The sequence below is a fragment of the Euleptes europaea genome, chromosome 21 (genome assembly GCF_029931775.1).
Source record: "Euleptes europaea isolate rEulEur1 chromosome 21, rEulEur1.hap1, whole genome shotgun sequence".
NCBI classification, from domain to species: Eukaryota; Metazoa; Chordata; class Lepidosauria; order Squamata; family Sphaerodactylidae; genus Euleptes; species Euleptes europaea.
This window is the reverse complement of record NC_079332.1, coordinates 512,260-654,658: the sequence shown is the minus strand read 5'-3', so window position 1 is coordinate 654,658 and position 142,399 is coordinate 512,260. Positions and strand designations below refer to the sequence as shown.

General features: G+C 49.6%; 1 protein-coding gene across 1 annotated transcript; it reads left to right on the top strand.

Moving 5' to 3' along the window:
- The first annotated feature begins 53,259 nt into the window (after nucleotides 1-53,259).
- On the top strand, nucleotides 53,260-109,529 carry HS3ST6 (heparan sulfate-glucosamine 3-sulfotransferase 6). Its single transcript, XM_056866529.1, has 3 exons — nucleotides 53,260-53,562; nucleotides 53,828-54,033; nucleotides 108,899-109,529. The coding sequence occupies exons 1-3, from the start codon at nucleotides 53,260-53,262 to the stop codon at nucleotides 109,515-109,517; spliced, it is 1,128 nt and encodes a 375-aa protein (XP_056722507.1). The 3' UTR covers nucleotides 109,518-109,529.
- The last annotated feature ends 32,870 nt before the right edge of the window (nucleotides 109,530-142,399 follow it).

The window sequence follows — 142,399 nt, the reverse complement described above, 5'->3', positions numbered from 1 at the left end:
TCTTCAGTCCAAAATCCCAAAGGGCTGCTGACTTGGCTTGGGGAGGGAGAGGGGTCATTCAGTGCCCACCAGGAGCTGTCTGTGGTCCTAATTCTCTGGAACTCTATGTGCACGTACATGGAATATGAACACACACAAACACACCCTGTTTGGTTGGAATAAAATGTTACAAATATTTTTTGTGTGTGACCCTTGGCCAATCACTCGATCCACCTAACCTCCCTCGTAGGGTCGTCGTGAGGGTGAAACGAGGAATTGGAAGGCCGCGTACATGGTCCTGAATGGGAGGGTGGGATAAAAATGTCCCAGCTGGGTAGATTTCTAGCTCTCTTCCTGACCAGTGAGTCTGGAAGGAGAGCCGGCCGATTTTTGATCTTGGTTTCGGGCACAGCAACATCGAAAGAGACGCAAGCAGGGAGAAAGGCCAAACGTTTATTTTGCACAATACATCCAGGCAACAGAGGCAACGAAAAGCGAGTCTTGCTTTTAAAACCAGCTTCTGCCATTGATTTCCCTTTTATTCCATGTTTTTCCATTCTGTTCTCACAGTTGCTTGTGTCGCGGGTGTGTGTGTGTTAATCCTGCCATGTCTCCCTGATAAATAAGTTACAATACAAGCCCACTTATCCTGAAGCGTAACTTCTCCCTGGGATTTCTAGACTAAGCAACATAAATCTAGCTGTTCACCATTCCTTCCTATCCTGCACTTCACTTTTCAGAGAGCAGAAGACCTCGCATTCCCAACCAGAACAGGCTTACTTTTCAATTTATGTTGCCACGTGTGGAAAACGCAGTAGAGTTGTTCAAAAATTATTCACAGCACCCTCTCTTTACATGGCAGGTAGGAGGTTGGTCTCTCCAGCATAGGCTCCCTGATTTCTTTTGTTTTAAACTGGGGAAATTTCATGAAAGGAAGGAGGTCAGAAGCAGAGTCAGGAGAACCAATCTGCAAAATAAAGGCAAAAATGAAAACAAACTGCCTCTTGCTTCCGTGCTCAGACACACAGCGGCTTTTGTGTCCTGCAGAAAAGCTGTTCTGACTGGGGAGGAGGAGACCGACAGGCTGCCTCCTTCTGGTAAGAAGCGTTGTCGGATAAAACGGGAAAATAAACCACTGCCCTGAACTAACTGGATTATAAATACAGAGGATAAATAAGTGGGTTCCGTTTCTAATGTTGGAGAGAAATTTTGTTTACCCCCACCCCCCAAAGCAAACACTGGTTTTCTTAGTTATTTCTGGGTGTGATGTTCATGTATCCTTCCGGCCTCCCACCCTTGAGCCCAATCTTCAGCTTGTCCAGCTCTGATTGAAGCTGTCTGACGATCCAATCTTTGACTGGCGGATTGTTCTCCTCCTTCTTCAGATCCGGCAGGTGTTTGCCCATCAAGCCTTTGACCTCAGAGGGCGTTAGTTTCTGTGGGTTGAGCAAAAGAGAAGAGGTTACAGGTGCGGAGTGTCCAAGTTTCGCACTGTCAAAACGTTCACACGCTTCCGATACCCAAGTGCCAAACGGGAGGGGGCAGGTGGGTTGAAGTTATCTTGGAATTTGAAAACTCCCACTTCAGACGGTTTTGAAGCCCGAAACAAACTCTGGATTTTGTACTCAAAGCCTGATCGGGCTGAAGAGAGGGTCCCACACGTACCAATATGGCATCCTTCCTCAGCTTCATGAACGTCTCGATGTCCATGTTGACGTTATCTTTGCTGAGCGCCTTCAGATCCTCCCCGGGAGCCCCCTCTGGAGGAAAGGAGAGAGACGAAAACGTGGTACCCTTCATCAGCCTTCCATTTTGAAAATGGTCTGCCTGCCCCCCTTAATTTCAAAATCCCTCCAGCAATTTCAAGTCTTTACACATAGAGAGACTTGTTCTTGTCATGAGTTTCTTCTTTGGGACTTTATCCGTATGGTGAGTAAAAAAATGTGATTTTCCACCATTTTAGCTGGGTGGGCTAATCTTTCCGAAAGAGACTGGAATAGGAACAAAATTCTTCCAGCAATTGTGGTGCCTTAAGGGAAGATGACTGGCTGCCACGTAACACGTGAAGAACAACGGTCCATTTGTTGACCTACAAACAGATTGCCCACCGAGAACCCTGCAATTCTTTAAGATGCAAAGGAATTTCAAGATCTGATTCCAACTCAGTTTCCAAACAGCTATGATGCTCTGTTTGGAGAACAACTTTACTTTTCCAAGCGCGACGCTTCCGCTTACCTAGATAGGGCTTGATGCGTTTGTAATATTCAGGGGAGTTGTGTCGATAAGAGAAAGCCCGCTTGGCTTGAGGATACAGGATTTCTTTGGTAGCTTGGTTGCAGTTGGAAATATTTAGGGGATCAGCCCCTCTGCCGAAAAAGACAAAGGCGATGAATACAGGGCAAAATTAATGCCAAGAGTTTGAATTATCACCACCTCCTTTTTGAGGGAAGGTGGGGGGAGTGTGAGATTTCATTCAAGACCCCCGTCCACGTTCGCTAGGCAGAAAGCGGTCTTCGCAACAAGACAAAAGTGGTTCAAGCGGCTCACTCACCTGATGGCATTTTCATCAATCTTCTTAAGCTGATCTGAATCCAGGAGGCAGATGTATTTGGGGCCAATCACATTCAGGGCTGTGGCATTCATTGGGCCCCCAGATTTGGTATATTGACGAATGATTGCAGCGGCCTAAAAGAAATAATTTCTTAGCCCAAAGACAGCCTGCAAGCCCTGCAGAAGACAATCCAATCTGCACCACACCGAAGACCACACAACTTTTGTGTGGACCGGCAGTGCCATAACCCAGGAAGACAGCGGCTTTCCTATAAACCTATACAACTTTTATAAGAAGTATTACACAGCCTTTGCCCTGGATTTTGTTCTGAACAGGCGTGGCTACCTGCAACCTCTGACTGAGTATTGATGTTTATAACTTGAAAGGGGGGAAAGCCATAGTTTCTAGGTTCAGGCAGCCATGATTTTGCACCTAGCACCACCCAAATCCCGTTCTGTCTGCAACGCATCTTGTGTTCCGTTTTAAGCCTCTCCAGGTGGCAGATCTGGGGCCTTCCCGTCCTGCCCCGAACCCCATTTTCTCTCCCCACTCCCGCTTTTTTTCTAGGTCTTCAACATCCAGACTATTGAAGAGTTCTGAGGCACTCAGAAGTTGGCACAGTTTTGTTAAATCTTTGGGGGTGGGTCCTAATCAAAAGGCATTGCAACCAGGTTGTTTTCTGGCGGGTTTTCTGGGGGCCAACAGGAATCCCTGTCTATAGTTGAGAGGAAGTATAAAAGCTGGGGATTCTGGAGGGCCTCTTTCAAGAAAAAGAAAGAAACCTGCGGAAGAAGAAAAGCAGGTCGGATGATGCCCCCACAGGCCTCAAAGTTTCAGAAGCAAAATGTCTACTCTGCCCTTCCTTACCTGTTCAGGCAAAGGATCCTGGTCCAGCAGCGAAGAAAGAGTTTCTAACGAGTTGAACCTCCAATTTTTAATGTCCTCTGGGCCCATTGCAACCATAAAACCTCCAAGTTGGCGGAGTACTGAATCCGGATATCCAGTCTTGGGGAATTCACAAGTAAAACTGAATGTGTGTGAATGCACAACAACCCCCACCACCCCCACAAACCCCTTTCTCAGGACAACGGAGCCAAAGGCGAGCGCCACCCTTAGCAGAAGCGATCTGCAGAATCCAACCCAGTGAAAACAGACTCAGCTCAATACCGCCTCATATAGGCTGTGGTTAGGGTTGCCAACTCAATGTTGGGAAATTCCTGGAGGTTTTGGGGGTGGAGTCTGGGGAGGGGAAGGGGTTCAGCAGGGATATGATGTCACAGCGCCCGCCATTCAAAGCTGCCACTTTCTCCAGGGGAACTGATCTTTATAGCCTGGAGATCTCCAGCTACCACCTGGAGACTGGCAACCCTAGGCCGTGGTCTATACTACTGTGTATAGCTTGCTGAAAGTAGGATCCTACCATGTAATTTTTGCATCATTTAATGTCTCATGTTAATGCTTATGCCCATCTTCAAGCACCTGAAGGACTGTCATATGGAGGATGGTACCGAGTTGTTTTCTGTTGCCCCAGAAGGTCGGACCAGAACCAACGGGTTGAAATTAAATCAAAAGAGTTTCTGTCTAGACATTAGGAAGAATTTTTCTAACAGTCAGAGCGGTTCCTCAGTGGAGCAGGCTTCCTCGGGAGGTGGTGGGCTCTACTTTCCCTGGAGGTTTTTAAGAAGAGGTTAGACGTCAGCAATGCTGATTCTATGACCTTAGACAGATGATGAGAGGGAGGGTACCTTGGCCATCTTCTGGGCATGGAGTAGGGGTCACTGGGGGTGTGTGTGGGGGGGAGGGAGTTGTGACCTTCCTGCATTGTGCTAGGGGTTGGACTTGATGACCCTGGACTAGATGAACCTTCCAACTCTATGATTCTGCTTCAATTCTATTTTTCAGATTTCTGGCTGGTTCTAGACTTCTCTAATTCTATTCCTCTCCTTATTGAAAGTCCCTTCACATTGTTCGTATCGACTCACTCTGTTTCATCCGCCTTGAGCCCCACCGGGAAAGGCAGACTATAAATAAATGCATGACTCTCAGTCCTCTTTGTCCCTCTGATTTCTGGGCACTCTGGGTTGGAGTTCGGCCCGATTGTCACGTCTCTCCTGGCCCCTGACGCAAATCAAACTTTTCCTTACCTCGTTCAACTTTTCCTTCACCACATCCAGATGCTCGTCAGTGAAGGGGTAGGAGGACATTATTTCCAGATACTTCTCGAGGATGGTCACATCCAAACAGTCACACATCTCCTGAGCGGTATAGTCAATCGGGAACATATCGTCTTGTGCTATTTCGTCTGTCACGATTTTTCCAGCTGGGCACCGTGAAACTGTAGAGATTAGATACAAAGATTACCCACAGTCAAAGAATTTCCACACCTCAACGGCGAATGTAGGGTTGCCAAATGCAGGTTGGGAAAGCAAATAGGACTATGTGTACAACTGTACTACTAGGTGCCATCAGGTAGCGACTGACCCAGGCTGACCCCTCATGGGGTTTTCAAGAGAAGACACGAGCAGAGGTGGACAGCGGAGCAACCCCAGTTCTCCCTGGGTGGCCTCTCATCCAAGTACTGACCACCAGAGCTGACCCTGCTTGGCTTTGAACTCAGCCTAGTCCATCCCAGCTTCTAGGGCCCGTGGGGACTCAGTATCCCAAAGCAAAATGAATGGGGAAGAAAATGATTTGGGAGACTTCATTGAAGGGTTGCCAACTTCTGGGTGAGGCCTGGAGTTCTCCTGGAATTACAACTGCTGTCCAGACTAGAGAGGAACTGCTCTCTAGTCTGGACAGCAGTTGTAATGATAACCATCTCCAAGTACTTGAAGGGCTGTCATATAGAGGAGGGTTCCCAGTTGTTTTCTGTTGCCCCAGAAGGTTGGACCAGAACCAATGGGTTGAAATTAAAGCAAAAGAGTTTCCGTCTAGACATTAGGAAGAACTTCATAACAGAGCGGTTCCTCAGTGGAACAGGCTTCCTCGGGAGGTGGTGAGCTCTACTTCCCTGGAGGTTTTTAAGAAAAGGTTAGACGGCCATCTGTCAGCAATTCTGATTCTATGGACTTAGGCAATTCATGAGAAGAAGGGCATCTTGGCCATCTTCTGGGAAAGGGGTAGGGGTCACTGGGTGTGTGTGGAGGGGAGGTGGTTGTGAATTTCCTGCATTGTGCAGGGGGGTTGGACTAGATGACCCTGGTGGTACCTTCCAACTCTATGATTCTATGATTCCTCTGGAGAAAACGGCAGCTTCCGAGGGCGAACTCCATGGTATACCATAGAGTCTAGGTGAAATCTCTCCCCATATTCTCTCCTCTTTAGGCCCTGCCCCAAATCACTAGAAATTTCCCAGGCTGCAGTTGGCTGTCCTACTTTATTGACAGAGATGGAGAAGGAACATACCATTGGGAGAGTCGCTGGCGCACTGGAAGGGGGAGAGAGAAAGAGAGAGATGAGGGGTCAGCAACAGTGTGAAGATGAACACCCAAGTACAATTGGTGCCCTTTGTATACATTGAGCAAACTGATAGAACCACAATGGAGACAGATCCAAACAGGAGAGCTGGGAGGAGAAAACCACAGCACAGAACTGATGTGACGAAACCTGCTAAAACCCGGGGATAAAAGCCACAATGTAACTCGAACCTGTCAGGAATGTCCACGTTGTTTTTGTTTTTTTAAACCAAGAACTTGGTTTTGGGTTGTATAAGATAACCCATTACCCTAGTTACAGAAAAGCTTGGGTTTGCGTATTTGGTAATGGGAAAAGAGAGAAGGCGGACCAACTTTCTTGCGGTACCCTGAAATATGCTTCTGTTTTGAACATATGAAGCCGCCTTATACAGAATCAAACAACGTCAGTGTTGCCTACTCAGACCGGCAGCAGCTCTTCAGGGTTTCAGGCACAGGTCTTTCACGTCACCTACAGCCTGGTCCTGTTAACTGGAGATGCCGGGGATTGAACCTGGGGACTTCTGCATGCCAAGCAGATAATCTGCTTTGAGCCACAGCTCTCCCATCTCTTTTTCGGAAGGGGGACCTTCAAAGACCTCCAGACTGAAGGAGGTGGAAGTGGGAAGGGGGAAACTCAACAAACATTCACAGACAAAAAGTACTTCTCACCACAAATGGCTCCTCAGACTCTGCGATGGTGGATGGCACCCAGCCTGGAAGACAAATTATTTTCTATAAGATTTCAGAGGAAAAAAAGAACAACAGATGCTTAGCCCCAAAGTGGACATAACTTGGCTAAAGCAGAATGCCCTCTGGCCTCCGCACCTCCCCAAAGATAGCAGCAGGAACACGCCCCGTTCTTCGGCTTGCAATTTCTGGTTTTCAGAAAGCGACTGGAATGGTGTCATAGGCTAAGCTCTTAAAGAGCACGTGCAGAGTGCTTTCTGCCACCAACAGCGGGTGCTCAGAGATGAAAAGCAATTGAATTCCTGCTCTGCTCGTTCTCTGTGCAGTGCCGACAGCTTTGGGAACCTTGCGTTTCAGAAATTAAGGAGGGGGGGTTGGCTAGAGGGACAACCCAGGCTCAAGGGGTTTCAAGCCCCTCATCCCCCGTGGGTGACCAGGGGGGATCTGGCAACCCTAATTTCACACCATCGCCACAGTGTCTGCGTTGGCAGTTCCGCTATCCTCTTTGGGGTGTTGATCTGCCCTGTTTACACAGAATCCAGGAGTATTGTGCAGGGGGTTGGACTAGATGACCCTGGTGGTCCCTTCCAGATCTCTGTGATTCTATGAATTCGCCTGCTGTTAGATGCCCCAGGCAGAGCACGAAAGAATTGCTGGACGACCAACATAGAAACATTTTCACCATCATTGATTCTGTGTACCGTTTCTAACCTGCTCTCTAATGCTTCACCATCTTTTGCGTACATTTATTTCCCTTTTCCAAAATGTGAAATACAACGAGAAGATGAAAAAGGAAGAAGAGAACCTCTCGTTTTGTTCTGAGGCTTCTGTAAAGACTAGAGCAGCAAGAGCTGTTTGCCTGGATGGATCAACTCTCAGGGGCAGGTAAGCGGACATCTACGCTTCAATGTATTGTGCTAATACAACAATTTATTTTATTAGTTTGCTTCATTATTCATTTACTGCACTTATACCCTGCCTGTCTTCCCAACGGGGCTGCAGTGTAGTCTAAATCATTCCCCTCTCCTCCATTGTATTCTCACAACAGCCCTGACAGGTAGATTAGGCTGAGTGTGTGTGGCTGGCCCAGGGTCACCCAGGGAGCTTGCATGGTAGTGTGGGGATTCGAACCTGGGTCTCCCAGGTTCTTTGTTTGACCCTCTAGCCACCACCCCTCACTGGACCAGAGCTTCCATGATAGTGCCTGAACCTCTTACCCCAGCATCATGAACCAGGAGAGAACTCTGGGTTTTTGTTAAAGGCTAAGTAATGTTTTCTCCAAGTGTCTCGGATAGACCACAGAAGGCTGATAGCAACTCACAGTTCTTGGGAGCTCCATTTGCACCCAATCAGCTGCAGTGCAGGGGTGGTGGTGGTGGGTGGGGCTTGTACCCACCGTTGCTTCTGGGGTCCTCGTCCCTGCTGGACCGGTCTGAGCTGAACTGACTCTTGGTAGCACGTGGGGAGATGCACATTGCCTCCTGAGCCCGTGCCCCACGGTCACTTGGGGCAGGGCCTTGAACCCACACTACTGACCCCTGATCAAAGCTCTTTCCTCAACATTCTTTGGATGTCTTGTCCAAGCCCACCCCCACATTTCTCTTTTGATGAAACTCAGGGGCATAATAAGGGAAGCTGGGGGATCTACCCCACTCCCTGGTAAATTTAGCTACTCTCCAAACTATCTTTTGCTTCTCTCAACCTGGTTCCAGATCCTCTGCAAATTTTTGCAGTAGACAAATGTTGTTTGCACCCAATTGTAACTGTACTCACCAGCCAGAAGCAGGCAACTGAGGATGCTGGAGAGCTGGAACATTATTCCAAACGGACCCTGTCCCATGACTGGCTCCAGGCACACCAGGAAAAAGTAAACAAAGGACAGAATCAAATTGATATGCCAGCAGTGATCATTCTTTTAAAGCGTCCCTGATCCGTGATAGGGCAGGAAATGCATTCAGAAGATACAAAAGTCACAGCTGTCAAAGTTAGGCAAAAAAAAAAGGAAGGAAAAACATATCGCAAAAATAAATTATCAGGAGACCGTGATTGCCATAGAGAACTCTCTAAGCATTTGCCTCTTGAGACCTTCATGCTAGTAATTCCATGTGATCTATTATTACTAATAAAAATAGTCATGCTCGTAATTAATATATTGCCATGAGGTCTTAGCCTCCTCCCCCCCCCCCGCCCCCCAGCAAAATGAGTCTTTAAAGTCATCTTTAACTGATTGGATTCAGCAGGCGCCCTCACAAGCTAGGGCTCCTCCGTCAGATTTATATCTCACTTCAGGGAATGAAGCGATAAGAAAGAGGCTTTGGATCGACGTCTACAATGTAAGAAGCAGCTCAGAGAATGAGAAGCCAGAAGCATTCACCCCAAAAGACCCCGGGGGGTGGGGGGAGAAGAATGCACAGAAAAAGGGGCATATTTTTTAAGCCCGGTACCTACCGCTCTCTCCTCCTGGTGTGTAGTGCTGAAAGCTCCGGCAGCGCGCGACGGCTTTTCACTGCGGAGGGCAGGGTGTGGCCCTTTTGGATCTAAGCCCTTCACCTGGAATGACAGGACAGGTTGTCAGGGGCCCTGCCACACCTGGGGCTTGTGGAAGTCAACCAAAAACACAGTTTGGCTGCCCAGCTGGGTGGCATTTGTGTACATATGTTATTTCTCACCATACCACAGAAACAGAAAGCTGATGGGAAAGGCCCAGTAGTCTTCCACACCTGGGCCACCCCGGGTTAAACGGGGAGGGGGGGGAGATTTGGAGTGTTATCCATGTGCCTGGCTAGTACATGCCTGTGCTGACCTTCCTCCAAAGAGGTCAGCAGAGGCCTACACCCTTCTTCCCCCTTTACCATCACAACAACCCTGTGAGGTTGGTTATGCGTTTATATTTTCAGTGGGGGGATCCATTTTCCTCCCAGCATGCCAAGCTATAAATCAATAATAAATAGCTTAATTTGAGCATGATTTCGTGCGGTCCCTGAGCCAAGCTGTCAAGAAGGAGAGACTAAGAGTAAGATCGAAATCAGACAGGGATCACTTCTGGGACGTGGAATCTATTGCAAAGAGGTCTGGAGGATGCAGTGTGCATGCACTTTCCTCCGTTTTCCCCTTTCCATAAAATACACTATAAAGTTTCATCCTGGGGAAAAGAAGGGGAGCTCTGGAGGACCTCTTTTATATCCAGTGAGTTATCCCACATTTTAGGGGATCTAACAGGGCCTCCTTCACTTTTGCATCTAGCTCCATCCCAGTTTAGGGGACCAAATAGGGGTCATTTACTTCTGGGACAAAAGGGGGCTTAATCATAATAATGAAACCTACAGGTGTGCAAAGTCGATCACACTCGCTTGCTTGCTTTCCTCTTTTCTCCAGCCCAGCCAAACCTTTGGTGTCTCCTCCCGCAGCCAATGGTTCTGCCACCTGCTTCCTCCCGCCATCCATCAACACCGCTAATTGCACAGCATGTAGTTACTAATTAGAGGTGATAACTGCATATGTCTTCCAGGGTTGGATTTGTCAAGGAATGGGGCTGGCAGGGCGCTCCCTCCCCCCTCCCTGGGGACCTGGGGCAACATGAACCGTGGCCACCAGATTCCTGCCGTGTTAATAACAGGGAAGTGGAAATGATTTGGCCGTAGCACGGTTCCTGCTGCGGACCGCTCAGATCCAGGCTGCCAGGAACTGGGGCCTGCTGATGAGAAAGTCTCCCTCACAGGTGTGGAACTAACGGAGATGCTGTTTCCATTCACAGGAGCCTTTGGGTGTGCAAAGCCCATGAAGCTCCCGAGTGAGAACTGAGAACCTTTCAGCCCCACAGTCGGAGTTCTGTGTAGTCCCGCGACGGAAGCCTTAAAAACTTCCCATCCAATTTCCATACAACCAAGAATTGTTCCTGTCTCAGAGTCCAGAACTACCAGGAACTAACTCTTTGCAACAGTCACAGTTTATAGATGTCTCTGCAGGCTGAAAAGATGCCATCAGTGCACAGGAAGGCTGTTCAGGAGCAGGAAGGCAGCTGTGGAAAAGGCCAGAATGACTTGCCCCGGAGGGTGGGATGGTCAGAAGGGATCGCTGGTTGTGCCAGAAGACGCCGTCCCTCAGATACACGAGACCCGATTCGCGAAGGGGATCTCATTTGCCCTTCAGCACACACTGGAGCAGCTCCGGAAAGCACGAGATCCCACTGGTTGGTTGAACAAGAGCAAGGCATGTTTCCACGGGTCATTCGGAGGCAAGCGGGTGACTCACGCCCCCACCCTGCCCTTCCGTAGCGCAGCTGTCACTCTCCCAGCCCATCGGCTTCCCCGCTCGCTCAACACCTCTTTTCGGCAGGGCACTGTGCCGTCCTTGTGAAACGGACCAGTGACTCAGCTCTAGGGCACACTGATCTCCCAGCAACACCCAGCGTGTCACCTCTGGTGCAGAGACTTCCCCAAACCCAAGCGATACTTGCCTTCTGTATCAGGAACAATGACAAGGAAATAAAAGCTCCTCTGTGTGGACTCAGAAGGCTTGCCACTAACTCCAAAAATACTACAAGGAGAGAAGGAAGGGGCGACAGCTACCAGAGGGACACCGTTCATGCGGAGGCAAAGTTTGATAGATTGCAAATAGCGAAGGCCTGTTGCCTGGAAATATTATCTATGCACTTTATTTATTTTCTTCATTTATATCCTTCCTTTCTTCCCTCGTGGGGACCCAAAGCGGCCTACATCATTCTGGGGAGGGGCCATGGCTCAGTGGTAGAGCCTCTGCTTGGCATGCAGAAGGCCCCAGGTTCAATCCCCGGCATCTCCAGTTAAAGGGACCAGGCAAGGAGGTGATGGGAAAGACCTCTGCCTGAGACCCTGGAGAGCCATGGAGAGGGGCTGTGGCTCAGTGGTAGAGCATCTGCTTGGCATGCAGAAGGTCCCAGGTTCAATCCCCGGCATCTCCAGTTAAAGGGACCAGGCAAGGAGGTGATGGGAAAGACCTCTGCCTGAGACCCTGGAGAGCCATGGAGAGGGGCTGTGGCTCAGTGGTAGAGCATCTGCTTGGCATGCAGAAGGTCCCAGGTTCAATCCCCGGCATCTCCAGTTAAAGGGACCAGGCAAGGAGGTGATGGGAAAGACCTCTGCCTGAGACCCTGGAGAGCCGCTGCCGGTCTGAGTAGACAACACTGACTTTGACGGACCGAGGGTCTGATTCAGTATAAGGCAGCTTCATGTGTTCTCTCCTCCATTTTATTCTCAGAACACCCCTGCGAGGTAGGCTAGGCTGAGAATGTGTGACTCCAAGCTCGGTCTCTAGGATTCTAAAACGACAGAGCGGGATTACCAGAAGTGTTTTCTACCCCACGCCGGCCAGATGCCGTGGGGAAATTTTGGCCCTCTAATCACCGTAGATGGGAACTTTCTCAGAGGTGGTGTGGAAAGGTTCAGAGCTGTCTTTCCGAACACACCTGTGTCAATCTCTGTTTGTGCCCCTTCAGCGTGACGGGCTTGTTGGGACACAGCTGTGCCCCGGGAGACTCCCTTGTTGAGCCGAAAGCAGGCATCTGTGGGCGCTCCTTCCATTGATCTCCGAGAGCTTCTTTCTGAAGCCAGCCCACAAAGACAGGAAAGGCTGACAGGTTGGGACAGAGCAAAGCTCCAGAGACAATGAAGCCTCCCCTTCGAAAGCTCCTCTTAATCTGGGCTGCTAATCCAGAGGAATCGCCTTGAATTGCCCGGCATCAGGCTGTGGCCCAGAGGGCCAGGCGTGGGGCCCCCGGGACCTCCAGCGTGGCCCCCGCTCACTCTCTCGCCTCTTCTAAGACTCCTGCAGTTTTTCTGCTTGTGGTCTCTTTTGCACACATCAATTGGAGTAGGGTTGCCAACTTCCAGGTACACCCCCGATATTACACCTGGTCTCCAGCCGATAGAGATCAGTTCCCCTGGAGAAAATGGCCGCGTTAGCAATTGGACTCTATGGGATTGAAGTCCCTCCCCTTCCCAAACCCTGTCCTCAGGCTCCGCCCCCAAAACCTCCCGCCGGTGGTGAAGAGGGACCTAGCAACCCTAGGCTGGAGACAGGAGACCCAAATCTGGCAGTAATGCCTCTGCTCAATTGGGCTTTTTGCACAGTCTCCAGATTATGTTCTGAGGCAGTGAGTCGATTTGCAGTACAAATCTATGCTTGTTTGACATTGTACACTCATCCTCACAACAACCCTGCGAGGTGGGTTAGGCTGAGAGAGAGTGACTGGCCCAGGGTCACCCAGCAAACTTCAGCGGCAGAGCAGGGATTAGGGTATTTGCTCAGAGGTTAGTCCTATTTTATTCCATGGGGCTTGCTCCTGAGTAAGTCGCAGGCTTGGGAGCAAAGTCTGAGTGTAAATAGTTCTGAGATTTCTATTTGACCTGTATTTCCAAATAATTGCCTGGAGACCACTGGGAGATGTAAGAAGGATTCCTTGCATCCCTTGGGTATTGTTTGAGAATTGTTTCTCAAATTGTATCACAGGCCAACTGGGAATTTTCCATTGTGGCAATAGAACTGGGTCATTTTGAGAGATTATCAGAATTTTGATTTTAAAAGCAGATGATGAGAGGGAGGGCACCTTGGCCATCTTCTGGGCATGGAGTAGGGGTCGCTGGGTGTGTGTGTGTGTGGGGAAGGTAGTTGTGAATTTCCTGCATTGTGCAGGGGGTTGGACTAGATGACCCTGGCAGTCCCTTCCAACTCTATGATTCTATTATTTTAAAAAGTCAACGTTTCTTGAGGATGTAGTTCGTTCTTGCGTGAATGTGTGTTATGTGCCACACTTGCCTGAGTGCACTGGCAGAGAACGATCCAGAAGAGCTGCAAGCAGCCCAAGCTTGCATTAGAGCTGTGCCAGAAGGACACCCCCCCCTTGAGATTGTGTTTTTATGCTGCTTATTAGGACTGTCGTTCTTCCCAGGAGTTGGCCTCGGGGTACAGGCCCAAGGGAAAAAGAGCCCGATTGATCCACAGAGACGGGCCCTGGATGACATTTCTAGCCTGGCCAATTTCTTGCCTGGCCAGCCCGCTGCAATGGTAGGAATGCCCTCCGGAGGCCAGGCCCTGCGTCAGTCATGATTCATGGCATGGGAGAGGAGAAAGCCGTCCTTTGCCAAGGTCTCGGGGCCTCGCCTGCTCAGCGGCAGCAACATTCCACCAATTGCTCAATTTGCCAGCCTCTGCACTGGGCCCGGCGGCTGTCCTCACCAGCATTTCATAACCCTTTGTGCCCAAAACCCTTCCCTGTTTAACTCCTAATAGCAGACCGCTGCTACAGGCATAGGAGTAGATCAGGTGGGTCTTTCCCAGGTCAGTTGGCAATTAACCTGTTCAGCAATGCTAGACCTTAGAAAGAGATGTCCCAAGGGGGACTTGAAGTTCCCAACCCCCTGGGTTCATTCAAAACATTAAGGGGCATGGGTCATGAAGGAGTGCGGGGTGTGGTGAAGAGTCTGCAAAAGAGAACTGGGTAGCCTGAAATTGGGCTTTTTCTTGCAAATGCCCCTCCCTTCCAGGTATTTGGACTGATGTTTTCATCCGCCAGGATCTAAAACAAGGGAAAGGGAGGCGTTTGCAGAGCACAGCTGGTGGGCCTGGAGTGGGGTTAAGCCGCCACCCATATCTGTTCCTCCTAAGTTTCCCCCCACCCTTGGGTTCCACTTTTCTTGGCAAACAGCAGAATTCTAATAGATTTTCTCAGCCGCCGGAGATCGGTTTCACCTGGCTGCTTTGGCCGTTGGACTCTATGGCATTGAAGTCCCTCCCCAAACCCTGCCCTCCTCAGGCCTAGCCCACCCAAAAAATCTCCAGGTATTTCCCAACCTGGAGCTGGCAACCCTACAAAGGCAAGCTAGCATAAACTGCACATTTTAGTGTTGTTTGATTGCGTCAGTCTTAAGTTTTGCCCGGGATCTTTCCAATCGTCCTGGTTAAGCGCTGAGCTGAGCCTTAGGAGGGGGCCCCGGTTTATCCCCCCAGGTGAGAAAGAAAGGGAGGGGTTGCAAAGGCATGTCGGTGTGCAGTGATGAAAGATGGCAGGATTTGCATCTCTGCAGGTAGAAGAAAAGCGCAGCGTCCCAAAAGCGAGGCAAGGGCGCCACCGTGTGGCTGAACTCGGCATCTGGGGTCATCGAGTGGTCAAGGCCTTTGGTCTTGGCCTCAGGTCCGTGGCGTTGTTGTTAAAATATGATCGGTGCAAAAGCATATTGGGGACCCCCGGGGGCAAATCTGCCTCCAGCATAATCTTAATTCCCACTCACCCCCCAGCACTGACCTTTGGGTAGGGTTGCCAGCTCTGAGTTGGGAATAGCGTTGCCAACCCCCAGGTCCTAGCTGGAGATCTCCTGCTATTGCAAACTGATCTCCGAGTGACAGAGGCCAGTTCCCCTGGAGAAAAGGGCCGCTTTGGCCATTGGACTCTATGGTGTTGAAGTCCCTCCCCTCCCCAAACCCCTCTTTCCTCAAGCGCCGCCCTCAAAACCTCCAGCAGGTGGCAAAGAGGGGCCTGGCAACCCTCCCCCCGAGCCACGGCCCCTCCCCAATATCATCCCCCCCCTGCTTTATATCTGGCCTGAAGACGTGACCTGAGGTCAGTGGTGTTTTGTCTAAAATATTATTGATGCAAAAGCCTATTGAGGACCCAAAGGGAAACCTGCCTCCAGCATCATCTTGACCAACCCCCCCCCCCGCCTGTGGCACTGACCTTTGGCCTTTGGGAGGAATGTTGTCCCTGAGTCGGGTGGCCAGTTCCAGGTTAGGAAATACCTGGAGGTTTTGGGGGCGGAGCCTGAGGAGGGCTTGGGGGTCTGGGGAGGGGCTTCAGCGCCACAGAGCCCAATGGCCAAAGCGGCCCTTTTCTCCAGGTGAAACTAATCTCTCTCACCTGGCGGGAGATTGCCAGCTACTACCCGGAGGTTGGCAACCCCACCTGTCCCTGAGTGGGAGCTCCTGAGGGGGAAAAGAGGGGGGGTTGTGGGGGGGGGAGGCGAGAGAAGCCCTCTGGGTCTGAGGGCAGAAAACAGCTGCGGCACCCCATGGCCGTCCGAGTGGCCGCGGGGGGGGGGCAGAGGGCGAGAGGCTTTCCGCAGGCCTCGGAGGGACTGGCAAACCCCAGGCAAAGCCTCCCAGGCATAAATGGCTGAAGTCGGGTTGCTTCCCCCTGAGTTTTTGTGTATGCACGTCCTGCTTTGGGGCCCCTTTCCTCTTGGCTGAATTAAACCCTGTGGCTATTTTATTGTTTGGTTATAGATGATTGGAGGGTCTGGGAATTTTTAATGTTTTTTTTTGGGGGGGGGCTCCTTGCCATCCCTCCTGTTAAGAAGCGGAGGCCAGTGGGCTGGAAGCATGGCTGCTTTCTCCCACCCGTCCATTAACAAACCCCTGTCCCATAATTTCCTCCCTCAACTGGGTTGGGTTTAGGAGATTTGTGGGTGTCCCCTGGGAACAGCGGGGCTTAGGTAGGCCAGGTACCTCAGTGGGGTATAATGCCATAGAGGTCCCCTTCCAGAGCAGCCATTTTCTGCAGGGAAGCTGATGTTTGTCGTCTGGAGATCAGATGTAATTCTGGGAGATCTCCAGGCCCCACCTGGAGGTTGGCAACCCTATGTGGCTTATATCCTCCACCATGCATTGAAGCTGATTAGATATGTTTTGCCATCTTTATTTTCTGCGCAGTCCTAGGGTACAGGCTACATGCCAGCATTCAAAGAAAGCTTAACATTAAATTTGCAATGGTGCTAGTTGAATGTCGTTTTTTGGGTCCATGTTCTGTCTGCTTCCTGGGGCCAAGTTATAATTTTGTGGACAAGGTCGAATTTTAATCCAGGCAGCAGCAAGATGGATTCAAATTACAGCTCAGTTGGATGAGTATATTCAGGATGTAAAGCCACTCTCTGTACTGAACCAGCCTTATTTTTCAGGAGATGCGGCAGGACAGAAATGTTTCCCAAATCTCCAGGAATTGCCCAACTTGGAATTCTAGCACCTAACTTCACAAGCCAGCCAGCCACCCACTTTAGGCCTGGAGTAAGTCCAAGGATTGGGGCCAGCTCAGCAGAGGCATGTAAGGGGGGGGTAGTGTTGCCAGGTCCCTCTTCGCCACCGGCGGGAGGTTTTTTGGGGCGGAGCCTGAGGAGGGTGGGGTTTGGGGAGGGGAGGGACTTCAATGCCATAGAGTCCAATTGCCAAAGTGGCCCTTTTCTCCAGGTGAACTGATCTCTGTCGGCTGGAGATCAGTTGTAATAGTGGGAGATCTGCAGCTAGTACCTGGAGATTGGCAGCCCTAGGGGAGGTTAGCCAGTCAGATAGGATTGCCAGCTCAGGGTTGGGAAATACCTGGAGAATTTGGAGATGGAGCCTGAGGAGGGCAGGGTTTGGGGAGGGGGGGGGGACTTCAGTTGGGTGTAATGCCATACACTCCACCTTCCAAAGAGGCCATTTTCTCCTGGCGACCTGATCCCTGTCTCCTGGAGATTGGTTGTGATAGCGGGAGATCTCCAGCCACCACCTGGAGGTTGGCAACCCTTACCTCATTCTATTATACCTGTTACAACTTTGCCTTTTCTGTTGTGCAGGATCTGACCTTGCTGTGAGCACACCTGAGGCTGCGCTGTTCCGTTTTCCTGCTCCGTGACGCCGGTTTACCCTGACAGAAAGAAGTGCCCAGGTTTACAAGCCCCCGCAGGGACCACAGGACAGGTAAAGGTGCCAGAATTCATACTGAATACATAAAAGCCCTACTTATACTGCAGATGTTAAAAGCTATGCGTAAAAGTATTCAAACAAATTAGAATTGCGATGCTTCATTTAAAATGTCGTGCTTGCGAGGGAGTGTTTAGCATTTGAATTAATTTTGGGCTGAGTTTGGAACTGCCTTGTCTTCTGGGGCTCTCTGTCCAGGAGATGGAGCTCTGCTAATGCTCTGCTAATTTCATTTCTCCTCGTGTGAAATTTGAACTGTGCTTCTGCGTATAGATGGTTTCTTTGCGGCCACCTTCCGCAAGCGCTTTGCTGTCTCCCATTGGCATCAAGCAAATGGGCTGATTGTTCCTTCAAAGTCACTTCTTGGAACCTCACTTAGGGGAGGGGCCGGGGCTCAGTGGCAGAGCATCTCCTTGGCGTGCAGAAGGTCCCCGGTTCAATCCCCAGCAGCATCTCCAGTTAAAAGGACCAGGCAGCAGGTGATGTGAAAGACCTCTGCCTGAGACCCTGGAGAGCCGCTGTCGGTCCGAACAGACAAGACTGACCGTGATGGGCTGAGGGCCTGACTCAGTATAAGGCAGTTTCATGTGTGTTTTTAAGGGGCATGGCCGTGGCTCAGTGCTTGGCATGCAGAAGGTCCCAAGTTCAATCCCTGTCATCTCTAGTTGAAAGGATAAGACAGGTAATACGAAAGACCTCCACCTGTGACCCTGGGGGACAACTGCCAATCTGAGTAGACAATACTGACCTTGGATTACCAACCTCCAGGTGGGGCCTGGAGATCTCTCAGAATTACAAACTGTTCTTAAGACAACAAAGATCAGTTCCCCTGGAGAACATGGCTGCTTTGGAGGGCGGTGGGGCTTTAGGGCATTCTAGCCCTTTGCGGTTCCTCCCCTCCCCAAATCCCACCCTTCTCAGGCTCCACCCCCCAAATCTCCAGGTGCTTCCCAACCTGGGGTTGGCATCCAATGTTCTGATTCAGCTTCTTCCACCTGTGCAGCGGGGTCGCTGGTCCCCCCCCCCCAGAATCAGCCATGTTTAGGGCCTATTTACACGTCTGTCTTGATTCCTTTCTGTCTCCGCCATGGCCTCCCTCAGCTCTCCCCTGATGGTATTAACGGCCAACGCTTGCAATGACAGCCCGACTGTGCCCCCGCCTTCTTTTTCATTTTTCTGCCATTAAACCCTCATTTTCTTATTACGGTCGTGATCGTTCCGGCCTAATAAGAGTGTTTTTTTTGCTCAGCCGAGTCAAAGAGATTTGGCGTCATCACAGTTAATTAAAGGGAGATGTGGGACAGCAATTGAATTACGCTGAGGGCCGGGGTACGTTTTCTCGAGCGATTTGGAAAAGCATCCGTTTCCTCCCTGGGAGTAGCCCCGAGGTGACCTCTGATTTGATTTCTGCAGGGGGTGGGGGGAGTGGGGGGAGAAGCTGGGTCTTCGATGGACGTTGCGTCTTCACTTCAGCTGGCATGGGAGCCACCGGCAAGGAAGGGGTCCTTTTTGGAAATTAAGCATTCCAAGGTGAGGGTTAATACAAAGCTGTGGGTTGGGGGAAATCTCAGAACTGCTAGTGTGGCATGAGAAATTTTGTGAGTGAAGCAAGTAGCCTGAAGAGGAGAAGACTGAGAAGGAATATGACAACCATGTTCAAGTGCTTGAAGGGCTGTCATATAGAGGAGGGTGCCAAGTTGTTTTCTGTTCCCCCAGAAGGTTGGACCAGAACCAACGGGTTGAAATTAAATCAAAAGAGTTTCCCTCTAGACATTAGGAAGAATTTTCTAACAGTCAGAGCGGTTCCTCAGTGGAACAGGCTTCCTCGGGAGGTGGTGGGCTCTCCTTCCCTGGAGGTTTTTAAGCAGAGGCTAGATGGCCATCTGTCAGCAATGCTGATTCTATGACCTTAGGCAGATGATGAGAGGGAGGGCACCTTGGCCATCTTCTGGGCATGGAGTAGGGGTCACTGTGTGTGTGTGTGTGTGGGAGGTAGTTGTGAAATTCCTGTATTGTGCAGGGGGTTGGACTAGATGACCCTGGTGGTCCCTTCCAACTCTACGATTCTATGTTTCTAAGTACCTGGGATCACCAAATCTTACCCAGAGAAAATGCTGCCAGGTGCATCTCTGCATGATTCAAAGTTCTGGTCTTTCCAATGACCTTCCCTTTCCCCAAAGTGGAGGCTAATTCCCCTGCACCTCAGTATCAGACGTGATTGGTTCATTCATCCTCTCTGTATGCAGAGCCTTGGTGGAGTTACTGTTGGAGGCTGCCCATAACACCTCTGCATGACTCACTGCTTTGGCCTAGTCAGGAGTCATGTGCTGATCAGGGACTCATAGAGAAACACAAGCGGTGTCCTCCTGTGAGGGCAGTTTACTCACGCTCTGAAAGTCAACCTTTCTAGGCGCCAGAGTGAAGTTTTGTTTTGCATCAGCCATCAGAGGCTTAAGAAGTGCTGTTCTTAGGAGGGGGTGGAATCCTCTCCTGATCCCACCTTCTCCTCTTGCTTTCACTGCACCTGTGGAGGAGATCAAAGCGCTGCTCTTCACTCTTCGCCTGCTCCGCCAGCCAGGTCTCCAGGTGCGCAGTCAGATTTCTAAAAGAAGAGCCATCACTCAACAGAAGTACCTCGGTCCCGGAATTGCCACAACTTGTTATGAATCAGACCTGGCACCGGGGCAAGTTTGATAATGTTACGAGGGAATCAAATAATGATTTATTTCCAAGCAGAGGCTCCGTCGGTGCCAGCAAGCCAGTCCTGAAAAGACTGTTGCCTTTGGCAGCAAGGGCCTCGGGTTGGCAAATCGCGCTGTCCTGAAGTTATCTCTTACAAGCCTGTAGCTATCCTGCCTCTCAAAGACTTTGAACTCTGCAGCCAGGAAGCCCAGATTCCGTGCCAAGAGAAACCGAGTTTTGTACGCCCCACAAAGCCTGCCCATATCTGTTCGCTTGGCATTGTTCGCGCTGCTTTGGCTGGCTGAGCAACGAGGGCACCTAGTGTCTTTTCGCTTTATTTAATACGTTTTATGCAAGCACTCCTCAATTAAAAATTCCCAAGAATTTATGCAATTAAGATTATACAGTAATGCACTGGGGCGGGGGGGGGGGGGCAGGGGGGCAAATGCCATCACTGAACTGCAGAAGATGCAATCACACCCAAATCCAGAAACGATAAATAGATCCAACATCGAATAATGATAACCAGCAGAAATAATCAAATAGCAGCAGCAGAAATAAAGCCTCAGGTATCATATCCAGGAACAAGTGCTAGAAAGTTCAGCATTCAGATGGGGTGATCTACCGGGGTCATACCGGGGTTAGTCCTCCAGTTTGGAACTAGGAATAAAGGAGAGCTCACACTTAGCTCTTGGTATCTGTCCGGCCCCGGGGCTCGCTACCCAGCTACTTTTGCCCTCTGACCTCCCCTCTCTTGAAACGTCTCTTTATGCAAGCCCGTCTAAAAATTTTCCCCACGGCCTGGACCACGGGCACATATTCCAGAGTCCCCTATGAGAAAAGGCTGTGTTCTTGTGCTTCTGGACAGGTTGAAACCGTGGCCCATGTACTACTATGTTGCAAGCATGGCTCACTTTTACGGGAACAGGTCATTGAACCCCTACTGACAGATTGGCCTGGTGGCACTGATAAGGAGCTAGTTCGAGTTTCTTTTAAGTGATATTTATCCCCAGGTTACTGCAGGGGTTGCTAGCTTTCTGGGATTTATATTAAAGTTTTAACTTTTAATGTTGTAAGGAATATTTTCATCAGAAGTTTATAAATCTCCTTTTAACCTCATTATGTACTTTTCTAAATGCCATATAAAGGTGTGATTTGATTTGATTTGAATAAGGGAGAGGGTGGGGTATTCTATAACAGGTAGGGCTGCCAACTCCGAGTTTGGAAAATTCCTGGAGATTTTGGGAGTGGAGCCAAGGGAGGGTGGCCTTGGGGAAGGGAGGGACCTCAGCGGGATATGATACCAGGGAGGCCACCCTCCGAAGCAGCCATTTTCTCCAGGGGAACTGATTTCCATCATCTGGGGATGTGTTGTAATTACACAAGGTCTCCGGGCACTACCTGGAGGTTGGCAGCCCCAATAATCTGGTTGCCAGACTAGAAAAGGCCCTGCCCTTCAGGGCAACCCACCTGACTTCGGAAGGAATCAAGGTCCCAGATGATGAAGTGGTGGTGATTGGACAGGTTCCATGAAGCCCCGCAATGGAAGCCATATTGAACACCTGCCCGACCTTCTGGGATTTTAGCTGGCACCTGCCCACATGTAATAGGAACTAGAAGCTTGATATTTGTTAAGAAAGAGAGTTAGTACCATTAGGAGATCAAGATTTGAGACCACTAGTGTAGGTCTCAAAAGAAGGTCTTAGGCCATGGCTCAGTGGTGGAGCCTCTTCTTGGCATGCAGAAGGTCCCAGGTTCAATCCCCGGCATCTCCAGTTAAAGGGACCAGGCAAGTAGGTGACATGAAAGACCCCTGCCGGAGACCCTGGAGAGCCGCTGCCGGTCTGAGTAGACAATACGGACTTTGATGGACCCAGGAGGGACTGATTCAGTTGAAGGCAGCTCCATGTGTTCATGTGTTCTAGTACCTTAAAGACCAACAAGATTTCCAGAGTATAAGCTTTTGAGCCGAAGCGCCCTTCGCTAGATTCGTCAGAAGGGAATTTTGACTCTTAATAGCTTATACTCTGGAAATCTTGTTGGTCTGTAGGGTGCTAATGGTGTCAAATCTTGCTCGCCTACTGCAGGCTAACATGGTTATCTACCTTTAAAAAACATTAAAGATTCTTGATCCAGAAAGCTTTGCCCGGACTCATCCCTGCTCATGAAATCCCTCCCTGTTGAGTCCACGTTCAGATTCTGTTTGACCTCGTCTTGTCCCGGCAACAGAGCTGGCTTCTCCCCCTCCGGTTTGCATCCGGCGTTCTTTTATGGGGTTTTTCTTAGTATTGCTTTCCGTTGGAGAAACATTCAGAAAGCCAGCATGGACACGTCTCATGGTATTTCCTTCTTCTCAACAGTGGCCTGAACTGGAGACACTCCCCACCGGGTTGAGGAACCGCAAAGGCTTTATGAGCGGGGGAGGATGTCTTGAAAGCATCTGGGCCACATGAAACATCTGCCCAGAGGCTGACCGTCGGAGGGGCACCCAACCACCTTGGCGCTCGTCTTTACTGGCAGGAGAAAAGGAAAAAGGAAGGCCGTGGAAGGTATTTTCACAAAGGGTCTTTGTGTGGGTGAAGCAGCTATGGCGGTGGATTGGCCCTGCTGCGGTCAAGGTTCAGATCCCAGACATCTATGAAGCTCAGGGGGTTTGGACTTGGGCCAGTCATGACCGCTGTGCCTAACCTTAGAATAGAATAGAATAGAATAGAATAGAATAGAATCATAGAGTTGGAAGGGACCACCAGGGTCATCTAGTCCAACCCCCTGCACAATGCAGGAAATTCACAGCTACCTCCCCCGCCCCCAGTGACCCCTACTCCATGCCCAGAAGATGGCCAAGGTGCCCTCCCTCTCATCATCTGCCTGTCAGAGAATCAGCACTGCTGACAGGTGGCCATCTAGCCTCTGCTTAAAAACCTCCAGGCAAGGAGAGCTCACCACCTCCCGTCGAATGCATGTTCCACTGAGGAACTGCTCTGTTAGAAAATTCTTGCTAATGTCTAGATGGAAACTTTCCTTACAGGGCTCCCGAGTAGAGAACCAAGGGCTAGAATACCAGGACTGTAGCTATCACATGAACACGTGAAGCTGCCTTATACTGAATCAGACCCTCGGTCCATCAAGGTTAGTATTGTCTACTCAGACTGGCAGCAGCTCTCCAGGGTCTCAGGCAGAGGTCTTTCACATCACCTCCTACTTCATCCTTTTAACTGGAGATGCCGGGGATTGAACCTGGGACCTTCTGCATGCCAAGCAGGGGTTCTTCCATTGAGCCATAGCCCCTCTCCTTCTATTAATACAGCTGACCTAAGATTGGTTGCCCAGCTCTGCAGCCCCAACCCACCCTCCAAAAGCAATCATTTCCTCCAGGGGGAACTGATCTCTGTCACCTGGAGGTCAGTTGTAATTCCGGGAGATCTCCAGGTCCTGCCTGGAGGCTGGCAAAAGAATCCGGAGGGTCTTTTAGTGGTGGAGAAACCTGACATTTGTTTGACTTTGCAGACTCTGTGGACTGGGTTGCTTTCTCTTTTGGGCTGAGTTTGATATATTCCTGCCACTTGCCAATTTTATCGCAAATTTTATTTGTTTGCCTCGGAGTTTATGAGTACTGCTACCCCATACAATCTTTCTTGGCTGCTGCTCCAAGAATCATTGATTGCTTTTAATTTTTTTTATTGTATTGTATATTTTGTAAGCCACCATGAGTAATATTTTGATAGCAGGGTGGTGGAGATGGTAAAACAAAATCTTTTGAAAGCCTTGCACCTTTAAAACCACATGAAAATTAAATTCCTGCCAGAGTGAATCAAAATACGATTTTGGCATTTTGGATACATTCCCATAAGAATCCCCCCCCCCAGAGGTGATACATATGAGGTGGTGTGGAGTAGAGGTCAGAGTGTCAACCTTAATCTAAGAGATCCGAGTTCAGATCCCAACTCTGTCATAGAATTCACTGGGGGGCCCTGAGCCAGTCAAGTCTCTCTTAGCACAGCCTACCTCTCAGGGTGGTTGTGAGGATAAAATGGGGCCAAGGGAACTTTGAGATCCTTGGAGAAAGAAAAACTAGCCAGATAGCTATATGAGGTGCCCCAGAATTTCCAGTTATGATTATTTTCCATTTGACTGGGGATTTGATTTACTCCGGCAGGAATTTAATTTTCATGTGGTTTTAAAGGTGCAAAAATGTCTCGATTCCCCTTGACTCGGTATTAAAAAAAGAAAGTAAAATCAATCTTTCAATCTGAACTTGCCTTCCTGAGCTCACACCTGTCAAAAGCGGGGAAGGGGGGAAGCCCAGGAACATCTGGATGAAATTAAAGTCTACGCCTGCCTTCTAATAACTTCATCTATCTTGATTCCAAGAGGGGGGGAAAAAAACACCCTCCCCAAAAGGATTCACTTGCCAAAAGGGAGCCAGCAGCCGATCCGCTGTGCAAAGGTTTGCTTAATCGGAGAAAAATCCACCTTGAGCACATGCGAAATTTGTTTTTATCCCGTGATGTATGTTAATTAGGGAAGTAAAGATGAGCTGTGCTTAACCGCCAGTCTGAGCCTGTAGGGGGAAAAAAATGTTTAGCCCGAGGAAAAATGTAAACCCTATCTTGTGTCGGCTTTCACAAGCAGTTACTGACGACGTATTTGTTAATCAGTCATACTTAAAAACTCTTGATCAGTGGCCTGTTGGGGATCCCGAGCTCATAGCCTGAGAATCGTAATATCTTTTCTTTTTCTCTGGCCAGTCTCCTTAGTAGAAAAGGAGCTGCCTGCTACTGAGTCAGGCCTAGGGTTGCCAACCTCTAGGTAGGAGCTGGAGATCTCCTGGGATTGCAGCTGTTCTCCAGGTGACAGAGATCAGTTCACCTGGAGAAAATGGCTACTTGGGAAGGTGGACTTGGATGGACCAGGCTAGCCTGACCTCGTGAGATCTCGGAAACTAAGCAGGGCCGACCCTGGTTAGTGCTTGGATGGGAGGCCCCCCAGGAAGTCCAAGGTTGCCATGCAGAGGCACACAATGGCAAGCTGCCTCTGAACATCTCTTGCCTTGAAAACACCGTAAGTCACATGAACACATGAAGCTGCCTTATACTGAATCAGACCCGTGCTCCATCAAAGTCAGTCTTGTCTACTCATACTGGCAGCGGCTCTCCAGGGTCTCAGGCAGAGGCCTTTCCCATCACCTCCTTGCCTAGTCCCTTTAACTGGAGATGCCAGAGATTGAACCTGGGACCTTCTGCGTGCCAAGCAGAGGCTCTACCACTGAGCCATGGCCCCTCCCGTGACGTTACAGCGCTTTCCACCACCCTGAAGGTATCATGAGATCTTCTGCATTTTTACAAGCCCATTCTAACTTGATGTGCCCCCCACATCCTTTGGGATTCTGTGGAGCTGGGGAGGGCAGGAGAAGATCCCCATTCCCCTCCTGAAACGCTCTTTTAAGTAGTACACTTCACTGTCGAAATTCATGATTTGTTGCTTGTAAAACCACCCCGGTTAAGTGCGGTTTAGCCTCCCGGCTTCAAGTCTTATCATGTTTCATCTTGCAACAGAGACACATCTATCCTGCCTTTTCTCTCTCTCTCAAACTTCAAAGCCAACAGCTCTTCTGTCGAATGGCGCTAAAACAAGACTAATATTTAGGCAACGCCTGCTCGGCATTAGGAGCTCTTGATGCCCCTTGCCGGTTGAGGATTGATGGTCCTTCCCAGAAATGCCCCCCTCAATGGCTGTTTTATGCAGGGGTGATTAATCTTCTATGTTCTTGGTATCTGGGCTCTGTCCTATCTTGATTGTTTTCAGCGTCTTGCTTTCATGTGTTTCACTATAGGAAGTGTGATTTTAGGCAAGCGGCTCATGTCTGATTGAAGACGGATGCCGGGCGACTGAGCTCATCTGGACGGCGTTTGGATCTTGGGTTTGGATTAATTGCCAGTCTCAGGAAGCTGCAGAGTAAGAGCTTGGCCCGTTCAGAGCCTCCTTCTGCGGCACAATTGTATGAAAGGGTGCTTATATTGGACCTTGCTGGCTGCTGAGATTTCATATTGTGCTTGAACAAGAACGGGAAAATAAGAGCCAACCAGAGATGCCAAGAAGTCTGACAGGCTCAAATGCTAGAATTTTGGCTTCAGACTTCATTTTTTCATACTTCTAGAAGCATAGAGTTGGAAGGGGCCATACAGGCCATCTAGTCCAACCCCCTGCTCAATGCAGGATCAGCCTAGAGCATCCCTGACAAGTGCTTGTCCAGCCTCTGCTTAAAGACTGCCAGTGAGGGGGAGCTCACCACAGCCAATTCCACTGTCGAATAACTCTTACTGTAAACATTTTTTTCCTAATACCCATCCGAGACCTTTCCTCCCGCAATTTAAACCCATTATTGAAAGTCCTATCCTCTGCATTGTTTTTCATTTTTGAATTCCTGGTTAGAAGATTTTTAGCAAGAATCTGGACAGTGAAATTGGACTGGTAAATGTTTAAAGCACTTGTTTGTAAGGATTGTTCTACTGTGAAAATGGTGGCCGAAAGTGCCATAGAGTTGCTGCCAACTTCTGGTGACCTTTGGAGGTTTTTCAGGACAAGAGACAAACAGAGGTGGTTTGCCATTGCCTGTGTAGCAACCCTGGACTTCCTTGGTGGTCTCCCATCCAAGTACCAACTATGGCCAACCCTGCTTCCACATTCTGACAAGATTGAGCTAGCCTGGGCCATCCTGGCCAGGGATTTATCTAATTGAAGTAACTGAAAATAATTCTACAAAGTTTTAGATCATATTGCCAAGTAATTAGATGCTATTTGATGGTGAGAGAAAACCCAATGGCAGGTGAAGTTAACAGTCTAAATAAATGTACCGTTGCTCTTATGGAGACTACGTACTGTGTTCTGTGAACCATACAGACACTTCTATGCTTCATTAGTAAACATTCTTCTACAAAAAGTAATCTGGAAGATGTGGGGTAAAACCTACACTCCCAAGTAGAGGGCCCAGGCTTCATCTTCAGATCTCTAGACATCATTAATTCCCAGTAAACTGATGAACCTGATGGGTTTTATCCCCCAACAACAGATCACGGGTCTGAGAAGTACCACGTTCTTCGTACTCGGACATTAGACAGAGTGGAATGTTTTTGATCTCCCCTCCTGGCATTACGGCATCGTTCGGAATTGCACTTAATTAAAAAATATCCGTCTTTAGCTGACAGCAATTAAAATGTAATATCGGAGAGCACACCCCCCCACACACACACAAACACACGTATTGGAATCGTGCTAACAATCAAAGTACATCCTTCTACTGACTGGCACAACCGGATGCTTTCGAGACGAGCGAACCAAGGTTTTTTTTATGGTTTTTTTGCTATTATGCAAAGTAATTTCATGTTAAAATATCTGGGAGTGACAGAATATGCGGGCAGCCATAAAACAAGACAGGGAAAATGAAATCCACCTACTTGGGATCGAAGCCGCACAGACTAATTGCATGTTAACGTTGAAGCTCCCACCCTCCTGGCCATGTTCTTTTTTTTCTTTTTCTTTTTTGGTAATTCTTCTCCCCATTCAGAAATAGTCTAATAATAAACAGTCTGGGATGTAATTGTGCCTCCTCACGACAGATTCCTGGCTTTCTGTGTTATTGAGCGGGATTCGCCCTGCTGAGATCCGGTGGGTGGAATCCTTCCATCCTGGGGATTTCCAGCCCGCCCAGCCCCAAATTTTGCAATGGCACACTTCCCTTTCCAAATTAGGAACGGAAATTGGGAATCTGTAAGCCTAACCCAGCCAGTATTTGGCCACTTTTCTCATGAGATGAGTGCACTCCTGAGCAGACTTAACACCCTTCTAAGTCAACTGAAGTCAATGGGTTCAGAAGGATGTAACTCTTCTCAGGACCTGCATTGTCAGTGTAGTGTCTCCTGCTGCTACAGCTTTAGCAGAATTTCCTTTTCCTTCCCAGGGCATCAGGCCCTGAGATGTTTTATCCCCTCGGTTGTTACGACTTGTACGAGGGATTAATCGTTTTCTTTTGTTCCATCCCTTTATTGTTCTGGGATTGAACTTCGTGCCGTGTCTTCAATTTCGCTTCAAGTGGGGAGGATTTCCAAAATGAATTCCAGAATCGGGCTGTGTGTCGTTTGCTGGGGGTTTCTGTTTGTTCTCCTAATGTACATTTTTCTTCCTCCCTGTGACACTTACGAGTGCGCACGCAAGATGACATCCAGATTCTTTTTTGTGTGTGGTGTATTCACGATGTGCAACAGGAAAACACCACACAAAAAGAATCCGGTTGTAATCTTTCGTCCAATAACGTCCAGGTTTCTCTCTCGTAATGTTTTTTATCAGTGTAGATGAGGGATCCCCAACCTTTTTCAGCATGCAAGCACCTTTGAGATACTGACACAGTGTGTGGGCACAACAACGAAATGGCTGCTGCAGGAGGCAGAGGCGACACCAACCCAAAAATGGCCTGCCATGGCTTACCTTCAGTCCCACAGTGTAGATCCTTGGGTCTTCTTTCTCACAGTTCTGGATCTGGCAGTAGATCTCACGTGTGTGTTGGCTATAGGGTTACCAACTCTGGGTTCATAGAATCATAGAATCGGGTCACCTAGTCCAACCCTCTGCACAATGCAGGAAATTCACAACTACCTCCCCCCCCCACACACACACCCCAGTGAGATGGCACCAGAAGACGGCCAAGATGCCATCTTGGGAAATTCCTGGAGATTTGGAGGTGGAGGCAGGGTTTAGGAAGGAGTTATAATGCCACAAAGTCCACCCTCCAAAGCGTCCACCATTTTCTCCAGGGGAACTGATTTCAGTTGTAATTCCAGGAGATCTCCAGGCCCCTCTTGGAGGTTGGTATCCCTCGTAGGCTGTGTGCTTGGCCCAGAATCCACACTACGCATCTATAAAGACCACACAAAGGCTATTAACTGCTTGGCATGTGCTCCATGCCCTGCCTTGGTTCTGGTCACAAGAGAGATGGAACGTCATCTCTGGATGAAGTCACTGCCGTGGATTAAGAGGTAGAAGAAGAGGAAGAGCTGGTTTTTATATGCCGGCTTTCTCTACCACTTACGGGAGAATCAAACCGGCTTACAATCACCTTCCCCTCCCCACAACAGATACCTTGTGAGGCAGGTGGGGCTGAGAGAGCTCTAAGAGAGCTGTGACTAGCCCAAGGTCACCCAGTTGGCTTCATGTGGAGGAGTGGGGAAACCAACTCGGTTCACCAGATTAGCCTCCGCCGCTATGTGGGAGGAGTGGGGGGAATCAAACCCAGTTCTCCAGATCAGAGTCCACTGCTCCAAACCACCGCTCTTAACCACTACGCCATGCTGGCCCATGTTACATTGAGAAGACAGAGGGGGCTTATCATCCCAACTTGAAAATGTTCTAAAACATTAATTCAAAACTGGCAATTCAAGCAACGTTGCATGATGTTTAAAATCTGATATGGTTTTTGGTAGCTACTTTGTGCTGTTCTTTGTTTGAGCAAGGACTCACCGTGGATGGGACCTCTGAGCATGAACAGAGTGCCTGTCCTTACCCACTCAGTAACCGCAGTCAGAACTGGCCTGCCGCTTCAGGATTGGGGACATGGCAGAGGGCTTTGAAGCATGTGTGAATCTTGCTCCTCTTTTTCAGAAAAAATCAGCTGTGGGGAAAAAACCACGTCACAGGGAGGATTGTAGCATTTTTTTTTTATACTGATCCAAGTAGGTTTTTTTAAATGGACTTTTAAAATGCATTTTTTTTTTTACTCATCCAGACAAACCGCAGACTAAAATCATCAGGAAGTTAAAAAAAAAAAAGTTTAAACCTGTAAGAGAATTTCTCCAAATCTCTGCAGAGTTTCAAAGCAAATCTGGAGAGGAACCCCGAATGGCAGCATTTTCTGGTAATCTAAAGTTTATCGCTCTGTTGTCTCAGCAGCCACCAAGGAGAATGTGAAAGCGGGGAGAGAGGCTAAGTCAGATGAGGCTGCCTCGGAAACTGTCTGAAAAATTCCATTCTGTCTCCCCAAAGAGGATGAGATAATTGGGGCCCAGAGAGAGTCCTTATCAGGTTTCTGTTTTCTTTCTGGTCTCTTGGCTGGTTATTTTTCTGGAGTGAAATAGTTTGTTTTTAAGGGACGTAGTAAGCTTTTGAGGGCACTGGATTGCATTAGGTGATGAAAACCTCACTTATGCTGAATCAGACCTTTGGTCCGATATTGTCTACTCAGAATGGCAGCAGCTCTCCAGGGTCTCAGGCGGAAGTCTTTCACATCACCTCTTATGTGATACTTTTAACTGGAGATGCCAGGGATTGAACCTGGAAGTAAAGTAGAGGCTCTACCACTGAGCCATGACCCGTCCCCACAGGTGATTGGCAAAAGCTGGTATATTCTGATGTAGGTCAGTTTATGGCCAAATAAACTTCAAGGTGCTTTGGGGGCTTAGTTCTCTCCCCACAGCTAACCTGTTTCTTTGTTTGTATCCTAGCCTTTCTTCTTGGACGTGTAGTTCTTTAATAGTGTTTGGGGCCTGAAAAGCCAAGGGAAGCCCAGCTGCCAAATGAGATCCAGTTGCCTCTCTTCCATGCCAACATGACTCTTCTCTACAAGCTGCCTAATGGGTAAATTTACTATTTCATTATTATATATGGTTTGTATTAACTGCTTTGAGAGGACCATGAACATTGGGGGATAACTCCTCTAACTAAAGAAACCTTGGGTTGAATCCAAAGGTTCTGTTTCTCAAACGGTGGAGCTTTTTTCCCAGTATAAGCATGTTCAATTGGAGGAGGGCTGCAGAGGAAATTTCCAGATTGAGTTCAGGTGTGGCCTTTGGATCCAGCCCAGTATCTTTTGCTGATTACTTAATGTTTATTTTTCTGGATTTCGTGCTATGACTTTAAAAAAAAAATCCTGTTTGTTTTAAATAATATTGTTCTTTTTTCCCACTTGTTGGAAGTTTTCCCTAAGTGCTTTTAAGCAGGACAGTTGTGCGGTTGTAAATAAATAAATAAGTAAATAAATTATCACACTGATTTGGGTCAGAGGCAGAGCAACAGAATGGCAAGCCCAGGCGTGGCAGGAGGCTGCTCACGCCAATGCCTGGTCTCTCCTCCCACACCGAATAGCCCGTGTCCTACCCTTTGCTCAGCAAAGTCTGAAGCCCTCCTTCTACCTAGGGAGCTTTCCTCTAACTGAAGCGTCTCCCTCTGACCCCTCCCAAGTTGTTTACTGGAGGCCAAACCTCAGTGAAATGAGTAGCAGGGTAACTTGTAGTTTTGTTGTGAAAATGAATGGGGGAGGGAAGAGACTGTAATTTTGTTAAAGTTGTTAGAGATAAACTGTGAATGCAAGAGAAATCAACACATGTAACTTTTGAAGCCCTGGGTTCACAAGTCAAACCCAGAGCTGTGTGTCCTTTTTCTACACATTTTTTTTTAAAGGAACAACGACAGTCTCATAAATGTTAATAAATGTCAGAAGTGAATTATACTCTAATAGAGGTACTTGGTTATACTGTATTGCACCATCTCCTCCCCTTCCTCCCCACGTCTGGGATATAAACCAGGGATAATATTGGCCAATATAACTCCCTGACAAGCAAATGGTGGAGATGCATTGTTAATACTTTAATAAAGGTTTAGTTTGAGTTGGCCAAAAGTCCTCCAAAGAGCAATAACTTCAAAGCAAGCCTTCACAGGCAGCTTCAGCTATGCGGAAAGATAGTTCTCTAGCCTTAATTGGACAGAAGGGATTTTTTTTTGTGGGGGGAGATGCAGCACCATCTGGGTAGGGAGATATTTGCCCCCTCTATATTTTAGTCTGCCAGGGAATGATCTGTAAGAGTACATTTCTCTCTGGCCACCACCTGGTTCTGCATAGGGAACCACACGTGAATGTTCTACAGTGATAACATTGCTACACTTGTGAGTGGACCTGTGATGGTTATAGGGCCCACAGGTGCTGTGTGAAGAATTCTGAGGATGCAGGTGGATAACTGGAGTCGGTGATTAGGTTATTTTGTAACCTGAACTTGATGAGGGAAGAAATTGGTCTGTTGTCCTGTAGGGAGGAAACTGTCAGCCAAAATAGTCTTAGTGCAAAGCAGGGTCTTCAGGACCATGGAGAGCTTTAAGCAAGACAAGTTGTTCCGCGGAGTTTGGCTGGGAACTTGCATCCTGGTGACTGTATCCCAGTTGTCCCAGGGATGGTCACGAGTCTGGGGCTGTAGGGATACTCCAAGATGTCTTAACACTACTATTTTGCTTAGATACATCCATTTTCCCGGTTTTGCTTCTCCCTTGTGCAAGCTGAACCGGTCTTTGTTTTCATGCTGTTTCTTCCTAGAGCTAGGCCACAAGGATGAGCTGGAAATAGATTTTGAAATTTGTTTGCATAATCTAAGTTTTGCTCTGGACTTTGCAAAGAGTATTATTTCATAAATAATTCCTAATTAAGGACAGAAGGATGTTATTCCTGCTGTGCTTCTATTGCAACACAGTAACACCTCCCTGGGGTCTGGGTGATGCCTTTACACTCTTTGTCAAGCTCTCTTTGTTCTCAGGCATCATAAATTATATTCTCAGTTTCATATATATGTATAAACTTTACTACCACAACACAAGATCTCAGTGTAGAGCAGCCACCCACATGAAAGCTCTCATTGGAGTAATTTTTGTTAAAAGCGGGTCAAATTAGCAGCTAATTAACATTAGACAGCGAGTGGAGCGCGGGTCATTTCAAGCTCGTGCTAACTACGGGGCCAAGATGCTGTTAGCGTAGAAAAGCGTTAAGGTCTGGCATTTGCTTCCTGCCAGGGGAAAAATCCTGCTTTGATTTATTGTGTTGCAATAGCACAAGGAGCTTTGAGCCGGACAGAAAGTTGTTGGATGATGTGTAGCGAAACAGGATCAGCCTGCCCTCCTCCTTCCGAGGACCCCAGCGGCAGACAGCCGAGAACCTCTCTCGTCTCCCTCTTCTCCCTCTTCCCAAGCCTCAGAAGCTGTTTTGGAGCACTGATGATGGACATTCTCTGGACACCATTTCCGGTCAGAAAGTGGGAGGGGTATTGCAAAGGAGGAACTCAGGATGCACACGGTCATTGCTGAACTTGCGTTTATTCCCTGCAGATGCTAATTTTCTGGGGGGCCCCAACCATCCCCCTCTGCTGTGATAAAGTTAATTGCTATGCACATTGTGCCTCTGCACCCTGAATTTCTTTGCAACACCCTTCCCACCTTCTGACTAGGATACAAGGACTCAAAAGATGCCCATTCCAATTCGTATCTGAGGAAGGGAGCTTTGACTCTTCAAAAGCTCATGCTCAGAAAATCTTGTTGGGTCACCTGATTGGCCACTGTGTGAACAGACTGCTGGACTTGATGGACCTTGGTCTGATCCTGCAGGGCCTTTCTTATGTCTGTAAGGTGCCAGCATTCACCACAGCTGTTCAGATACTCTGGTGGTTTTCAGGGACAGCTTCCCTGAAGGAACCTGCCTGCTACGCCTGCCCTCTGTCATGAGCAATGGTGAGGTGTGTTTGGGTGCTCCTCTCCATGTGGCTGAATGAGAGCGAGGCCACACCTTGCTTCCTGGCCTTGATGGGAAGGGAGCGTTTACAGTGGCAAATGAGTAGGCTGGTGCATGTGCTTCCCTTTACCCCCTGCCCACTGATTTTTTTGCTATGGCTTGAGCATTGCCCGAGGCAGCCGTGTGGCCATATGGAGCAAGGTTCTAGAGGAACCAAACGTGGAGAGCCAGTTAAAGTGGCTCGAAGGGAAATCCACTTCTCCAAGCTACTCGAGTTTGAAAAGGGGTAACTCCACTAACGAACACACAACGCTGATTCTCTGCTGTCTTTGAGAGGTGAAGGAGAGATAAAGGACCGCAATCACTGCAGGAGATGGAGATGGAAAGATGGAACCTTCCTTATATGTGGTGAGAAATTTGAATGGTGCCCCCAAACATTGGGACTTTCCGCTTCAGGAGGTAAGATTCATTCATTCATTCATTCATTCATTCATTCATACATACATACATACATTTATTTATTAGAATTTTAACCCATCCTTTCCCAGCCAGGCTCAGAACGGCTTACACCCAAGTAGAATTTCCAACTGTGTTCTAATGAAAATATAAACCGCACAATATAAATGTCATTAAAACCTATAGTACGATTTAACAATTCAGTATTTAAAACCCAAAGATCCAGTGACCCTTTTAATATCGGTACCGGTGGCATCAGAGCCCGGAGAAAAGGCAGAATTAACCGATGTAAAAGTAGAAGAGAGAGGCGGGGTGGCACAGGGAGCTCAGGGAAGCCGGCCAAGATGGAACCCTCGCTGCCCGCATCCGCAGGGCCGGCGGAGCATCTCTGTCTTACAGGCCCTGCGGTCTCATTCTGCAGTTCTTCAAAAGCACACTGGAAGGCCTTTGAATTGGATTGGCTAAAGGGGCAGAATTTGCTGTGCTTGAACCGCTTGACAGTTTTTTTAAAAATTGTTTTTCTGGCTGTTCGTTGTGTCTTGTTGGTTGTATTTATGCCGGCTTATTTAAAAAAAAAAATGGTTTTGTAATGTGTATGATCAGTTCCAAATCAGAAGCCATCTCGAGGGGTGGAAACAGCAAAGCAGTGGGATAGAGAAGTTCTCAAACAACTGAAATTTCACTGAAACAGATAACGTTTACGTGGAATTCTTTTACAAAGTAGAATGAAAATTCTCTTCTCTCCATGGCTCGCACTTTTCCCTACAAAACTACAGAAATTGTTATTCATATAGAAGAGAAAAACAAGGGAATCAATGTGATTTTGTTCAGCATTTTGTTAAACGGCAACTTTTTAATTTCTTGTTTTGTGGTTTGATTGGATGGTTTAGTTTGTTTTATTTCTGTGTAAATATTATTGTGGGTTTACCTTTTTTTTTTACTTATTGGAGGCTTTTAAGAAGTAGTCAAATGGGGTATAAATCTTTTAAATAAATAAAACAAACTTCCTGTCCTAGGAGAGGAAAAATAAGCTATCCTTTAAGTGAAGGGCCTACAATGGTTTTCTTTTCTTGCAAAGATGCCGGGGATAATCTCTTGTTGTGTAGCTGGAAAATGTTGTTTGGTTGTTTTTCCATATGCAAAATAACATTCATATGGAAACAGAGAAGTTGAGAGGTTAGAAAGAGGGGGGTAGGAAGTTGGGGAGTGGGGAGAGACTCTATAAAAAACTCCAGTACCCAATGAAATGGATACAACCGAGGCATCTTGATTTCATCTGTCAAGTGCACCAGTGCGAAGTCTACAGATGCCTTGGCTTATACTGTGCTTCGTTCCATGTCAGACGTTGTGGGCATGAAATCTTATGGTGGCTGTCATGATGAATCGCCCCCAGATGTTATCCCACAGGATATGCAAGAGCCCCCCACCGCCCCCACCCCGCCATGTGTGTTCTTTAATAACAGAGTGGAGCTTAAAAAACAAGGGAGGGGTGTTCAGATGAGCTGGAATCCAGATGATGGGGGGTGGGAGGAATAGCAGGGCAGCAGCTCAGCTGCAGTCCTTGTAGAATAGAATCATAGAATCATAGAGTTGGAAAGGGACCACCAGGGTCATCTAGACCAACCCCCTGCACAATGCAGGAAATTCACAACTACCTCCCTCTCACAACCCCAATGACCCCCTACTCCAAGCCCAGAAGCTGGCCAAGGTGCCCTCCCTCTCTCATGATCTGCCTAAGGTCATAGAATCAGCCTTGCTGACAGATGGCCATCTAGCCTCTGCTTCAAAACCTCCAGGGAAGGAGAGCTCACCACCTCCCGAGGAAGCCTGTTCCACTGAGGAACTGCGCTGTCTGACGCACTGATTGCTCAGGTAAAGACAGGCAATTTTGCTTGCTGATTTTGAAGCACCTGGAGGCGTCAGCTTTGGAACGGGGCTGCCCAGATAGGTTGCACAAAGGGAGACTTTGAATAAAGGTGAAGAGGCAGCATCCTTGCAGTTGACCAGAGTCTCATATTTTTGGTCTTGAATTGTAGCCTGCTTTCCCTGAGCAACGTAAGACTTACCTTGCCGGATCAGACCAAGAATTCCTCTAGACTAGCATACTGTCAGATGATGCTGGGAAGTCCATCCTTCCTGGCTTTTTGCACTCTAGCAGTGACTATTCCATGGTAGACTACCTCTGCACCTGGAGGTTCCATTGAGGTAGTGTGACAAATGGCACAGAGGAGAGATTTGTGTGGGTGTAAAGTGCCGTCAAGTCGCAGCCGAGTTATGGCGACCCCTTTTGGGGTTTTCATGGCAAGAGACTAACAGAGGTGGTTTTGCCAGTGCCTTTCTCTGCACAGCAACCCTGGACTTCCTTGGTGGTCTCCCATCCAAATACTAACCGGGGCTGACCCTGCTTAGCTTCTGAGATCTGACGAGGCTAGCCTGGGCCATCCAGGTCAGGGCAGGAGAGATTTACCAATGTCTTTTACTGAAGCCCTTTTCAAATCCAACTGAGCTAGCAGTCATTTTACTATATCTCGTGGCCGTGAGTTCCTTCGGTTATGAGCTAAGGACTACTTTTTTGTCTGTCCTTGCTATCCATCAATTTCACTGGATGCTGCTGAATTTTAGTTCCATGGGGAAGGAATGGGGGGGGGGGAACCCCTCTGATTTTGCCATTCTGTGCGCATAAACTTCTAAACCTCTTTCAAAGTGAACGCCTCCTGTATAATTGTAGATAGTCAGGGTCATCTGCCTGTCTGTGTGTGGACACGTTCAGGACTGTCATTGGGACCTTTTCTTGGGTCAGCCATGCAGCTGGGAGCCAACGCACCTGGGACCCAAAAAGTGGCAAGATGCCGTTAAGTCCCGTCCTGTGTGTTGCTGGGGAGAAGTGTGTGTCTGAAGGCCAACTCAGGTTTTCTCTGGAGGAGGGAGTCCTTCAGCAGCAGCCTCTGGGGAAACAAGGTGCCCACTAGTTCAGTGACGGAGGAGGCACTGAAAGCTGTAGATGGAGCTCAGACATACTCAAAACTGCCTGCCTGTCCCTCGCATCTCCCAGTGGGTGGGCTTGCAAAGTTTGCGAACGTGCCAAATGCTCTGGGGGAAGCTGCCCGCCACAGAATTTTGTCAAACACTACTGTGTCACGATGAGAGTGAAGAGACCTCATGCAGGTCTTCGGGACAGGAAGGAGGGCTGTGTGAGGTGTGGAAAGACAGGGGGGGGCCTTCGGGAGGCCGGACGTACGTGTGCCAGAGGAACCACTGGGAACAGGAAAGCCGGAAGGGATCAGGTGTGTAGATGCAGCACACCTATGTCAAATTGTGTTGAATGGTTGTAATGTGCATGTGAGAGTTAACCAGCCAAAACCTTGGGCGAAAGGTCTGCAGTTTCCAGGTAATATAGCCCAGCAAAAAACATCTTGGCCACTAAATACCTGAGCACAGTTTGAGAGGGGGTCCTTTTGGCAGGCAGCGCCTTCGAGAAGGATGCAGAGATTGCCTGATGATGGAGGGAAAGACGCCCGCTGGCAGAGCTGACTGGACGGCATCCAGCCAGCAACTCCCCCTCCCCTTCTCTCTCTCTCTCTCTCTCTCACACACACACACATGCACACACACACAATGCCCCAAATATTTTTTCCAGCTTAGATGTCACTACTTTGGAATGTTTCTCAATGGGCTGGAAAGGTTCGGAGTCAGATAATAATCCCTGATTGCCTCCCTAAACCCGAGGCCCGGTTACTGAAGTTGCGCTGCCAAGTAAGTTCTCCCTTTCCAGGCCAGGATGCTCAGGCGGTGGTCGCCTGTACCCCCCTCCCGCCTCCCCACCTGGCTCGGCAGACCAAGGGAGTTTGCGCGAGTGAGAACGAGAGCTAAGCGTGCACGGACGGACGTGGTGGGAAAGAAAGACCGAACAGGTGCTCTTTCTTCCCATTTGTGTTGGCTCAAATTTAACAAATTCAAGTGAGCGAGGAAAAGCTTTTGGTTGCGTAGGAGTTGCTTTGTTAAAAGCAGGGCAGGTGGCTTCCTATGGGCTTGTGCCAGAGAGGAGACCGTGGCCCTCTGGCTTACTGGGTGTGTTCCAGGTGTGGTGCTGCCCTGGGAGGCCGCTGGAAGCTGAGCATGCCTCAGACCCTGGCCGCGCTGAAGGTGAGAACGGCTGTGTTGCTCCTCGATCTTCGCTCGATCCTCACCTTGCCCGACTCTTGACAGCATCAGGCCTATGGTCTGCAACTAGAGGTTGCCAACTCCAGCCTGGGAAATTCCTGGAGATTTGGTGGTGGTGCGGGCCAAGGGGGAAATGTACCCTGTGTGGTGTTCATATTGAGGAAAATGTACTCTGTGTGGTGGTCATATTGAGGAAAATGTATTCTGCAAGGGGCTCATATTGAGGAAAACATACTCTCTAAGAGATTAAAGTCCCAATTAAAAAAAAAGCAAGGGCCAGCACCTTGAATTGGGCCTGGGAATAAATCAGCACCCAGTGCAATTCATTAGACATGATTGTGTTATCTGTTAGTGGGCATTTTGAGACAAGCAGCAGCATTTTGCTCCGAGCTTAGCGTATGGTTACCTTCACTAGCAGCCCCTGAGACGGCGTATTGTGACTGATCCTGGGGGTTATCCCCAGATCAAGGTTAATGGCTAGGTGCAACGGGGGGTCACAGGCGCTCTTGGCCATGCCCCCACGCTGCACCGAGACGCAGGGATGGCTGGGCTGCCATCCATGACTGGTTTTTAAAGCTGACACAGAGACGAGGACGTCCCAGTATTGAGAAGCTCATTCCAGACTGCTGAGGAATTGCTTTGCCGATAATTCCAACAGCTGTGATTTAAGGGCTTGCCGCGAAGTATTTGACGATTCAGGGGAATTAGGATTTTTATCTAATTACGTTCATTACTTCCTTCATTATGTGTTCATTACCTGTGCTTAATGGCTTAGGGGTTCTTTGGGGGTTGTTTTTGCAGTGTTGCAAGGAGGCGTACTTATTATTTTGAGGAACACAGATAAGAACGGAGGCAAGCTTTTTTCTGGCCTGCTTTGAAAACGGTGGAACCTGAAAGCCCAGAGCCTGGGCAGGTTTCATAACAGGGGCGGGGGGTGGGGAGATTGCTCTGTGTGAAACGGGTAGGACTCTGCATGCGGGAAAGCTGGATTCTGGGGAGGTGCATAAATTAAACCTCTTGAACTTGAGCAATTTCTCTTGATTTGCGTTCCGGTCCTGCAAGCCACGGGAGGGACCAAGAGCCTATATGAGACTGTGCTCCCATTCCATGAACACATGAAGCTGCCTTTATACTGAACCAGACCCTTGGTCCATCAAAGTCAGTATTGTCCACTCAGACCGGCAGTGGCTCTCCAGGGTCTCAGGCAGGGGTCTTTCACATCAGCTACTTGCCTAGTCCCTTTAACTGGAGATTCCAGGGATTGAACCTGGGACCTTCTGCATGCCAAGCAGATGCTCTACCGCTGAGCCACGGCCCCTCTACTGGTGAGAACTGGAAGCCTCTTCTACTGCTAGGGATGCCAGCTCTGAGATGAGCAATTCCAGGAGATTTGAGGATGGAGCCTGGGGAGGGCAGAGTTTTGGGAGAGGAGGGCGCTCAGCAGGCATGTGATGCCACAGAGGCCACCCCGGAAGCTGCCGTTTTCTCCAGAATAACTGATCTCTGTCGTCTGGAGATCAGTTGTAATTCCTGGAGAACCCCAGGCCCTACCTGGAGACTGGCAACTGGGATGTTCTGGACACAAATCATGTATTCTCTGCTTTTGGCCCCAGGAGGTCTTGCATCTAGTTCAAAAGCCAGAGCCCTTGGTTCAAGACCCCTATCGTTGTGGTTGTGAGGATGAAGCCAGGTAGATGGTCCCAGGTTCCATCACCGCTGGTTCCAGAATCTCAGGTGGTGAGAGCGATTTCTCTACCGAAGAGCCTGGAGAGCCGCTGCCAGTCAGAGTAGAAACTAATGAAATGGATGAACTGAGGGTCAGACCTGGTATAAGTCTGCCTTGCATAAAGTAACCTCCTCATTCAAGGAAGATGTGATCAGAGAGTGGACACACGAACACATGAAACTGTCTTAGACTGAATCGGACTCTTGGTCCATCAAAGTCAGTACTGTCAACTCAGACCGGCAGCCGCTCTCCAGGGTCTCAGGCAAGAGGTCTTTCACATCACCTACCTGCCTAGTCCCTTTAACTGGAGATGCCGGGGATTGAACCTGGGACCTCCTGCATGCTAAGCAGAGGCTCTACCACTGAACCATGGCCCCAGTATGGGTTTGAACAGAGGGCTTTCCGTGTGGTGCACCCAGGGCAGTCAGAGAGAGATTCTGACGGGCCTGAACCTTGAAAACAAAGCTTCTGTTGACACAACTGGAAACCTGAGGTTGGTCCCAAGGGATGGAAAGGGCTGCAACTGGATTTGGACATAAATCGGGGTGTGTGTGTTGCTAAGCTTGTAAGTGGGGCGGGAGCTTGTGTTTTGTTTTTCGGAGGGGCGAAGGAGCCTGCCAGGGTTAATGTTTAATCCTATGGTTCTTCCACTGCCCCCCCCAACCCAGTGACAGCTCTTCATCATCTCTCTTCCTGTGCCCCCCCTTTATTTTTCTCTTCCAAATGACTCAATAAATCAAGAATAAACCTGCTTTTGGAAACCATACTTTTAACTGGCACCAGACAGCCCTTTGAACTCCCTGCTTTCCTCCTGCAAGACTAGAGGGACTTTTTGGGGGGATGTACGCATGGGGGGGGGCGTGTTTTTGGATGTCAGGCGTGGGGCCAAGGAGGAGATTGTGCGAAGCTCAAGACTCCCCTCCCCCCCTCCCATTTCCGTCTTCCTGCCTAGTGACTGGGGGGGCTGGAGGATCTCCCAGCCAGCAAAACCAAAGCCGTCTTCTGCAATGAATTAATACAAGGTGTTGAATTGTTGGTGTGTGTGTGTGTGGAAAAGCGAGGCTGCTCAAACCAGGTTTGGGCTAGAAGTGGTGTCCCACCCCCCTTCCTTCTGTCATTAAAAGGAACGGCCAGGGGTCTGCGTTTATTTGGTGAGAGCCAAGGGCAATCTCTTTTTTGGGGGGTGGGGGGGGCAAATATTTTTGGCATTACTCAGAAATGAAATAAGAAGAGTCAGCAGTTGTTGGGGGGTGGAGATGGGCTCTGAAGAAGCAACTGCCGGGGGAATTATGGTGCTGAATGAAAATACATGAAAATATCTGTGTGTGTATGTGTGTGATAGTTTCTGGGAGTAGCCATGTTGATCTGCAGAAGAACAGTTAGACTGGACTCCAGTGGGCACCTCAGAGACCAATAAGAGTTTCAGGGTGTCAGCTTTTGAGCGTCACAGCTCCCTTCGACAGCATCCTTGGTGGAAAAGAAAGACCGAGCTGGGTGTTATCCGCATATTGAAGAAGAAGAAGAGTTGGTTTTTATATGCTGACTTTCTCTCCCACTTAAGGAAGAATCAAACCGGCTTACAATCACCTTCCCTTCCCCCCTCCCCACAACAAACACCCTGTGAGGTAGGTGGGGCTGAGAGAGTTCTAAGAGAGCTGTAACTAGGTCACCCACCTGGCTTCGTGTGTAGGAGCGAGGAAACAAAATCGAGTTCACCAGATTAGCCTCCGCTGCTCATGTGGAGGAGCGGGGAATCAAACCCGGTTCTCCAGATCAGAGTCCACCGCTCCAAACCACCGCTCTTAACCATGGCACCATGCTGGCTCTCATATTGGTGATGCCACAGCCCAGCCCTCCTGGTGACTTCTCCAAGGGGCTTCATGCAGCTATTAAATAGCATGGGGGTGGGGATAAGATTGCACTGGAACCCCACAAGTCAACAGACATGGGGCAGAGCAGGAATCCCCCAGAACCACCTTCTGAGACCGCATCCCAAGTGGGACTTATAACATGCTCCCTCCGGGTCCTAGTGTTGAGAGGCAGCTCAGTAGGATCCTCTGGCTGATAGTATCGAAGGCAGCTGAGAGATCCAGCAGAACCAGCAGGATCACATTCCCCCGTCTAGTTCTCGGTAGAGGCCATCAGCCAAGGTGACCGGAGCAGCCTCTGTTCCAAACCCTGGCCGGAAGCCAGATTGAAACAGGTACAGAAAATCCGTCTCTTCCACATGAGCTCAGCTTCTGTCCAAAGCGTCTTCTAGAAAATCATTCCCTTCCCTCTTTTCCAGTAACTGGTCGGCATATTTATTCCTCTTTCACATTTTTATCCTGCCCTTCCCGTGATGAGCTTAAGGGCAGCTGATGGTCATTTTAGTTGTGAGTTTCCTGCATTGTCCAGGGGGTTGGACTAGATGGCCCTGGTGGTCCCTTCCAACTCTAGGATTCTATGATTCTCAACTCCGTTTTGTCCTTATGACAGTCCTGAGGGAGAGAGATGGGCCTGAGGCCACCCAAATAACTTTTAACTGCTGGGTGGGGATCTGAACCCGAGTCTCCCAAATCAACAGTCTGCACATGAACACATGAAGCTGCCTCATAGTGAATCAGACCCCTGGTCCATCAAAGTCAGTCTTGTCTGCTCAGCAGATCTCCGGGGTCTTAGTTAGAGGTCTTTCGCGTCACCTCCTCCCTGGCCCTTTAAACTGGAGGTACCAGGGATTGAACCTGGGATCTGCTGCATGCCAAGCAGTTGATCTATGCAGGAGCCGCTGCCCTTCTAACCATTCCGGCTTGGTGGCATCTTTTAAAGGGAGGGGGAGCCCAATCAGTGCAGCTATTTTAACAACATTCCTCCGTTGAAAAGGGTCCTTTCCCATGGAAAGACCTCAAGCCCCGTTAACTATGTTAGCCTTTAAGGTTAACACAGGAATCTTCCTGCCTGTAGCTGTCTAAAGGTCGTTTTAATATGGAGTCCATAACTATTATATTTCTGCAGAAAGGAAGAACTAAAACAGGGTGAGCGAGAATTTGTAAAAAATAAATAAGGCAGGGGGAATAAACCTCCAGGTACTTTATGTAGCCACGTATTTAAGGCTGAATTGTCCCTGTCTAGAGTGTTTTTTATTCTACCCTTCCTCCAAAGGAACTCAGGGCTGCCTTTGTGGGTCTCCCCTCCTCATATCATAATCACAACAACCCTGTGAGGTAGGTGAGGTGGACAGCCAGAGGCTGGCCCAAGGATATATCCAGCCAGCTTCAGGGCTGACCCTTCTAGTCCGACACTCAATCCACTACATCACACTGGCTAGAAAGAGGTTGCGTGAATGGGAGGAGCTGGCTCTTTGCCCCAGGGAAGTCCCATGAAGACCTCCTTCTCTGGAGGTTTTTAAGAAGAGGCTAGATGGCCACCTGTCAGCAATGCTGATTCTATGACCTTAAGCAGATGATGAGAGGGAGGGCATCTTGACCACCTTCTGGGCATGGAGTAGGGGTCACTGGGGGTGTGGTGGGGAGGCAGTTGTGAGTTTCCTGCATTGTACGGGGGGTTGGACTAGATGACCCTGGTGGTCCCTTCCAACTCTATGATTCTATGACCTCCAGGGATTTGGGGTTTGAGTTGGACCCTAATTTCCATCTGGGGTGATGGCCCTTCATTTAGGGTAGTCTCCGAAGGTTAGTGAATGGAGATAGTTCTCTTATTTTCCTGAGTGTAATGGCATTTTCCATAACAATTAAGCAAAGAGAAGAAAAGAAAAGGAACAAGAAGGAAGAGGGAGCGGCCTCCCTCTTCAGTGTGTTCTGTGCCGAGGATGATTTATTCCTAGCCACGGGGCACAAAGTCTTTGTTCCCAATAATGGACTGTGGTTTCGAGGCCCATTATTTTCAGGTTAACAAACGGGCTCTGAGGCAGATGGCCGCCTTTCAAAGGACTCATCTCAACATGGCCAGGGTTTTGTTCTGAGCCGGTTTCTTCCGAGTCTCTTGGGCGGGTGGGCCTGTGGAGTCTTCCCCGGTGCCCTCAGACACCAGGGCCTCGCGTGTTGCCGTTCCTTGCGCAACCAGCACGCCCAGAGCGAGACACACACCACGTTTGGCATCGGGAGAGTTCCAAAATGTTAAGAGCAGGAGTGACTCAGCCGAGGCCACCCAGTTAAACTCAGGAGCTGATCAGGAATCCCAGGTTGGCGGCATCCTGCCTGCTGCCAGGGGAAATTGGCAGCTTTCTTCTCTGTCCGACTGTGGGAGAGCCAGGGTGCTTTGGTGGTTAGAGCAGGGGTCCCGGACCTTTTCGAGCCTGTGGGCATTTTGGGGATGTCAGGATTTGGAAGGGTCTTGTTGGTTTAAGTCCTTGTTGAACACATGAAGTTGTTTTCTACTGAATCAGACCCTTGAGGGTCCATCAAAGTCAGTATTGTCTACTCAAACCAGCAGCGGCTCTCCAGGGTCTCAGGCGGAGGTCTTTCACATCACCAACTTGCCTGGTCCCTTTAACTGGAGATGCTGGGGATTGAACCTGGGACCTTCTGCATGCCAGGTAGATGCTCTACCACTGTGCCACGGCCCCTCCCCAAAGAGTCTTTCTAGATCAGACCAAGGGTCAGCTAACCTAGCTCAGGTGAACACATGAAGCTGCCTTCTACTGAATCAGACCCTTGGTCCATCAGAGTCGGTATTGGTCTACTCAGATTGGCAGCGGCTCTCCAGGGTCTCGGGCAGAAAAGGGTCTTTCCCATCACCGACTTGCCTAGTCCCTTTAACTGGAGATGCCACTGGGGATTGAACCTGGGACCACCCACATGCCAAGCAGATGCTCTGCCACAATAGGTGGTTGCTGCAATAGGTGGAGCCAGTCACAAAATGGCTGGCGCAGGAGGAGGAGCCAACTGCAAAATGTCAGGGGTGGAGGTTATATATAACTATAACTCTTCAACAATCCTGGGTTAGAGTCAGGCTAGGCTGACTGTGGGAGGCTTGGCTTCACATCCACAGTCCATTGTGAAGCGCACCTTGAGCCTGTCGTTCTCGCCCACCCTGGCCCACCTCACAGAGCTGTCGTGAGGATTAAACGGGGAAGGGAGGACCGTGGCATGATGGACTCCCTGAGTCGATGCTCGGAGCAACACAGCCCAGGTGGCAAATGCCAGGTTGCTCGCTCTCCCCCCCCCCCGTCTCTGGGGGTTCTGTTACCTCCTGCAAACAGCTTTCCCTCCCACCCAAGCCCCCTTAAGGCAGCTTTGCAAAAGCATCCGTTGGCGGGAGGAAGTTCCAGGCTTTGTGTGTGTCTGGCGAGTCCAAGTCTCTCTCTCTCTCTCCCCTTTATTAGTTTTTGCGGTCCAGTAATATTTCTCCCAGCAAGACAGTCTCGCTGCATTTTATTACGCAGATTTCTCTGGGAAGGATGCTTTCTCAGCTGGAAAACAAACCTTCCTGCATCTTGGCGCCTGCTGGTTGGGAATGGGAGAGTCACTCGCTGAGCATTTCTGCTCTCGCCCTCATGCTGGTAGGTGCTGGGGGTGAGATTTCCAGTTGTGAAGGGAAGCTGCCCCCAAATCCTTCCAGAAATGCAGGGGGTGTGTATTGTTCCTGACACACGTCTCTTACAAAGATCTGTGCCCTCGGTGCCAACATATTGACACTAACTGGCCTTGTTGTGTTATATCTTTGGCTGATTTGTGCCTGGGGGCTTCCCACTCTGTCCTCAGCATCTGGATTTGACTCCTGGCACTTGCTGGGGACAGCGTGGTGTAGTGGTTAAGAGCAGTGGTTTGGAGCGGCGGACTCTGGTCTGGAGAACCGGGTCTGATTCTTCACTCCTCCAGATGAGTGATGGACGGGTTGGTTTCCCCACTCCTCCACATGAAGCCAGCTGGGTGACCTTGGGCTAATCCCACTCTCTAAGCCCCACCTACCTCAGAGGGTGTCTGTTGTGGGGAGGGGAAGGGAAGGGGATCGTAAGCCAGTTTGATCCTCTCTTAAGTGGCAGAGAAAGTCAGCATATAAACCAACTCTTCTTCTTCCGAAGTGTCTGGTGTTTCAGCTTCACCTCTCGTCACTCCAGTATCCTGGGCACTGGGGGTAGTTGTCCCCATCTGGCTCAGCTGTGATGACTTTGCCTTGCAAAGGCTCTGCCCTGGCCACCCGTTAGTGCTTTTCTGCCAAGCGTGCTGTTCCCCTCCCCACCTCCCACACATCTCCTGGTTTTGTCTCTGGCGAGCAACTGACTGGTTTCTGAATGTTGCCTTCAACCAAAGTGAGGCCAAAGTGGTAAATCATGCAGAGAGGCGGCAGGTACCCTCTTTGGCAAGCGTCTGCTTGGGATTCATGGCAGCTTTTCATTCTTTAGCTATCTGATTTCTCCTGGCTCACACTTTGGGGAGCTGATTTTGCGAAAGAATCAGGGAGATGCCATCGGTAGAAACAGATTCGCAGGCCTCCAGCGCCCCTTGGTTGCTCTCAGGCACTGGCGCAGCCCCACACCAGCCGCCCAACAGCGCAACCGAGGCATAGGCCCCTATGCCGGCGTGGCTGGGGGCGGTGATGGGGGCATGGCAGCAATTAGTTGGCTCCCTGAGCCCTTTCAGCCTGGGAATGCCCCCTGTCAGTGGTGGAAAGTGACACCAACAAAAAAACATGGCCAATTGAACTGAAAAATCAAGCGACCACTGCTATAGCCACACCCATTAAGACCGGAGGAGCTCAGGATGCTGACTACGGGCACGGCCAATCACCGAGCCCCTTCCCCAGCACGCAGTCGCAGCCCTATAACAACCTCAGCCAGGACACCTTACAAGTCAGTAGGTAGGATTGCACTTCCCGTGTGTTCCTGTCCGGAAGAAGCTTCCGTCCATTCTGAATAGAAACTTTCCAGACCAAGATGCAACCACTTATGTTTACTAATTTGTAAAGGTCCCCTGTGCAAGCACCGGGTCATTCCTGACCCATGGAGTGATGTCACATCCCGACATTTCCTAGGCAGACTTTGTTTACGGGGTGGTTTGCCATCGCCTTCCCCAGTCATCTTCTCTTTACCCCCCCCCCCCAGCAAGCTGGGGGCTCATTTCACCGACCTCGGAAGGATGGCAGGCCGAGTCGACCTTGAGCCGGCTACCTGGAACCGACTCCCGTCGGGATCGAACTCAGGTCGTGAGCAGAGTTCACTTTGACTTTAGTCCTGCAGCTGACCACCCTGCGCTCAATTAGGGGGGCAATTAGGGGGGCAAAATTTGCCCTTTCTGACCTTGGTTAAAAAAAATTGGAAACAAAACTAAGCCTCGCACGTCAAGACAGATCAAAGAGGGGGAAACCAATTTCCAGTGATCAAAGAATGCTGCTGTTTTATTTCATTTCTCCAGGCTCTTTGTTTTTAAAAGTCATTTGTGACCCAACTGTGCCAGACAGGGCCACAAACTCCCGTTAGAATGGATGCCTGCCCTGCCTGGGAGGTTGTGAAACGGTTACCGTTGGGAACCTTCTCTTGTCTTCACATGCTCAGAAGGTATCTCTGGAGAGCCAACGTTTTCTAGAAGCTGGCAGGTGCCTGAAGGGGAATTTTGTTGTGTTTATATAAGACACTATCTCAGTTTCCATCATCCAGGGTGTCTGGGGAGTTCCCGGAAAGCAGTGGCCTGCCTCGGTTCCCATCTGCCAGGAGAGGAAGCGAAAAGGAACCCTTCCTTATAGGTGAAAACACTGGGCTGGGAGCACTAGCGAAGTCTGTTTGGGATGGTTGTTTGTCAGATGACTTGCCCCTGGCAACACCTTCTCCCTGCCAGGATTTGGAAGGGTCCTGTTGGGTTAAGTCCCCTTTAAACATATGAAGCTGCCTTATACTGAACCAGATCCTTGGTCCATCAAAGTCAATACTGTCTACTCAGACTGGCAGCGGCTCGCCAGGGACTCAGGCTGGGGTCTTTCACATCACCTGCCTGCCTGGTCCCTTTAACTGGAGATGCCAGGGATTGAACCTGGGACCTTCTGCATGCCAAGCAGATGCTCTACCACTGAGCCACAGCCCCTCTTTAGGACTTGGGTAGCCATGAAGAAGCTAGAAAAGACCCTTAAGGGTAAGGATGTGTCTTTGGCAACCAAGATAAAGATAATACCATAGTATTCCTCATTACTATGTACTGGTGTGAAAGCTGGATAATGAAAAAAAGTGGATTCATTTGAAATGTGTCGGAGGAGAGTTTTATGAGTTTTATGAATACCGTGGACCACCAAAAAGACAAATAAGTGGGTTCTAGATCCAATCAAGCCTAAACTCTGTCTAGAAGTTAAAATGAGGCTATTGTACTTTGGTCACATGATGAGAAGCCGAGTCACTGGAAAAGGCAAGAATGACAAGGAAAGTGGAAGAGAGGAAGACCCAACAAGAGATGGATTGACTCAATAAAGGAAGCCAAGGTCCTCCGTTTACAGTGGTATCCCCACATCAGCTTACAGCTCACTCCAAGAGAGACTGCTACGTAGCTGAATCCAGGGCTGTAGCTATGGGTTGTGCACTGATCCACACCAAATTTGGGATTGATTCGGTGTTTAATGTCTGCCTCCTCCCTCCCTGCTGGCCGCGCTTCTGAGCAGAACCCAGCATTTCTGAGTCTGGCTCAATCCAAAACGGAGGGGATTTGAGGCCTCGAGGTTGTGCCTGTGGACTTTGCCCAGCTGACACATTCAGTGGGGTGCAGACTCCGGCATCTGCCCCACAGCTGAAGCAGACATTCCCAGCATCTCTGAACGTGGCCGCAACGACCTCTTAGCAACGTCCGCTGCCGGATGACCCAGAGCCAGCCAGAGCATTCTTATGTTCCTTGGGTTTCAAAAAATCGGCCTCTCCACTGCCAGCCCTTTCCATCATTCTGATGAGGGGATCATTGCCTGATCTCTGACGAGTATTGTAAACATCCCGATAGCTCTTGGGGGTTGTTGCGGTGGGATTTGGTGCATTAAACGGATCTCCAGGCTAACTCCCTCCCCTTAATCTCCTTTTTATTCTCCCCAAGAGCTTGGGATACCGGCTAAGCGCTCTGGAAAGTTTCCTTAGCCCTGCCGAAACAGCTCCCAAGTCCTCTAGTTGGGGGGGGGGGGGAATTACCGCATATTACCTTCTGCCAAGGACGTTTTTTCGAGCAAATCCCAGCAGGTACTGGGATGTGCTTCTACTTGCCCACTGGAGGGAGCCGGTTCCCCCTCCTGCAGACGGAAACTGAATGAAACAGTGTAGAAATGCTCTTTGGACGTGGTTTGCCACCAACACGTTACTCCCCAAGTCCCCTGTTCCTGCCACTGTTAATAATTGCTCTCCCAGGTTTTTTCTTCTCCCGAGCTGGTGTGGCCGTAAGTCTGAGGAGACCAGCTGTGCAGATCTGGGAGGTCCTTCTTGCTGCCTCGCATCTGCGACAAGACAAGCTTCGGATCAGACATGACCTTTGATACTCATTTTTTTTGCCCAAACGTTGGTTGCATCCAAAGCAAGTGTAACGAATTGAACTCCCGCGTAACTGTCCTCTCGTGCCGTTTCACAAGCAGGGCTTTCTTGAAATATCTTCTACGGGTTGATTTGGATTAAAAACACACAAAGGCATTGAAGTTTTCTTGAACGAAATGGGGGTGGAAACACTACTCAGAGTTGTGGAGAGTGGCTGTGGATTTTGTAGAAAAGGAATTTGATTGGGAGAAGCTAGGAACCAAGAGAAGATTGAATCTTACAAACCAGTCTTCCTCTGCCGGCACACTTTTCATGTGTGCTTGGGCAAACTCTCTTCCCCAGTTTCCCCATCGGTAATGCGGGTCGAACAGCAGTGTGCCTCAAAGGACAGATATTGTTGTGACCGACCCCTTCTGGGCTGGACTTGGGCTCAGAAACAGATTCCTCTGAGGACGACCAGGGCAAGCCAGCGACCACCCTGGGGAAAGGGACACCCGGCACCCCTGGATCCCCTCACCTGGATCCTGAGGCCCTGAAGGCTTCGCTCCAGATGCTGCTGCAACGGGCCAGAATACAGGGCAGCCAGTCCCTGGCTGGGTCAGGCCATGTCCTGGACTACCTGTCCTCCAAGATCTCCCCCAACCGGGAAAGATGGTGAGCCTGTGAGGAGGCAATTCCTACAGGCACCCCTGGTCACAGATAGGTAAGCAAAGTGCTAGAACGTGGCCTAATCCTGCGAGGCAAGGCTGGCGTTTGGAACTGCAGCATAAAACAAAACCCAGCCGTCGTTTCTTTTCTGAACCGTCTTCCTTTTTCCTTGGTTACGCTCCATCACTTGGAGGTTTGGAAATCCTAATTATATTCAGAACTGATAATGATATTAATGGGCTAATTAACGCTTGTGCTGATTGCAGCTCTGAAAAGGGAGAGTGGAGATATGGGGGATCAGCAAACAGCAGGAAGAGTGCGCCTTTTGATGAAATGGAGAGCACGCTGCGCGCTGGTAAGGCCTCCAGAAGATCAGGGCTTCTCTCCTTGAGAGAGTGATCCAGCCGGAAAGTCTCCACCAGTGGTCCACAGCACGGCCCCCGTTCATTTCAGCGCTGGAGAATCCTCTTCTGGATTGTACCTTCTGATTCTGACACCGGATCCTCGGCACGTGGGGAGCGTGGTTCAGGGTCCCTCTTCCCTGAGTGGAGGGATGGGAAGGTTTGCCTTTACTAGGTCAGGTTCCTTTGAGCGGAGGCACGTTGAAAAAGATGCGGATTGAGCCTTATTCTAGGGCCACAGAAGGAAGCGCACAGGTTACGTCAGAAAAAACAACAACAACACAATTACAGACTTCACTGTCAACCCTATCATATTTCAACCCAAAAAACCCAAATTGTTCCTCTCACCTGAAAAAAAGAAGAGTTGGTTTTTATATGTGCCGGCTTTCTCTACCACTTAAGGAAGAATCAAACCAGCTTACAGTCACCTTCCCTTCCTCTCCCCACAATAGACACCCTGTGAGGAAGGTGGGGCTGAGAGAGCTCTGAGAGAGCTGTGACTAGCCCAAGGTCACCCAGCTGGCTTCATGTGTAGGAGTGGGGGAATCCAACCCGGTTCTCCAGATCAGAGTCCACCGCTCCAAACCACCGCTCTTGCCCACTACACCACGCTGGCTCTCAAACTCTTAAAGCAATCCCTGAAGAAGGCCTGGTAATTTATTTTAGACCCCCAGGTATGCTGAAATGTCTTGGAACGATGAGGGTTTTGCTCAGGACAACTTTCCGATGGACTGCGCCCTTCTCCTCGGAGTAAGTTGTGAATCCGTACAGATGTTCCTGGTGACCAGCCCTCTTTCAAAGCTTCTTTTTCGATTGCCCAGAGTACCTGAGTAGAGTAATGCGTTCAGTTCGAGGGGGAATACATGTATTTATGAGCTTACATGAAAAGCGGCACCCCTTTAATTAAAACGGATGTGTTGCCAGGGCTGATTGTTAATTGCCTGGCATGTGGCTATCATCAGACTGATTGCTGTTTATTTATAACATGTTTCCCATCTTTGATTAAAAACTTAGCGGAGAAAGAGGCCGTCTTGTGGCAAATCCCATCCCGCCGATGTGAGTGACTTAAAACAGTAATTATCGTTCCAATATGAAACAGAAATGCAGATGAAAATATTAGTTCATTGAAGGTAGACTGTAAAATTTCCCCAGCCCACCCCTCAATTAACCTTCCAGTTTTTCTTGTGTTCAGCGTTTGATCTTCTTTTAATTCCATTCTTGGGTGGGGAGGGGGTCGGCAGGCTGATAAAACTAGTACAGACATATATGCATTTGAGGGTTGCTTGCTGCTCTATTACGTCTCCTTTGGGAATGGAAAATGGGACACAATTTCCAACCCCGTGTATCCTCCAGACGGCCGGTCTGCTTTCAGATGTTCTGTTTATGAATGGCATAGCCCTTCTGCACGAGTGATTCTAGCATCCTCTTAACTTGGGGGGGGGTGCAGGGGGGGTTGCATGGCAGTGGTGTTGAGACCCCCTTCTGTGTTTCTCCAGGACCACCGACGAGCAACCGGAGAGTCCTAGACATTCCACAGGTTGGGAAATTCCTGGGGGTCGAGCCTGAGGAGGGTGGGGTTTGGGGAGGAGAGGGGCTTCAGTGGAGTATAATGCCCTAGAGCCCACCTCCCAAATCAGTCATTTTCTCCAGGGGAACTGAACTCTGCAGGCTGGAGACCAGTTGTCATTCCAGGAGATCTCCAGCCACCATTTGGAGGTTGGGCGGCCCTAACAGTGGTACCAGGGACCTCATCACTAAATCTTGTGGCAGTGAATTCCGCAAGTTAATGAGGGAAAGGGTGAAGAAATTTCTCTCAGCCTTACTAGTTAAGCCCAGTTACGCGGGAGAACATATTGTCCTGGTCTCTGCTCTATTTCATTTTTTGTTGCGTTATGTAAGGTGTAATGACCTATACCAATACATGTATAGTGTTAACAATAATATATTGCACACTCCTTTGCCGTGCATGTTCCTATCAATATGGGGAGGGGCCGTGGTTCGGTGGTAGAGCGTCTGCTTGGCGTGCAGGTTCAGTCCCCGGCATCTCCAGTTAAAAGGACCAGGTGAGGAGGTGGTGTGAAAGACCTCAGCCTGAGACCCTGGAGAGCCGCTGCCGGTCTGAGTAGACAACCCTGACTTTGATGCACCGAGGGTCTGGTACAGTTTACAGCAGCTTCATGCGTTCAACACATCTCTGCATTGAGACTGGATATTCAGCCCGTGTTACTTGTACAGTCTGTCCTGGCCCCAGGCTGGGTGCTCCTAGTGAGTTAAGAGTGTCGGCCTAGGGTCCAGCTAAGGCAGGTTCGAATCCCCACTTGCGCCACGGAAGCTTGCTGGGTGACCTTGGTGCTCATTCAGCCTAACCTACCTCACAGGGTTGTTGCGAAGGTAAAATGGAGAGGGCAGGTGTGAAGTTTCCTTCTGAATGAGACCGATGGGGTTGGCGTTGCCTGCTCAGACTCTCCAGGGTCTCAGGCGGAAAAGGGTCTGACCAAGGGCCGTTCCTTCTGCATGCCGGGCAGAGGCTCTTCTGCCGAGCCACAGCCCCTCGCCACGCTAAACTGCTTGGAGGAGAAAAGTGGGGTCGGGGTGAAGGAAGTGTGGCCGCAGCGAGGCCTGGGCGTGTTTGCCTTGGCTTTGCCACTCTTTGGAGGCGCAGCACTCCAAAATAAGCCCCCAGCCCTGCAGAGTTTTGAGCATCCAGATGGGGGAAAGGGGCCAAACCTCTCCTGCATCATGACCGCGGGGCCACTGATGCCAGCCAGGTTTGGCCTGGGGTTTGCCGCACTCTGCACGGACGTGTCCTCCCCCCGAGTGTGCTCAGACCTGGGGGCGGGGGGGGGGGCTCGGGATGGGGGGCTCGGTGCCTGGAAAGCGTGGCCAGCAGCAGCAGCAGCCCCCCGCGAGCGTCCGCTGGAGCGCGGCGGCGGCGGCCTCTCCGGGGCGCAAAGGCTCCGGGGCGCAGCAGCGGGTCCCCGACCTGGCCGAGGGTCGCGGCGGCGGCGGGCGGGCTTGCTCGCGAGTCAAGCGCCGGGCGTCCCTGGGCGGGGCGGGGCGGGGGAGGCGGCCCGGACTTGGGCGGGCTTCCTCGGGAGTCGGGCTGCAGCGGGGCGGCGTCGAGCCGGATCCCGCCCTCGCCGGGGGAAGCCCGAAGGCAGGCGGCCGGGCGTGCGGGCGGCGCCAGAAGCGGCTGGGGCGCGGTGCGGAGGGGATGCTTGGGGGCGCGGGGCCGCCCCATGGGATGTAGCCCCGGCGGGAGCCCGCGGGTACCCCGGGGCGGGCGTCGCTGCCCTGCGCCCCGCGCCCCGCTGCTGCTGCTGCTCGGGATGCTGCTGCTGCTGCTGGTGCTGCTGTGCGCCTCCTTCCTCTCCTGCCTGTCCGGCCCCTGCGCGCCCCCGCCCGCCCCCCGGCCCCGCCAGCCCCCCGGCCCGCCGCCGCCGCCCCCCCTGCCCGTGGCCAGCGGGCCCGGCGGCCAGCAGTGCCCGCAGGCGCTGATCGTGGGCGTCAAGAAGGGGGGCACCCGCGCCCTGCTCGAGTTCCTCCGCGTCCACCCCGACGTGCGCGCCCTGGGCGCAGAGCCCCACTTCTTCGACCGGCACTACCACCGCGGACTCCTCTGGTACAGGTCAGCCGGCCCCGGGGGGGTGGGAGGCAGTGGGGAGTTTCTGGCATTGGGCAGGGGGGTGGACTAGATGGCCCTGGCGGCCCCCCTTCCCGCTCTACGCTTCTGGGATTGGACGGTCCGAAGAGTGGCCTTTGGCCGGCAGGGGTCCAGGACCCCTTCCCCTTCGGATTTGCCCCAGGGTCTTGGAGCACTATGGTTTCATGACGGTGAAGGACCCGTGCGTCATTCTATTAGGCAGGACGCCGCTTCGGTTCACCCACACGTTTTCCCCTTAAAAGTTATTTGCTTCTCCAACTTTCCTCCTTCCTCTGCAAGTTCATCTTGCACTTATCCTTTCCTGCTCAGCCACCCTCCTGGGTTTTTTCTTTTGCCTTTGGAGTGGTTCAGCTCAGAGTAGCCACCGGTCCAACCCTGGATCTGGAGCACAGGTGGTTATTCTGCTTTGGAAATGTCCCTTCCCCGCCCCCATAGTAAATCTAAGCTGAATGGGTGGGAAAGTTCACCCTCTCGGTTAATCTGTACCCGCCTAGTTTGAACCTTGTGGGGTTTTTGCCCCTTCACCAGGAGCCTTTGGGAAGGGAACGGTGGGGGGGTAGAAATTCTGCAAAACCCAGGTTTGTCCTTTCAGTTCCTGTCTTTTTCCAAATCCTCTGTTGCACCTTTGCATGTTGCACTTAAATGTGCAAACTTATTAGATCTGAACAGGCACAAGCTATTTTCAGCTTCTCAATGGCGTCGGTAATCTCTGAATGAATGTCGCACATCTAATAACTTTGAGACAGGGTGTGTGTGCGTTAATCAGTGTTCTGTTCTCTTCCTGGGACTCTTTTGCTGGGCTGTATTCTTAACGAAAATAGTTCATTTTACAAGTGTTTCTGTTTCCGGCGGTGTGGACTCCCCGAAGGATGCTCGGGATCCGTGCAGGCCGCGGCCATAACTGCGCGCTGCGTAACTGGCGTCGCAAGCAGTCCTCTGGTTTTGAACCGGCAAGATCTTTATGCGTGTTTCCTTTTCTCGTTCCTCCTCCCTCCCTCCCTTGTTTGTTCCTTTATGAAACTTTCTATTATGGGATAAGAGACGATGGCTCTCTTAACTTTCAGACTTGAAAGCTGCCTCCGTTTGAAGTCTGTGGCAAAGCTTTCCCGGACTTCAAAGGGGGTCTAGATTTCTCAAAGACAAGGTAACAAAAGCCAAGTGACTATTGAAAACTTTCTTTTAAAATCCCAAAGGCTACCAATTCGAGTTCAGGTGTTTGTTTTTTAGTGCAGAGCTGCTCTAACGGGCCCGTGGGACTCATTTTAAATTTGGTTAAGCGTTGTCTTCCGTCCTGGATCTCAGCTTAGTCCAGGGTACCTGCCCAGCTCCCAAATATCGCCATCTCTCTTTAGAAACTCACTTTAGGCTTGCCAAAAGTTGCAGCTGTTTACTCTAAACAACTTCAGCAATGTTAACAGCATATTCAGGTGTTCCCATCCCCGTTCAGGTCCTTCTGAATACAGATCCCCGCAATTTCTCTGTCTTGCTTATTGCTTCTTGGTCAGAACCGTAAAGCTGTGCCTCTTCAAAACCTCTCAACATATGCTACAGTGCTGGTGCTTGGAATCGTAGTTTAAGTGAAACTTTAATTTTCTTCCCATCTGAGCTAGAGGTAGACTTTTAAAAATCCGGGTATTTGGAGATGGGTCTCCTAATAAATTAGAGCCCAGCTGAATAAACGTCTGCCAGTATAGATACCTTTAGGTGGTGGAGGAGAAGTTGGAGCCCTACCATCTCACATGACCTCCTGTCTAAATGTCTCCCTAGACAGGCACCTTTGTGTGCATCTGACAAATTGACTTAAGTCCACAAAAGCCAGAGCTGGAATTAAAACATGGCTAGTCCAGAGGGTGCCATGTGGGTAGAACACGATTCTCACGCAACGCTTTTCCATCTCAGAGTCTCTTTTTGTTATAGCCCCTTCTCCCAAGTAACTCATTTCCACTGTGCAAAGTTGAGGGGTGGCGTTGGGGTGTCATTCAACCGCGGCTAATCGAAATCTCCCCAGTGGACATGATCCACATGTCCTAAGCAAGCTCTGTTGATACGCACAGAAGTAGCACCGTGCGCGCCAAAGGCCATGTTGAGAAAACCCCCAAATGAGAGATTGTACATCCTTATCTGTGTCCAAGGCCTTTGGGTTCTTTGTTTCGCTCTTTTCTTTGGGGGATTGCGAGGGGACCCAGGAGTCTGGGTGGGTCCATAGCTCATGTGGGGTTTGGATAGAGAACACGCAGCATTTAAACAAAAGGGTCGTCTTTGTGGGGCCATAAAGACTTAATAGTTTTTTCAAACATTCTAGCACGTGGGCCCCTGAAAGCCCCTGGTGGAACGAACTTGTGAGTCCTTCAGGGACCACAGTTTTCCTGTTTCTTTTAATACTAACCTGGCTGCTTCTAAAGAATCCCTTAAGGTTTGTACGTGTGGCTTTCTCTATGTGTCCTTAGCCGTGCGGTGTTTCCGCGTGCCCGCAGGGCTTCAAATGTGGCGGGTGCTTTGCAGACGATGTAAGCACAACCGAGCGAGGTCCTCGTCCCAAGGAGCTTACAGCCTCATGCTTGGCAGGGTATGTTCGTAGCTGTAAGAGAACAAAATAGACTTATAGATGGAGCAGCTTTCAGGGGGGAGGAAGTGAATTACCCAAGTCTACATACTGAGTTTGTCTCAGAGCAGAGTGCGGAAGTACTAAAGGAAGGCAGGAGGATAAATCAGGAATCCTGCAGTTAAAAGACTTCTCTCAGATGCAAAGGATAAGGCCTCTTTTTCTGGTCCAGATTCCTTTTGTTGGAACGACTTCAGAGTAAACATAAGTTTCTGTCTGTTGGAAAAGAAATGGGCATTGAGACCTTTTTGCCTCTCGCAGGGTTCTTCCCACTCCCTGTGTGGGTCAGTTTCTGCTTCAGCTGTAGGGCGGATGTATGGCAGAGAGTCCAACCTGTTGGGAGTATTGGCTGCGCTAGCCCTGTTGAAAAGAGGCCTGCTGCCGTGGCACCCCGGTTCCTTTTGCCGGGGCTGTCGAAGGCAGCGTCCCTGTCAGATTATGCCGAGAGTTCCAGCGGAAGTTGAGCAATTCAGAGTGGGACTCAAAGTTTAGCTTCTGCCAGCTTCTAAATTTCTATTGAAAGCCAACGCATTTGAGACTTCATTGGAAAAAATTCAAAAAACTTTGCTTTGGTACAGAAGACGAGACCACGTCGTAGCGTTTCAAAAAATGTTTGTCACCCCACCAGAGTTCTTTAGGCGGTGGTCTAGTGTGTGCTGAAGTTCCTTTGGAGCTTGGCAGGCCTACTTGTGAGTAAAATTGCATAAGCTTGAGCTATGAGGCCTCCGGAGGGAAAACTGACGGGCATTTTTTGCAAGATGTGCATAAAATGCAGGTGACTGTGAGAGTTAGTTAGAGTTATAGAGTTGGAAGGGACCACCAGGGTCATCTAGTCCAACCCCCTGCCCAACGCAGGAAACTAACAACTACCTCCCCCCCACGTCCCCAGTGACCCCAACCCTCCCCCCACCATGCAGGATCCCACAATCAAAGCACTCCTGACAGATGGCCATCCAGCCTCTGCTTAAAGACCTCCAAACACGGGGACTCCACCACCCTCCGAGGCAGTGCATTCCAACATCGAACAGCCCTCACTGTCAGGAAGTTCTTCCTAACGTTTAGGTGGAATCGCTTTTCTCTTAGTTTAAATCCATTACTCCATGTCCTAGTCTCTGAAGCAACAGAGAACGAGCTAGTTCCCTCATCAATATGACATCCCTTCCAATATTTAAACATGGCTATCATGTCTCCCCTCAACCTTCTCCTCCAAACTAAACAAGCCCAACTCCCTAAGTCTCTCCTTATAGGGCATGGACTCCAGACCTCTGACCATTCTGGTCGCCCTCCTCTGGACACGCTCCAACTTCTCAACATCCTTCTTAAATTGTGGAGCCCAAAACTGGACACAGTATTCCAAGTGAGATCTGACCAATACTACAGTGGAAGTATTACTTCCCTTGACCTAGACACATTACTCCTGTTGATGCAGCCCAGAATTGCCTTGGCCTTCTTAGCTGTCATATCACACTGTTGACTCATGTTCAGTTTGTGGTCCACTAAGACTCCCAGATCTCTTTCACATGTACTGTTGTTGGGGGGGAAACCCAAAGCCCTTGCACGGTAATGCTTTTATTATGGCCTACAAATCATAACGTGGTCGTCACCACTGAGAAAACGTTAGGAGCTTCAGTAAGACATCAGACAAGAAAATTTTGCAAACGGTCCCTTCTTCCCCTCCCCAGTCATAAACATTCATATCACATTTGATTCATCCTTTCAACCCCCCACACGTTGCTTACAGAAAACGCCATTAATGTGGCGTTCGTGCAATAAAAGGTGTCTAAATGTTCACGAGAGCCTAACGACGCTTTGTATTTCATTTAAGGTGTTTAGATGCCATCTTTAAAAGGCTCAGAGTGGCTGTCAGGTAAAAAATAATAATAACATACAGGATGGAACTCTAAAAGAAACGTTGGAAGAACAATCACGAGTTGTAAACCCAGCTTTAAAAATAAAAAAAAAAGATCAGGGGCAGTTTTTGAACCGATTGAAAATTTTGGCAGACTGGAGAACGGGAGAGAAAGAGACTTGGCAAAACTTGATTTTGAGTTGAATTGTTTGTTTTTGGGTTTGTTTTTGAGATTGACTTGCAATGAGACGGAACCGATTTTATGTACTTCTAGTGAAAATGCCCTCTTTAGGTGGGCTGGGCTGCAAGAAGGACCAGCTACTGTACATGTGCTACGTATTAATCCTTCACATATAGGCCAAAGGGGTAAACGTCTGGAGCAGATTTATCTCTGCTTCAGAAGTCCATGAATGTATCCGGTACGTTAATCTTGGAAATGGGAAAAGGAAAAAAAAAAAGTGAGTAATTTAAAATGGCCAGTTTCGAATGTCTGAAATCGGTATTAACTCCCCCCACCCCTCCTGTCTCTTTTGGAGCAAATCATAACAGCCGCTCTGATCCAGAGGTAAAATTAGCCCGGCCGAAACTCCACTGAGAATAATGCAACAAGTTTAGGTATGCTGAACGTTAGGAAGAGTTGCTTTCCATGGGTGTGTAGCCAGAGCCCCGTCCAAATTTTCTCAGAGGTTAATCCCACTCAATTGCACTGGGACTTGCTCCCAAGTAAGCATGCATGGGCGTGCAGGAGGCCATAAATGCTGAAGAAATTGTGTGGTCTTCCGGATTTACAACTTCTCTTCCTTGCTGTTGGAGCACAGCCTCGGTCAGACCTACTTTTGGCTGGCTGAAAGCCAGCGTGTTTTTGGTGGCATGCATTACTTTGGGGTCTGGCCACTTGGGGAGGGGCGGCTGTTAGTCTTAGGGGGCTTTCAAGGGAACGCTGATTTAGTAACTTCCACTGCAGTTGCAAACATGCTGAAAATCAGTTGCTTTGTTAACTGAAATTAAAGTCAGTTTGCTGCTGGGGAGAGGCGGGTAAGGGTACTCTCCCCCCATGCCAAGATTTTTTAATAGAAGTTTTATTGCAGTATTTTAAATATACTTTTTTTTTTAATGACTGGAACATCATGGCAGTAATTTATAATCTCATTCCTAAGAATTGTATGTACCTGCAGTGCTTCAAAAAGAAGACTATTAAAAAAAACTATTAGATGAATATAATGGGCTTGCCTCCTAGTTATGATAACGTTTAATTAAAAAACATGTGAGACCTTGGCATCTTTATCTTCCAACTTGATGGGGCTGAAATTGGGGGGGGGGAGTTTGCCTTGTTGGTACATCTGTTTGCATTGGATAACTTTTTTTCTTGGGATTCCTGGGACATCTTGGCAGGGTGGTGTTCCCCCCCCCCTTAAAATATTTTTGTCCACAGCGAGATCTGGAAGACATACAAGTGGGAGAGTTGGATGGGCGAGCTATAAGAAGCCGCACTTTCTTTCTGATGTAAAAAAAAAATCAATGGCCATGATCCATTTGCAAATTAGTGCTCCCCAGGTTACTGCCTCGGGGAACAAGTCCCTCGAACCCAGAGTCTGTATACATGGATATGATCGGGATGCGAGACCTGTAATTTTGATGGAGAAGATTTTGAGCCTGTGCCAGTGACCATCCTGCCGAAATCGGCATAGGACATTGGCTGGATCATTTAAAGAGATGTGCAGTAAAGTAGACCTTTTAAAGGAAAATAAACTAAGCACAGATATTTATCTTCTCTCAAGCTTGTTAAACTTCTGTTTGTTTTCTTTCTTCCCCATTTTTTCTTTTCTTTTTGGCAGGAGGAGATTGTTTCTTAATTTGGGTGTGTTTCGAATCCTTACAGCTGCAGGTGCCTGCAGTATTTAAATAGGGGCGTGTGAGAGTTATCTTGGGAGGAAAGAACAGAAGTTGAGCTCTTTGGCTCCTGGGGAATCTTTCCAAAGTAGTGTCAACATTTCTGAAATACTTAAATAAGCCGAGCAACCCCAAGTCCTGCCAAAAGCTTTTAATTGCCAGCATGTCAAACCCCCCGAGGCACCTGCGGGATTGTTGATCATCTTCAGTGCACATTTAAAAAAGAGAGAGAGGGAGAAATATGTAAAGCCACAAATTCCCTCTTTTGCAAGCAAGCCCTCTTTGTGTTTCCCAGGGCTGCTTTAATCCTGATCGCAGTTCTGTAGGTACGATTACAAAATGTCACGGGCCCTTCCGTCTCTGACTGGCATTTGGCATCCTTTGAATGAGGAATCATTTCACTTTGCAAACATACCAACTTGGGACAAGTGAGCATCTTTTTGTGGGGTAGTTTTTTTGTTTTTTTGTTTGGTATTGTTTTGTTCCTTGCTTCATGTTCTTTGTCGTACCTTTTCTGGAAAGGCCCTCTTTTGATAGCAACAAAAGACGCTGTCATTTAGAAAGCCACGGCCTAATTCTCCAGGGGCTCAACCTTCCACTCCCCAAGACAAGGGGCAGAAGAAAGAGCAGCCCGACTTTGCTTTCTGGAGGGTAACCTGAATAGCTTAACCGAAGGTCCAGGAATGAAGAGAATTTTTATCCCCAGTGAAACGACACCTCGGCTATCTGGAAATGCTTTTCTGAAGCGTAAGTGGAGAGCAGAGGTGGGACGCTTTCGCCACTCCGGTGTCCCACTTGTGTGGACGGGATGTCTCGAAAGAGATTTTTTGTTTGTTAAAGACTTTCTGCGCTGCCTCTTGGCGTAGCCGCACCAGCTTCGGGAAAGGCCCAAACCTTGCAGATTGGCCTTCCATCCGCTTCGGGAATCAGAGCAACGGAGATTACGGCAGCACCTGAAAGGCTGATTGATTTCACGTGGCATCAGCTGTCATGGATCCAAGTCCGCCACGATCGGATAGAAGCACATAGTTGGAAGGGACCAGCAGGGTCATCTAGTCCAACCCCCTGCACAATGCAGGAAATTCACAACTACCTCCCCCCCACACACACCCCTATTGACCCCTACTCCATGCCCAGAAGATGGCCAAGGTGCCCTCCCTCTCATGATCTGCTTAAGGTCATAGAATCAGCATTGCTGACAGATGGCCATCTAGCCTCTGCTTCGAAACCTCCAGGGAAGGAGAGCCCACCACCTCCCGAGGAAGCCTGTTCCACTGAGGAACCGCTCTGACTGTTAGAAAGTTCTTCCTAATGTCTAGACGGAAACTCTTTGGATTTAATTTCAACCTGTTGGTTCTGGTCCGACCTTCTGGGGCAACAGAAAACAACTCAGACGCAGGTGTGTAATCCTTCATACATCAGATGGTCCAGGAAAAATGTAAATCTACACTAAACTAGTGTCCGAGACACGTGCTCTTAACCGCTGCATCACACCATTTCTTAGGGACTAGCCACACGAGCTTTCTCCTCTTTGAAGTAATCACAATTACTGGCACTTTTATACTATGTCCGCTGTTCAAAGTGTTGCTTTGGTACGAGAACCCTGTACAGTTGGCCCTGCGTTACCCCCATTCCACAGACGGAGGAGGGCGAAGACTGAGGCGCTGACAGCAAGAGACTTGCCCAAGGGTGCATAATCAGTGTGCGGCTGCGACTGAATCTAATACTTTAGGTGCTGCGTAGCTGTGGTGCTTATCCGGAAACTTTTTGCTCTTGTTTTGGGGTCTGGAGATTTCGCCAAAGTTCTCGGAGAGAAATGCAGCTGGGTTGGAAAACACATGCCGGTCCCTGTTGCGGATTGGTGTTGCAGGCGCATCTGAACAGCGTCCCTGAACCAGCTTGGAACGATCGGTTTGTAGGGAGCCAGCTTGAAAAAGGAGGCGACGCGGTAGTGGTTTGAATTGGTCTAACTGATGGAGCCATTGGCGTACCAACCAGGAGCCTCCTGACGGTGCTCAAGACCAGTTTGTAGGCTTTCCCCCTCCCCCTTAATACATCTGAATGATACAAAGCTGGGGGGCGGGGGGGGATGACTCCTGTGCAGTTAAAAGGGACCAAGCAGTCTGATGGTTTTTGTTTTTAAAAAATTATGTCCTCAATTAGCTTTATACTTTGTTCTGGACATGCGCCCATCTGCTTACTGCTCTGAAGCCCCATGATGTCAGAGGGTGTTTATGACACCCTCCCTCGTTTCTGATGTTCCCCATCAAAAGCAATTAGCAGAGGATTAAAGGCAAGGACTTGAAAAGGGAAAAAACAAACCCCATCTCTTTTATCTTAAACAATTATACCTCCCTCACCTTTGAGTTTTGATTTTGTGTGCTTGTGAAAAGAGGCCTCGGGGTATTTCTTCCTTGGCTTGTTGGACGTGGGATAGGACTGTGTCCGTGGCCAGAGTCTCTCTTAGAAGCCTACAGCTCTGGGAAGCCAAGAGTTGGGTGCGAGTCCTAGTAAAATAAGTCCAAAGGTCAAGACCAGCACTTTGAATTGGACCCAGAAGCAACCTGGGAGCCCAGTGGAGGCAATGTAACATATGCTCGTTCTGTGAGCAGCGTTGATCCTATGACCTTTGGCAGATTATGAGAGGTAGGGCACCTTGGCCATCCTCTGGGCATGGAGTAGGGGGTCACTGGGTGTGTGTGGTGGGGGAGGAAGTTGTGAATTTCTTGCATTGTGCAGGGGGTTGGACTAGATGACCCTGGGGGTTCCTTCTATCCTCTATGACGCTATGATTCATTGTAGGAAGATTCAACCAGCATTCTGCCTTCCATGATCTGAACCAGGTGAAGTTTCCAAACAGTCTTTGAGTGCAGCCCCAGGAGGAGTGCACTGTAGTAGTCATATCTGGATATTACCAAGGCATGGTACCCTTCTATAGCCTGTTTAAATCTTAGAATCATACAATTATAGAGTTGGAAGGGACCACCAGGGTCATCTAGTCCAACCCCCTGCACAATGCAGGAAATTCACAACTGCCTCCTCCACACACACATACACACACACACACACACCCTATGACCAGAAGATGGCCAAGGTGCCCTCCCTCTCATCATCTGCCTAAGGTCACAGAATCAGCATTGCTGACAGATGGCCACCTAACCTCTTCTTAAAAACCTCCAGGGAAGGAGAGCTCACCACCTCCCGAGGAGGCCTCGTTCCAGTGAGGAACCGTTCTAACTGTTAGAAAATTCTTCCTAATGTCTAGACGGAAACTCTTCTGATTTAATCTCAACCCGTTGGTTCTGGTCCGATTTCCTGGGGCAACAGAAAACTTTGTTTCCTTTAGCGTGTGTGAAATGTTTGGCTCTCCTTCCTTTTAGCTGCAAGGGTGCGAACGACAACCTCTTGGGCCGGTGCAGAGATTTCTATGGATTCTGAGCTTCTGCGCTGCACCTTTGAGGCCAAACCCGTGTTCTTTGGTGGATTTGTGTGGCTGCAGAAAGAGATGCTTCGAAACGTGTAACTCATTTGACATCAACTGTCGACAGAGGCTAGCCTTTAGCAGCGGCTAGCCTCCTCTGCAATAAACACAGCTGCTCTGGAGAGTCGGCTTCTTTCTGGGCGCTGGGCATGCCTTTAGTGTATGGTCCCAAGGGACTTGTGTCTTATTTCATTTTAGTTTTATAGCCCCCGTCGTGCAGACGTCTGCTTGGCTTCGGAACGAACAAGCCCCAAATTTGCACCCCAAATTAAAAAGGGTGTTCCATCCAGTCGGCTCTGGGGTGCTGAAAGCATACAGTGTCTCTTCGGGTGCCGTGCTCAGGTGTGCATTGCCGTTCGGTCTTGAAGGAGAGCTCTTTGCGTCCTGAGGCCTGTTTTACAGCAGCTTCTGTCCCGACTTTTGTTTGTTTGTGTTGTGCAAAATTAAAACCTTGCAGCCGATTTGTAGATGGGAGCCTGGGGATTGTGTCTCTGCGTGGGCCAAGAATTTGGCCAGCGCTTGGGCGTGGTCCCTTTCTTGCATCCGTTTCTGGAGTTAATCTGCAGCTTTGCTAACATTGGGGAATTTGCTGGGTTTTCTTTGCTGCTGTCTGCCGCTGACGCGTCCAGAGATCATCTGGGTTTTGTGTCACTAACAGAAGGCTCTCCGTGACTTCTCTGCTCTAGCGGGCCACATTTCTAAGAGGATTAGCCTGCAAAGAAAGTTTTATCTGTTACTGTCATGACAGTGAAACCAACTGTGAGGTCCATCTCAACTCAAACGTTGTCAGCGTGGCCTTTCTGAAACATTGAGGTTCTTTCTGTCTGTTGCACTGTTTTCCTTCCTTTCCTGTGAGCTGCTCAGAGGGGCGTACGAAGGGTCTATGCTCCCCCATATGATCCTCACAACAGCCCTGAAAGATAGGTTACACTGGCAGAGGGGGGGCTGAGTAGGGTGACCAACCTCCAGGTGGGAGCTGGAGATTTCCTGGAGTTACTGCTCATCTCCAGACTACAGAGATCAGTTCCCCTGGAGAAAATGGCTGCTTTGGAGGGTGGACTCTATGGCATTGTACCCTGCTGGGGTCCCTCCCCTCCCCAAACCCCGCCCTCCCCAGGCTCCACCCCCCCAGGTCTCCAGGTATTTCCCAACCCAGAGCTGGCAACCCTAGAGTGAGTGACCTGGCCCAAGGTCATTGCAGTGAGCTTTGTGGCTGAGTGGGGATTTGAACCCGAGTCTTTCTGTTCCTAGCCTGGCTCTCTCACCCTCTCGCTGTTGGGGTCTGAACTGGCTGTGGGGTTGGGTTGAAATTACTGAAAACAACAAGAGCAAAACAAACCACCCCAGCCTGAAGAATAGATCTGTGTAACTTCGAGGCTTACACATCTCATGCTAGTCATAGAATCATAGAGTTGGAGGGGACCACCAGGGTCATCTAGTCCAGCCCCCTGCACAATGCAGGAAATTCACAACTGCCTCCCCCACACACCCCCAGTGCCCAGAAGATGGCCAAGGTGCCCTCCCTTGGTCCTTGGTTTATTCCTAGCAAAGGTGGTGGGTTTTTACGTCAGTGGGCAAGAAACGGCTTACCTGTATTTTAATTTCCAAAAACTGTAAATCCGGGGGTCAGTGGGTGGGAAGAAGGGGCCGGTCCTCTCCGCTGCTGACCCCATGCGGTTGTTCCCTCCTGAGAAGCAGAGGTGCCTTTAACGCCAAACCCCTGCGATTACTCCCCCACCACCCAGCAGCTTTTGAATGATGACAGGAAAGCAAAGGCTGCACTTAAATGGGGGGCTAGCTCCAGGCGTTTGTCCTGCAGATGGAGAGCTGTTACTTAAATCTGCGTTCCAAGATCCTCTGTGTGTTTTCCCCTCCCCTTTAAAAAATAATAATAATTACATTCGCTCGGAGAAGGAAGTGGGCTACTTGGAGGAAGTTTGGTGAGGGAAGCACAAAAGTTAATTGGAGCAGGGGGCTTAAAAGCTTATTACTGACCTTTGGAGGGGGGGCAGAGAACTTTTTGCTGCGTCGGGGTGGGGATTGAGATGATGGCTAATGAAAGGTTTGCTTTAATACCGGGATTTGAGCTCCTAAATGGCTTTTCAAAGCACTTTGCTCGGAGCCTTGTCTGCCTTCGGAGGGCCTCACTGCCGAGCTCTGGTTTGCTTTTTTGGCAAAACTGGCAGCTGCTCTCCAAAGGCGAAACGGAAAAATCGTCTTTGGTGAGGAGGCCCATCCGCATCCCTCCTTTCTCAGTTTTACAGGTTTAGGACCCATCCCTGGATATTGCATTATTGTTGACCTATTGCAGTCATAGAATAGAAGAATCCTAGAGTTGGAAGGGACCACCAGGGTCATCTAGTCCAACCCCCTGCACAATGCAGGAAATTCACAACTACCTCCCGAGTCGTCCTGGGTGGGATATAAATGAAGCAAGTCAATAAATTTCCAAAAAGCAGATGCCCCTGGAAAGCTCTCGGCAGGGCATGGTAGGGACTGTCCTACCTCTTGGATTGCCCCTGGCATCTTGTCGTTGCAGGTAGACTGCTTATGCAGGGGGGAGCTCCGCAGTTGTAGATTCACCTCATTGCAACGAGAGGCCCTGTTCTCTGTGAGCCTTTCAAACCCTTCTTTGCAAGCTCTCTGAAGGTAGTAGTCATCTCCACTTAGGAATCATAAGTGAATCGTGTACTGTGGGGACACTCATGTGACTCTGTGTGGAGCATTGCGCACCTGCAAGCATGATTTCTTCTCTTTCTGTGTGAACAAAGTGAGACTGGGCTGGACAGGGTTTGATTCCCCCCCACCCCGAATTTCCTTCTTGCCTGAATGACAAGACAGAAGTTTTTAAAGTGTAAGACAGATTGCTGAATGGAGCGGAAAAGTGGAAATACGGACATCTAAATAAATAAAGCCTGCACGGCTTTATTTATTTATTTATTTACACAAATTGTCTGCTTGTGTTTTGTGTTGATACGTTACTTTCCCCCCAAGGGTTTATAAATATTTATATAATTTGGGTTTTGAAGGGGAAGTATTCCCCCTTGTTGGGGGGCAGAAAAAATCTTGAAAGAACACTTTTTGGGGGATATTTAGCCACCAACTCAAGGCGACCCTATGAATCAATGTCCTCCAAAATGTCCTGTCTTTGATAGCCTTGCTCAGATCTTGCACAATGAGGGCAGTGGCTTCCTTTATGGAGTCAATCCATCTCTTGTTGGGTCTTCCTCTTTTCCTGCTGCCCTCAACTTTTCCTAGCATGACTGTCTTTTCCAGTGACTCTTGCCTTCTCATAATGTGACCAAAGTACGTTAGCCTCAGTTTAGTCGTTTTAGCTTCTAGGGTCAGTTCAGGCTTGATTTGATCTATAACCCACTGATTTGTTTTTTTGGCAGTCCACGGTATCCGTAACACTCTCCTCCAACACCACATTTCAAAGGAAATCTACTTTCTTCCTCTCGGCTTTCTTCAATGTCCAGCTTTCACACCCATACATAGTAACAGGGAATACGATGGCATGAATTAACTTGATCTTGGTGGCCAAGTTCTGAAACTAGCGCCGGCTAAAACTCTGCCCAACGCTTCAGGGGCGTCCCGTTCCGCGTTGAGAGCTGCGGAGGGGTGGCTTAAGTCTCCGTGGCCAAATTGGAAGCCTTTGGGGACGGCCCCTCGCTTTCCTCCGCCATCCGAAACAGCCGTGACTCTTTTACGAGAGCAAATTGATTACAAGCAGAAGAGAATTACGTTAATATACTTGCTTGTCACTGGGTCCATATTAGTAATCCCTTCTCATTAATCTGCAGAGAATACAGAGGTGACCTTGTTAAGCATCCTTGCAGATGGGGGAAGTCTGACCCAGCCGCTATTGATTTACTACCGGGAGACCCAGAAATGCCCTCTCCGCACGCCCGCACGCCTTCCATCTGCAATCGGGAACGCTGGCTGTTCGGAGGAAACCCAGCCAGGTTTTAACTTGCCCGCTCTGAAGTCGTAACTCGGCAATGGTTTTAGTCTGCAGATGTGTATTTGGAGGGGCTTTTGGTATCGCTTAAAAGAAAAGTGATGGATGGGCTCTCTTGACACTCTGGAGAGAGATGATCCCTAAAAGCCAATTTTTAGCAGACTTCCGTCACCCAGGCACCATTCTGGCGTGCCCCAGGTCCCAGGCTGACGGAGTGATTTGGAGTCTGAGTCTGCAGGCCCAGGTTCTCGGGGTCAGTAGGGAGAAGTGGAGGTCAGCCCAGAGGATGGGCAAGGGTCAGGCCTGGCGTAGGACTGAAGAGCTGGACGGCAGAAAGGGCGGCTCTAATCCCAGGTGGGAGCTGAAGGCTGGCTCCTTGTACGTATAGTGCCCCCAGCCAGGGGCCGCCTCCTGTTTGCCTAGGGTTGCCAGGTCCCACCGGCGGGAGATCTTGGGGGCGGAGCCTGAGGAGGGTAGGGTTTGTGGAGGGGAGGGACTTCCGAGCCATAGAGTCCAATTGCCAAAGCGACCATTTCCTCCAGGGAAACTGATCTCTATTGGCTGGAGATCAGTTGAAATAGCAGGAGATCTCCAGCTAGTACCTGGAGGTTGGCAACCCTATGTTTGCCCATTGCAGGGGTCAACGTCTCCACATGAACCCACATGAAGTTGCCTTACACTGAATCCGACCCTTGGTCCATAAAGTCAGTACTGTCTACTCAGACTGGCAGCGGCTCTCCAGGATCTCCGGCAGAGCGGTCTTTCACATCACCTACTTGCCTAGTCCCTTTAACTGGAGATGCCGGGGATTGAACCTGGGACCTTCTGCGTGCCAAGCAGATGCTCTACCACTGAGCCACGGCCCCTCCCATCTCCTTTCCTTCTCCACTCTGCAGCCTGGTCATTGCTTAACCCCGTTTGACTTTCATTGCAAACCATTTACTACCTCGGCCTTCACCGTTGTCCTTCCTCCTTCCCTGTCATGGTCACCATGGGTCTATGCCGCCCTCAGCTGTGCTGCCTCGCAGGCTCCAGTCTTACACCAGACATTAGGGTTTTTTTTCCTTAAGGGAAAAAGAAATCTTTTCAGGCCAGATTTCTAGCCTCCTTGTCTTGTTACCCTTTTGCATTTAATTTGCACCGTAATTCGGACTGACAAGTTGTCTTGGTCAGCGTCTTGACAGGGCGAACGTCAATAGCATTGGAAATGAAATGAAGGCCCCCCTCTCCCCAATTACCAACTGGCAAGGGGCAGGGTGGAACTCGCCATCTGGGGATATGATGAGGGCTCGATAAACGGCATTGATCCGGGAGTTGACAAGGGAGCTCTCTGGAGTGTGTCAGCGCCTGAGCCCCCTCATTACTTACACTTGTCAATAGCTCTTGGCTCGGACGAGGGCATTGGCAGCCAATTGAGTCCCATGCCGATAGGACAGCAGTTCATCGGCGTGGCTCACTCGGTGGAAAATGGCACACCGAGGCCCTGGGAGTTATTGAAGGCTCGGAGGATCCGGTGGAACCGAGAGGCCTCATTCTGCAAACTTTCCTGGTCACCCCTCACTGAAATCTCACTTTGCCTAAGATTAGATTTGGGTGAGGGGACGTGGCTCAGTGGCTGAGCATCTGCTTGGCATGCAGAAGGTCCCAGGTTCAATCCCCGGCATCTCCATGAAGCTGCCTTATACCGAATCAGACGCTTGGTCCATGAGTCCATCAGACCCTTGGTCCATCGAAGTCAGTATTGTCTACTCAGATGGGCTGCAGCTCTCCAGGGTCTCGGGCAGGGGTCTTTCACATCCCCTACTTGCCTAGTCCCTTTAAATGGAGATGCCGGGGATTGAACCTGGGACCTTCTGCGTGCCAAGCAGAGGCTCTACAACTGAGCTACAGCCCCTCCCCATTCACACACTCTTCCCTGTCCTACTTCACAGGATGCAGTGGAGGAAGGGAGAGCCTTCAGCTCTGGGGCAGGGTACAAAAATGTGCTAGGTAGATCGGAGGGGAGGTCGTCCCAGCAGCTGTCGTGGTTCAGAGGGCTCGGCTGGGGGCTTCCCTCGGTGAGGACCTGCCCAGGCTGAGGGAATGTGATAGGTATGGTTTTTTTTTTAAGCAGCTGATGTCTCAGGTTTGGTTCTGTAGCACGGTAACCCCAGAATTCAGGGATCCAAGACCCTCCCCCTCCCATCCCTACCACATAACCAAGTCAGAACTTGGCTAAGGAATTGTATAGCTCAGAGGCTGCAACCGAGGAATGAGAAGTTTTCCAGCTGCGAGTTACTTGGAAAGGTGATTTGCTGAGTTTGCGGTTAAAACTGGACAGAGCCAGCGAGCAGAAGACCCTCTGGTTTAGCATCTGAAGGCAAGAAATAAGAGAACAAAATTGTGGCTGAACGAGGGAAGGCTCCGCGCGGGCGTCTTGCTCGTGAATGTCTGGGAGGCTGGGGGACAGCTTGTGCTAAACAACCGGAGCAGAAACTGCTTCTTAAAGCGACCCTTTTCTCCAGGGGAACGGATCTCTGTTGGCTGGAGATCAGTTGTAATTGCGGGGGATTTGGCAATTTAAGGAAGATGTAGACAAACTGGAACATGTCAAGAGGAAGGCAACAAAGATGGCGAGGGGGTCTGGAGACCAAGTCCTATGAGGAAAGGTTGAAGGAGCTGGGTATGTTTAGCCTGGAGAGGAGAAGACTGAGAGGGGACAGGATAACCCTCTTCAAGGGCTGTCATATAGAGGAGGGTGCCGAGTTGTTTTCTGTTTCCCCAGAAGGTCGGACCAGAACCAAAGGGTTGAAATTAAATAAAAAGAGTCTAGACATTAGGAAGAATTTTCCAACAGTTCAAGCGGTTCCTCGGTGGAACAGGCTTCCTCGGGAGGTGGTGAGCTCTCCTTCTCTTCCCCTCTCCTCTGGTCCCAGAGTGTCCCATCTGATGCACATTCATGTTCAATAGAGATGGGAGTTTCCTTCTCTTTTTTCTGATGTGCAACCTCGGATGTGCAAACTGTTTTTCCAGACTTCCCCCGCCCCCCTCCAAGAGGGGACGGTCCCTCGTCCTTGCAAGCTCCATGCAGAGGTAGAGAAAAGACGGCTCAGCCAGCAAGTCTCAGATAGGCAATTCCACCCCTCTGAGAAGCACCGATGATTTATGGTGTGATTAAAAGGTCAGGGGGGGGGAGAGGAGAGGAGATTTGTAACATCTGTATCTCAAACTCCAGCTCTTGCGCCTGAGGAGCTGGCCCCTGAAAAGTCCTGGCCAACACCTGAGCGGGTGGATGCTTTGGCAGGTCTCCCCCCACCATGTGGTAACACTTGTTGGAGGCTTCGGGGCTGCTAAAAGGCCATGGTTATGTGTCAATACGGGCTCTGGCTACGTGCAGCGATCATCCATTTCCCATCGTCTTTTCCAAATGTCCTTTTCCAAAGGTCGAAAGATCAGCCGTTATCAGGGTGGGTGTTGAGAAACAGGCAAGGAGTCGTTTTGTTCCCACTCATCAAGGGCTCCCTTTGATGGAAACTTCCATGAAGCCAGCTGGATGACCTTGGGCTAGTCACAGTTCTCTTAGGGGGTCTGTTGTGGGGAGGGGAAGGGAAGGTGATTGTAAGCCGGTTTGATTCTGCCTTAAGTGGTAGAGAAAGTTGGCATTTAAAAACCAACTCCTCTTCTTCACTCCAGTTAAAATAATCTACCTGAGTTCCTGGAGAGCTGCTGCCAGTCAGGGGAGACAATACTGACCTTAGTTGATCAAATGGCCAGTGGCCAGATGTCAAATCCAGCAGTGGCCAGATGTTTTTTTCTTCCACTCCGCCTGCATCTCAAACCAGTTCCCCATTCTCAAGCTGGTGCCATATTCTAGAGCAGTTGAAGCTTTCCAGAAGACCAGTATGCTTTGAGGGAGACATGGGGCTCAGATCTCCACATGGCCACGAAGCCCATGGGTTAACCTTGGGCCAGTCTAGGGTTGCCAGGTCCCTCTTTGCAACCGGTGGGAGGTTTTTGGGGCAGGGTTTGGGGAGGGGAGGGACTTCAATGCCATAGAGTCCAATTGCCAAAGCGGCCATTTCCTTCAGGGGAACTGATCTCTATCAGCTGGAGATCAGTTGAAATAGCAGATCTCCTGCTACTACCAGGAGGGTGGCTACCCTATAGGCCAGTCACTGGTTGCTGTCGTTTTTGAAAGGCTGAAATGGAGGACTGTTGACCTGTGGACGCTGCCCTGATCTTCTTGGAGGAACGATGGGATTAGAAAGTGAAAGAACAGCGTGGTGTTCAAGGCAAGAGACATTCAGAGGTGGTTTGCCATTGCCTGCCTGCGTGTTGCAGCCCTTGGACGTTGGTGGTCTCCCTTCTAAGTCCTATCCAGGGCTGACCCTTCTTAGCTTCCAAGTTCTGACACGATCGGTCTAGAGCCATCCAAGTCAGAGGTCAATTCTAGAGGTCTTTTTTTTTTTCGTTCCTTTTAAATAGATTCCCCTTAAGTTTAAATTTCTGCCTTAGTTAATGGAAGAAGAGAGAGCGTTTTTGACCCCCCAAAAAAGGTCCAAAACCACAAGGAGACACCCGGGAGGGCCAACTTTGGTGGAATTTATTTCATCTTGAAACGCCAAGAACATACGATCCCTGCCAAGTCCGCGGGCTGACGGCCACTCCGGAGGTGATGTGGTCGGGTTTCACGAGCCGAGTGGGATCTAGGGCTGGCCATAACTGGGCTAAGAAAACCCAGCTGAGATAAAGAAGAAACTTTGCTCCCGTGAACTTTCACCTGCTTTTAAAAGTATAAACTTTTAATACAGTTCATTCCAAGAAGTTTGTACATCCCGTGGAAAAACAGTCCCGATCCAGGCAGTGAAAAAGGCTATTCTTGGGAAACGTACCCATGCAGGAAGTGAGTGGTTTTAACAAGTTTTGTTCTGCCCAAACCAAGCTGTGAGTTTTCAAATTTCTGTTATGGGCTTCAGTAGGCACATTTTAGGCAAGGACTGCATCTTGTGTGAACTCCAGTGAAATTTTAGGCAAGTGACCAAATTTTGTGACAGCTCTGGTTCATTTCGAAAGCAACTGGTTACGGTTTCTCCACACTCAAGATGAAACTGTGCCTGTTTGTTGTATGAAAAAAGGCCCAATTTAGGCAAAAAATGTTTCAAAGCATTCCAGAAAGGCCCTTCTCAACCAAAAATTAAGAGACGAGGAAAATATGTATTCATAAATTAGGTAATATTTAACATTTTTACAGGCTTTTAGGGTGTTAACTATTCAGTTATATTATCTTGGTCCTGAACACACATGAAGCTGTCTTCTACTGAAACAGACCCTTGGTCCCTTCAGTTCGGTATTGTCTACTCAGACCAGCAGCGGCTCTCCAGGGTCTCGGGCACAGAGGTCTTTCACATCACCTGCTTGCCTGGGTTTTCAAACTGGAGATGTCACTGGGGATTGAACCTAGGGACCTTCTGCCCGTCAAGCATATGTTCTACCACTGAGCCACAGCCCCTGGAAGGTTGAATGGCCACTGTTTGTCTCCAAGATCAGAATGAAAGCAACTGGTGATTTGGGGGGCTTTTTAGCACTGGCAAGAAACTACACTTCCCAGGGTTCCTTCCGGGAATCCATCTTTATTTAAACCAGTTTAAACTCTGTAATGCCCCAGTGGTCTCAAGATTGTTATCTGTACTACAAGCTGAATTAGCTAGGTGTCTCCTGCAAGTTGTCCCCATTTTACAAAGCTAGATTGGCTTAAAAGGGACCTCTGTAGTGTCATGGTTAGTGTTAGAAGGGGACCTGAGACCCCAGCGGCTCAAATCCCCTCTGTGATGGAGCTGGCTGGGTCACCTTGGACCAGGTCTCTCGCTCTGTTTTGCTTTCTCTCCCCCTCCCCTGAACTCTGGGGAGGAAGAATGGCACGGCAAATGAGGTCTGGTTGTTTTTTGTTTTCTTAATGTTGATATCCGCAGTGCCGACCTGCTGCTGACGGGTTTGGTTTCAATAACTGGTTACGGTTTACTTGGGATCTGGAGAGGTGGTTACGTTTCACCGTTGGACACCGTCACTTTTTAATATACGAAACACCGATTTAAAATCCTGCGGGCTCCCTTCAAAACGAAAGGCCAGGAGAGTGGCATTTTTCACCCAGGGCGCATGGAACGAAGAACACGGATTCTGCAAATGTGCCCATGTTTGCCCTGTCGTCGACTCCACAGGGACCAAGGGATGTGGAAATCCGCAGGCCGGGCCTTTGGGGAAATGGGAGGAAGGTCGTTTGCGCCAGGGCCTGGCGGAGTGGGTATCTGCAGTTAGGCAGATGGCGCGGCCCAGGAGAGCGCATGGATGTTGCAAGCATTGGTGGCCCTGCGGGAGAGCGGAAGGAGATGGGAAGGAAGGTGGGCCTGCTTCGTTAGCTATGGGTGGGAATCAGATAGGGGGGGTTTCTTTTGGCGTTTGCCCCAGGGAGATAAAAGCGGCGACCGGCCCACCAGAAGGGGAGGTAGAGGAGCTTGGAATCTCTCGGCACAAACGGCAGCTGGGTTCCAGATGTTGCCACAAGCGGGGGTGGCGAATTAAGGAATTGGAGAGGGGTACCCGGGCAGCCGGGAGAAGGCTGGAGCCAAGATGGGGCAGAGGCTGATTCTCATCAATTTTTAAATTTGGCCTTGGGGGGCTTGGACTTGCTTGGGGGCCCATTAATGCTCCTGGCAGGCCCCCCCCCCATTCTCCTGAGGTTTATTTTTCAGACTGGAACAGGCAGCTAGGAGAAGCAATCAGCGTAATTTCAATTAGGCTCATCCCCATTCAAGAATATGAGTTTCTAGGGAGTTGCAGATGGAGACGTATTTCAGTGTCTGCCGGTAACAAACGTAAACCGCGGCCACTTAGACATTTTCAGGAGCTGTTTCTGATTAATTTCTGTTGCTTTTGACAGTTTCCGCTCAGCTCTCGGAGAAGAACAGGGTTTCTTTCCAGTCCCCCCCTTCCTTCTTTGCGTAACGTATCTTGGATTGCAGGGGGACTAAAATAATTTATCTTTTCTTTTTTACGAAAAGTAACACAAAAAGGAAGGTTGGGGGGGGGGGTGAGCTCCGAATGAATAATAAGTCCCACTGACCCTGAAAGATCCGATTGCCAGAAGGGATTGCCAGCGAATGCTTTAAATGACTTTGGGATGAAGCTGTCAAAACTGACAGGGAGGAGAACGCTGCAGCCCAAACTGTTTTCGGCTGAAATGGTTCCCCCCCCCCCTTCCTCAACTGAATAGCTATAAAAACAGAAACCTTGAGAAGGAAGGGCGGAGAAGATGTGGAATGATTGTTTGCAGGCTGGCTAAAGTGGCGTCTTTTTTGCCTGAGGTTGAAATCTGGCTGGGGCTGCTTCTGCCCCAGAACCAAACTCCCCTGGACATGCCCCTCGGGGCAAAAATCAGAGACCACCTTAACCCCAACCCCACCCCCCGCCCCCGGATCTTTCCCACTCGAACACATGAAGCTGCCTGATACTGAATCAGACCCTGGAGGGTCCATCAGAGTCAGTATTGGTCTGCTCAGACTGGCAGCTGCTCTCCAGGGTCTCAGGCAGAAAAGGGTCTTTCCCATCACCTACTTGCCTGGTCCCTTTAACTGGAGATGCTGCTGGGGATTGAACCTGGGACCTTCTGCATGCCAAGCAGATGCTCTGCCACTGAGCCACGGCCCCTCCAAAAAGAGCCTTTCTAGATCAGACCAAGGGTTTGCTAACCTAGCTCATGTGAACAAATGAAGTTGCCTTATACTGAATCAGACCCTTGGTCCATCAGAGTCAGCATCGTCTACTCAGACCGGCAGCGGCTCTCCTGGGTCGCAGGCAGAGGAGGGTCTTTCACATCACCTACCTGCCTGGTCCCTTCAACTGGAGATGCCACTGGGGATTGAACCAGTTTGTCGGCTGTATTTTGATTGTTAAGCCATTTTTAAAAAAAATTTCTGTGTTTTATCCTGCTTACCTGCCATTTGTCATGGTGTTGGCCACCTTAAATCTGTGGAGACAGGCAGGGTATAAATAGTAGGATGAAAACAATTATTAAAGTCAGCCTAGCGTGCCTCCTGCCCCCAATTATAATCTTTTTGTTTGTTTGTTTGCAAGTCCAAGACCTCTCTCTCTCTGCTCTGGTTCCTTCCATGTGCTTCTGACATCCCCAGCAATGCTTTCAACACCTGGATTTTGTACAGTGGCCCTTTAATTTACCAGGGAAGTCCCCAGACTGGGGGTCCTTCCCTGGAGGGCCACTGGCAATCAGGAACGAGCTCAGCCAGTTGGCGTCTCCGGTTCTGGCAGCACCAGAGGGACCGCTCTCGACTCCAGTTTCTCCAGGATTGTTTCCCAACCGTAATCCAGCCCTGGATTTGCCCTGTGCAAATCTGGTGGGGATCACTGTATTTCTTTTACAATACAATATTTCTTTTAAAAGACCTTGGGTTTGAGGCCTTGAACTCTTCCCCCCGACCCCCCCAGAACATGTTGAGCTATCCCCAGGGCTGATATGATCACGCCGTAGGTTTGAGGATGCGCCTCTTAAGAAGCCGCAGAGGTCTTGGAGAGGGAACACATGTGGATTTGTGCTGGATGAATCTGGGAAGGGGAATGGTTAGGACAATGCGAGAGGTGAATGGTTTTGGGCCCAAGGGGCCAGGGTGGTATAGTGGTTAAGAGCGGTGGTTTGGAGCGGTGGAGTCTGATCTGGAGAACCGGGTTCAATTCCCCACTCCTCCACATGAGCAGTGGAGGCTAATCTGACGAACTGGATTTGTTTCCCTGCTCCTACACACGAAGCCAGCTGGGTGACCTTGGGCTAGTCACAGCTCTCTCAGCCCCACCTACCTCCCAGGGTGTCTGTTGTGGGGAGGGGAAGGGAAGATGATTGAAAGCCGGTTTGATTCTCCCTTCAGTGGTACAGAAAGTCAGCATATGAAAACCAACTTCTTCTTCTTCTAAAGCGGAGGGGATAGAGACGTAGCATCCAGAGAAGAGGAGGTTGTAGCAGTCGGGTCCGGAGATGCCTGGAGAGTGGCCCACAGTTTTTGCCGAGCAGTTGAAGGGCTGTATTTTTGAATCGTTGTACAGGGAGGAGTGACATTCCCTGGCGCCAGAGAAATGCATCAAGTCCCCGGAGTTTTCTTCTCTGAAGGAAAGAAAATACATGGAAACGGTTCCGAACGGCTGAAGGCCTCCTGGAGGGGCTGTCGGTGGGTGGGGAGAGAAACTCCACCTTACATGAATTATGGACATAATCATGTGTTTGTGTATTGGGGTGGGGGACAACTACTGGAAAGCTTTCTCGTCAAACGGTGGCGAGGTCCTCCTACCCCCACCCGCCCGCCCCAGTGTCCCTGAGTCTGTAAAACCGGCTTTCGACTGGCTTCGATTAGAAAGAGGCGTTTTTAATATTTCTCTGGAACTCTTTTTCCGCCAGCCGTCCTCAGACCCTGACAAAGAACAGTGGGGTTTTCTTTCTTCCTGTCGGAACGGTTCGGGCCACATTGAAATGATTTCCTTTGGTTGTGCCTCTGACGCGAGCCAAGTGGAAACGCTGAGCTTGCTCGCTTTTGGCTCTCCAGCCCCGGGATCCGGCAGCGTCTTTCTAATGGCTCGTTTAATAGCTCTCCAAGCTGGCAGAAGGGTCTTCTGGAAGGGGTGTTGGGTGTTGGGGCTGCCCGGGGAACACGGGCTTGGGGGCGGGATAACCTCTTGGGATCCAGAAGAGAAAATCCGGTGACATGAGATCCTCTAATAACTGTCGTATTTTGGTCACGTCATGAGACGACAAGAGTCACTGGAAAAGACAGTCATGCTAGGAAAAGTTGAGGGCAGCAGGAAAAGAGGAAGACCCAACAAGAGATGGATGGACTCAATAAAGGAAGCCACGGTCCTCATTGTGCAAGACCTGAGCAAGGCTGTCAAAGACAGGACATTTTGGAGGACTTTCATTCATACGGTCGCCATGAGTCGGAAGCGACTTGACGGCACTTAACACACACAATAACTGTTGAGGGAGTTGGTGTAAAGGGCAGGAATGGAGGCGTAAGAATGTGGAACTCTGTTCATTGACAGTGTCTGCATTTCTCTCTCTCGTTGCTATGACCCCGGGTCTGCCCTCCTCAAACCCTTCTGCCGGTCTCCTGTCTTCCTCTTCATCCAGCTCGTAATCTTGCCCTGCTTTCTAAAGTTGTCTAGAACTTTGCTGCACTTTTTTGGCCTTTATTTCCTACTTGGCCCGTGACTGTTGCTTCTCTCGCTTGCCCGGGGGGGTCTCCAGCTCTGAGAAACGCCTCCTTCCACTGCCCCTTGTGTTTGGCGCCTTCTCCACAAAGACCTCCTCGTTCCATCCTTTCCAGTGGTTAAGAACGGTGGTTTGGAGCGGTGGAGTCTGATCTGGAGAGCCGGTTTTGATTCCCCCACTCCTCCACATGAGTGGCAGAGGCTAATCTGGTGAACTGGATTTGTTTCCCCCCCCCTGCTCCTCCACACGAAGCCAGCTGGGTGACCTCGGGCTAGTCACAGCTCTCTCAGCCCCACCTACCTCCCAGGGTGTCTGTTGTGGGGACGGGGAGGGAAGGGAAGGTGATTGTGAGCCGGTTTGATTCTCCCTTAAGTGGCAGAGAAAGTCGGCATATAAAAACCAACTCTTCTCCTTCTCCTTCCTCTTTCTCTTCTTCTTCTTTCAAATCCTGACTCAGAATTCAGTTTTTTTTTTTTGTTCAATGTCTCTTTGAAACCCGTCTCTTAATCCTCGTTTTCAACCAAAATGCAGCTTGAATGCTGTGAGCGTTAGGTTGGCTGTTCCTCACATCTCTGCCCCTGCTGCTCGGTCAGGGGTCCATCCAACCCTGTCCTGTTGACTGTGCCGGGTGGGGCTCTCCAGGGTGACGGCTTTGCCATCCGAGGTCCTTTAAAGGGACAAAGCCTTGGGACCTTCTGTGTACAAAGACAGCTCGTGTGGCATCGTGGTTAGAGTGTCAGCTCAGGGCCAGGGAGGCCCAGGTTCAAATCCCCATTTGGCCGTAACCTTCGCTGAGTGCTTGGGCCAATTTCTCAGCCTCACCTACCTCACAAGGTTGTTGCGAGAATTGTCCAGGGGGAAATGTGACCGTTAGCATGAGCACAAAGTAAATCCAAATTTAATGCCCAGCGTGTTTTGTAGAATCATAGAGTTGGAAGGGTCCAGCAGGGTCATCTAGTCCAACCCCCTGCACAATGCAGGAAATTCCAGACTACCTCCCCACACACACACCCCAAGTGACCCCTGCTCCGTGCCCAGAAGATGGCCAAGGTGCCCTCCCTCTCATCATCTGCCGAAGGTCACAGAATCAGCATGGCTGACAGATGGCCATCCAACCTCGTCTTAAAAACCTCCAGGGAAGGCGAGCTCAACCACCTCCCGAGGAAGCCTGTTCCACCGAGGAACCGCTCTAACTGTTAGAAAGTTCTGATGGCTCTTCGTGGATTAGTAATAATCTTAGTGTAGATTGTATGAACTTGGGTGGGGTGTCGGGAGTTCGGAGTTCCCTTTCCCCCCGAGTATCACTGGCCCATGAAGAAGAGCACCCCTAGGTGCGCTCACTGATCCGCCTCCTCTCCCCTCCGGCTCAGGCTTGGGTTGCGTAGATCATGGAGTAGGCTAAGAACCATTTCAAATAGGATTGGCCATGCTCTGCCCTGCGTGCCAGGAAAGCTGGAAGCCGGCCCAACGTTTGATTTAATTCTCTTTTTTTCTTGTCTCAGAGTTTTCTGTACCACTCGGATGGAAACGGATCTCCGATTTACTCGCTTTGTGTTCTTGGGTTTTGCCGTGGCTCTCTTTGGTCGTGATTTAGGTTTAAGATGGGTTTAGGATGGCTGAAGTGGGGGAAATGGGGGAAACATGCATGCTACCAGGGGAATTGCCCCTTCTGCACAGATCTGTGCCGAGGCTGACCTCCCTTGTGCCAAATTCGCCTCTTTGAGGAGCCCTTTCCGTTGTTTCTGCTGACCTCTGTGCATTAATTAAAACACTACAGGAAGCTACCTGGAGGGGGGTTGTGTCTACAAAGATTCTTACATGGAGATCCTTTTTATGTGGCATATTATCAGTGCGCCTTTTACATCTTTTTTTCCGAGCTGGCTGAAGAAGAAGAAGAGTTGGTTTTTATATGCCGGCTTTCTCTACCACTTAAGGGAGACTCAAACCGGCTTACAATCACCTTCCCTTCCCCTCCCCACCACAGACACCCTGAGGTAGGTGAGGCTGAGAGAATGTGACTTGCTCAAGGTCACCCAGCTGGCTTCATGTGGAGGAGTGGGGGAATCAAACCCAGTTCTCAGACTCCACCACTCCAAACCACCGCTCTTAACCACTATACCACGCTGGCTGGTGGTGGTGGTGCTGGAGATTCCCAGGGGTACAATTCCCCCCTTTTTTCTGATGGGGGGGCTGGTTTCTGCCTCTTTGCCCCCGTTGCTAATTTGAGTGGCTGAGGATTGGCAGAGAGCCCTCTGGGTTGTGCCGTTCTGGGCGGCGCATCCAAGATTGTGGGGCCCGCGAGCGCTTCCCCTGCCTCGAGAGCTATCATTAAGCTTGTTCGTAGGGGAAGCCACTGACCGCCGGGGTCCTCTGCCAGAAGGGAAGATCAGACCCTCTAGAGGTGATTTAAACTCGGGGGACGTCCTCCTGCCCCCTCTTTCAGGAGAGAATGGACATTCACTTTGAAAAGCGAAGGTTTTGGGCTGATCTCTGCTGGGCACTTAACCAGTTTAGGTGCTTGGTGCTACCAAAATCACCTTTAGCCAGGGCTATAGGTGGGGGAACTGGCACATGGGTGGGTGGGTGGATGGGAGACGTGCTGGAATGGAGGCTGCGGTGTCACATTGCCGGGTCTCGCGAGAATGCACGCTGAGAGACTGCCCAAAGTGCAGAAAGTGCGAGGAGCCCCCAAGCCTCAGACATGCCTGGCCAGCCACTGTGAGCAGCCCGCTCCCTTCGAGCCTCGTGACGCATCTGTTGCCGGCAGCCCTCCTGCCGAGGCTGCGGGTGTGGTGTTGCGGCTGCCAGGGCCAAGCAAGACGCGACCTGTTGCAGAATTGTTCTGGCATCCAGGAGTGGACTCCACCCCAGCATGCTCCCCCCCCCTCCCCGACACACACACCCCAGAACTGAACGTACCCATCCTGAGTTGAAAGAACGGGTCCTGATGTCCTGCAGAGGCTCCGTTCAACCGTTTTATCGTTTGAACAGATTTGTATTTGATTCAGCGTGAGACGAAATCAGACCGTGGTTGCGCGGGCCAGGATGCTACTGGAGAATTGCGGGATGTTGTCTCGCAAGCAGCTTCTTAAGAAACTCTGCTTGCGTTTTGGAAAAAGAAACAAGCTTCTAGTCCTTATGGTTCAGAAGATGGGCTTGAAAGGGTGTGGACGATGCCTGCTGGAATCCTAAATGCCAGAGGAGTCCCCTGAATATTCCTAGTGGATGGGGGGAGCAGCATGACTTACATAGTTATCCCCCCCCCCAAACAAACAGGAAAAAATGCACACTTGTGTAAACTACAAAACCAGTTATGCTTAAACAGGAGAAATCACACAGGTTGACTTTGATTTGCATCATCGTTTGGACTGCAGAATTCTGTTTTCTTTTAGCAGAGTCTGGAGTAGCTTGGTACTGATCCCCCCCCCCCCCGAAATCCCGAGTGTGGTCTAATAGACGGTGCCTTTGCTTTGGATTTAGGATTCCTTGCTTCAAGCCTCACTTCCACCATTGGCTCCTCTGTGTCTCTGTCTAAGGGCGTGATGTCTCGTTTAAGATTTAAAAGTAGCCGTAGGGAGCCAGATTCGGTTTTGGGCTGTGGCACAGCAGGTGCGGAGAGGCACCCGGCCCTTGCTCTCGGCAGTTTTTCCAGCAGGAAGAGTATCCTCGCTGAGTTTCTGTTAGCCCCACTAGGGGAGGAGACAGGTATAATTGGGGTGCCTTGGTATATTGGCTAGCGGGAACGGGATCCAGGAGACCTAGGCTCCATTCCCTGTTCTGCCTTGAATCATATTGGGTGACTTTCTACCAGTCGCACACTCTCGACCTAATCTGCCTCGCAGGGGTGTTGTGAGGATGAAATAGGGGAAAGGAGAACTATGTATGCCAACTTGAACACATGAACACATGAGCCTGCCTTATACTGAACCAGACCCCCCCTTGGTCCATCAAGGTCAGTATTGTCTACTCAGACTGGCAGCGGCTCTCCAAGGTCTCAGGCAGAAGAGGGTCTTTCACATCACCTACCTGCCTGGTCCCTTTAACTGGGGATGCCAGGGATTGAACCTGGGACCTTCTGCATGCCAAGCAGATGCTCTACCACTGTGCCCCAGCCCCTCACAATGGCTCTCCAGGGTCTCAGGCAGAGGTGTTTCACATCACCTACTTGCCTGGTCCTTTTAACTGGAGATGCTGCTGGGGATTGAACCAGGGACCTTCTGCATGCCAAGCAGATGCTCTACCACTGTGCCCCAGCCCCTCACAATGGCTCTCCAGGGTCTCAGGCAGAGGTGTTTCACATCTTGCCTGGTCCTTTTAACTGGAGATGCTGCTGGGGATTGAACCAGGGACCTTCTGCATGCCAAGCAGATGCTCTACGGCTCCTCGGAAGGGTAAAAATGTACTAGATTGGTCTTTCAGAAAGCCCTGAGGTCTGAATTCTTCCAGCTGTGGCAAGCTGGCGCTTGCAATTTCTTGGCACGGGAGGCTGGCATGGCAGAAATGTCTTCTCCTTTTCTTTTTTGGGAGACTGGGAAGAGTCTGTTCTAATTCTGGTTCTCTTTGCTGGCTCCTGCCGTCTTGCCTGCTGTGCCGGTTGCTTGAAGGAGCAGAGGCAAGGCTTTTCCCGCTTTCTCTTGGCTGCCCTGCCTGTCTGGAGATGTGTTTCTCCTGGCCTCGTCCGCCTTCCTGAGCCCGGCCCACCGTCTGGAACTCCGAGCAGGATCCAAACCACAGAACAACATCCCCAAATCACCAACTGTAATTTACTCACTGAGGTTTTTAATTCTCTCTCCCCCCCACCTCCCTCACGCCAGACTTCCAAGACGGAGCACGACGCCACATGGAAGCGTTTTTGATAAATTTAGGATGGAGAATGACATTTTGCGACTGCTCAGAGAGGCTGTGGAGTGGACAGGGAGAAGCTTTTCTCCCTCTCTTACAATACTAGAACGCGGGGGTCATCTGCTGAAGCTGGAGGGGGAGAGATTAAAAACTGGTAAAAGGAAATATTTCTTTACTCAACGCATAGCTAAACTGTGGAACTCCCTGCCCCAGGATGTGGTGTTGGCTGCCAACTTGGAAGGCTTTAAGAGGGGAGTGGACGTGTTCATGGAGGAGAGGGCTAGCCATGGCTACTAGTCAAAACGAATACTAGTCATGATGCATATCAATTCTCTCCAGGATCAGAGGAGCAGGCCTATTAAATGAGGTGCTGCGGGACACAGGCAGGACGGTGCCGCTGCAGTCGTCTTGCTTGGGGGCTTCCTAGAGGCACCTGGTTGGCCGCTGTGTGACAGACTGCTGGACTTGATGGGCCTGGGTCTGACCCAGAAGGGCTTTTCTTATGTTCTTATGAGGAAAGGTTTTCCCCAGGGAATAGGGAAACGTTTGTTAACACTGAGTTGAGCTTCCAGGGGTTGCCTGTGCCACTATTTTGATGTTGTGAGTAGTTAATGTTATGGGAGGGGCGGGGAGCTACAGACTTAAAACCCAAGACTTGTCTCACCGGTTGGGAATCACTACCTTGACCTATGCAGCCCCTTCTACTAACACTTTGGGGGCAGAGACCTGACTCCAGGCCCTGTGGGAAGCTTTTTATGGGGGGGGTGTAGGGGGGAGGTAGTTGTGAGTTTCCTGCATTGTGCAGGGGGCTGGACTAGATGACCCTGGTGGTCCCTTCCAACTCGTATGATTCTATTTGTTCTTCCTGCCAAACGGACCCTTCATCCTCCTCCAACCTTCCCAGCTTCCTCCCGAGATCGATGCCGATTTTCAGGAAACCTCGGAAGTTGGGATATTTGGGGATGTCCAGGGCCTTCCTACACCGGTGGCCGGGTGCATTGTGAGAATTGTAGAGATCAGGAATCCAGTTTCTTTGGTTCACTTATATTGTTCTTTCAGCGTTTCTGCACAGGCTGAAAGTCTGCAAACCTCCTGGACTTGAGCCATGTGCCGAGGTTGAAGTCCAGTGTTTGCAGGCGGTTGTTCTTCGAAGGGTGCGTGCCCTATAAACCTTGTGGGTTATGCATGCTGGTTTTTGCATTTGGAGGGCGAGCAGACATTCCCCTTCTGGTCCTGCCGCGGTGGTCTCAGCAAAGGCAGGGTGGTCTCTTGCTCCCCCAAGCTCCCTCCGGAACAAAAAACTAGGTTGTGATTTTTACAAGGAGTGGTGATTGACAGATTTCTAAACGTTAGGGCATTCGCATTAACAAATCCAAACGTATCCTTCTGTGTCCAGAGACAGGGACCAAACTGGAAGGAGGAGGGGAAGGAGGTCACTTTGGAGCCTCGCGGGAAGATCAACGGGAATGGAATTTACTTCGCACTCAGATCGGGGCTGTCAGTGTGACGGGCAAACAGTTTAGGGCAAGCAAAAGGGATTCTTTGCGTTATTTGGAAAATTTCATGAACGGTTAGATTTGAGTCAAGTAGCACCTTGGAGACAGACAAGAAGAAGAGTTGGTTTTTATATGCCGACTTTCTCTGCCACTTAAGGGAGACTCAAACCGGCTTACAATCCCCTCCCCACAACCGACACCCTGTGAGGTGGGTGGGGCTGAGAGAGCTCTGAGAGAGCTGTGACTAGCCCAAGGTCACCCAGCTGGCTTCATGTGGGGAAACAAACCCAGCACCAGATTAGCCTCTGCCGCTCATGTGGAGGAGTGGGGGAACCAAACCTGGTTCTCCAGATCAGAGTCCACCGCTCCAAACCACCGCTCTTAACCCACGACACCACCCTGGCTCTGCATATAGCAGAGGGGAAAAGCAATCTACTTTGTCACTTGCTTGCGTGCTCTGGTGCTGTGGTCGTGGGCGAGGCATACCCCTTGCGTGACCCATGCAGGGCCGTCCTGTCAGCCCTTAACCTAAACCGGACTTTGACCCTATTATCAGGCGGGCGCTGCAGCAGCCAACCAGAGGCGATGTGCCAATAGCGGGCATCCTTAACTACTGTCGTTTTAAAACGAAATCTTTCTTCTGAGCAGGCTGTAAAAATTGATGGCCGGAAACGGAAAGGTAAATGGAGGGATGGTTTTTATCCGTGCTCCGTTAGCCAGAGGACGCCGAGCCGCATGAAACTCCATTCCTTTATTCGGCGTTTTGGACTTGCGGAGGCCGGAGTGACTGTGTGCGCGGCTGGCGGCGGGCCAGGCGCTCTCTTTTCAGAGCCTCTGCCGGGCTGTGACTTCGGGAAGCTTAGATCCTGCCTCGAGTGTTGCGGTACGGCATGGAACAGCTCGGGGGCCAAGGTCGGTCACGATTTGGCCCCCTTTCCTGTCTCCAGCTTGAAGTCTGGGGTCCAGCTAATGTTTTTTCCAGAAGGAGGAAGAAAGGGGATTGAATTTCTCATAGGTTTAGCAACGGGGTTTTATTTTTAATCAAGGCAAGAGTTCGATTCTCACAGACGTGCATCGAGCAGGAAAACATGCAGCCGGGCGGTCCATGGTTTCCATTAATAGTCTACCTGCAACCCAGTTAAGAAACGTCCCCTTTAAGAAAGTGGAGCTCAAGCACTTAAACATGGGGTGAAAGCAGTTGCTCCTTCCTTTTCCCTGCCCTTTGTCATGTTTAAAAACCAGCAAATTAGCACGAAGCAGGAAACAAGAGTGGGTCTCCAGAGCCACCGCTGACCAGATGGAGGAGTCCAGTAGCTATTATTAAATGAGCTTTTTTATAATGAGGGAAATGGGAAAAGCCCTCCTCAGCCCCATAACAGAAATATCAGCCCTGCCAGCCAGCAATAGATAAACACACAGATGAAGCAATATTTAGCTGCCATGTGTTTTTGTTGTTGGGTTCGAGTCCAGCAGCATCTTAGAAACCAACAGGATTTGGTGGGCATGAGAGGTTTCGAGAGTCAAAGCTCCCTTCATCAGGTATCTGACGTGGGTTGAACACATGAACACCTGAAGCTGCCTTCTACTGAATCAGACCCTTGAGGGTCCATCAAAGTCAGTATTGTCTACTCAGTCTGGCAGCGGCTCCCCAGGGTCTCAGGCACAGAGGTGTTTCTCATCACCTGCTTGCCTAGTCCCTTTAACTGGAGATGCCACTGGGGATTGAACCTGGGACCTTCTTCATGCCAAGCAGATTTAAATGAAGTAAAAAACCAAAACCGAACGTGTGCTATAAAAACCCTCGCTAACTAACAGCACAACCCCAAACTGAGTTACAGTGGATTTCAGTGAATTTAGAAAGGTGTAACCCGGTTTAGGACTAGATGACCCCTGAGGTCCCTTCCAGCTGTATGTTTCCATGTCTCTAATCTGCAGTAGCAGGGAATGCCGGGGAGGGGGATGCTTTGCAAGGTTTGGTGGTAGCAGCAGTGGAAGGGGGGGAGATCGGAAGCGGTGGGGGTCACCAGCCGCACGTGAGGTCCTGGCCAGTATAGTTGCTGACCAGGGTGCTGGAGGCCGCCCCTTCCAGGGCTCCTCACGTGTTATGTGCCTGTTACCATTTGATTCCTCTCTTCCTCCAGTTGCAGGAATCCTCTGCATGGAAGTGAAGCCAGGAAGACCAGATAATGGGTCTGGGGGCCTCACAGAACAGTCAGGAAATATTGGGTGGGGGGAAGCCTGCTTACCCCGAATGTGAATTGCGGGGATTTTGGAGGAATACTCGCAAAGAATTCCTCGCAAAGAGGAAAGTCTGCAATGGAAGCAGATACAGCGGGAGATGGGTGTGGGCTCTCCCTCGGGAGAAGTGTTCAAGCAGAGGTTGGACGGGGGTGATTCAGCTAGGAATTTCCTGCATTTTGGGGTGTGTGTGGACCTGATGACCTCAAAGCGCCCCTTCCAATTCTAGGACTCTACATGAGGTAGAAGTTCTACCTGTGGTGTCAGACATGTCCTGGCTCATTCACAGAGAGTTGGACAGCCATGTGTGGACAGATGTTCTGCCGCTTTCAGCAGCTGGTTGGCAACGCATTAAATTAGGTGCCCTTTTGTGGGGAGGTCGCCGGGTCTCTTTCCTGGATGCCAAACTCCGCCTGCATTCATGCAGCTGATGTTCTGGGCACACCTGTTTTAGTCAGTCACTCTTCAAACGCATGAAAACGATGCAAAGCGGAGAAATCTCTCGGGTTCCCTCCATCCGTTGCAACCCCTGATGAGAGAGCCCGGGCACTGCAAGTTCAGGAAAGGGGAAGAGACCCCTGCCTGAGACCTTGGAGAGCCGCTGCTGGTCTGAGTAGACAGTACTGACTTTGATGGAGGGGGGGGTCTGGTTCAGTGTAAGGCAGCTTCATGTGTTCAAGCCTTTGAACTAGGTGGTGATTCATCCCGGGGCGTGCCGGGTGGGGGCTGCAGCCGCACGGGTGTTCAAAGAAGAGGCAGAGCTGGAGACGCAGCTGTGGCCGGGGATGGTGGTGCTGGTGGGTGATTGAAGTAGCTTGGGTACGCTTTGGGGGCAAGGGGCACTGTGAGGGTGCCCCGCTTGAGCTGCGGTCTCTGCGGCACATTTTCAGAAAGGGTGCCCTTGGAACCGTGGTGGGGCGTGTGTGATTTTGTATTGCTTAAAGCGAATAAGAAAGCTGATAGGAAGAAAGTAGATTTCCTTTGAAATGGGCTGTTGGAGGTTACGGATACCGTGGACTGCCATCATAGCCAATTCATGGTGATCCTATATTCATGGCAAGAGACAAACAGAGGTGGTTGACCATTATCTGCCTCTGCGTAGCAGTGGTCTCCCATCCAAGTACTGACCTGTTCAGTTTCCAAGATCGAATGAGATCGGGCTCAGCTGGGCCAGCCAGGTCGGGGTATAATAAATTGCGCGCGGTCAAGTTGCTGCCTACTTAATAGCGGCCCCGTAGGGTTTTCAAGGCCAGAGACATTCAGAGGTGGTTTGCCTCTGCGTCGCGACCCTCCGTTCTGTGGTGGTCTCCCGTCCAAATACCGACCCAGGCTGACCCTGCTTAGCTTCCGCCTGCATTTTTCTGTTGCAACAGATAGCAAAATCAAAGCCCAAGCAATCATCAGGTGGATTCCCCCGTAATATTCCATAATAACCACCCAAGGCAGCTGGCATAGCCTGGATCCCATCAGAAAGCAAGCCAGATATTATTACCAGGGGCTCTGGTGGGGTGTCAGACAGAGGTCCTGATGATTGCTTCGGGGGTGGGGGGAGTGATTTTACTATCTGTTGCAACAGAAAAATACATACAGATCCGCAGACCGGGAGTGGGGGGGTGGATCCCTTTTTTAAACTTTGCTGCCAAAGTTGACTGTGCTGCTGTTCTTGTTTTCCTCTCGTGGGGGCTGATGGAAGGCAGATGGGGGGTTTGCTCTTGTCTGTCTTGAATTATGAGCTATTTCATTCAAAGGCAGGGGAGGGTGCTCACTCTCTCCCCCCCTTTTCTTTTCTGAAGCTGCCTCACTGCCGAGACCGTTTAATGTGGCGCAGAAGTGCGGAACGATAAAAAGGGTAAAGGCGTGCACTTAAACTATGACCAGCTCTTTAACGCATTCCACATCCTTCGCACCAAGGGGAGATGCTGCTTACCTTTTCTATCTGATGGCTCTATCCGAGTGAGTCAGAGGTGTACCATGAACACATGAACACACATGAAGCTGCCTTATACTGAATCAGACCCCCCCACTCGGACCATCAAAGTCAGTATTGTCTACTCAGACCGGCAGCTGCTCTCCAGGGTCTCAGGTGGAGGTCTTTCACATCACCTACTTGCCTAGTCCCTTTAACTGGAGATGCTGGGGATTGAACCTGGGGCCTTCTGCATGCCAAGCAGATGCTCTGCCACTGAGCCACAGCCCCTCCCCTAAATAAATAAGGCGAGTATGCAATCTCTGGACTCACATGACCACATGAAGCTGCCTTATACTGAATCAGACCATCAAGGTCCATCAAAGACAGCATTGTCTAAGACCGACAGCGGCTCTCCAGTGTCTCCGGCAGAGGTCTTTCACATCACCTGGTCCCTTTACCTGGAGATGCCAGGGATTTAACCTGGGACTTTCTGCATGCCAAGCAGAGGCTCTACCACTGAGCCACGGCCCCCTCCCCAAAGGTAAGCGGCATCTCCCCTTTGGCTAAGGATGTGGAAGGCACTAAAAAACTGGTCATAGTTTAAGTGCACACCTTTACCATTTTCTTGGATTTTTTTTTAGACAGGAACCAAGCCTTCCGCTTTTGGAAACTGTCTTTTGCCCGACTGTGCGAGGGGCCCTGAGGATTTTGGACAAGTGCTTGCTGTTTTCCTCGAGGAGAGGGGGGGCGAGCTGGCCTCTCCGGCCGAGAGCGACCCCTTTTAATTGTGTGCAGCGGAGGCTGACAGGGGCCGGCACTGAGTCTTTAAAAGGGGCGACCGAACCTTTAATTCCCGAATACATCATCTTCAGGCGGCTGCCCCTTCATCTGCAAGCTGTTTCAGCTGCTCCACGGGGTCTTTGATGGAAAGGGTCACCGGGAGATCACAGTCCCCGATTGACCTGGGTCACAGGCATGACACCTGTCACCGAGCTGGCCCCCCACCCATTTTCTTCCCCTTCCCCCCCTCCCTCCACGCAGTTGCAACACGGACTTCTGAATCAAAGGGGCTCCGGGGAGTAGGTATCAATAAAAGGATTTCTAATTGCTGCTTTTCCAGACACATTTCATAGGGTGGGGGGAGAGAAGGGGGATGAGGAGAGGGGCAGGAAGGGGCTTCTCCCATTCTTCCTTCCTCCTCTCCCTACCCCCCAATATAAATAATTCTTTTCAGTATTTGGGGCTTGGAAACGTCCTTATTAAAAGATAGAAACGGGTGTTGATAGAAAGCCCCTGCCCTTGTTCGGAGAGGTCAGGCTCTTTGGCTGGAAAAAAAACAACCCAGGGGCTGGAAAAGTGTGGATTTGTAAGACTGTATGCCACCAATGCCCCCCCCCCCCATGCACACACATGCCCAAAAGCAGAGAAAAGGAAAACTGCAGGGATATATGTGAAAACAGAGCACAGGAATCTTTGCTATGGCTGCCCCAGTGGAAGAATATATATATAAAGGAGGGGTTAAGAGCTGGGGGCCTGAAAAGACCCCGTTTCATTGTCTCCTCCGTGACAAATTGACCAGGCAACCCTAGACAGCCACTGCATAGTGCGTGGTGTGGTGGTTAAGAGCTTTGGTTTGGAGCGGTGGAGTCGGATCTGGAGAACCGGGTTCGATTCCCCACTCCTCCACATGAGTGGCGGACTCTTAATCTGGTGAACCGGGTTGGTTTCCCCACTCCTACACACGAAGCCAGCTGGGTGACCTTGGGCTAGTCACAGCTCTCTCAGCCCCACCTACCTCACAGGGTGTCTGTTGTGGGGAGGGGGAAGGGAAGGTGATTGTCAGCCGGTTTGAGTCTCCCTTAAGTGGTAGAGAAAGTTCTCCTCCTCCTCCTCCTCCTCCTCCTCCTCCTCCTCCTCCTCCTCCTCCTCCTCCTCCTTCTTCTTCTTCTTCTTCTTCTTCTTCTTCTTCTTCTTCTTCTTCTTCTTCTTCTTCTTCCATAGAGTCCCCCCTCCAAAGCAGCCATTTTCTCCAGGACCACTGAGCTCCGTCATCTGCAGATTAGTTGTAATAGCAGGAGATCTCCAGGTTTCACCTGGAGGTTGGCAACCCTACCATCAGAGCCCGGAGAGGCGGAGTGGGAGGGAAGGACTTGTAAATCCGTGTGTTGATTGCTCTGACTTTCCATACTGTTTTGTTAGTTTGTATAATAAGGCTTTTATCCTCCATGCATCTATCCTTTGGGATTTTCAAAGTGGCTTAACAGCAGTTTTTCTTACTTCAGAGGGGGGGAAAACCAGGCCCTGTAAAATCGCAATAAAATTTAAAAAATACAGAAACCACCCAAAAGCTGACCTTCCACTTAACCCCATAACAGCACTGCTTGCAATACCACTCCCCAACAAAGCCAGACGGTAGACAAGAGAGGATGAAGAAACCACGCACTGACGCTACACCACGCTGGCTTTGAATTGGGTCTGGAAACTGACTGGCAGCCGGTGCAAATGGGGCAGAAAAGGTAGAATATACTCCTGGCAGCGGCCCACAACGCTAACAAAAGATAATTTCTGAACGTTCTTCGAAGGAAGCCCCGCGCAGGACACAGGGCAGTAGTCTAGCCTGGACGCCATTGCGCGTGATTAAGAGTGCTCAGATCCTTCCAGGGAGGGATGTGTCTGGCCAGTGGTCCTTAGGCGGATCATGAGAGAGGGAGGGCATCTTGGCCATCTTCTGGGCATGGAGTAGGGGTCACTGGGTGTGTGTGTGGGGGGTAGTTGTGAAATTCCTGCATTGTGCAGGGGGTTGGACTAGATGACCCTGGTGGTCCCCTCCATCTCTATGATTCTATTCTATGGTCAATGTTGGCTACAGGGTGCCCCTGGCCAGATCTGCTGCTTGGCCATCTTGGAGTGGGGAGGGCATCCGGCAGTGCCCCCACCGCTGCAGATAGGACAGTTTAATCCTTTTAGAAAAGTCCCAATGAAAAGACTGTGGCTGTTGGCAGCATTTTCAATCAAATTTGGTGGGTTGTTTTTTTTTTTAAGGCGCTGAATTTCAGTTCTGGACTGCTCTGGGTTCCTTCCCTTGTTTGGGGCTTCTGCTTAACCCTAACTGTTCCAAGGAAAACAACCATTTGTACCATTTTTTATTTTGCCTCTTACCGTAGTCATCTGGGCACTAGCACACTGTGCTTCATTCAGAGGTGAAGACTGAGAGGTTGGCTTTTGCATCTTCCCTGATCGTCTTTCTTCATGAAGCTCTCCTCCCTCTATGATTATTTATATATCTAATCTTTAAATTATGGTTTTATAATTTGTTTGCAACCGGCTGACGGACGGCCTCTCCCCTGCCGCTGACAAAGAGTTAATTGCGGGTGCTTCCCGTAGCTCAGCTTTCTTGAGGGTGAAGCTATCAAAGACCCTCTTGCCTTGGACAGACCCTGGCTCCTAAGCCGGGGCCAATTACCGCCAAACCTTTCCTGAACAGATGCCTTCATTTTTTTTTTAACCGTTCCCACTAATGGGGGAACCTGCAGCCTCCCTCGAGTCTCCTAGTCATTTCCTTCGCTTACCCAAATATTTTTACATGCCTTTTTTTTTTTAAAGAAAAGTATTTATTAAACCCCCCCCCCAAATTTTGCTCCTCTGGGATAATTAAAGGCGATCCTTTTGTGGTTCGTCAAGAGAACATCTGCTTCTCCTTTCGTTGACAGGCAGCTGGGAGACCTTAGAGTAAACTACATTTTTAAAAAATTCAATGTTGCCCTTTTGCCATCTGTTAAGGTTGCTCTATGCACCATGTTTTCTGAAGCGCACCAAAACATGTGTGTTTTTAAAGTTTATGCCTAACAGTATCATGCTCGGCTTTTGGAATTGCGCATATCAGGCAGGCAGACACCTTGAATGAGCCAAGATGGGCTGCATCTCTGTATTTAAGTATTTTCTGTGTAGCAAACCTGCGTCTGCTGCTGTGGACAGGTCCTGAGTTATGGTTCTGTCCAGGGGAAATTATGCAGAAGTAGTCATAGCCAAGCAGGAAGGTAAAGCTGGAAGGGAAGGAGGGGAAAACAAAACAGGGAGTTTTGTTTCCCACTGAGAGTTAGGAGCCTTCCCCATTCTGGTACTGAGAACCCGATAAGAAAGTAGGTGGAAAGGATCAGGCCACGGAGGAGGAGAAGAGGAAGAGGAGTTGGTTTTTATATGCCGACTCTCTGTACCACTTAAGGAAGACTCAAACCGGCTTACGATCACCTTCCCTCCCCCTCCCCACAACAGACACCCTGTGAGGTAGGTGGGGCTGAGAGAGCTCTAAGAGAGCTGTGACTAGCCCAAGGTCACCCAGCTGGCTTCATGTGGAGGAGCGGGGGAACCAACCCGGTTCACCAGATCAGCGTCCGCCGCTCATATGGAGGAGTGGGGGAATCAAACCCAGTTCTCCAGATCGTTCCAAACCACCACTCTTAACCACTACACCAAGCAGATGGGTTTGACTGAGTCCCTGTGGGGCAGCTAGATCTATGTGCGAGGGATCACCGGAGGGTATCCTTTTCTACAACCGCAGTAGGGTCACGATATACCGAACCCCGGTTGCAGTTCAATGGCCCGCACTGGAAATCCTTCTGGCCTCTTAGGACAAGCTTGGGGGGGGGGGGGGAAATGGTGTGGCGATTTACAAGTGGACGCTAGCGGGGGCATGGCACCGTTTGGCTGGTGCCTGTCCAGTCGTTGAGATGCTGCCCCCCACTGGCCATGCCAGTAGCACTTTTAAGTTTTCTTTTGTTAAAAAAATAATTAATGGGACAAATGAACATATAAATGCTGGGACTGAATAAAACTGGGAAAGGCAAGCGAGAGAGCTGGAGCAGGGAAGAGAGATGCTGGATGGCTGAGGCAGCTACTGCTTCGCTGGTTTGCAGGTTCCTGTTTGGAACACACATGAAGCTGCCTTATACTGAACCAGATCCTTGAGGGTCCATCAAGGTCAGTATTGTCTACTCAGACTGGCAGCGGCTCTCCGGGGTCTCAGGCGAGGGTCGTTCACATCACCTACTTGCCCAGTCCCTTTAACTGGAGATGCCTGGGATTGAACTTGGGACCTTCTGCATGCTCTACCACTGAGCCACAGCCCCTCCCCTAACCCTCTCTGGGCCTGCATCCCTGCTGTCTAAGTGTATTCCAGCTTGCCTGTTTCTGGGGGATCTCTTCTTGCATCTAATGCCTTCTCTTCTTGCATCTTAATGATCCCACGGAGATCAGCATGACTTTGGAGCCCAAGGACGAAAAACATCCTAGTTCTCCCCGAAGGAACTCTGTTGCCTCTATCGACCCCCGGCCACAACCTCCCGAGACTGCTGGCGGGATTCGTGCCCGGTTTGGGGCAGGCTGCGCTTTTCTTGTTTGCACAAGCAGAGATTAAGAGAGAGCACACGGGGACTTCGGTGCACAGGCCTATGACGCTCTTTAAGAGCAAAAGGAAATCAATGTCTTCGATTGGGTGGTTTAATTTTTTTAATTTTTTTTTTTGCAAAGCCTCTGGTTCAATAAGGAAAGCTGTGTGCGGGTCAAGTATCAGGCGTTCGGCTTTTCAGCTAGACAGTTCAGCTCATAGACGTTTCTGGAAGCGCCAGACCAAACCTGAAGTTCTGGCGCGAGGCTGTTTCTCCAAAATTTTGCTACGGATGCAAAATTTCATTTCTACTCTGCTTTTCTCCCCAATAGGGACCTGGAGCGGCTTACTTTCCCCCCTCCTCAATTTTATCCTCACAACAACCTTGTGAGGTAGGCTAGGCTGAGAGTGTGCGACTGACCCAAGGTTACCCAGCAAGCAATGCTGATTCTATGGCCTTAGGCAGATGATGAGAGGGAGGGCACCTTGGCCATCTTCTGGTCATGGAGTAGGGGGTCACTGGGGGTGTGTGTGGGGAGATAGTTTGGAATTTCCTGCATTGTGCAGGGGGTTGGACTAGATGACCCTGGTGGTCCCTTCTGTCTCTATGATTCTATTATTCTAAGCTTCCATGGCACGAGTGGGGATTTGAACACGGGTCTCCCAGATAGTCTAGCACTCTTAACCCTTACTCTGCACTGTTCTGGTTGATGCAGAAGAAAACAACATTGGTTGCATAGTTTGCCTTGATGAAAGCCTCACTGTGCACATACTCTTTGAAAGCAAGTTTCTAGTCCTCATTACTGCAAGTGCTGATATGCTGGCGTGTGTATGGGAAGTTAATTGCACATCCAGAGGTCAAAGTGGGACCCGAGAGCAACTAAGCAACTAGCAAGTGGGCAGATTCCTCCAGCATGCCGGCATTTGATGCCCATCAACTTTTCTGTCCCCCCCTCCCAGACATGTGGGAATTTGACCCCCTTCTTATCTCGGGCTAATGACCGGTTGGTCTGTTTAATTTGCAAGCGACTACAGCTGGAAATTGCGGTAGCTCTGAGCCAAGATGGGTGTGTGTGTGTTGTAGCCTGTCATTCCAAATCCCCCCAGATCTTTAAAGTAAATAGATGGGAGAGGAAGAGAGTTTTCCCTGTTTCCGGCCTGGCCTGTGGGCATGCCCCTCCGCCGCCCGCCTCTTCACAGTTGTGATTAGCAGTTTCCAGGTTGTGACCTCCGCCGGGATCATTGACTTGCGGGAGCTCAGATTGTTTTAACTCCGTTTGCTTTGATTAGTGCTGAAGGGAGGAGGGAGCGACGGGGCTGAATCCTGGCTCCTTGGGAGGTGTGCCCATGCCACATATTGGAGTGTCCCTCCTAGGATTCGTGCAGGATTTTTTGGGACAGACTTTGGAGAGGCTGCTCGCCAGAGGTCACAGCTTTCAAAACGGATGTCGGCTTCTGAAGAGCAATTCCCACAAACTCAGGCGGCCGGCTGCGTCTGCAGGCACAATTTCTCTCCTTGTCTTCCTCTGAACTTTGATCGCTGGCTTTCTGAAAATAGGATCAGTGTCAAGTTTCTCCGCAAGGGAAGCTTTTAACATGGGGGGGGGGGATAATAAATCCAGATTTCAAAACATTGAAAGACATTTTAGATGCCGCTGTGGCTGGCAACCGAATTTGTGGCAAAATGGCCATCAGAACTGGCAATGAGAGGTAGTTGGACATCTTATGTTCAACGTCCTAGAACAGGGCGGTCCATTCAGGTGGAAATCCAGGACCCCGGCTCAGCAGGGGAGGTCAAAAAACGAATGCAGATTTGCATTTAAAGTTTACATTACCGTGGAAAAAGGGCCCCCATCAGACCATGATGTCTACAACGTAAAATGACCTACCAGCATTGAAGCCAGTATATATGCCAGTGTAATTCAAAAACATAAGCCTCTGGTTTAATATATCCAGGGTTTCTTTCCTTTTATAAAAATAATTAAAACCCCTACTATATAGTTTGCAATTTATATATATAGTTCGGGTTTTACAGTAAATATTTCTGCATATGTACAACACTCCTAGAGATTGGGGGGGGTAGAACCTGGGGAGGTCAGGGTTTGGGGTTTGGAGGGAAACTCAGTGCCGTAGAACCCACCCTCCAAAGCAGCCGTTTTCTCCAGGGGAACTGTAGTCTGGAGATCACTTGTAATTTTGGGAGATCTCCAGGCCCTACCTGGAGGTTGGGAGCCCTAAAGGTGAGGAAGCATTGGTTCATTTAATTTAAGAATTGATTCTGCTGTCCAGGGACCTATCAGGAGAACTCAGTGCAAATAAATATCAGGCGAAATGCAATTGCTCTTCCCAGAGGGACAGGTCGTGCTCAGGACAGCTGTTAAGGGGTCAGTTCCCTTGAAAGGAAAAAATACTGGAGATTTATAGTGTGTGTGTTTGCTCTGGGGGGGAGGGGGGATCTGGGGCAGAGCTCTCCCAGCTGAGTGAGATCTGGGCTGAGCCTGAGCCTCCCTGGGTCTGGTTAGTGGCACAAGCCACATGCCAAAGGGCCAGAGGCAAAGGGTGTTTGGCCCTTGGACTGCAGAGATGATCCAGTGTTGCCCGTGGGCGCAGGACCAGCCCAGGAGTTTGTGTCGTGTTGTGCACCGTTTCCCCTTTGTGCCTCTTTGTAAGCTGCTTTGAGTCCCCATGGCAGGGGGGACATTTTAGTCAGTTAATTTCTGATATCCGTTTACCAAAACTCCTCTTCCGTCTGCTTTGCTGGCACCATTCCCATCCTAAACGGTTCCTTTCTCTGACCCTCCTCCTGAGCAGATGGGCCCGGCCACACCACATCCCAGAACTTGTAGCTGCCACCCATTGAAACCCTTGATGGTCACTTAAGGGAACATGTTCTAGCCACTGGTGCCAATTAAAGCATCCTCGTCCGCTGTTAGCTAGGCAAAAGACCAGAGATGCTTATCAGTTGGCAGGGCGGCTGCAGAATAGCTTTTCGGTTACGGAAGTGAATTCAGATGGGATCGGGTCAGATAATAGGAAGTATCCCATCCCAGCCGAGCCAAGAAGGAGTATCCTTATCTCCCAAATTTAAGATATGGCGTTAACAGAATCCTTGGCTGGTCCCTGAGGTCTTGCAAAGCGTTTATAAGAAACTCGATCTGGGGTTTCTGTGAGCCCCATAGGGTGAGCCACTGACAAGGTTGGCTTTTTGGTGCCCCTATATGGAGTGGAATTCTATTCCCTAGCCCCCCCCCCCCCCCGGCACACTGGCTCTTGGTCAACTCATGTGGTGCAGTCTTGCATTTAAAAGCATGCACAGGGTTGCTTCCGACTCCTGGCGACCCTATGAATCAGAGTCCTCCAAAATGTCCTGTCTTTGACAGCCTTGCTCAGATCTTGCAAATTTTGGCTTCCTTTATTGAGTCCATCCATCTCTTGTTGGGTCTTCCTCTTTTCCTGCTGCCCTCAACTTTTCCTAGCATGACGTTTTTTTCTAGTCACTCTTGTCTTCTCATAACGTGACCAAAATACGATAGCCTCAGTTTAGCCATTTTAGCTTATAGGACTTCTAGGGTTGGGAAATACCTGGAGATTTTGAGGGTGGAGCCTAGGTGAGGCAGGGTTTGGAGAGGGGAGGGACCTCATTGGTTTATAACGCCATGGACTGTAGAACATACAAAACAGGCCACACGATATAGACTGTTGCTCCGTAATGCTGTATATTGGTTAATACCAAACGTAAAAACTGAAACACAAAGAGTTCTTCAGGGTGGTGAGATTTGTGCGTTATATGTTGGGGGCCGGTTAAAACAGTGTGCGGTTATCTCGCAAGCAAGTCCTGAAAAACGCAGTGAGTTGAAGATCTGCCCTGTTTCAAGAAGTTTAAGAATGAGTCTTCCCAGAGTGATCGCGGTATGGTAGCACGAAGCATCTTGGAAGGAAGATGGTACCTCTCTATAGGGCACCATCTATACTTGGGTTGAACGTAGATGGTGGTTGTGGGGCTCCCCCATCCGTCCCGGCTGCCCCCCCACCCCACCTGCAGTCATCTCGGCTCAACTTAAGCTCCCTGACTTCCGTCGCTTAGCTGGCCTGTTTTCAATGCAGGAAGCAGCAGGCGTGGCCGGCCCGGCTCCCCGCTTGCCTCCGGGTTATTTTCTTCTTGTATCAAACTCTAATTAGCTGCAAAGGGCCCGGTACGGTCTTGGCAAAGGGGAGGGACGGGGACATTAATAAATTATTCCCCTTGTTGTTAATTGACACCTCTCAAAACCAGGGTGATTGCCGAGCCAGGAGGAGCCAGGGCCGGCTTTCCTGCCAGGGGGTATCATAGCCTCCTCCTGGCCCGATTAGGATATTCGGGTCCAGCCTCTTCAAGCCAATTAGCCCAGGGCCTGGGCTCAGTTGCAAAGGCCACCAGCCTTTTTTTTCTTGGTTTGAATCCTTGGAAAGAACACCCAGCGTTGGCACAAGGGCTCCTGGCCGAGCTGCTGGCGCGCGGGGGGCTCTGCCTATGGAGGCTTTTGTGAGCAGCCGGGAGGAGAATTAGTGGAGCCAGTGAAGGATGGAGAAAACCTGGGAGAGAATCATTAGTGGGGGAATTTCCTGTGGCCCAAACTTTGAACCAGATGGGCTGCGGCGAGAGTGTAAAGCAGGGGTCCCCAACCTTTTTGAGCCTCTGGAAGAGTCTCTGCTTGGCATGCAGAAGGTCCCAGGTTCAGTCCCCAGCATCTCCAGTTAAAGGGACCAGGCAAGTAGGTGATGGGAAAGACCCTTTTCTGCCTGAGACCCTAGAGAGCCGCTGCCAGTCAGAGTAGACAATACTGACTTGGATGGACCAAGGGGGGTCTGATTCAGTATAAGGCAGCTTCATGTGTTTGTGTGACCCAGTATGGTGGGCGCAGCTACGAAACGGCTGCCACAGCTCGCCTTCAGTCACACTGTGAATATCCTTGTGTTGCCCAAGCTGCTGCCCAAGAAACCATTTTTTAAAATCTGCACAGCCAGTCACATTTCCAGTAGCCAGTCAGAAGCTTTCCTGGGCAAAAGCCCCACCTGGCCCCACTCACTTTCCTAGAACACCTGGCAGGCACCAAGAAAGGTGTCTGTGGGAGCCATGCCACCCACAGGTACCTAGGGTTGCCAGGTCCCTCTTCATCACCGGCGGGAGGTTTTTGGGGAAGGAGGGACTTCAATGCCATGAAGTCCAATTGCCCAAGCGGCCATTTTCTCCAGGTGAACAGATCTCTATCGGCTGGAGATCAGTTGTAATAGCAGGAGATCTCCAGCTAGTACCTAGAATCATAGAGTTGGAAGGAACCACCAGGGTCATCTAGTCCAACCCCCTGCACAATGCAGGAAATTCACAACTACCTCCCCCCACACACACACACCCGTGACCCCTACTCCATGCCCAGAAGATGGCCAACTTGGAGGTTGGCGACTCTATGGGGGACCCCCGGCATAGAGGCTACGGATCCAGAATGTCTCTGACTTGTCATTGGCTAGAATTAGCAAACTTGTGAAATTCGGTCTGATCTTGGTGACTGAGCGTTCGTGCGAAGCTGGGGGTTCTGCTCTGGGTTGGATAATGTGCGTGTGCGCAGCTCCTGTTTGCATGACTGAGCGCTCTTTGGGCACAGGAAATGGAAGCACGGACGTTCATGGCTAGCTAAATTATATAAGGCATGAAACAGCGGCTTGAGGGCAGGCAGGGGAAATGCGATTTCCCTTCACCAAACCCGGCAGCATGGGGCAGGCCTTCGCAATCCCCCCCCTTACGGCTAAACGCTAGCAACGAAGCCATCTGGAAAAGCGGCAGTGGAAATGCCTTTGGTGTGCGGGTTTGCCCCTTTCTACAAAGGCGTCCTTGTTCCATAGCGGGTTTTTTTTTACACTACAGATAGGCCTGTATGTTGCAATTGATATGTAGATCTGGGAGGTTCTGTATTTTCAAGGCGAGGGGATAAATCTACACGCATCTCTGGAGTCTTCCCCCCCACCCAAAAAAAACACCCCTTCTTCTCTTCCTTGCCTCCCCCCACCTTGGTTCCAGCCTGTTTTACATTTTTAGACAAAAAAGGTTCTGTCCGTTCCGGGGGCAGCCTGTCACGCTGCCTTTTGAAAAGAGAACCGTGTCCGGACTTCATTCACAGTGTAACCCTTGCCTCCGAAAGGGCTGACCATGTGAATTAACAGGGGTGGGGAAGAGAGACCCCCCAAAAAGAGACAGAAGTTAATCTACGTTTCCTCACCCCCTTCTTTCTCCAAAGTTATCCAAGCTTTAAAGGGTGACTCTGAGTAGTCCAGAAGGATTCTTCTTTTGTGAAGATCGGCATCCGCAGCTTAACATGTTCCTTAAAAAAAAACCCAAAAACTATTATTGTAGGAATTCAAGATACGGCGAGTATAGCCAAAGGTGTCTCATGAATATTTGCCAAGGGGTAAGGATATATTTTGCAGGCCTGATAATATGCCGGTTCCAACCCTCAGATTGCGTTAAGCGTCGTGATCTTTGCAAACAGCTTGGAAAGTTAAAACTGGTAGACTTAGTTTGGGAAAAAATTGTCTCGTTTGTTTCTAATTAGATGGGTTACTGAATTTTATCTGAGCGCCCCCAAAATGAAGCAACTCCGCTCTTGCAAAATCTGAAATCTGCACATTCCCCCCCAGCCCATGTCAGAATCCTAAAGTCACAACGGGACCTCTGATCTACCAACTGCTGCTTCGGTAGTATCTTCGACAGACAGCTGTCCACCAAAGGAGAGACACAGGTTCATTATCGGCCGACCCTCAAGAGCAACACTGAACACATCTTTCTTCTTTCCTCGCTGAATGAAAAACTGTTCCTGCCTTCCGTCAAATGCCATGAACTTGAATAAGTCTTGACTGTTCAGGAGCAGATTGGCCCTGTCACTTACTGGGAGAGTTCCCAGTTGGGCGACTGCGGACTGAGCCCTAGCAGAAGAAGAAGAGTTGGTTTTTATATGCTGACTTTCTCTACCACTTAAGGGAGACTGGTGGGGCCGAGAGAGCTGTGACTGGCCCAAGGTCACCCAGCCGGCTTCAAGTGGAGGAGTGGGGAAACCAAGCTGGTTCACCAGATTAGCCTCCGCCGCTCATGTGGAGGGGTGGGGAATCAAACCCGGTTCTCCAGATCAGAGTCCACCGCTCCAAACCACTGCTCTTAACCACTACACCACGCTGACACCTCCATGCTTGGCCCGGCTTGGATGGACCCATCTATCTCTCTGTTCTGCTCCCAGTTAGGTCCGAGCTGAGTTGGCGCTGCCCCTTGGGAGATGCTTATCTCAGGCTCGGCTGGCAGCAAGGACAACGGGCACAGGCTTGACCGTGGCCTCCTCCTGCTCGGTTGGGCTTCCTCCTGGGCCATTTGAAGTTCCCAAGTGACCCCGCTAATGACTTTCAGCTCCTTACACCGGTGGGTGTGAAGGTTCCCTTCCTGTTTCTCCCTCCTTCACCGCCACGGCTGACGTTCTTCCTCTCGTCTCCCCGCAGGCGACGCTTAGCATTCCAAAGACATTCTCTTAAGGTCAATTCAAATTAACGGCAAATTTAATCAAGAGTTTTCCAGTGCTTTTGCTTCAAGTGGTGTGGAATGGGGGAGATGGCCTTTCTCTCTCTCCCCAAAGGAGAGCTGGAGGGGGGTTATTAATAACGAGCGGAGGTAATTTTCAGGGGAAGAATTAGCGAGCGGGTGGAAACGAGGGGGCGAAGTGGCGAGTCGCTGGAAGCGTGGACAGGGCAGCGAAGCCTCCCGTAGTTGCAAGGAAGGGAGGGTGAGCAGGTGGGTATGCTGAGCCCGGCCGTACAGGTACCATGTAGGGATGGAGGTGAGCAGCCCACTCTCCTCTGCAACAAGAGCATCTGGGAGGGTTCCTGAACTCTGGCCTCTCGTGGGCTGTGGCTCAGTGGCAGAGCCTCTGCTTGGCATGCAGAAGGGTCCCAGGTTCAATCCCCGGCATCTCCAGTTAAAGGGACCGGGCAAGGAGGTGATGGGAAAGACCTCCGCCTGAGACCCTGGAGAGCTGCTGCCAGTCTGAGCAGACAATACTGACTTTGATGGACTGAGGGTCTAATTCAGTATGAGGCAGCTTCATGTGTTCATGTGTCCGCTCCTGGCTGTCAAGGGAGAGTTTTTATCTACCCAGCGGGGACTTTTTAAAGCACAGCTTTTCCTCTGAGGATCACAGGCTGGTGCGTGCAGTTCTCTTCCTGTTTCATCCTCACGACAAGCCTGTGAGGTAGGGGAAGTTGAGAGAGGGTGGTGGGCCCAAGCATCGTGGCCAAGTGGGGATTTGAACCCTGCTCTCCGTTTTTACCTGACACAGGAAGTTCTTTTAAAAAGATTGATGAATGGGCCCAGAGGAGAGAAGATGACTCTCATCCGGTCCTCTGCAAGGTGCCGTTCCGTGAGCAGAGTAACGTTTCCCTGCAAATGTTTTTCCTTGTTAGGGACTCCGATGACTTTTCCTCCCGAGTTTATTTGAAGGCCAAAAGTTATGGTGCATAAAATAAATCTGAAGTGCTGTGTTTTATTATTGGGGGGTGGGGGGGAAGCAGGCCAGATTTTACAGTTGTACCCTTTGGAGTTGAGTGAATGCCGCCGTGTGTTTCAAGATAGGCTTGGAAGGCTTTAGCGTCGTCTTCGGGGTTTAATGGAGCCCTTTCCAGTATCTCAAATGACATCAGGGCCCTGTTTCCCCCCCCCTCTTTCCAACTTGATAATGAACACTTTATTGAACGTTAAGCAAAATGATTGATTTAGTTCCTAAGCTTGTGTTTGCTGAGGGAGAGATATATTTGATGTTGGGCAGGAACACATGGAAATAATCATTTTCCTGTACCCAAAAGTCAACGAGAAACCCAGAAAAGCATTTGGAAAAGTCATAAATTCTTCTGCGAGTCAGCACACGGTAGCTGTGTCTAATCTCATGTATTAGCAGCTGGCTGTGGAGTTGCGGCCTCTTGGCTTGCTAGGACAGGACAGGGCACAGAGGCCAGAGGGCGGGGGAACGTAGGGTTGCCAACTCCAGCTTGGGAAATTCCTGGAGATTTTGCAGGTGGGGTCTTAGCTAGATGAGGTTTGGGGAGGGGGGTACTCGGTGGCTGATAATACCATAGAAACTTCCCTCCCAAGCAACCATTTTCTGCAGGGGAACAGATATCTGTTGTCTGGAGATCAGAGGACAGCCATGTAGGTCTGCAGTAGAACAGCGAGATTCGAGTCCAGAAGCCGTGGCTCAGTGGCAGAGCATCCACTTGGCATGCAGAAGGTCCCAGGTTCAATCCCCGGCATCTCCAGTTAAAGGGACCAGGCAAGTAGGTGATGGGAAAGTCCTCGGCCTGAGACCTTGGAGAGCCGCTGCCAGTCTGAGTAGACAATACTGACCAAGAAAATTTTGGGGGTATAAGCTTTCGAGAGTCAAAGCTCCCTTCGTCAGATCCGAGATCGGTTGTAATTCCAAGAGATCTCCAGGCCCCTCCTGAAGGATGGAAGCCTTAAGTGCCCCTGGTTTCTTATTGCTCACTGGGTGACCTTAGGTCAGTAACTCTCACCTAGCACAACCGACCTCGCAGTGTTGTTGTGAAGACAGAATGGAGGACAGAAGAACCGCGTACGCTGTCTTGGAGGGAAGGCAGGATAAAAACAAAACAGTTATCAACAGAACCGGTGGTGAAGCTTTGTGCAGATTTGCCAAACTGGATCAGCTGCGTCGTTAAAAGTCAAGTGACCGGATAACGTTTCAAGTCATCACAAGAAGGAAACGCTTAGCACCCTGGTTCCTTGAGGACGAGGAGACTGCAGAAGTCCCAATCAATCCTGACTTATGGTGAATTCGTTGCTTGTTCTGGCCGTCCCAGAGGCGCCTCTTGCAGTCTGTGAGGGCCCAAGATCAAAGCTGGCCTGAGTCACTGGGCGTGCCTCTGGACACATTAACTGGTCACTTGATTTTCTTGTGCTCTTATCTGTAGCCCAGTTTCTCCAGACACACGCGCACAAGCTCCACGCTGCTTCTGAATGCTGGGCTTTCTGTTCCCACTCGCCGTCGTGTTTCCGATGTGTAGGAGTGGGGAAACAAATCCAGTTCCCCAGATTAGCCTCCTCTACTCATGTGGAGGAGTGGGGGAATCAAACCCGCTTCTCCAGATCAGACTCCACCGCTCCAAACCACCGCTCTTAACCACTACACCACGCTGGCTCTCTGTAAGAAGAACTGGGCTATTCCGTCATGTTGACTTTTGTGTGTCGAGATATTTTTCTGGGCTTTTGGTTTTTTAGCGCTGTTCTGTTATTTTTGGGGGGAGTGAAGAGTGACTTGCTCGCGTTTTGATGTTCGTAGCTAAGTTGGGTTTAGTCCCACTGGGGTCTTTTGTGTTTTAAATTGCCATTTGCATTATCTCGTTCATGTAGCATGATCAGTTCAAATGGATGTAAACACAACTGCATGCTTTTAGCAGAAAGGCAGGGTATCAATCTTAAAAAAACACGTGGACTCACGAAGCACGTCCTGCATGAGACCCTTGGTCCATCAAGGTTGCTATTGTCTGCTCAGACTGGCAGCCGCTCTCCAGGGTCTCAGGCGGAGGCCTTTGATGTTACCTACAAACCTGATTCACCTTTTAACTGGAGATGCCGGGGATTGAACGTAGGACCTTTTGCATGCCAAGCAGATGCTGTACCCCTGAACCACAGTCACTCCCTGATCACATGAAGCTGCTTTATAGTGAATTAGACCCTTGGTCCATCATGCTCACTATTGTCTGCTCAGGCTGGCAGCTGCTCTCCAGGCTGGGCAGAGACTTGAATCAGTCCCGTACTATATACCGCACTGTCTCTCGTTTGGGGTACTCCATTCTGTTTTGGGCACTCCGTTTGAAAGGAGGCCATTGAGCAGCTGATGAAGATGCTGCTGCCCTGGTGCCAACGGCAAATCCCATGGAGAGGCAGTCGAATGTTTACTCTGGAGTGGCCAGCCAACTGAGAGAGGCATTTCTGATGGTTCTTGTTGCGTGGGCGAAAAACCATCCCGAGGAGGAATTTCAAAGGGAACGAGAGAGAACTTCAAAGGCCAGCGCTGCCCCTCCAAAGGGTTTTGCACAGTTGCCTGCCATGAGTTCTGCCTCCAGCAAATTTGGAGTGCCTCCTTTGGCAGAACATCTGAGAAACTTTAAAGGAAGCTAGGAGATATTTGAATGGGCCAGTGCAGTTTCTCTTGGGAGATTCACACATCCCAGATGACAGACAGCTTGCTGGGGGTGGGGGGTGGGCTTGATCCGACATATCCACCTACACTATGCTTTTTTTTTTTAAATTGTCTGTGGTGTGCCCTGTATTTGGTATTTCCATGGCTCCCCCCCCCCATTCATTTCACTCATAATTGTTCATGCCGCAACCCCAGAGAAGATAGTTTTCCAAGGATCTACCCTAGCAGGGTTTGAGTGTCAGCCTAGGACTGGGAAGATCTGGGTTCAAATCCTCGTCCAGCCATGGAGTTCACCGGGCGACCCTGTGCCAACATTTGCATCCCATCCTTCCTCTAAGGATGGCATGCCCCCCATTTGCCCTCACAACAACCCTGTGAAGTAGGTTAGACTGGGAGACCGACTGGCATAAGATCACCGAGTGAGCTTCGTGGCTGAGTGGGGATTTGAACCCAGACCCTAAATGGACCCTCTAACCACTGTGTGACACTGGCTCTGCTAATCGCTGTCTCTTTGCCTAGCCTCGCAGAGTTGTGAGTCTAAAAGAGGACAGGAACCCTGAGCTCCAAGGATGAAAGTATGATCACTGCTGCTAGTCAAGAGGAAGAACAGCGACCAGTCTTAAGGGCTGTAGTAAATCCCGGGCCTCTGCCCACTTGGGAATACCCAGCTTCTGCCTAATGTGGCCCCTACATTTCCTCTCCCTTCATTGTTTTCACCCTGGATGGAGCGAACACATCCAGAATACCGTCATTGTGTAAGAATACTTAGCCAAAAGTGTAGGAATTAAGCCTTTTAAAAGGCAGGATTTATGTTTAGCCAGCCTGGAGAGAAAGAGATTTGCATTTTGGCTTTTGACCTGCTACCACTCGGCTTCTTCGACAGCCAACATTGATTAAACCGTTAAGACAGAGAGTTTCACCCATCTGTCGTGTGGACGCTCCCTCGGAAGGTAGAAATCCCCAACTGGAGAGTTACACCTCTCCCTTTCAGAGTTTACAACTTGTGCTCCAGGTGTTCGCTTCAACCATGTGCAGCCGCCTCCCTGGGCACAGATGCCATTCTGGACAGGAATGGTGTTGCATAAGCAACCTGTATCTCAGGACGCAGAAGGGCTGCCTTGGTTCGGGTTGCCAGCTTGCGGGGGCGGGAGGGGGGGGAAATCCTGTCCTGTCCTGCCTGTGTTCCTTCTAGCAATCAGCTGGTGAAATTTTCCTTGGCAGCGGCAAGCGTGATCACCTGCTGATGTCTCTCGATGAAGATGGTGATGGTTTAGCTGCAGGGGCCAGTTGAAAAGTTGGCGAGCCTTGCTTGAATTGCCCCCGCAGTGAATTCCTTGGGTGGGGACCCTGATTGAATAGGGGTCCGCACTATGATATTGGATTTTTCCAAAAACAGGAGGGCGGACACACAAAAAACTCCTTGAATATCCAAAACCTGCCAGCAAGCGTCTCTCCAGGGAGGGAAGATGGGGGTTATTTCTCTCGCGTTTCTGTTCCTTCTCTCTTTAGCTCCTTCCCGTCTTTCCTAATTTCTGACATCTGATTGTCGTTAAAATAATTGATGCGGAACTATTTTGGGAGCTTTTTTAAACAGTTTCTTTGGCAACCCTCCTGACAGGCTCATCGCAGTAAAGTTCATGACCATCTCTCCACCCACCCGGAAATGTCCTGTGACCAGTGCCCTGATCTGAAAACACACAGTCTTAAACATTTGACATGTGGGACCTGTGGGCGTGGGGTGGGGAGACAATGAGTAGGAATGGAGTTTTGAAAAGGATCCGAACGTGTGTGGCGAGCAGGATAGTCAGTGGATATTATATGGAAGAGATATTATATGGAAGAGATGCAAGACAGAAAGAGAGATCTGTATTCAGATACTGCCAGATACTGATGTCTGTGATAGTCACCTCTTCACCAATGCTCCATCTCTCCAGCCTATTGGTTGAGCTGCTGTGATGTCATGGTGTGCTTCTGAGCAGTCCGATTGCTTAAGGGTGGCTGCATCACCAGTAGGGCATTGACAAACAGTTGAGTTCCTTGGAGGGGAGGCAAGATGTTTTAATGGTATAGGGAGGGTCGCAGTGGCTTGGCGTGACAAGCGCTGTTGTATTGGTGTTGGGAAATAGGGCAGATATGGGGATGCTGTGGAAATCTGGAGCGGGGAGGGTCCGCGTACTGAATGAACCATCAGTGGTAGGGGTGGATGCCTGAGAAAGGGAAGAGAGAGGCCTGAACATCTGGCAGAGAGGAGGACAGCGTGGCCAACAGTCTGAAACAAGAGTCTGAACCCAAACTGCTTCACAGGAGACGGGTCGTTGCTAAAACGGAGCAGGGAATCATTCAGATCTGCTTGCCACCTCTGCGGTTTCGCGTCTTGTCCTCAACAAATCAACCTTCTTGTCTTTGCAACTTTATGCATTACAAAACGCATCTGCATCCGATAACAGGTGCATTCGTACCTCAAACGCCATCCTTGGTTTTTTTTGAAAGGTTATTGTCTCTCTACAAGGAAAAGAAACACATATAATTTTGATATCTGGAGATCTTACAGTTGCCTGATAAGGCTGCTATGTTTGAATATGGGGGGATAAAGAAGAGACTTTTTTAAAAAAAATGTTGACTTGACATGGAAACGGCGACGCCAGAACAACAGTGGTGTTGGGAGAGACCCCGCAAGGCCCAAACAGAAGGTCTTTTCTTCAGGCGAGGATGTGTTTTGCTGGGAACTGGAGTCAGTTGGCCCAGGTGCCGGTGCTTGCCCATAACCCATGGAGAAGGGAGGTTTGTTTTTGTAGTTTGAGTCTAGGATGTGTCATTTGTTCACATGGCGCCCGATTGTGAGGTCTGGATTGTAAACTCCGCTCTGTGTGAAGCGTTTATCTTTATAACTCCCGTGAGTATTATTAACTCTGAGGAGGGTGGCAGGAATCCAGGGAGCTTGTTTTCAAGTTTTATCGCGAATACTAGGAGGGCATCTCACCTTTCAAAGTGGGATGGGGTTTTATCTTCTTTTGAGTGATGAAAGAATCAAAACTGCTGGATAAAACAGTAAGCATTAAATCAGCCACTTTAAAAAACTAATCTAAAAACACTTCATGCACCATAAAGCAGTGTAATTCCCCCTTTACTCTAATGGTCTCAAGAGCGCTCCAGAAAAGCTGTTTTGCAGCCTTCCTGGAAAGCCAGGAGAGTAGAAGGCCCCTGGACTTCTTCCAGGGGCCTGATCCACTAACATGGAGAAGACAACATGGCCCGTTAGAGTGCTTCTCGACTCTCTCCCATTCCTTCATAATAATTGTGTGCCATCAAGTCAAAGCTGATGGAAGCGACTTGACGGCACTTAACACACACAAGGTTTTTAAGACAAGAGACATTCAGAGGTGGTTTGCCATTGCCTGGCTCTGTGTAGCAACCCTGGACTTCCTTGGTGGTCTCCCATCCAAGTACTAACTAGGGCCGACCCTACTTAGTTTCTGAGCTCTGATGAGATTGGTCTCTGAGGGCTATTCAATCCTTAGAGATGGTAAAACCCTACTCATACCAGCAAAAAACTCCTTTGCTAGAATCAAAATTTTCAGTAACCTGGACTTGAGAATTTCTTCACAAAGTTTGTGTGTGTGTGAAAGAGAGAGAGAGAGAGAGAGAGAAATAGGTGGGTTTCAAGGGCAGTGAAATAGGGTTTTTTTCCTGACCAGTGTCCTATATTTCCACAGAAACCTGATGCCAAGGACGCTGGAGGGGCAGATCACCATGGAGAAGACGCCGAGCTACTTTGTGACGAAGGAAGCCCCCCGGCGCATTTACAACATGTCCAGGGACACCAAGCTGATAGTGGTGGTGCGCAACCCGGTGACGCGGGCCATCTCGGACTACACCCAGACCCTCTCCAAAAACCCCACTCTCCCCTCCTTCCAAGCCTTGGCCTTCAAGAACCTCAGCACGGGCCTCATCGATGTCACCTGGAGCGCCGTGCGGATCGGCATTTACGCCAAGCACCTCGACAACTGGCTGCGGTATTTCCCCCTGTCAAAATTCCTCTTTGTCAGCGGGGAGAGGCTGGTGAGTGACCCGGCCGGGGAGATGGGACGCGTCCAGGATTTCCTGGGCCTCAAGAGGGTGGTGACGGACAAGCACTTCTACTTCAACGAGACCAAGGGCTTCCCATGCCTGAAGAAGCCGGAAGGGAGCAGCCGGCCGCGGTGCCTGGGCAAGTCCAAGGGGCGGCCGCACCCCAAAATTGACCCGCAGGTCATCCGACGCCTTCAGGAGTTCTACCGACCCTTCAACATGAAGTTCTATCAGATGACGGGCCAGGACTTTGGGTGGGACTGACCGCAAGACCACTTCGCCAAAGCTGAAGATGGAATCTGCTATGGGGTGACTGGTGGGGTAGGGCAGCAGGCCCACTTAGACCCACAAAAAAGCCCCTTCCTCCTCTCTTGGACGCTGCAGCTCTAGGGGGCAGCTCTAGGGCAGGTCCGTTGAATCTCCACGGGACATTTCTTTTTTCTTTCTAATTTATATTACCTCTTCCCAGTAAGAGAGAGAAAAATGTACACTTATGGAGAAAATATTTAAGATTTAAAAGAACAAACAAGCAGCAAAACAAAAGCACACTTCGGGAAACTCAGATCTGAAGAAATGGAATTCGGAATAAACCTGGCTATTATAGATTAGGCATGAAAGTTTTTAAACGAGTGTCTGGTTGCACAAGAATGCATGCAGGAAAGAGGTGTTTAATGGCACAAACCCCATTCCAATCCTCTAAGTTCTTCTCTTGCCAGAGGCCCATTGATTTACAACTGGAATGACCAAACCCGAGCCCCCGCACTGAATTTCAGCTCAGGACCAGGCAGACTGGAAAAGAACAGGGCTTTTGTGCAAAGCAGAACTTACGGGATTTCGGTGGTGAGCCCCAAACCCACAGGTCATTGTTCAGCAAGCACCATGTCAGAATCTTTCCTTGCAGAGGGAATGTCCTGGTGTGCAATGAAATGGGGCTGGGAAGGTCAAGCCCGCCTCTCTAGGGTGATCCATGCATAGCCAGGAGGCGTGTGACCGGTGTCGCGCATGTGGTACATGTCATCTAGTAACATGGGAAGCAACCCTATGCACCCACCGAGTCTATGCACCTGATCAAAGAGTTCTAGAAGGGTAAAGTCTGGCCACTCATTCAAGACCAGTGGAGAACGGCTGGTTTGTGGGAGGATGAATTGTGGCCCTTGAGTGACCGTTGTTGGCCCAGCAGCAGCAAGGCTGTGTGTATTTTGTGATCCCACACTAAATAAAGCAAAACAAACAACCAAAAAAGCACAGAACTGATTTGGGCTGCAGAATTGGGCTTCCTGAGAATTTTGTTCCACCTTCGTATAAAGCAAGCTTCTAGCCTTCGTGGTGGTGAAAAATCAATTCCTGGCGCAATTGCAGAAGCCAGGGAAGTCGCAGAATAAGGTTGCCAAAGGGGAGTGGGGCCGGGACTTCTCGGCTCGGAGCTCGTATCCCTTGCTAATGATACTTAAATGCAGCATCAGTTATACAAACGAATAGCAATTTGCATAACCTATTCAACACTGTGCAGAATTCCAATTGCGTAGAAAATTCACACAGTCCAGGATAAGAAGAACCCCTTTGGCCCATGCAATGGCTCCCATTGCGTGCCAGGTGCGCATTGCAGTTGCGCATTGAGCATTGTTTTCCATTGAAGTGAATAGGGGGGCTCTTGTTTGCTCCATCGGTGCAGGGCAGTTCGCCACGTGTTTTGAGTAGGTGTTCTGGTCCTAGGAGGCAAAGACCACTGATGCTCGTCTGCTTCAACCCAGGGAGACTGCCACCGATAAGAACATCCTATAGAAAATCTTTGGGGAAGAGGCAAGAGATTTCTGTTGTTATTTTTACAATAAATCTGGCAAATGCTAACCCATATTTTTTATGGATCTTAAAAAAAAAAAAAGGGTTTCTGCGCAAACTTCTAGCAGCTAATAAAATGAAAATATCAAAAGCCGGTCTGAGTCGATTCCAGATTTTTTATGTTTGTATATTTGTTTTTATCATCAGAAATCGAATGGCTTTTGCATGCGGAATTGTGGTTCGCGAGGGGGGTGCCTCTAAAAACAGCCTTGAAAAGCTGGGCATATTCCACCCAGGAACACTGGAGAAGCAACGAATCCCCTGGTTTAAAATGCAGGGGGAAACGAGGCGTGTTCATCACAACAAGCGGCTTAAGGGGTCTTTGTGTTCTGAGCCTCTCCGTGGGGCTGTGATTTTGTACAGGTAACGCTTAAGGGCTCTTAAGCCTCGGACACGCTTGCGGGGGGGGGGGGGGCGTCTTCAGAGGTTGGTTAATCTGTTTACTGAAAAAACAAAAGGCGCATTGGCAGGCTCAGCTGTGTGTCTGACTCCAGCCTTGACTGCGTGCCTGATTTCCTGTTGGAAAGTGAGAGCCCTGGAAGATCGCTCTCTCTCTCTCTCACACACACACACACAGGTTTGGTGCTCTTGCGTAGCGATGCTTTCCTGTTGGCAGCATTCTCACGGGGTGCCAAGGCCATTTGGTGAAAGTGAAGCAGGCACAGTCGGAGGTGTCTGCAGAAGGGAGCTTTGACTCTCAAAAGCTCATACTCAGAAAAATCTTGTTGGTCTCTAACAGGTTTTCTAACAGAGCGGTTCCTCGGTGGAAGGGGCTTCCTCGGGAGGTGGTAAGTGCTCCTTCCCTGGAGGTTTTTAAGCAGAGGCTGGACGGCCATCTGTCAGCAATGCTGATTCCATGACCTTAGGCAGATCATGAGAGGGAGGGCATCTTGGCCATCTTCTGGGCATGTGGTAGGGGTTACTGGGGGTGTGTGGGGAGTGAGTTGTGAAATTCCTGCATTGTGCAGGGGGTTGGACTAGATGACCCTGGTGGTTCCTTCCAACTCTATGATTCTATGATTCTCAGGCGCTACTGGACTCAAATCAAGCTCTTCTACCGCAGACTACCGCAGACTACAGTCAGAGGTGAAGGACTGCGGACGAGAGGTATCGGTTCTCTTCTTACACCACCAGGTTTCTTCTTTAAAAAATTCTACTGTGTCCTCTGAATTCTGTCTGCATTCGCACTCAGGCCTTGGGTGCTGGGCACAGACCTGGGAAGACCCTCTGGCGTCCCATCCCATCAAATGCTCACAAATGCCAGAAGGAGCACTTTTTCAAGGTTGGGAAATGGTTTGGGGGTCACGCCTGGGGGGCATTCCTCCATGACTAGTTTGGCTATGTGTCCAGGAGTTGGATATGATGGTATGGAATGGTGAGCCCGTCAGCAAAGGGCTTCCTGCCTCTCTGCCACTGCAGGTGTGCCCCCAGCATTGGTGGAAATACCGTATCAGACGGCCGGCTAAGAGTTGGGTATCAGAGCCAACGGTGGGACGGGGGGGGGGGAGGCACTCTGTTGTCACTTTTTGCTGGCAGCCCCACATGATAGACTGTGCCCTGCTTGTGTAGGTTTTGTTTCGAGTCGTGACATTCGACCAAATTATTCTCCGCCAAGGGCTTTAAAGATTCCCAAGAGCCCCGTGAATGCCGGGAAGTTCCGATAGTGATCCTATTTCTCAGTTGAGTGCCTGCATTCAGGCCAAGATCCATTGAAATGCAAAGGCGCTGAAAGGGCCCCCGGTTTTGAAAGCTGGTTTGTGTCTGCCTTGTGAAAAAGGGGAGTTGGGGTGGAGGGTCTCTTTTGCCTCCCCTCCCACCTTAAAAAAAAAAAACACAGAGGAGACCTGAATCGCTGAAGCCACACAATGGCCCACATAGACTGGAGCTTTTCATGCCTCTGACGCGACCCCGAAACGCATTCACAGCCCTGGCTTGCAGACTCATTAAGGGGGCTCTTGGCAAAAGCCCGGACCGAGGCTGGCCGCCCGGATTAAGACTTTTTGAAGTGTTACACGAACACCCCCCCAGCTTCAGCTAATTGCTGCCCCACGGCTCACGGGGTCAAGTATTTGCATTCATGGCGCTGAACAGCGGCCACTTGTGGGGCTGGCCAGGTGAAGCCCCCCCACTTCATTAGACCGGGACAATAAAAACAAACCCCTCCTAGAAGAGGGGGGGGGAAAGACAACTGAAAGGGGAAACTGTTTAGTTTTTCCAGCGCAGTCCCACTGCATTCAAACAAGCCCTCTGGTTACCGCCGTGAGCTCTTCTCGAAGTTAAGAGCTGCGAAATGGTGCGAGCCCTGTGGTTGTGCGAGATCTGTCAAGTTATTCGGTCTCCGCCAGCTGGGTCCATTTCAAAGGAAATGTCTTTTTAATGCCATGACACCTCCCCGGGCCTTTTCCGTTGTTCTGGTCCCCAAAATGGCTAAGTTTGTGGGAGCAGGAGGTAAAACAGCTTTGGGCTTCCGAAGACTTCTAGGTTTAAAAAACAACAACTCAGGTTTCTAGACCATATGATTGCAGTTCTTTGCGCATAGCCCATGCCTGGGGACATCTCCTGTTACAATCCTCTCTTTTGGGCTGTATCTTCAATACTCTCCTTATCACTTGGTGGGACTTTGTACAGGTTTCGTATTATTAGTCTGTTACTGCCTTTTGTAATGGCCCGGATGTAGTGGTTGTAGTGGTTAAGAGCGGTGGTTTGGAGCGGTGGACTCTGATCTGGAGAACCGGGTTCGATTCCCCGCTCCTCCTCCACGTGAGCGGTGGAGGCTAATCTGGTGACCTGGATTTGTTTCCCCACTCCTCCACACAAAGCCAGCTGGGTGACCTTGGGCTAGTCACAGCTCTGATAGAGCTCTCTCAGCCTCACCTACCTCCCAGGGTGCCTGTTGTGGGGAGGGGAAGGGAAGGTGATTGTAAACCGGTTTGAGGTAGAGAAAGTTGGCATATAAAAACCAACTCTTTTACTCTCTTTATCACTTGGAGGAACTTTATACAGGTTTCATATTATTAGTCTGTTCCTGCCTTTTCAAGGTCAGGAAAGGGCTCTAGAAAGGTCCCTTCCCCAATTTCTCATCTTCTCCCTATCAATATTTGGACTGCAGGGATGGCTTCTCTGCTTCCTCTTTGCTTCCTAAATCCAAACTGATCCTGGCTTAATTGTTCGTCTAATTTCATTCCAAATCTGTCTTTGCATTATTATTTTTTTCTTTTTGAAGCATAGCTTAATAGGCTTATAATTCTATGCTGCTTGCGTTTGTCTGTGTTTGCCTTCCTGGGGGTAGGGGCTATGATAGTCTGCTTAAAAACGAGCGGCATAATTTTCACTCGCGTACTGCTGTTCGGGTTTAAACAGATGAGTCTTGGAGTCGCCGCCTTGGCTGTTCCAAAAGTTCACCTGAGATCTTGTCTGTTCCTGCTGATTTTCTTTTTGCTTGCAGTTTAATCATGCTCCAAAGAGCATGCTTAGTTTCCCCCCCCCTCCCCAATTTTATATTTCAAACAACCCCCGTTAGGCTAAGGGCAGGACTGACTGCCCCATGGATTGTCCAAGGAGATCTTGGTTGTGTTGGGAAATGAACCCAGATCTGTTTTAGAGGGTAGCCATGTTGATCTGCAGCTGAAGACCTAGATTTGTGGCCAGTAGCACCTTAGATACAAGATTTTGGGGGAATAAGCTTTTGAGAGAGTCAAAGCTCCCTTCGTCAGATACAAGCAGGAAGGGTCCCTTATATCCTATTCTGAAAGTGGGAGGGGTGCGGCATCCTTTCTTTGCAACACCCCTCCCACCTTCTAATGAGGATATAAGAACTCGAGGGACCTCTATTCCTATTTGTATCTGATGATACAGATTTGACCCTCAAAAGCTTAATGCCCCGTAAATCTTGTTCATTTCTTAGGTGCTACTGGACTTGAACCTGCATCTCTGAGACTTCTCCTTGTGCTTCTTCTGCGTTCCTGGTTCTCCTCTTTGTGCTTTTCTCCTTTCACAAGTTTTTTTTTAAATTTTTGTCCTTTGTGTGCCTCAGATCAATTATTTTCCCTCTTCGTCCTGACTTCCTTCAGCCTGTCCTTCTCGTTCCTTCCCCGTTTCATTCAGCCGCCGCCTTGATGAATGTTTCTTTCAAGGTGCTCTGTTTTACATTTCATCTGTATCGTCATTCCTGTTGTGTGTGCGCTCTGCACTTTTTGATTGCTCTATATTTGGACCTTTCTTTATGGCGCGTGGAATGGCTTTTAATGTGTGAAAGGCAAAGTAGGAAGTTCAGCAACTCCCTCTACTTTTCATCCTGACCAATTAGCAATTAACTTGTGGGATTCACTGCCGTGGGATGTAGTGATGGGCAGTTTCAAAGGGGATGAGGCACATTCAGCAAAGAGACCAGTGGTACAGCTGGGTAACAGAAGACATAAAAGTCTTTTTTTTGGGGGGGGGGGGCTTTAGATAGTAAAATTTGCTTCAACTGTGAAGCTACAGCCTGCATTTAGATTCGGGTCCAGTAGCGCCTTAGAGAGCAACAAGATTTTCAGGGTATAAGCCAGCATGGTGACTGTAGTGGTTAAGAGCGGTGGTTTGGAGCAGTGGACTTTAATCTGGAGAACCAGGTTTGCTTCCCCACTCCTCCACATGAGTGGCGGACTCTTAATCTGGTGAACCGGGTTGGTTTCCCCACTCCTAGCATTAAGCCAGCTGGGTGACCTTGGGCTAGTCACAGAGCTCTCTCAGCCCCACCCACCTCACAGGGTGTCTGTTGTGGGGAGGGGAAGGGAAGGGGATTGTAAGCCAGTTTGAGTCTTCCTTAAGTGGTAGAGAAAGTCGCATATAAAAACCAACTCTTCCTCCTCCTCCTCCTCCTCCTCCTCTTCTTCTTCCTCTTCCTCTTCCTCTTCTTCTTCCACAAGCAACCTCTAAAACTGACACCCCGAAAATCTTGTTGGCCTCTAAGGTGCATCCGGACTCAAATCCAGCTGTTCTTCTGCAGACAACATGGCTGCCCTCTGAAGCAACCCTGAATTTAGGGACCCCCTTCCGAGCCTGCAAGCCAGGGCCCCGGGCTTCTGCCCCCAAATCCATCCCAGATGGACCAAAGAGCTCAATCCTGATGGGTGCGGTTCTGCCTACAGGGGCCAAGACTCCAAGGCTGTGCCAGATGTTCAATCCCCACTATTGGCCAGTCTCTTCAAGCACACTCTGAGTGACCGTAGGGGTGGAGGAACTCCGAGAAGTGACCCCCCCCCCAGTTACGAACAGCTTGTTTTCAGATACAGCAGCGGAGGGTGCTTGGACCGCTCCACTGGAGTTGCTGGTTCAGACGCTTTCCAAGTGCTGGGAAGGTGAGGGACCAGCTTCCGATGTGATGACATTCAGCAAGATGATGCATTAAAGGTGCTTCGGGGCCTGCTAACAGAAGCCTGCAATAGCCGTGACTGTTTTCAGGTTATGCACAACGGGTTCTTCTGCACCACCGCCAAGCGCGAACTGTCCTCTCCTCGAGAGACCAATGCAAGCGTTGCCTAAAAAGAAAGGGTAAAAAGGGTCACATCCTCCACTGCTCGGCCAGCCTCTTTCCCCCCAAAGCTCTCCCGGAGTTTTCTGCTGGGATTCCCGCTACTTAAACATTTGGGGGAGGAAACGTGTCAGTTCCCGTCACTCTTTCTGGCAGGGTCAGCCACTGATCACGTGACCTTGTCACTCACCCGTGGCCAGTTCCCTCTCCCTGGCTTCCTTGACACGTGACCCTGTCAAGGGTTTGGACAGGGGCCATGCCTCCCTGTCAACGGAGATTAACTTGCACGGGGAAAGTTACTGGCATCACGAGGAACGTTTGGGACAAGCTCGGGGATACTCTTATTTGACTTCTGCTAAGTCCATTTCCTGGGGCGGTGATGAAGGTGTTGAAAACGAGTTTTATTTTATCGAACAGAGCTCCTACCCTCCGTCCAAGACGTGGGTAGGGTAGCAATATCTTGCCGTTGTTTGGGATGCACATGGATGCCTGTCAAGTCTACAAATATATGAAGCTGTTTGGAACAAAGGAAGTTGCCTTCTACTGAATCATATCATCGGTGTATCAAGGTCAGTATTGCCTACTCTGGCCAGCAGCAGCTGTCCAGGTCCTTATGTAGACGTTTTTCCCATCGCCTAATACCCAATCGTTTTAACTGGAGAGGGCGGGGAGTGAACCTGGGATCTTCCTCATGCTAAGCAGATGCTCTGCCATCGACGTAAAAGTGCATTAAGAAGAGTGCGTTAATTGGTCTGACAATGTACGTATCATCTACTCCGACTGGCAGTGGCTCTCTAGAAGGTTTAGGTGGAGGCCTTTCCCATCACCTAAGACCTGGTCCAGTAACCGAAAACACCGGGGATTGAACTTGGGACCTTCTAAAAGGTCAGCAGCTCAATAAACCTTATTCATAGGGTTGCCAGCTCTGGGTTGGGAAATACCTGGAGATTTGGGGGGGGGGGATTGAGGAAGGTGGGATTTGGGGAGGGGAGGGACCTCAGTGGAGTATAATGCCATACAGTCCACCTTATGAAGCGGCTATTTTCTCCAGGTGAACTGATCTCTGTCACCTGGAGATCAGCTGTAACAGCGGGAGATCTCCAGCCACTACCTGTAGGTTGAAGGACCTGTAGGTTGAATTGATCCCTTCCACAAGGAGCGTGTTACTATACAGCCCTGGTTGGCAGCTGAAGAAGACCCTGAATGGTCGAAATAGGGGATATCCGGCACCCTGTCCTATAATCTGAAGATTGCCACTTGGCTATAAATTGGAAATTGCCACCTGTCTATAATACTATCTATACTATCTATAATACTGTGGCAAGAAGAAAAGACTACCTTATTGCCAGAAACCCTTGCCACTGAGACTACCTTCACATCTCCCAGACGCAAGTCAAAGTGAGATATTTGAACAATTTGTGATTGTCAATTGATATATTGTGATTGTACAAATTCATATATGAACTTTAATATAACGTGAATATTTGTGAAACATATATCTAACTAAAAAGATTGCAGTATAAAACTTTGCATATTTTCTGCTATTTCATGGTTTACTAACTACCTGTAGGTTGGCAGCCCTACCTATTCAGCCAAACCTCAGGTAGAATAGAAGCTCTTGTCCTGCTAGGCCCTGACTATCCATACCTTTGGGAGGGCTGTTTAAAGTGGAGGAGGAGGAGGAGGAGGAGTTGGTTTTTATATGCCGACTTTCTCTATCACTTAAGGAAGAATCAAACCAGCTTACAAGAGCTAGTCAAGAGTAGTGGTTTGGAGCGGTGGACTCTGATCTGGAGAACCGGGTTTGACTCCTCACTCCTCCACACGAAGCCAGCTGGGTGACCTTGGGCTAGTCACAGCTCTCTCAGCCCCACCTACCTCCCAGGGTGTCTGTTGTGGGGAGGGGAAGGGAAGGTGATTGTAAGCCGGTTTGAGTCTTCCTTAAGTGGTAGAGAAAGTTGGCATATAAAAACCAACTCTTCTTCTTCTTCACTATAAACAGCCCTGCCAAAGGTATGGATGGTCAATGTCTAGCAGGAAATACCTATCAGTAGCTACTAGCCATGGTGACTGAAGGGAACATCCACATTCAGGGTTTGAGATGGTGGCCCAAAAAAGGAGTCTGCACATTCCCAGGGGAGGGAGAAAAGGAAAACAGCATCGTTTCAGGAGGCTGGAGGTGTCTTCCCATCCATCAGAACTATTCAAAGAATCCAACGCAAAGCGAGACACCGAGAGGAGCCGCTTTCAAATCCTGTCGACTTCGGCAGCTTTGCTTCTGGTTTGAATCGTAGCGTAATCCTCTAGCACAGAATAAACTCATGCCATATTTTTTTTTCCCAAAAAGAATATGCCCAGACCTTGGGAAGAGGGGCTAACCATAGCCACATGTCTGCGGGAGGCTTCCAAATCTCATCAAGTTGAAATATGTGAAATTAACTGCTATCGCCTGGTGCCATCTTAAACCGAGCGCGGAAAGGAGGACTCGGAGCTGGGGGAAGCCCTGCAAGCTGCCTCTTCTAATTCTCAAGCAAGTCGAGGCCTTTTGGCTCCGCGTCTGCTTAATTATTGTGCGGGGCAGCCGGCGAGAGGAGGCCGGCCTCCCTCTGGAGCCAGGGCTGCATTTTGCTAATTCGGCTTTCTCTCCCCCACCCCGGATTTCCGTTCCTGTTCTTTGCATGCATTGATGACACTCCATTATTTGCACCGCAAACAACTGGGATTAATTTATTCCTCTGTCGTCCATCCACACACCATCTGCTGTCGTGAGGCGAAATCTGACCGGTGCCGTGGCTTGATGGGGAGGGGAACCAGTTCTGTACCGGTTGGATGTAGAGCAGGCTATTATCGTTTCCCTTTTGCTGATGGCTGGGAAGTTATTTTCTCGCCAGAGGAGAGACCTGCAGTTGGGGGAAAAGCCCTTTTACAAATTGCATTCTAGTTAATTCATGCTTACAGGCTGAGAGGTTCTGAGTAGAAACAGGATTGTGGTTATAATGGAAGACTGATATCCTGGGATAAATATAGTGTGTGGGGGGGTCAGGTTTGGTCTCTCCCACAGGCGGTGGAGTGAGAACGTGAGGATACAGGGAGCTCCCGGATCCAAGAAATACAGAACAGACAAGCTGCTCCGGCTAAGCCTCTCGGGCAGGTAGCCACCTTTTCTCAAGTTCAGGATCGCATGCAGGCACTGTTGGGAGAAAGAGCCTGGGACCCTAGAGAACTGCAGTCGATCAGAATAGATCGTACTGTTTAACCACATAGTTAAATTGTGGAACTCCCTGCCCCAGGATGTGGTGATGGCTGCCAGCTTGGAGGTCTTTAAGAGGGAAGTGGACATGTTCATGGAGGAGAGGGGTATCCATGGCTGTTAGTTAGAATGGAGTCTAGTCATGCTGCATACCTATTCTCTCTAGTATCAGAGGAGCATGCCTATTATTTTGGGTGCGGTGGAGCACAGGCAGGATGCTGCTGCTGCACTTGTCTTGCTTGTGGGCTTCCTAAAGGCACCTGGTTGGCAACTGTGTGAACAGACTGCTGGACTTGATGGACCTTGGTCTGATCCAGCATGGCCTTTCTTATGTTCTTATGTACATAAGAACATCCATGGACTTACTGTGTGTAGGGCAGTTTTGTATAGGTGCAGGTAGGGCTAAGCTAAGTAGGGTTGGCCCTGATTAGTGCTTGGATAGGAGACCACCGAGGAGCCGCTACTCAGAGACCGTCAATGGGAAACCACTTCTGCTTGTCTCTTGCCTTGGAAACCTTACGGGGTCACCATAAGTCGACTGGAACTTGATGGCATTTTCCACCACCACCATGGAGCCAAATTAATTCTGTAAAGAGTTCCCCGATGGGGAAAATGGAAACAGTAGTTACTTCAGTGCAAAACTAGTTTCCCCCCAGGATACGCCATCAAAAAATAAAATAAAATAAAATAAAGAGGGGGTCGTCTTGCATTTGCAAGTTACAGTTACATCCAGTGGGGGGGGGGAATTTATATAATGTTTTGGGTGGGGGTTGACTTACATTCAGAGTAAATACAGCAATGGTTGGCATGCAAAGCAACAAACCCGTCACAGCGCATCCTTTTACTCTAACATGAAAGGCATCGCATCGCATCTGGGCGAAGGGGAAACAAAAGCAGGCTCATTGCTGTGTAAAAGTCGTTGCTGCATACCGACTGAGCATGTCTGTTAAATTAACAAAAGAGCCTTGGAATATCATCTGATTAGAAACAGGCACATGTGGTGGAACAGAATACTCCAATTTAGCTTTTCTTTTCTTTTTTTAAAGAAACGAACAGGGCCTCTTCCCTGGTTATTGTGGGGCGGTGGAGATAGAAAAATGTCCTCGAGTCCATTTCCTGAAACTCAGTTCGGCATAAAAGAAGATTTTGCATCGGCCCCGAGAGGCAGAGAGTGAATCAAAGGTTAAAACTGCTCATCATTTCTTCCTCCCCCGCCCCGCCCAGGAATTATTTAAGGGGTGTTGAAAAATAGACCCCTACTGATTTAACAGCCCCCAGATTATTGTTTTTGACAATACCTTGTGAAAATGTTCCCCCTGAACACTTGTGTAGTGCATGGTGTGGTGGTTAAGAGCGGTGGTTTGGAGCAGTGGTCTTTGATCTGGAGAACCGGGTTTGATTCCCCCGCTCCTCCAGACAAAGCCAGCTGGGTGACCTTGGGCTAGTCACAGCTCTCTTAGAGCTCTCTCAACCCCACCCACCTCACAGGGTGTCAGTTGCCGGGAGAGGAAGGGAAGGTGATTGTAAGCCGGTTTGAGTCTCCCTTAAGTGGTAGAGAAAGTTGGCATATCAAAACCAACTCTTCTTCTTCTTGTGTTGCCCTCTCTTGTTCTGTTGCCCCCACTTGACTTCGTTGGCCCTCGCTGATACTGACTTCATTTGCCCTCACTGCTGTTGTTGCCAATCTGATTTGGCATTGGGACATTGTCCTGTTCACCGCTTGAGTCCTTTCAAGAGGCATAACTGGTGGTGGTGGTGATTCCTAAAGGACAGCACCTGAGGAGCAAGTGGTGCTGTACTGGACTGAAAACCCAAGCAAAATCCGTAATGAATTTTTTGGGGGAATTCCTCCCCACCCTCAAATCTCCAGGAATTTTCCAGCCAGGAGCTGGCAACCCTGACGAGCGATCTACGTCGAAGGTGTCCCCCATATCATCTTTCTGTGCCCTGAGATTCCTTGATGGAAAAGTTGGCCCAGAAATTATGCTGGTGGCTTTCAAGGGGACCTGTCCCAGTTGAGACGGGACCCGAAGGAATGACTGGAACGTGTCCAGAGGAGGGCAACAAAGATGGCGAGGGGGTCTGGAGACCAAGTCCTATGAGGAAAGGTTGAAGGAGCTGGGTATGTTTAGCCTGAAGAGGAGAAGACCAAGAGGGGACATGATAACCATCTTCAAGTCCTTGAAGGGCTGTCATATAGAGGATGGTGCCCCAGAAGGTCGGACCAGAACCAGTGGGTTGAAATTAAATCAAAAGAGTTTCCATCTAGACATTAGGAAGAATTTTCTAGCAGTCAGAGTGGTTCCTCAGTGGAACAGGCTTCCTCGGGAGGTGGTGAGCTCTCCTTCCCTGGAGGTTTTTAAGAAGAGGCTAGATGGCCATCTGTCAGCAGTGCTGATTCTATGAACTTAGGCATTTCATGGGAGGGAGGGCATCTTGGCCATCTTCTGGGCATGGAGTAGGGGGTCACTGGGTGTGTGTGGGGGGGTAGTTGTGAAATTCCTGCATTGTGCAGGGGGTTGGACTAGATGACCCTGGTGGTCCCTTTCAACTCTATGATTCTATGGCTGTTGAGGAGCACCAAAAGGTTTGCCTGGCTCAGAATGGACAATTTTGTGAGACCGCTAAGCCTTGGCGGGGGGTGTTCTATGCCTCGCACGTCTCTCACATGCTGGGGACAGATGCTGGGGAGAGGAAGAAGAAAGAGCCAGGAATGAAATGGAGGGATTTGCTCTGGTTGGGGGTGAAAAAATAGGGATGGGGCGGAGAAGCGATGCAGAACCCGTCAGCCTTTAATTAAGGCCCTTGGAATCCATGCCCAGATGGTTAGCATTGCTGTCCCATATTGGAATGGTTTGGGAGTAATGCTTCCCTGAAATCATCCTGGTTCTCTTTCATCCTGTGTTCTCTCTCTCTCTCTCTCGTACTCTATCTGCAGGGGCAGGAAGGGGGGGTCCGGAGTGATACCCCCACATCCCCTGCCCCTAACCTATGATGGGATATTGATGTGATTGCAACGGGAAGCGTATCTAAGAGAGCCAGTCTCTAAACCAAGAAGGGTTGAAATTTGGAACTTGCATACATTCGTCTTTAGAATGGATTCTGTGTTTTCTGTTTTAGGTGCCAGCAGATTGTTTCGGGTGTTTGGATTATTCTGCCCTCGATTCGGAAGAATTGCCCCTCCGAGGGCATTGTGTTCGCCACACCTGTTCCTCCTTAGTCTTTTAGGGTACAAAGCCCAGATATTTCTCTGGGTCAATTGAACGCCTCAGAACCAGTTCAGGGAGTGACTCCTGGATTATTTTAGATTTAAACCAACATGTTATCTTAATCGTTAGCAGAAAGTGAAAGACTTCCTTGCTTGCCAAGGGCTGTGCTATCATGATGCTGGCTGAGGTCTGAAACGCTTTTCGAAGGGGCAGGTGGGGGCATCTTCTATGCTGCAATTAGACATAGCAGTTTTTCTGCCCCCTCCCATTCCAAAGGAAAGCTGGAAGTGCAAAAAATGAGATCCGTCAGGTAAGAGCGCAGGGTGGGAAACCTTTTGTTGCCGGGATTTCAAATCACTGTGGCTCAGTTTGGTTTGAGTTCTGACGTTGATCCGTTCCATGTGTGGTAATGAATCATAGAGTTGGAAGGGACCACCAGGGTCATCTAGCCCAACCCCCTGCACAATGCAGGAAATTCACAATTGCCACCCCCAGTGACCCCTACTCCATGCCCAGAAGATGGCCAAGGGTGCCCTCCCTCTCATGATCTGCCTAAGGTCACAGAATCAGCATGGCACCACGCTGGCTCCTCAGGATGTCGAAGTGAATGGGGACTCTTTGTCTGATCCAGAAGGGCTGCGCTTATGTCCTTAACCACAAGAGCTAAGTGGAACCTCCATGTCCAGAGGCAGTATATCTTTGAATGCCAGTGGCAGGGGGTCAGGCAGAAGGGGAAGGCGCTCGCCTCCAGGAGCCATCTGGTTTGTGGCCACAAGATCGGGGGCTTTATGGTCCCCAGTTCGGAACCAGCTGTGTGGTTCTGACATTCCTGTCCGTGTGGCTGTCTTCTGCCCTTAGAAGAGGGGTGACGCTGCCAGGGCTGCCCCCCCACCCCGCCCTGCTTTCCCAAACGTGTGTCATCTCCTTTCAAAAAGACAAGAAAGGCAGAACCATAATTCTATTTATATTCATCCCTTTTGTCAAAAGAAGAAAGGGGAACCATTGATCCTTTCAAAGGCTTTCATCCATCTCTCTGTCGGGATGGCAGGGGTTTTCTTTTTTTTTTTTTGGAGGGGGGGTTGTTCTTTGGGAGCTCAGAAATGTGCTGAGCTAGTGGACTGAAAGGCCAGCAGTCAGCAGAAAATGGGCCACAGCCCCCCCCCCAGCATGATGCAGGGGAAGCAATGAGCAGAGGCGTGGCGACCGACACCCCCAAAATGTAGGCCAACCCATCTCCAGTGTTGGCAGGAGAAAGCCAAAGCAAGATTTAAGGAGAGCTGAAAAGGAATGGTTGGTCGGGCTGCCAGGCAGAGATATGGGGGAGGTAGTTGTGAGTTTCCTGCATTGTGCAGGGGGTTGGACTAGATGACCCTGGTGGTCCCTTCCAACTCTATGATTCTATGAGCAAAGGTTTTGGGGTAGGGGGCTCCCCCACTGCCCCGACGTGATAGCAAAAGCTCTGCGGGACCCTGATCTCGCATCTTAATCCCACCCTGGTTCTGCCATATGGTTTTCAGCCCAGCCTCTATCATTTTTAGCTCCACCCAACCTCCCAGGGTCTTAGCTCTGCCCCCAGGTCGAGCACCTGGCCCATGGTTTTGTACCTGTGGCAGAACGGATGTGTTTTCCAGACACGATGTCCTGCCCTGTTTCACGTTCTTTATTTTCCTACAGGGAGGTCAAGGAGAAAAGACGGGTGATGTAGAATTTGCGAAGCGCTTTGTGAGTCTTCAGCGGGTGTCACCCACAGCCATCCTCACGACAACCTTCTAAGGTAGGCCGCTGTTGTTATTGTCCTCTTATTGTAATGGACGAAACTGAGAGATGTATCTAATTCACACACCCAGTGCAGATGGGAAGATGCTCTGACATCTGCTGTTCAAAGTGCAGGGAGGAAGGCGCTCTGCGTGCGCCCAGGGGTGCTGCTTCTGATCTGGAGAACCAGGTTCAATCCCCCACTCCTCCACATGAAGCCAGATGGGTGACCTTGGGCTAGTCACAGCTCTCCTCATTCTCCAAGAGGTGCTAAACTTTACGCATATGGAATTTTTGCATGGGTTGACCTGCCTGAAATGGTATACCGGTAGTTCAGAGACAATTTTAATATATGAGCTAAGCCTAAAGATTCCTAGTATGTTCAGCCTTGCAGGCTGCTCTTGCGCTCTGAACAAGCCACTCCGGTTTCTCCTTTTCTCCAAGGCACCCAGAACCAGGAGGGCTGTTAATCATTTTTAGTGCCCAGTTTCTGACGGGCATTATGGGAGCCGTAAAAGTTTTATGAGGCAGGGGCCACCTGAAAAACCAGGCGGCTCCTGAGGAGAACAGGGAAGTGTTTCCTTCTTCCCAGCACTGTTGACACTTGGAAAACAGCAATTATTTCTGTGGGGTTGCAACCCGTGCGCTTGGCTGACACCGATGGGGAAGTTGTGCGAGAGGATTCTGGGTGGAGCAGCTGTTGGGATATTTTAAAACCCTGCAAACTCTTCCCCTTCTCTTCCTAAAAAACCAAACCGATCCCAAAATGGGATCGTAGAATCATAGAGTTGGAAGGGACCACCAGGGTCCTCTACTCCAACCCCCTGCACAATGCAGGGATGTGGGGCTCCTGACTGTAGGTCTTCTATGGATTTATAAATTGGTGAGGTCCATTCTGAGTGAATTTATAGCCTGACTGTTTCCAGTGGCTGAGAGTTCCACACTCTCCAAAGCACCTACGCACGTTGATGTCTGCCTGTCCCAGTTCTTGGGCTCAGTCTCATTGTAGCATGGCCAAGGAGAAACAGAGCTGAGGAGAGGGCTTTGCGGAAGGGGTTTCACGGTCCTAAACTACGGGAGACAAATGTTAGAAGCTGTCATTTGGGAAATGGCTTGGGAAGGGAATCCCGTCCCCATTTGATGACAGGAGCGGGTGGATTCAGCTTGGTTGTTCCTGATTGCAGCCTTACTTATATTGGTGGCGGCGGCAGAAGTTGCAGTCAGCTTAAGGTGACTCCGTAGGGTTTTCAAGGCAAGAGATGTTCAGAGGTGGTTTGCCGTTGCCTGCCTCTCAGTAAAACTAGACAGCTCCCCTGGCATGCAGAGACCGCCAATTCCCAGGGATCCATAAAGATGCAGTGTCTCTCTGAGCATGAGCGCACACGAGCATCCCTGAAGCAGAGAGGTCTGGATCTATACCTCTACACGTGTGATGCTTAATAATAAGTAGAACATTTGGTTGTTTTGAAACCGTTTCTGTGTTAACAACCGTATCCGCGTCGGCTGCCCATTTAGTATTCCTCTCCCGACCGTCCGACCGTGGTTTGTGTGCGAAGGTGCGGCAGGCGGGGGGGAAAGAATCAATAACCTGATTTACTGAACTGTGTTTTAATCTTGCTTCCGACTGTACTGCTCCCCCTGTTCCCCCCCCCTTTCCCTTTTGATTGACACGGTGACATTTGGCACAGAGGCGGGCCACCTAATGGGTACAAGACTTAGTAATGCCGAACAAGAGAACAGGGCAAGGGTGGAAATCGATGGCCCGGCCATAAGCACGGGCGATAAAATATTGACGAGCCGGCTGCTCCAAATGGCCGCAGGATGCTGTGTCGAAAATGGGCCCGTTTCTGAACAGCACCTGTGTGTTCAGGTGAGGCCTTCCAGGAAAAAGGGATGAGGGGTCCAAGTCCACTGCGTGTGCATCATTCTCCCCACCCCTGACACTGGCATTTTTCAAGGAAATAAAACCAAATTCCCATTTGCTTAGCGGATGTTCGCTTATTTAAAACATCCCCTTTCCAAATGCAGTGCGCCTTTTAAAACATTCTGGTGGGACCCTTTTCCCTTTGAAGAGGCTAATGACAAAACATGGCTGTCATATCTGCTTTCTGACCCCTCTTCAAATGTGCTTCCTGTTCTGTGATGGGCTGATTTGTATTTATTTATTTGGGGGTGGGGGTCTGCTTCTCCCCAGTCCCTTCGCATTACACATTCATTGTTCCTCCTGCTTCCTTCCCCTTCCATTGGGGGGGGGGATTTCATGGAACATCCTTGACACAAGACGAGACATCTGTTTTCTCTGAAGATCACCCCCCCCCCCTTGACTCTCCCCTTCCAGTTTCCCGGGGCTTCGTGTGCTTTTTGCCCTATTGCTGGCTTCAGATCTCCCTGCTGTCCTGTAAGTTTTACATATGGAAATGGCACCATATGCTAGGAGGGAAAGGCACCCTCCCCTCTTCGATGTGTCCTTCCAATCTCATGGTTCCTTTTCTATGTTTCTCCTGTAGTCACGATTGCTTCAAGTAGGGGTCTTCAAGCCATAAGCCAGCACCCGTGGGTGGGTCGCAAAGCCCCACCTGTTGAATTACGAGTCCCTATAGAGCAACCCTTTTTCTTCCTTTTGGAAGGATCTGCTGCTGCTGAACACCACGGCTCCTGCCTCTGGCTGAATGCACATTGAGAAGGATAGCTGAAGGGGGGACATGAGGTCTCTTAAGCATGCTCAGCAAGGGTTCCTCCATCCCTTTGTAAGTCTTGGCTCCGTACACTTGGGTGTTCTGACCTCAGCTCTCTTGCCCTGCTGCCCTAGGGTTGCCAACCTCCAGGTACTAGCTGGAGATCTGCTATTACAACTAACCTCCAGCCAATAGAGATCAGTTCCCCTGGAGAAAATAGCCACTTAGACAATTGGACTCTATGGCATTGAAGTCCCTCCCCAAACCCCCCCTCCTTAGGCTCCACCCCAAAAACCTCCCTCCGGTTGCGAAGAGGGACCTGGCAACCCTATGCTGCCCACAGTCTTGCCCTGGACACAGGTGAGGTCATGCCTCCCTCTTCCTGTCACATGACTTTCTGAGCAACATGCTTTTAGCTTCTTGGGTTCTGGATCTGGGAAGGCTGGCATCCACTGGCATAAGGGGCGGTCCTCAGATTGTGGGCTTTGAACCCAAAGGTGGTTGCAGCTTCCAAGCAAACCTTTGAGTCAGTTCCACAATGGGCGGGTTGCGTTCTCTCAACCTAACTGAAGGTCACTTGGCTAGCTCGAACACCTGAAGCTGCCTTCTACTGAATCAGACCCTTGAGGGTCCATCAAAGTCAGTATTGTCTACTCAGATGGGCAGCGGCTCTCCAGGGTCTCAGGTGGAGGTCTTTCACATCACCTACTTGCCTGGTCCCTTTAACTGGCGATGCCGGGGATCGCATCTGGGACCTTCTGCATGCCAAGCAGATGCTCTACCACTGAGCCACGGCCCCTTCAGCTTCTTGGCTGAACAGGGACTGCAACCAGAATCTCTCCAGTCCAGATACGATACTCTAATCGCTGCACCAGTGTTAGGGCCCTGGTTTTTTTTTTTGGGGGGGGGGTTACCTTCCACCCCTTACCCAAGCCCCTCTGTCCTTATTATTGCCCAAGGACCTTCTCACCTCTGATGTCAAGGTCTCTTCTTCTGCAAATGAACCTCTGGGTTCAAAAGCCCATCCGCTGGGCTGCGAAAAGCATCCCCCAAGTTGTGAGATGTGATATATGGTCTCCTCCACTGCTGGCAAGATTTATGAATGCAATGAAACAAAGGAAAGTACCCCATGGATCAACGTCACCCACCCCTGTTGTAAAGCCCTGCAAATAATGCAAGGAGTTTGTTTCCCCCCAGTGTTTAAGAGTCACCCATTTTCCTGCCCCCTCCTGCTCATGTCAACAGACCCCTAAGGGGTTGGTACAGCTCTGGGGTGGGGTAACCCTTTCTCCAAGCTGCCAGAGACACTCTGTGATCAGAATGATTTCGGAGAAGTTCGAGGATCAGATGCAGAAGAGACTAGTTGAGTAACTGCAGCCCGTCCCTATGCTTGTTTACTTAAGAGTAAGTCCCACAGGGCAGTGAGTTCCAGTTAAGCAATTAGCTTTTTGATTGGGGTGATTTTTTATTAGTTGACGGGGCTGACTTTCTTGTCAGCGTGGTGTAGTGGTTCAGAACGGTGGTTTGGAGCGGTGGACTCTGATCTGGAGAACCGGGTTTGATTCCCCCACTCCTCCACATGAGCAATGGAGGCTAATCTGGTGAACCAGGTTGGTTTCCCCACTCCTCCACATGAAGCCAGCTGGGTGACTTGGGCTAGTCACACTCTTTCAGCCCCACCTACCTGACAGGGTGTCGGTTGTGGGGAGGGGGAGGAAAGGTTGTTGTAAACCGGTTTGATTCTTCCTTAAACAGTAGAGAAAGTCAGCATATAAAAACCAACTCTTCTAAATAAATACTGGGGCTTTATTGCTGGACTGGAGAGGGAAAGCTGTCCCACCTGGCTAATTTGGGGAACTGGATTTGTTTTCCCGCTCCCACACACGAAGCCAGCTGGGTGACCTTGGGCTAGTCACAGCTCTCTTAGAGCTCTCTCAGCCCCACCTGCCTCACAAGGTGTCTGTTGTGGGGAGGGGAAGGGAAGGTGATTGTAAGCCCGTTTGATTCTCCCTTAAGTGGTGGAGAAAGTCAGCCTATAAAAACAACTCTTCCTCTTGAAGGAAATTTTGATCCTAGTGTGTAGGTGTAGCAAAAAGGAAATACTGATATCCATTTGGCCCCCGGTTGTACTCTGACGGTATATGTTATAGATAGCTAAGCTGGTCTAGGGTTGGTCAGTGCTGCAGGCTTTGACTTCTGTCATGGAGCAAACCAGCAATGTTCATGTAATAAATAGCATTTTTTTTAATGAACCGTCATAGGTATTGTACAGTGGCAAATGGGTCTGCAGGTCTTTAATAACCTGCTCACTTCTGTTTAATAAACTGTAAAATTGTCTCATGTGGCCCTTCGACATCCTCAACAAAAAAAAAGCACCCAGGCTGGGATTTCTCTAATAATACACATCTATTTAAACCTGATGCATTCGTTAATGAATTGATTAAAGTGCAAATAAGATGAATCACCTAAAATGGATCCTCGATTGTCCTGGTAAAGATGGTCTCAGCGGGCAGCCGTTGAGGTCTGCAGTTGAGCAGCAACATTTGAGGCCAGGAACACCTTAGAGACCAATAAGGTTTTCGGGGTGGGAGCTTTCAAGAGTATCCGATGAAGGGAGTTTTGCCTCTGGAAAACATCTACCCCAAAAATCTCTGTCTCTGAGTTTCTGCTGAACTCACATCTAGCTGTTCTAGTAAATATGTTTTTTAGCAGAGGGAGGGTTGGGAAAGCCGGTGCAGTATGGAGGATTGGGGCCAAGCAGTATCGGTTCTCTGTCTCTCGGAAAAAAACCCATTGGGGGGGGGAGTCACTGCATTCTCAGGCAGAGTTAATTGTGTCTTGTGTGTATGCACGTGTGTGTGTGTGGTCACATGCGTCGCCTACACAATTTCCAAGCATGACCAAGAACCGAGGTGAAGTCATGACTATAATTTCTTGCATTTGCACAAGCCTGATTATATGATTACAGGGAACATTACCAGGCTGATGATATAAAAATCTGTTAAACCCTGCCTTTCCTTTTACATAAACCACATCTATAAAAAGTGCATTAAAAATTGGCCCGATCCCCATAATATTACTTATACCATCTCCCATATAACTAGCTATTTGCAGTCCTTGGCTAAGAAAAACCAGGCCCTATATTTATAAAGGCCCCACTTCGTTAATCCTCCCGGACGGGCTCGCTCAAGCCTGTGTAGTCATTTAAGAAGAAGAAAACACAACCTCAAAACTTTCCACCTGGAAAAGGGTGACATCAGCTGCGCCAGAGACATCTCGCTCTTCTCCCTTGTGCCGTGCCTGGAGGCCAAACCGCAGCATTGGAAGAAGGATACTGGGAACCAAAGCATGTGGGTGCGGCACATGGGGGAAGAACATCTGGAGACGTGCACAGTGTGGCTGTAAGACCATTAGAAGAGCCCTGCTGGATCAGACCAGCGAAGGTCCATCCGGTCCCATGTCCTGTTTCACATAGGGGCCGGCCAGTTGCTCTGGAGGGCTAACAGCAGGGCACGAGGGCCGAGGCCATGAACACACGAAGCCACCTTATACTGAGTCAGACCCTTGAGATCCATCAAAGTCAGCATTGTCTACTCAGACCGGCAGCGGCTCTCTAGGGTCTCAGGCCTTCCCAGATGTTGCCTCCTGGTGCTGGGATTCTGACTGTGGAGTAGGATTGCCAACTTTGGGTTGGGCAATACCTGGAGATTTTGGGGTTGGGGGGGTTGGGGAGGGGAGGGACTTCAATGGGGTATAATGCCTAAACTGAGTATAATGACTAAACTGAGGCTGTCGTATTTTGGTCACATTATGAGAAGACAAAGAGTCACTGGAAAAGACAGTCATGCTAGGAAAAGTTGAGGGCAGCAGGAAAAGAGGAAGTCCCAACAAGAGATGGGTTGACTCAATAAAGGAAGCCACAGCCTTCAATTTGCAAGATCTGAGCAAGGCTGTCAAAGATAGGACATTTTGGAGGACTTTCATTCATGGGGTCGCCATGAGTCGGAAGCGACTTGACGGCACTTAACACCCCCACACACATAATGCCATAGAGTCCACCTTCCAAGAGCCAGTTTTTTTTTTCCAATCGGGATTTGGGTGGGTATGATGGGGAATCAAACAAAAAATGAAATTAAGAATTGAGTGGTCTGCCTGAACAAGAGCATTGACTAACTTGGCTCCTGAGAATTACTTTCCTTATAAGCAGTTCCTACTTGAAATAATCCCCACACAGATTATTCAAAATACTTGTGCTCTGTATATTACTTTGGGAAAGTTCAGCGTGAAATGTCTTTGTGGTGTCCTGGAATCCAGTTCAACACCCCCCCCTCACTTTCTTCCTCTCTTTGCCTCTTGGAGGAGGGAGACACAAAGCTATACAAAACCAATCAAGTAAGCCATGACTGCCGCCCCCCTTTCCGCCCCCCGCAAGGAAATGGCCGTATCCTCAGCTGGCTGTACCCAATGGAAGACGTTTTGCTCTGGATGATGAAATTCCTCTCGTATCCCAGACAGAAAATCCTCCTTCCTCCTCTCTGCCCCCCATCCCGATAAACGGTCCCATGATCAAAGCTACAAGAATGACTGGCACCGACTGATGAATGCCCATCTTTCCCGAGCCGAAAAGGGGCCCCGTCACCTAGGAGGGTCCTTTCGAGACGCTTCCCAGCTTGAAACTGTCAACTCCAATGATATGGCTCGCGTTTGGGTTTCTTTCCACTGGTTTTGTATTCTTTTATCTTGGCGAGAGGGGGGGCGAGAAATTCAGAAGGAAGAACCCAAATGAAAGTTTTCATACTGTAACTCTACAGAAGGAGAACAGCGGGAGGAGAAAAGACGGCTTCAATGAGGCTGACGATCATAATCAAAATGCCCCTGTGTTGTTGCAAATCCGGGAAAGGTAACCCAACTCCAGAGTGGTGCGGAAGTAGACCCACATGCCTGGAACCTGCAGGGCCAGTGGTGGGCACATGAAGAAAGTTTTCAACACAGGCTGTGTAGCAGTGGAAGGCTGGGGATTCGGCTTTGTCCCCTATACCCGCCTTTGGCTATATGTGTCAGCGAGGGCACCCAGTCGGGCCCCGGATAAGCAAGCTCCGTGTTCTTCCCCCCCTCCCGGTCTCGTGGGAAAGTCTCTTCAGTTTGGGAGGAAGGTGTGAATGCCGGAGGCCCTAATACTTCCACTTCAAAGCAAGCCTTCCTATTGTAAATCTGCTATCTGTTCTCAAGGTGTCAATTCTGCCAGAACCCTGGCATCTCTAGAAGCTTGAAAGAACCACGATGTTTTGTATTTCAAAGCCATTACGTGTAATCAATTCTAGTGTGTGTCCCCTATAAAGATGACCTGTATTTCCCCCACCTGTATTCTGACCTTAGGTTTGTATAGACCTACTGAACCCGTTTGCTTTCTTAATAAAACTGTAAACTCTCTGCAACGTCTGGAGTGAAGTTTACTATTGCTGAAATGCAACGAGGTACTGAAGTCTGACAATATGTGACCCCCTCTTTCTTGTCCAAAATCTGCAGCCTGGTTTCTCCCACTGCCCACTCCCTTTCGGCAGGGATTGACGCCTCGTCCAGACTCAGCAATCGGAACAATTATCCGTAAGATGGACCGATTCATCTTCGCTTTGGGCTTTCTGGTTCGGAACGGTTGGCCAGGCAGACGTTTGGTTCAGTCCAGTCTCTTGAGCTCTTCAGCTATGCAGGGACCAGCCTCTCTCTCTTGTTCTCTCTTTTGAGAGAGAAGCTACGCAGGAGATAGTGTGAAATCCATCTGTTTGTTTTATCTTCCTCGCCTTCTTTTTGAATGAGGCATTCTTCTGTTTAATTTGATCCACGTTGTTATCAGCAGAGAGCAATGAAAAGCACTACCGCTCATTCAGCCAAAAGCAAATCATGGGGTGGGGGGAGAAACTCATAGCCGGAAGGATTTCATACACCAGCGATTCAACACGTTGTGTTGTTCTTTTTAAAAATATTATGGAGAGTATCTAATTGAGAACAATGCAAAGAGCAGAATTCTTTCTTCTACAGACACACCTGCTAAAGGTGAATATTTGCCTCGGCGAAAGGGTTTTTCCAGAGGCCGGATTGCATCTTCTGTTCTTTGTGGGGGGGGGGGAGAGTGGGTGGTTTGCAGATGGTTTATTATCTGATTGGCAGGCAAAACGGAGCCTAGCTGGGCTTATCGTCCTTGGAGTGAAAAAAGGAAACGGATCTTAGGTGTTAATCGATATAGCAAATTGGGAGCCAAGTCTTCTGGTGATAATGGAAGTGGGTCAACTTGACTCCAAATCAGAGGCGACCTCTAATGCGGTGTTATCAAACAACTAACACCTTTGCCTGTTTGTGCAGCGGCCAGGCTGAGGACGTCAGGCGTGTTCACGCTCACAGTGAAGAAGTGTGTCCCTCGCTACGCGTCCAATCTGTCCTGTCCCCCTCAAAAAACATACTATTTTCAATGCTGTGCGCTTGCCGTTGTGGAAGGGCACCCTGGCAGTGGATCTTGGAGAAGGAATTCTACACATGAATCTCTGCAGAACGAGCAAGCAAAACATGGAGGGATGTCACAGCAATCCTAGGCAAAGTTCCTCCATTGGGCTTAGACTAGAATAGCTCTGTCGAGAATCGCACCATGTACAAGTGGTCCCTTTTATTTATTTACATTATCTATAGTCCGCCTTTTTCACAGGGACTCGAGGCGGGTTACACATAGTGAGCCAGAACAACCAACAAAATAGGACATTCAATAACCATTGTGTTAGGGTTGTAGGAGCCGCCAGAAAGAACTGAAGCATTAGCATAAATATTCAGGAGACACATTAGGTGGTGCAAAAAATTAGATCCTGCTTCCAGTAAAACTCTACACAGCAGTATAGTCCCTAATCCAAGTAATTCATCCGATTATGAACCACTTTGTACAGGGCGACCCGATTAACTGTGCAGAAAAACCCTCTTGAATAATTCAGTTTTGCACAGTTTGCAGAAAACCAGGAGAGTCGGAGCCTTCCTGAGTGGGGGAACAAATCCAGTTCACCCGATTAGCCTCCGCCGATCATGTGGAGGAGTGGGGAATCAAACCCGGTTCTCCAGGTTAGAGTTCACTGCTCCAAACCACTGCTCTTAACCACTACACTGTGCTGGCTCCCAATGTTCTGGCTCAGTAGAGGCGGCTTTGTGTGTTTATGTGCAGAATAGATATGTTTTCTTCGACTTTCTGGTTCAGTTTCCTATAAACGTTTCTTTCCATTTGAAACTTGCAGCCGAAGATGAGCAAGAAGAATTTCCTCCTTCTCTACATGGCCGAGAGGGGATGAAAACAGATGCTCTCGGCTGATGGGGCGGCACTGGCAAACCCCCCCCTCTTTCCCTGCCCCCCCCCCCCGCAGCCCAAACGAGCTTGTCACTCCTCTGGCATGTCATTTGTCATCAGGCCGTGTATAATTATAATGGACTTTATTGACATTGTAACTATGAGTGCACAGGTGGTATTCATTTCCAGCGCTTTAATTGAAGACAATGAAAGATCTTGTAGCGCGCAGCCGACATAGTGGATTAATCAGGATAGACCTCGGCTTTCAATGGCGATGACCTTCAGGTTGTAAAATTACCGATCGGGAAAGGAAATTTTTATTTTATGATATAGAAGTGGAATGCGATTGATTTCCTTTATTTCTGAATCTAAAGGGAACGGAAGGGTGAGCCCTCTTCTTCTTCTCCTTCTCTCTAAGCTCGAGAAACCCAAGGAAGGCCGGGCCTAGAGGCGCTTGATGGAAATGGGGCAAAGATAATTTTTTCAAAACCCTGCGCCGAAATACAGCACACAGGTAGAACTGCCGGGGTGGGTGGGCTGAGGGGGCAAATTCCGGGGGTCTTGGTGCTGCTGCAGGGCCACAGGGCTGGGCACGTCATGGTGTGTGGAGGGGGTCTTCTTGGCCACTGCCAAGGTCTTGGCCTCCTGCCAAGGAGGGGGTCTTGGCCACTGAAGAGGGACTCCAGGGGGTCTCGGCCTGGGGGATCCATGGCGGTCCTCCTTTTCATAAGAGTGAATACATCTCTGACACACACACACACACAGCGGTCCTCTACATCTGTCCTCTATCCCAAATACATTTGCAAATAAAAGAAATTCGCTTTAGGGGAACTAATTCCATGTAAATACGTTTCAGCTTGGGGTATCGGCTTGACCAAAGGTTGTCAACGCATTAAAATGAATTGAAACCAGTGACGAGTCCAAGTGAGATGGAACACATTGGATCCGTTAGAAGCTGTTGGTTCCAAAGTAAACAGCCCTGGTTGGGACAGACTGGCCAGCCCGATTGTAGACCAACGTTGCAGCCTTAATCCAGGCTTCACTCTAAGGGGTTTCAGGGCCACATGTGCTTCTTGAGGGTAAGAGGACAAAGCTACTCCCTAAACACCTTGTGTTGTTTCCAGGCTGCCCCTTTAGTTGACCTGAACCGCCTCCGTAATTACGGCACGGGAATGGTTTCGTAGGACCCGTTCGCAAGGCTCTGAGTGCGAGGGGCAGCCAGTGCAAAAGTTGGATCAGACATTCATCCGGAATCGGGTGGCCTGACGTTCCACTCCCGCTGTGCCTTCCTCGGGGCAAGGAGAACAAACCAGAACAGGTAACGTCTGGGCTGGTTGGTGTCTTGCCGGGGAACCTGTTTGCCGATTTGTATTACCTGTGGACAAACAGAGATTTCACTGTCCCTTCGACGCCTCATCTTTCCCATCAGTTCCCTTGAAGGGACCACAGACTGCCTGGCAGCCTTTTTTTTTTTTTAACAAGTTGCCTCGTTTTTCCGCCGTTCCTATCTCTCCCCTATTGTCTCGGCATCTCTCCGAGGCCACCCCGTCCTGTTCCATGTGTGCCTCACTCACTGCTGTCACTCCTCGGGTTACCTTTGCTTTTTCATCCCGTCCGCATAAAGAAGCAGAGATCGGCAAAAGGGATAGAGGGTGAACTCACGAGCAGGCACTGGCAGAAAAGGGAAGGCTGCGGGTGTCGTACACCTGTTCAGACTAGAGCCCTGGTCAGGCCCTAAGCTATTGAAGGTAATGGGGCCCTTTATATGTCCAGCTGTCCTTTGTCAAAAACAAATTGTCGCTGTTTTTTGTGTTGAATATATGCTATATGATAATTTATGGACCTAATAGGTATCTAAAGCCATTTGCACATAACAAAATATGTATTTTATCAAAGTAAGTGTTGAACTGAAATACAATTAAGAAGTACATTAATAGTGAAATGTACATCCAGTTTTTCTTTCCTTTAAATTTTTTGGGGGGCCTTAAGAGAGTGGGGTCCTAAGCTATAGCTTGTTTAGCTTATACGTAAATCCAGCACTGGCCCTGGTGGTGGCTGAAGAGACCTTGAATATGGGTTCTCAACCATGCAATAAGGTTGCCAGGCGTTGGGTGGCAAGCAGTTGGAGGAAAGAGGGCACAGGGACGGGAAGGGGATGATGTCACGCTGCCACTCCGGGCAAATTACAGGAAGTAACATCATTGCATTGCATTAGGGGAGGGGCCGTGGCTCAGTGGTAGAGCATCTGCTTGGCATGCAGAAGGTCCCAGGTTCAATCCCCGGCATCTCCAGTTAAAGGGACCGGGCAAACAGGTGATGTGAAAGACCCCTTGCCTGAGATCCTGGAGAGCCGCTGCAGGTCTGAGTAGACAATACTGACTTTGATGGACCAAGGGTACAAGGCAGCTTCATGTGTTCATGTGCATTGGCATGACATTCTAGGATTCCCCCAAACCTCTGTGGCTGTTTTGAGGATCTTAAGCTGGGCTTTTTGTCCAGTGTAGATGCCTGCAAGGGTGGTTTGAATGTTCTTCCGCTGTGCTCGTTCTGCATCCTGTGGTTCCGCCATGAGCATTTGCATCCCAGCTTCTTTCTGGTTCAGCTGCATTGCACCGGAGCAGGCACAGCACCACAGCCAAAGTTGTGTGTCTCTTCTCCTTGAATGCTTGTTTGCTTTGGTTCAGGTCAATCCCTGACTTGTGATATTGTTCTACTCTCTTTGCTGTGGTTGTGAGCGACGCATTTATATATTTACTAATGTTAACCGGTGCCGGAGAGTTTGGGGCCCGTGTTGAGCATTGATCGTTTGACACCTGGCATGGTGTGGGGAGGAGGCAGATGCTTCCCGATAGCGCTTCTCTAGTCATTACCTTACGCACCACTCCAGCCGTGGCCTTTGCACGCTCACCCTTGACTTCTTTATCAAGTGCAGGAGATGCGCGGTGTCTCATCTCTGTAGTTCTTCATATTCATCAGGGGATTGACAAGTGAATGCTGTTGTTGAGGAAGGCTTAAAGAGGGGGAGAAAATCACTTTCATGCTATTGTTATACACACACACTGGTGTTTTAAAAGAAAGCAGCAGAAACAATTTTCTCCGAGTGTCAAAGATGCTGCTTTTGTGACGGAGAGGGCAAAGTCCCTCTTGCCGTATGGCTGCTCTTTGGAGCCGAGAGCATGATGCGCGCCGAAGCAGAATGGGTTTTCTAAAAGCTTCAGTTATGATGATGTGTCGGGAGCCAGGCAGCCGCTTCGCTCCGGCTTTGAACAGAAATTCATTTATTCAAATGAAAACCACACCGAGGCTGTAAGCAGCCAGAAGAGGGGGGCAGTTGGATCTTAGGTGTGTGTTCTCCTCTCTCCTTTTTATCTTCACAACAACACTGTGAGGTATGAACATAAGAAAGGCCCTGCTGGATCAGACCCAGGCCCATCAAGTCCAGCAGTCTGTGCACACAGCGGCCAACCAGGTGACTCCAGGAAGCCCCCAAGCAAGACAACTGCAGCAGCACCATCCTACCTGTGCTCCACTGCACCTGATATCATATGCATGCTCCTCTGATCCTGGAGAGAATAGGTACGCATCATGACTAGTATCCATTTTTACTAGTAGCCGTGGATACCCCTTTCTTCCATGAACAGGTCTGCTCCCCTCTTCAAGCCTTCCAAATTGGCAGCCATCACCACATCCTGGGGCAGGGAGTTCCACAATTGAACTATGTGTTGTGTGAAGAAATACTTCCTTTTATCAGTTTTGAATCTCTCCCCCTCCAGCGGCTTGCAATGGAAGTCCCCGCATAGCCAAGCTCCGAATTTTCCCCTCCAAAATCCATTTGTCATAATGGAGAATCCCCTCCTGAGCATGTGCAGAGCTCATCCACAGTGATGCACGCCCTCCCCTGCAGGTGCAGAAGGGTAGGGAGAGGGGCGTGCAAATCAAAGACACACCCGCATTAGGGTTGCCAACCTCCAGGTAATATTTGCTGTTACAACTGATCCCCAGCCGATAAGAGATCAGTTCCCCTGGAGAAAAGGGCCGCTTTGGCAATTGGATTCTATGGCATTGAAGCCCCTCCCCTCCCCAAACCCCGCCCTCCTCAAGCCCCGCCCCAAAAACCTCCCGCAGGCGGCAACCCTAACCTGCATGCGCTGCAATAACCCAATCCATGGCCAGAGGCGTGGAGCGTGCAGCTGGCCCTTTAAGGAATTGGGAGGGGGGAGCAAACGAGAGTCGTCCCCTCCTTTCGTTTTCCCTCCGAGTCGTTCCGAACTGTTGCGCCTGCGCGCTGTGAGGAAGGAGGCTTTTCCCTCTCCTGGCGGGGAGTGTTGGCAGGGAGAGGCCGGGAGTGGCTTTGAGGGGGCGTGGCCGGGAGCTTCTTTTCCCGCGCTCCCCTCAGAGGAGAAGTGGGGGTTGGGGGCGCCTCACAACTGGCGGCCCTCTTTGTATTCTTTTAAGTTTCTATAAAGCGCCACATTAAAGGTGCGCAACGTCCCAATAAAATAATAAAATAAAAAGAAATAAACATTCAGGGTTTTTGTTTTTAAACGAACACCGTCTCCCCTCCCTCCTGAGGTGAATTCCTCTCAGAGAGAGAAGCTGAGGAGGAGCCATTTATGCCTCAGACCCCTCCATGGGGAGATTGGTTCTTCCTGACTGACATTTTTATGCTCCTTTTCGAACAGTTTTATGAGTTTTATCCTTAGAAACTCAAAATAATCGAATTTTTCCCAGCCAACCATTCTGCCTGTTGCATATGCCGCTTGTGGCAACTTGCTGGTAAAAAAACAAGGCCGCAACACCACAAGCAATATAAATAACAAAATAAATATAGCAATATAAATAACAAAACAAGCTTTAAAAAAGGAACAAAGCAGGGAAATATTTTATCTATTTATTTGGTTTATACCCCGCATTAAAAACAAAGTATTCTGCGCCCGACGAAATATCCATCAAACAAGACCTGAGGCTAGAAGCACACCATAAAACAGATTTTTGAATAAAAAAATAAACCTTAGTTAAAATAAAAGCCTGGGTAAAAAAAAGAAATGTTTTGGCCCTGCTACTCAGGCACAACACTACCTGAGGAGACTTATGTAGTTGTCCAGAATAATCTAGAGCAAAAGCTTGGTTAATGTTTCCTTGTGAAGCATTGCGGCATAGTATAAATACTGATTAATAATTAAAAAGTCTTTGTTTAGGAATTTCATTGATAACCCACTTTTCTCCTGAATGGGGAAGCAAGGCAGCTTACATTGTCCTCCATTTCCCCCCCTCACAACAACCCTGGGAGGTAGGATAGATAGGGTCAAGTCAAGTCAAGTTTATTAATACTATTTGACCAGCCAGAAGTTAGTATATCATATTGTCCAACTTGATAAATCTGTAAAAAGTATTACAAATTTCAAAAATCGATTAAAAAATCTGGTATTAATAAGATATACAAAATTAGTGCATGACAAAAAAGTGGCTTGCCAACTTAAGATTACTAAAAATACAGAGATAGGGTTGAGAGGGTGGAATTGGCTTGAGGGCACCTTTCATGGCAAGAGCAGGGATTCGAACCTGGGACTCCCAAGTCTTAGTCCACCTGCACTGGTGTGGACTGGTGTATAGTTGGAATATATGCTCCTTATTGGCAAAATGTGCGGGGGGGGGGGAGTTCTGCCTTTAACTTGGCATCCTTGGAGTTGAAGTCTTGGCACAGAATGGCACAATGCCCGAGAGTCCACCCTCCAAAGCAGCCATTTTCTCCGGGATAAATGATCTCTTGTCTGGTTGTAATAATGCGGGGGGGGGGGGGATCCCCAGGCCCCAACTAGACATTGGCAACCCTTGGAAATACTGCACTCTCTATTAATGGCCATTTATGCGTGGGAGGTTTTGCCACTCTCTAGGTGCACATTTCCCCTCCACCCCGTCTGAATTCTCAAAACTCTGCATGGGGGCTTATTGTTGACTTTTGAGAAATTTGGATGGAGAAAATGTGCATCTAGAGAGTGGCAAATCCAAGGCAAAACCTCCCGTACATAAATGGCCAATGTCTGTGATAAAGCTTTGCTGACTTAGGTGTCGCTGTTGGAAATATTATCTTCAAGGCACAAACAAGCATTTTGGACCTACAACTTCTTTCAAATCTCATTACGTCCCACATAAGACAGAGAAAGACGTCTCTACGGGCCTCAGGAACCATTTAATATTACAATTCAGATATATCTACCAGTTATGCTTTAACAATTTTTTAAAGTCTTTACTTGTCTTTTAAATACCTCTTTGAGGCCCTTAGATTCTCGCTTACAAAACCCCCCCAACCCTAATCCATTTTCAATCGGCAATGAATTATTTAACACTGTATTTGAGGGAAGAATTTACTACTGATAGATAGATGCCTGGAAGGGATAATTGGGCTGTGTAACTTTGCCTACGAAGCTCCTTGTTTCCTTCCAAGTTAGAATTTTAAAATATGGAAATAGGCTGCTGAGCTATTATTAAGGAATTTTACAGGGGGGGGGGATAACTTTTGTTGAAAAGGAAATGCGTTCAGGATATAATGATTAGATGGGATAAGGCCAAACGAGGCTCTTTTTCTGTGCATTTTTTTTAAATCAAATTTTGCAGTGTAACTAAAGTTCAGTTTAGCATGTCTTGTCTCTGAGAGACTAGTTTCTTCAAAGTTGACAACTGTTCGTTCGTTTTCTCTTGGAAGGTACCTAAGACCTGCCAGGTAGATGGACGGACGGACGGAAAGTGGTAATAGAGGAATCTGATATCTGCACTGTGAGTATTGAAGCCGTCTGGGGGGGGAAATAGCTTTGAAGAACTGAAAACACTGAAGATGCAAAATGCTTTTAGGCCCCCCTGTGTTAATTGTGCCTCCTTTTTGATGCCCCATGCAAGTGGGTCTTGAAGTTCTGAATGCCCCACAGAACAGATATTTTTTTGACTTTGCAATCTGGTATATAAAAGGAATGTTTTACAACACACCAGAAACTCTCTAAGGTACCACAATACTTTGTTTTCTTGGCTTCTTAATACTAACGGACTTACGGCCAGCCCTTTTACAATCCAACTTCTGTTAACCCCTAAAAAGACTTTTCTGTTTGTCAGTTTCCATTGTTCCTTTCAAGCTAGACCAGTTCTTGTAGGTTTCAATGGCTGTTCCCTTATCCCTTTTTATTGAAGCCACTGTAGTTTGCATGAAAAACAACATATGAAATCCATATTTCTGACTCCTCTGCCTAGTATTTACTTTGTTGGTGCATATTAAAGTTTTTTTTTAATGCAGCTAGAATATGCTTGAAGCAACACTGTAGTTTGCATGAAAAACAACATATGAAATCCATATTTCTGACTACTCTGCCTAGTATTTAGTCTGTTGGTGCATATGAAAGTTTTTTTTTAATGCAACTAGAATAAGCTTGAAGCAACACTGTAGTTTGCATGAAAAACAGCATATGAAATCCATATTTCTGACTGCTATGCCTAGTATTTACTCGGTTGGTGCATATGAAAGTTTGGTTTGGGACTTGGACTCCCCCCCCCCCATGATCTTGATCCATTTCCATGGTGTGTGAACTTTAAAATGTGATTTTTT

Excerpts from the sequence above, each read along its gene's own strand:
- HS3ST6 (XM_056866529.1), top strand. The coding sequence starts at position 53,260 with ATGGGGGGCTCGGTGCCTGGAAAGCGTGGCCAGCAGCAGCAGCAGCCC. Across the intron at positions 53,563-53,827 it reads TCGCCGGGGGAAGCCCGAAG|CCCCCCGGCCCGCCGCCGCC; the intron begins GCAGGCGGCCGG and ends CGGCCCCGCCAG. Across the intron at positions 54,034-108,898 it reads CGCGGACTCCTCTGGTACAG|AAACCTGATGCCAAGGACGC; the intron begins GTCAGCCGGCCC and ends ATATTTCCACAG.